Source organism: Macaca thibetana, chromosome 9 (genome assembly GCF_024542745.1).
Source record: "Macaca thibetana thibetana isolate TM-01 chromosome 9, ASM2454274v1, whole genome shotgun sequence".
In the NCBI taxonomy this organism is placed as follows: domain Eukaryota; kingdom Metazoa; phylum Chordata; class Mammalia; order Primates; family Cercopithecidae; genus Macaca; species Macaca thibetana.
This window is the reverse complement of record NC_065586.1, coordinates 52,768,196-52,912,374: the sequence shown is the minus strand read 5'-3', so window position 1 is coordinate 52,912,374 and position 144,179 is coordinate 52,768,196. Positions and strand designations below refer to the sequence as shown.

Sequence of the window (144,179 nt, the reverse complement as noted above, 5' to 3'; positions counted from 1 at the left end):
TGGATGGAACTACTGTAGCTGTTGGTGAGAGTATGGCATATTGAATCACAATATTTACACAGGATAGAGAGAACATGAATCCTTGACTAAGTTATGACCCTAAAATACAGATAATTTAAAAGACTTGGGTTTCCAAAAAGTGTTAACTGTAGGAATGCTAGGAATGAGAGATGAGAAAACTGTATGAACAACACATTATAAAAGTTCATATTTGGTGGTGTAGAAAGAGAACTGGGCTTGATATCAAACTAAGATCTGACTGTGATTCTCTCACTTCTTAGCAGGCTGACCTTGGATGAATCATCCATTGACTCTGAGCTCAGTTGAATGGTAAGATGGGAAAATTTACTATTCTATGGCATTCGTTGGTATCGGACTCAAGGGAAATAATAGGTTTGATGATGTTTTATGCATATGTAAAATTGATACACAGTAAGGTCTGTGGAATGTTCTGATGTCCGTATTACTCTTGATTCTCTTTATGCATAGTCACTCCTTATCCACCATTTTGCTTTTTGTGGTTTCAGTTACCCAAGGTCTACTGTGGTCTGAAAATATTAATTGAAAAATTCTAGAAAAAGTGATTTACAAGTTTTAAATCATATGCCATTCCAAGTAGTGTGATGAAATCTCATGCCTTTCTGTTCTGTTCCACCTGACATGTGAATCATCCCTTTGTCCAGCATATCCGTGCTGTACACATGCTACCCATCTGTTAATCACTTAGCAACCATCTGGGTTATTAGATGGGCTGTCATAGTATCACAGTGCATGTGTTTAATCCTTATTTTACTTAATGATGGCCCCCAAATGCAAGACTAGTGATGCTGGCATGCAGTTATAATTGTTCTATTTTATTATTGGTTATTATTATTAATGTCTTACTGTGCCTAATTTATAAACTAGGCTTTATCATAAGTATGCATGTATATATAAACACATAATACCGTTTATATAGGGTTTAGTATCATCCTCAGTTTCAGCATTCAGTGGGGGTCTTGGAATGTATCCCCTGTGTATAACAATATAGAAACACTCGAACTGATGGTTCTCAATCCTGACCGCTTGTCATAATTTTCTGCAGAGCTTTTTAAAAATACATATGCTTGACTCCTAATTCTTACTACAAATTCAGAAAGGGTCCTGTATTAAAAAAAAAAAACAAAACCAAAACCTCCACAGATGATTCTTATGTGTAATTCTGACAAGAATTCTAAACTTTCAAAACTGAAATGGGAAAAGGAAGTTCCTGAATAGCTGAGTGGTAGTGTTTCTGAGAGAGCAAAACTTTTACTTTGATTGTCTTTGAAACAAGTATTTTGAGCAACCCTAGATATATTTTTTCCTCAGTAACATTAAAATGTGTATTATCTTATTCTGTTTTATACTTTTATAATATTTTTTGGCTTATGTTCCTCATAAATACATTCTCATTTAAAATATTTTTATAAGTAAGTGGCAAGAATATTACAGTCTTTGGAAAGATTGATAAAAATAATCAAACAAAGGTCTTTCCAAGTTCAAATACTTGAAAGATTTTGAATAGGATTGAATGGCTGAGGGAATGAAAGTTAAACTACAACTTAAAAAAATTTGCATTTAAAAATAATTGGTATTTTCTCATGTTATAGTTAAAATTTTTTTTCAAGTATGTTATTTCATTTTATGCATGTAATAATATCCCTTCAAAACTGGAGATGATTGTTACTGTTATCATCCCTAATTTACAAATACTGAAACTAAGCCTCACAGCGTGACCACTTGAAGATCACATATCGAGTAAGTGGAGAGCTGAAATTCAAAGCCAGGGGATCTTACTTAAAATGTTACACTGTTTAAAAATCTCCCCAAACTGGGAGGCAAAGGCAACAAATGGGTCAAGTTGATCATAACCGAGTTAAAATTACAGTGAGTTTAGTGGCCATGATTAAAAATGACAGAGTAGGTACTTCCAAAGGCTTGCCTCTTCAGAAAAAACACTAAAAAATTGAGTAAAAATGGTCATAATCAACTTTGTCAGAACTCTGGGATATAGTCAGAGGTTAATAGCAAATAAGCAAACACTGAATCAAAAAAGATAACATAAATATGGCCAGAAAGCTTTGTGGTAGTTTTATCTGCTTTTACTCCTCTGCCATCCCTAGCTGAGTTGTGGTCTTAAAGACAGAAGCTGCTGTTCCCAGTGTAAAGCCTTGGTCCCTGCTTTTGGACGGAGCAGAAAAAACTTAATCTCAAATAGCTTTTTTGTCATTTTGACTGTTCGAGGACTACCTGAAGAACTGATATAAAGCATTTGCCTTCATTTTACCTAGTTTTGAACTTTTTCGGGGCAGGAAAGCACCTATACCGAGGGTATTTCTTGAAAACGTTGTAAGGCAAATGAGCAACCCAGTGCTATCTGGGGCTAAAGATTACAGTTGACACAAATAGTAGACATGCTGAAAGCCTGGGAGAAAGATTCTTTGGGAAATTATGGAAAGAATATCACCCATGTATATCAGGGGATTTTGAAAGTCATACACAAGCTTGGCATAAAACGTGTGCTCAGAAAAAAATCTGAAAAGACCCTAAGCTTTTATCTCTGGATGACCCCTAGGCTCAGCACAAACAGATAAATAAGGCTAAGGCAGAGTTCTAAATTGCCTGGCTAAGCATTAAATAAATGCCCCAACACAGAGCCCATCTCCAAAGACTGGTAAAGTTTCTTTCTCTTCTTTCCTCTCTCTCTTCTTAGTTTTTCTTTCTTTATTCCAGGTGGACACAGTAAATACCCTACCTGACCAAGCTAAAGGAACAGAGACTACACATGACAAAGAATTACACCTTACTAAAATTATTAGAAATGTCACTAAGCAAACAAATCTACCCAAAGTAAGCAGCAAAAACAAACCCTGGAGAGGGAAGAAGAATCCTATTTCTAGAGTTGCCACATTATAATATTCCAAGATGTTTGGCTTTCAACAAAAAAATAAGCATGCAAATGAAATATAGCACATGCATAGGAGAAACTACAGAAACGGTTCCTGAGGAATCACTGACATTGAATGACTTACTAGACAAAGATTTTAAGTCAACTGTTTTAAATATGCTCAAGGAGTTAAAGGAAACCAGAAGAACTATGTTTCACCAAATAAGAAATATTCACAAAGTATTATAAGTTATAGAAAGACACACAGCAAAAATTTTGAGGCTAAGAATGATAATAAAGGAAGAAAAAAAAATCCACTAGAGGATTTCAATAGCAGATGTGAGCAGGCAGAAGAAAGAATCAGCAAATTTGAAGGTAGGTTAATTAAAATTATTAAGAAAGAGTAGCAAAAAGAAAAGAGAATGAAGATGATAAACAGAGCCTAAGAGACCCTTGGGGCACCATACAACGTACTAGTATAGTAAAATGGGACTCTCAAAAGAAGAGAGAATGGGGAAATAATATTTGAAGAAATAATGACTGAAAACTTCCCAAATTTGATACAAGACACAAAACTACATATCTAAGAAAATCATTGAATTCCAAGAGGGATAAATGCAAAGAGATTCACACTGAGATATGTTATAATCAAACTGTCAAAAGTCAAAGATAAAGAAAATCTGAAAGCAACAATAAAAGTGACTATCACATACAAGGTATCCTCAATGACAGCCAATTTTTGGCAGGAACTGGAAGTCAGAAGGCAGTGGGATGACATAATAAAAGTGATGAAGGAAAAAATACTTGTTACTCGAGAATTCCATATTTAGCAATATTCTTTTTCAACAATGGAGGGAAAGTTAGGAGAGCCTCAGATAAAAGTGATGAGAGTTCATCACTAGCAAACATGCAACACATGAAATGATAGAGTCCTCCAGGCAAAAGCAAAGGCACAAGAAAGTAACTGAAATCATACGAAAAAGAAAGAACCCTGGCAAATATAGCAATATATATGTAAATACTAAGGCCAGTATTGTGAAATTTTTCGTTTGTAACTCTTTCCTTTCGTAAATGATTTAAAAGACAAATACATACAAATTGTAAATCTATGTTTATTGGAGCACAATGAATAAAGATGTCATTTGTGACAACATAAAGTGGCGGGGATAGACTGTGGAAGCAGAGATTTTGTATATTATTGAACCTAATGGAATTAAACATAGACTGTTACAAGTTTAATAGGTTAATTATAATCCCCAGGTACACTAAGAAAATAACTAGATTATTGTCTTAGCTTAGCTGCTATAACAAAATACCATAAGCTGGGTGGCCTACAAACAACAGAAATTTATTTTTCACAGTTCTGGAGGCTGGTAGTTAAAATCATGGAAATAGCATGGTCAAGTTCTTGTGAGGGCCTTCTTCTGGTAGACTGATAACTTCTTGTTGTGTTCTCACATGGCAGAAAGAGCAAGCTAACTCTCTGGCTTATTCTTATATGGGCGCTAATCACATTGTTTGGGCTTTACCCTTATCACATAATTACCTCTCAAAAGCCCTAATACTACCACATTGGGGTTAAATTTAAACATACTAATTTTGAGGAAACACGAACATTCAGCCAATAACATCTGTGAGAAACCCAGAGCCAACATCACATACTTCATGGTAGGAGACTGATGCTTTGCTCCTAAGGTCAGGAACAAGACATGGATGCCACTGTCACCACTTCTACTTAATGTTTTCCTAGAGGATCTAGCCAGGGAAATTAGGCAAGAACAAAAATAGAAGCCAGGGAAATTAGGCAAAAACAAAAATAGAAAGGGAGAAATAAAGCTCTCTCTGTTTACAGATGACAATATCTTATATATAGAAAATGCCAAAGAATCCACTAAAAATCCATTAGAATACATGAATTAAGCATGATTACAAAATTAAAAAATAGATTGTATTTCTGTACACTGGAAATCTGAAAATAAAATTAAGAAAAATATTTTGTTTACAACATTGAAAAGAATAAAATACTTTGTGATAGACTAAACAAGAAATGGAAAGATATGTACCCTAAAACCTATAAAATATTGTTGCGGGAAATTAAAGAAGACCTACATAAGTGGATAAACATTCCATGTTCATGAATCTGAAGATTTAACATTAAGATGGCAATAATTCCCAAATTGTTCCGACAGATTTTATGCAATCACTATAAGAATTCTAAATAACTTATTTGTAGACATTGACAAGCTAATTCTAAAACTTATGTGGAATTCCAAGTGACCAAGAACCTTGGGGAAAAAAAAGAACAATGTGGAGGACTCATACTTTTTTTTTTATTTCAGAAGTTACTATAAAGCAACAGTAAGCAAGATTGTATAGTGGCATTAGGATAGACGTATAGCTAAATGAAATCGAATTTAGAGTCCATACCATACATTTGTGGTCAAGGGATTTTCATCAAGGGTCCTAAGATCATTAGATGGAGAAAGAAATCTTTTCAACTAATAGTGCTGGGACAATTGGATTGTCACATGTAAAAGAACGAGGTTGTACCCTTACCTTTACCATATGCAAAAATTAACTCTACAGGGACCAGATACCTAAATGTAAGAACAAAACTATAAAATTCTTATGATAAAACATAGGGTAAATCTTCATGACCTTGAATTGGGCAAATTTAAGGGATTTGACACTAAAACATGAGCAAAAAGAGAAGTAACAAGCTAGACCTCATTGAAATTAAAAACTTTTTGCTTCAAAGGACACCGTCAAAAAAGTGAAAAGACAACAGAATGGAAATTAAATATTTGCAATCTGATAATCTATATCTGAAAAATTTAAAAAAATTTGGCAATCAGTAATAAGACAAATAAATTAAAATACAATCAAATTATTTGAATAGAAATATCTGCAAGAAAGACCACAAATGGTCAATAAGCAAAGGACACTCAACAATGTTAGTCGTCACGTAAATGCAAAGAAGACCACAATGAGGTACCATTTTACACTCCCTTTGATGGATATAAACAGAAAGATAAAAACAATTGTTGCTGAAAAGTTGAAGAAATTAGAACCTCATATACTGCGGAGTATGTACAATGGTGCAGCCACTTTGGAAAACAATCTGGCAGTTCATCAAATGATTAAAGACAGACTTTCTGTATGATCCAGAAATTCCAATCCTAGATGTGTACCCAAGAAAAGTAAAAACATGTGCACATAGAAACTTGTGTAAAATATTTATAGCAGCGTTATTCATAATTTCCAAAAAGCAGAAGGAACCCAAAATAAATGAATAAATTATTGTTTAGTCATAAAAATAGTAAAGAACTGATATGTGTTCCAACATGAATAAACCTTGAAAACTTTACTTTAAGTGAAAGAAGTCAGTCACAGAAGAGCACATATTATATGAAAGTTTAAAAAAAAAATAGTGAAACCTGTAGAGTTGGAACATAGTTGTTTAGGCTTGGGTGTGGAGCAGGGGAACACAGGATGGAAGGATGATAGCTAAAGGGCATAGAGTTTCTTGAGGTCATAAAAATGTTACAAATTTGACTCTGGTGATAATTAAACATCTGTAAAATGTATTAAAAGCCATTGAGTTGTACAGTTTAAATGGGAAAACTGTATAGGGTGTGAATTATATCTCAATAAAACTGTTAAAAAAGAAGAAATAGAAAATATAAATAGACCTATAACTGAAAATGACATTGAACCAGTAGTCAAAAATCTCATAACAAAGAAAAGTCTTGAACCAGAAGGCCTCCCTGGTGAATTCTGTGAATCATTTGAAGAAGAATTGACACAAATCTTTCTCAAATTCTTCCAAATAATAGAAAAGGAAAAATTTCCTAACTCATTCCATGAGCTCAGCATTACCCTAATGCCAAAGCCAAAGACACACAAGAAAACTATAGATTGATATCCTTTATTTTAAGAAGGATTGACACAAATCCTTCTCAAATTCTTCCAAAGAATAGAAAAGGAAAAATTTCCTAACTCATTCCATGAGCTCAGCATTACCCTAATGCCAAAGTCAAAGGCACACAAGAAAACTACAGATTGATATCCTTTACAAATGCAAATGTAAAAACCCTTAAAAATATCAGCAAACCAAATCCAACAGCATTTAAAAATGATTATACACCATGATCAAGTGGTATGCAAGAGTAGTTCAATAAAGGTCAATAAATTCCATACATTATGTCAAAATAATAATTTTAAAAATCACATGACTATTTCAATAGACGCATAAAAAGCGTCAGACAAAAATCTAACAGCCTTTTAAGATTAAAAACACTTAGCAAACTAGAAATAGAAGGGAAGTTCCTCAATCTGATAATGGACACTAAAACGAAAAGCAAACAACAACAACAACAAAAACCCCACAGTTAACATTATACTCCATGGTAAAAGGCTAAAAGCCTTCTACCAGAAATTAGAAATAAGAATGGCCACTCTTGTTCTAGTCAACATCGTTCAGAATGTTCTGTCTAGAGTAGTTAGACAAGAAAAAGAAATAAAAGGCATCTAAGTAGTAAAGGAAGAAGTAAAACTACCTTTGTTTGTTGATGACATGATCTTCTACACAGAAAATCCTAAAGAGTCCATACACAAAAACTGTCAGAGATAAAAAATGAATTCAGAAAATTTGCAGGATTAACATAGAAAAGTCAGGTATATTTTACATATTAGGAATGAATAATCGAAAATGAAATTAAGAAAACAATTTTGTTTACAATAGTGTTTATAAGAATTCAATACCTGGGAATAAGTGTATCCAGGCACATTGTTATGAGCTGAGTTGTGTCCCCACAAAATTTGTGTTAAAGCTATAATGACCAGTACCACAAAATGTGACTGTATTTGGAGATAGGGCATTTAAAGAGGCAGTAAAATTAACGTATAAGGCTCTTATAGTGTGAGACTTAATCTGACTGGTGTCTTTATAAGAAGACAAAATTTAACACACAAACACTAGGTATGTACGCTCACGAAGAAAAGACCATGTGAAGACACAGTGAGAAGTCTTCCATCTGCAAGCCAAAGGCAGAGTATCAGAATGAAACCAACCCTGCCAACACCTTCATCTTGGACTTTTAGCATCCAGAAATGTGAGAAAATAAGTTTATGTTATTTGAGACACCCAATATTTGGTATTTTGTTATGGCAATACTAGCAAAGAAATACAAGGTGAAGTCTACAAAATATTGCTGAAAGAAATTATGGAAGACCTAAGTAAATGGAAAAACTTTTGTACATGTGTTGGAAGACAATATTATTAAGATGACAGTGCTACCTAAAGTAATCTATAGATTCAGTATAATTCTTACTAAAATTTTCATGGCCATTTTTACATAAATAAAAATGCTGACTCTTAAATTAGAATTGTGAAGGCATCCAAATAGTTAAAAGAGTCTTGAAAAAGAAGAACAAAGTCAGCTGACACACCCTTCTGATTTCAAAACTTGGTACAAAACATTTGTGATTAACACAGTGTCATATTGGCGTAAAGACGGACATATAAGTAAATGGAAAAGCATTGAGACCCAGAAGTAAACTGAGGCACATCTGTGGTCAACAGGGTTTGGACAAAAGAAAAATAAAAGTCTTTTCAACAAATGGTGCTGTCACAGCATGATGTCTATAGGAAAAAAAAAATTTGGCCCCTACCTCACACTATATATCCATATTAATTGAAAATGAATCATGAGTCTTAATGTAAAAGCTAAAACTGTAAAATTTTTAAGATATTACATAGGGGCATATCTTCACTGACCTAAATTTGTCAATGAATTTTTAGGTGTGACAATAAGAGATGACATAAATAACATTAAAATTCAAAACTTTGCACATGAAGGACTGTTATTTAAAAAGTGAAAAGACTACAGAGTGGGAGAAAATATTAACAAATCATATACATGATAAGGATCTGGTACCCAGAATATGTAAAAAAACTGTTATAACGTAAAAGACAAGAAAAACAATTTAAAAATTGGTAAAAATCTTGAATAGGCATTTCTTCAAAGAAATAAAAATGGCCAAGAAGCACCTGAAAATATGTTCTATATGTTCTACATTATTACTCATTAGGGAAATGCAAATCAAACACATAATGAAATACCCCTTTATACTCACTAAGATTGCTAAAAGTAAAAGAAGAAAAATAAAAGTAAATGAGAATCTGGAGACATTTGAACCCTCATATGTACCTGATGGGAATGTAAAAGATGCAGCTGCTTTGGAAAATGGTCTGATAATGGCCACTCTGACTAGTGTGAGATGATACCTCATTGTGGTTTTTATTAGCATTTCTCTAATGATCAGTGATGTTGAGCGTTGTTTTTTTTTTTTTCATAGGATTGTTGCCCACATCTGTGTCTTCTTTTGAAAAGTGGTCTGCTCGTGTCCTTTGCCCACTTTTTACAGGGGTTTGGGTTTTTTTTGTTTTTTGTTTTTTTTTGCTTGTAAAAGTTTCTCATAGATGCTGTATATTAGACCTTTGTCAGATGCACAGTTTGCAAAATTTTTCTCCTGGAAAAAAAAGGAACACTTATACACTATTGGTGGGAGAATAGATTAGTTCAACCAGTGTGGAAGACAGGGTGGCAATTCCTCAAAGACCCTAAAACCAGAAATGCAATTTGACCCAGCAGTTCCATTACTGGGTATATACACAAAGGAATATAAATCATTCTGTTATAAAGACACGTGCATACATATGTTCATTGCAGCATTATTCATAATAGCAAAGACATGGAATCAACCTCAATGCCCATCAGTGATAGACTGGATAAAGAAAATGTGGCACATACACACCATGGAACACTATGCGACCATAAAAGAGTGATACCATGTTTTTTTGCAGGAATATGGGTGGAACTGGAGGCTATTATCCTTGGCAAACTAACACAGTAACAGAAAACCAAATATAGCATGTTCTCACTTATAAGTAAGTGGGAGCTAAACGATGAGAACGCATGGACACACAAGAGGGAAACAACACATACTGGGGCCTATCAGAGGGTGGAGGGTGGGAAAAGGAAGAAGATGAAGAAAAGTAACTAATAGGTACTAGGCTTAATACCCAGGTGACAAAATAATTGTACAACAAACGTTAATGACACAAGTTTACCTATATAACAAACCTACACATGTACCCCTGAACCGAAATGTTAAATTTGAGAAAAAAGAAAATGGTTTGATAGTTCCTCAGAAAGTTAAGCATAGAATTAGTATTTAACTCAGCAGCAATTCCACTCCTAGGCACCTCAAAGAATTAAAAATAGTTACTCAAATGCTTGTTCATGAATGTTCATAGTAGTGCTATCAACAATAGCCAAAAGGTGGAAACAGTGTTTATTATGGATGAATGGACAGGATATCAAGATTAACACTTCCTCTTTCTCCTCAGCCTACTCAACTCAAGGAAGATGAGGCTGAAGACCTTTATAATGATCCATTTACATTTAATGAATAGTAAATTTATTTTCTCTTCCTTGTGATTTTCTTAACATTTTCTTTTCTCTGGCTTTATTGTAAGAATATAGCATATAATACATATAACATACGAAATATGTGTTGGTTGTTTATGTTAATGATAAGGCTTCTAGTTAACAGGTAAGGCTTCTGATCAGCAGTAGACTATTAATAGTTAAATTTTGGGGACATAAAAAGTTGTATGTGGATTTTCAGCTGTGTGGAGGCACCCCTCACCTCCACATTGTTCAAGGGTCAGCTGTATTTAATTTCCTCAAACTGTAGTTCCTTAATATCTCTTTTATTTACAACATTTGCTCTTACTGTAATGATATGAACATGTTTTTGAATTTTCTGGAGACACTAAAAAGCTTTTGTCTTTTTGCTTTAGGTTTATTATTCTTCCCAGAAAATCTGTTTCTTAGTGGTGTTAACAAAAGACCATGAGATCTGCAGAAGAAAAAGGGAGAAGTTTATTTAAAAAAAAAACCAAAAATCTTCGAATTGGGGAGACATAATCTCTGGCATAAAAGGAAAGCATGTTTCAGAGAACTGAGAGGGGCGCTGACTAAAATAGGGAGAGTTCCTGCTCCAGGCCTTCAACTGGGTCTGTATATGTAAAGGAAGGATTTAAATGCATTCAGTCCAGATTGGTTGAGAACGTCTGAGTCCCAATTGGGTAGTTTCTAAGCCCCAAACCAGAAGTCGGTTGTCTGGCCCTTTTAGGTGGCTGGGGGAGCTTTCTGGCCACGTGTCTCAGCTCTGGTTTCAGGAACTGTCTTAGCTCAGACTGGAGCTACCTTCTCCAGGAACAAAGGGTGTGTGACTGCCCTTGTTTCATTCACCGTAGCCACTGTTTCTTACTATTTTAATTTGGATGTGTCTATCAGCTATAGAGTCTTTCCTTCCATATTCGTTTGCTTTCTCTTTTTCTTTGAAAAAGAAATGAAAGCCTTCATTTTCCTTTATCTTTTTTCTTTACTAGTTTGTTTTCTCTAATACTTCAGGTTTTCTCATTTAGCTGCTGATTTAGCTGGGTTTTTTAGTGGGAGTAGCCAGGAGGAGGCAATTTCCACAAACACCATTGTAAGGAGGGCTTTTTTCCCCAATAGTCTAGTTTCCCAGGAGCATTTTCTTTAATTTCCTAAGAAAAGAGCCTTTTTTCTTTTGATGTCATTTGTTTGGTTTGAAGCATATATGCTGTACTGCTTGTCACTGTGCTTGTAGGGGCCATGATTGAGGCGATTGGCATTATAGTTTTCAATATAGACCTTGAATTATCTCCTCTATTTACTAGCATGTATATTTGAGCTGCAACTGTCTTTTTTGGTTTCACATAAAAATGTTTTTTCATCCACTTTTTGTCTTCCAGAAAATAATCTTAACTTTCATGTGCTGATGATGCTGTCTCCTGCCCCTTTCCCTTTATTGGTCAATTCCATCATAAATTATTTGACCGTTATTTTATTGGTTCTCATACTTGGGGGTGGCAAATGTTCGTGTGCAGTCCATCAACTGATACCAGAATTCTTGTGAAATTAACAGTCTTCCTTCAGATATTTTTAAAGCTGTGTTTCTTAGGTCATGGCATAGGTTATGACTTTGATTTCTTTATTGTAAACAAACTTTTAATTAAGTCCAATGTGTTCAGCCCTCTGTATTTCCATCTTCAAAATTCTGAAATTAGACCCCTTTGGAAGCTCTTCTGAGCAGATAATAGGGGAGATGAAGGTGGAGGTGGCCTAGTGCGTTTCATAATGGCAAGTCAATATATTTAGAATAGAGCATGCAAGCCAAGAAATAGATATGCAAGCATATTATTAAGTATAATAAATTGTTGTCAGAAGAACAAAAGTGTTTGCCCTGGGGAGTAGGATTAAGCATATGGTGAATCAAGAATAAATTGCTGTTGTTTTTAAGCTCTCAGGCATTTTTTCAGTTTTTACCTATGTGCCTCTTTTGATTTTCTATTTTCAGTTTTCCTAGTGGTCGTATCCTTAATTCTAAATAATGTTCTGTAGTTCTATTTTACATTTTCTGAACGTTAGGCATTATCTACTTGCTCTCCTGACTAGAAAAGAGGAAGAGTTGCCTTATCCTGGGTTTTTTTGTCTCTCCTTTTCCCAGTTATTAAGATGCATGTCCATGCATTGATAGCCGTTGTTGTTACTGTTGTTTTGGTTGCTTTTTTCCCTCTTCCTCCTCCACTTCCACTTGTTGTTCTTCCTCAAACAGGAGGCAAAAATATGTGGAATGATCCTACGCAATGTGGTGAGTGCTCGTGTGTGTTGCCTGGACTCTCCCTTAAGGACTGAAACACACGATTTCCCCAGTTTGGGGAGTGTTGACTGCGGAATTACATCTGCATTGCTCTCTGGTCACTGCTGTTGGTCTGGGAACTGCCTTGCCCAAGGTCTACCCTGTCCCTGGGGCAGCCCACATCTAATGACTGTTCAGTGAGAAAACAAAAAAGGCTCAACTCCCTTGTCTCGATTTGAGATAACTCTGAAGAACCACCATAGCTCCAGAACTTTCTGGGGGATCAGCTAAGGGCTCTGGTGCAGCTGAACAATTCTAACTTCTCACTTTGCTTTGTCCTGCTTCCTTCTATGCTTTACTAGAGTTGATCCCAAAAGCACCCCCCGATACAATTCCCGAATGTGATCCCCATCTCAGAGCCTGTTTCCTGGAGAATTGAGCATACCATATAAGAAGTCATAAAAGTAAGTCCTGGGCCGGGCATGGTGGCTCACGCTTGTAATCCGAGCACTTTGGGAGGCCGAGGCAGGTGGATCATGAGGTGAAGAGTTCGAGACCATCCTGGGCAACATGGTGAAACCCTGTCTCTACTAAAAATACCAAAAGTTAGCCAGGTGTGGTGGTGTATGCATGTAGTCCCACCTACTTGGGAGGCTGAGACAGGAGAATCGCTTGAACCTGGGAGGTGGAGGTTGCAGTGAGCCAAGATCATGACACTGCACTCCAGCCTGGTGACAGAGCTAGACTCTATCTAAAAAAAAAAAAAAAAAAAAAAAAGCAGTGGAAGAACTAAACACACACACACAAAATAAAAGTAATTGCTTTACATTAGGGTAAAAAAGAGTTTGGGATGTTTTATACCACAAACCATTTATATCATATTTGCTTTTCACCATGTTAAAAGCAAATAAAATTCAGGACTGTTGAAGTTTAAGAAAAACTATAAACTATAAAGAAAACTAATGATTCATTATGTCAATTTTAGAACTGCATTTGTCATCCAGCTTGTATCAATTTCCATTGAAACTATACAAAAGGTCAGCCTTGGAAACCATGTCAGCAATTTTGCAGAATTTTGCAGAATCTTTTCAGCAGATATAGTAGAAATGCATACTGTATTGAGGAAAGGGGTAATGGGTCAATATTAATTTTATATGGAGGAAAATACTTATGTAACAAGTATTTCTTGAGCACTTATTGTGTGTGTGAGGGGGCAGGCAATAAGCAAATGAACCTATAATACATAACATGTCAGATGGTGATAGCTGCTGAAAGAAAGATAAAAGAGAGTCATGGAAAGAGGGGCTGTAAAGAGGAAGAAAGGTGGGTCATGGGCAGATTTTGGAGGAAATGAATTCAATGCTTTTGGCAAATGCGCTAAGGACTGTCATGCTCAGTAAAAGGGGAACTCTCAAAGCTGTCTCCTAATCAGGAGGTTACCAGTTAGGGGATGGACCGGAAGCCTGCTTTGACTAACTTCATGCTTTCATAGGAAGTTCAGAAAGCCAATAATGTGGCAAAGTAATGCAAACTCTATTTCTACTTTAGAATTCTAATAAAGAAAAGTGAACATCTAAACTGTCTTTTTTTTTTTTTTATGAGATTTGAAAATTGTGGAGAGGTTCAATCTCTGAAAGAAATTATCTTAGTCTCTGAAAGATTAATCACCTGATTTATCATCTCAGCCAATCATGAGCTCCCTTCACTGACCTCTCTAAAGATGGACAAACAGAAGGAAACAGTTATCAGAGGGAAAAAGCATTTCAATGTTTATAAAGGTTGGCTTAATTCAAGGAAGCAAAGTGAATGAGACATTTGAGGCAAATATTACAAGTGAACAAAGAAAATGGGAGCAAGTCTAATTCAAATGGGTTAAAGAGATCAAAATAAAAAGATTCCAGTGAATTAAAACTGAAATAATCGGATATACAGAAAGTTTTCCTAGAAATGAAAAACACTCATTTCCAAAAATTTGAAATAGATTAAAGGAGACAGTGAAAAGCAGACTAGATTCTGCAGAAAGGCAAATCATAAGTTGTGATGACAAAGTAAGAAATTCTCCCTGATTCAGAGGAAACGAATGAGGTGAATAAATGAGAGGAGAGGTTTAAAAAGACGTGGAGGACATGTCTGGAATTATAGAACAGGGGCGCAAAGGGAAAATGGATAATAATAAAAAGAGGCATTTGCTGAATGGTTACCATAGGCCCAGACCCTGTTCCAGTTTTTCAGCCCGTGTTTACTTACTTAATTGTCATAACAGTCTTAGAGGATAAATTGTAATATCTTCATGTTACAGTTCAGGAAAAGCAGGCATGAAGTGATTGTGGAATTTGCCCAAGGACACATAGCTCAGAAGAAAGGAGCTGGGATCTAAATCCAGGATTATAATCATGATGCTATGCTGTCTTTGAAAATTAAATGAAGTATAAAACAGAAATGACTTAGTGTTATTTTCATTATCAGATTGAAAGGACGTTGTAAGTAACTTGATTGCTTCTCACTTTTGTGTCAAAGTTTGGAAAGATTAATGTACCATGAGATTATTTAAATGTTGTGTTTATTTTCTATACTCTTATATTGGATAGTTTTTTTAAATCCACCTGGACTAAATACTAGTGCATTGTGTAAGGTAAAGGTAGAATATAATTATTTCCAAATAATTACATTATTATCCCAGGCAACTTACTGAATTTCACAAATTCTCCAATGATTTGACCTGTCATCTCTATATGCTAAAGTTGGCAAATAAACATTTCTACTTAATTCTAAGTACATTTTATAATTAAAATTTTTCTATATATTGACTTAACTGAGATTTTAAAATGTATTAATATCAGGTTTTTTATAGAGCTCCTTTTTACATATAACTATTTTCTTAGCATCTGTGGTCATACACAAATTTTTATTTGCAGTTTGCTTTGTTTATTTAGGATGGGCTTAAAGAGTTTGGCAGAAGGATTATGAGGGATCTTACCTACTTCATGAAGGTTAAACTGGGGACTGGAAGGGATTTCTTCAAACTTTTTTTTGAAACCTTGTGTGAGATCCTGCACTGGATCCTTGTGCTGGACTCACCCTCCCCCTATCAAAGCCATGTTTGTGGTCTTATATAACAGAACATCTGCAGTCGGAAGCCTGGGGCTTAGTGGGCCCATGGGGCCATCATGATTCTGGCTCGGTTGCTCTGCCTTTCTTTGGTGTAAGTATATTAACTATGGCATCCTGGCCAAGTGTGTAAGATTCCAACTTAATTGTATACAGTCAGACAGCAGAGACTGTTGAAAAAGATGACTTTCTTTTTATTTATACCACCATGGTATTCAGGATGTGCTCTCCAAGGAGAACTGGAGCTTGTAAGATGTGGATGAGTTGTGCATCAGTGGTGCTTGACAGCACAGTGCCTTGCTTAGTCTTTCTACAGCTTCACCTAACTCTCATGACTGTCAGTTATTTGCAAGTATGGAAGGGTCCCCATGAGCTGAATGCGTGTGAATATTTAATGTATGTCATGCTTCTTGAGGACAAGATCAGCCACTGTTCCTCTGCAAAATTCCTGGTCCAAGGTCCTGCGTTGAAGCTTTATGCAAGGATGTTGATGGTTTAATTGTGTATCACAAGCAAAGAAACAAAGAGTCTGAATAGATAATGGTAGTCAATTAGCAAAACAAATTATTTGAGATACATCACGTGTAGTAGAATTTTGGTCCCTGTAATCTCTGCTACTTTGGTGTTACTCCTGTGGTTATGTTATGTTAAATGGCAAACGGGAATTTGCAGATAGGTTACTAGTTTATATTTAAATAGGAAAATTATCCTGGATATTTAGATGGCCCAATGTAAACACATGAGGCCCTAAAAGCAGAGGAAGACAGAGATATATGAAGCACAAAAAAGATTTGCCACTATTGTTGGCTTGAAGATGAAGGAAATACTGTGTCCAAAAAGCAGGAGCATCAATCCTACAATTGCAAGGAACCGAATTCTGCCCATAACTAGGGAGCTTGGAAGAGGGCCCCAAGCCCCAGGTGAGAACGGCAGCCCCTTCCAATATTTCGATTTCAGCCTTGTAAGACCCTCAGAAACTGCAAGATAATAAATACGTGTTATTTAAGCTGCTAAGTTTGTGGTAATTTGTTATGGCAACAATAGATAACTAATACATGATATGAAATACCATGAAAGGAAATGCCATGTATCTCTTAAAATTGTCTTGGAAGTAATCGTGTGTTGAATTGCAAAATGAAATTCAAACTATGATGTGTAGAAAAAATGTACTTTTCTAAATTTTTATCTGTAATTTATACAATCTTCTCTCTCAAGTCCCTACCCACAGCTTAGAGGGAAGAATGGCCTGTGTTTAGTCTTGCTTTAAGCTTAGTCCAGGCTGATAATTTAAATGGTAACTTTGGGTAATATTCAGTCACTTTTTCATAAAAAATAGTCTGTCTTAATTTCTCCCGTCCTCATGCTTCCTTCTCTCAGATGGGTTATGTTTGAAATTGCATCCAGTAGGTGATTTGGGAGAACACATGGTATTGGAGGTGAACATGATCCTCTAATCTTCATGGTGACTTTTAATTTATGCTTGGTCTGCTGGTCTTCAGGACAATGTTCCTTCTACCTGGATTCTTGGCCCCACTGGCATTCAAGACAGAAAATTTTGACTAATATAAGTCATATGCCCATCCTTCTCAGCTATGTTGGGTCTCTGTTCTCTTTGGCTGACACTGCTGTGCCTACTTTGTGTCTCTCTGGCAGAAGAAGACTGACGTCTGGCTGTGTCTCTGCTGTAGTTCAGTTCAGAGGAAGTGCTTTGTGGCTGCTGCTAGAGACTCCCTTTGCTCCTTTCTTGGTGCCTTTCAACATGCTCCACAGCAGAACTCATAACATCTTTGAATCCTGTGTCTATCACATGGAAACTAGGAATGGTTCAGGAAGTCACATTTCCCCGGTCAACAGGTCATGGCCAAACCTGAGATGAAACAGGGCCATTTATCTGCTCATCTCAATGCCTTTTTTCTGTCTTTTTCTTATCCTGTTACATCTCCTCTGTCATAGCCTTCTATTACCAAGAGAAAAGCTTTATGAATGTATTGTCCCGTGTAGAAGGTCTATCTCTGCCAAACTGTGGGAGAACTCTGTAAGTATGTATCCGCAGGCACGGCTGCTGCAATTTTAAATAGAGGAGATAAAGAAATTGTGAAAATCCTATCTCAAAATGCTTGCCTCTCAAGCTGATTTTCTTGTGGCAAAATCCTAGTTTTCTTATCAGAAGCTGATTATTGCTTTGTTCTTTTCCTTTTCATTTCTTCTGAAACATGTTCAACTCCCTGCTGGAAGATGGATAAGGTAAGAGAGAGAACATATTAATAATGTTCAAAATATCAACACATTAGAATGACTTTACTGTCTTAGATCCTATCTTATTAAATAAAAGAATAAAGTTGTAAAACAGTAAAAAAAAAAAAATGTAATCATATAGAAGAAAATTGAAAACCTGAACACAAAGTTAACTTCAGTTGCACAGTAGGCGGCTTGTGGAGATTTTGGATTATTTTTTGTCTTTTTCTATTCCAATTTTTCTTCTGTGAATGTACCTTTTTTTATAATTTCAAAACAATGACTTATTTAAAAGTTAGGATACTTAATCCACATGTCTTCCTTCTTTTTTCCCCTTTTTGTTCTAATTTATTCCTCCAGTTACTTCCTCCGTCTCAGGTTCTGAAGTGCCAAAATTGGTTAATCTTTTGCTCAACTTAACATCCTCATGCAATTTGAAGTTATAATTCAACATGAATTCAGAGATTTTCAGAATAGCTCCATGACCCTCTCAGAATATTAATATTTCCAACTTTTCATGTTTTTTGAAATGCATCATTATTCTGTGATTCTGTGTGTATCTGGCTTCATATTTGTTTAATATTTTAATAGCTAAATACTTATAGCTCAGGTATATATTTTTAAAATAAGTATTTATTTCATTACTGTGATTATCCAATACTGTGTCAGGTAAGGGTACCACCAGGAGACAGAACATACTAGTTATTTGAACACAGATAATTTAACTAGACACTGTTAAGGATAACTAGAGCTGGACAGAAATTAAATCAGTGAGGATGGAGTCTATTAAAGAAAAACAAAACAAAAACTACTGCAATAGCAGAAGAGAGATTCCAGTTCTATAGAAATAGAACTGGATTCAACTCCATATATAATTAGAACAAAATGGGGATTTATAGCCAAGGAGCAAGTTGGGGGTGTGGGGAAATTGACAGCTGGAAAACTACTAAGAAGAGGAGACATCAGGTCTCGGGGGATTCTGGCTGAACTGGCCTAACAGGATTCCTGCTGAAGGCAGGGCAGGATGACCAGATATCTTAACCTTGGGGTAGTGGAGATGAAGAGTTTGATCAGATACCAAATATGAAGGGGAAACAGGAGGGTTCCCTGAGCCCCCTCACAGAATGTGCAACAGGGGTGTGGCTCATCTGTTTAGTCACCACTGCTGCTCAAACTCCTTACAGGAGTGGGAGCATGCAGACTTGCATTACAGTGAGCTCTTTCGGCATTGCCGTCCATGGGTAATTTAAGTGTTAACTAGCCCAGTGGACACTCTGCCTTTTTGCAAGGGCAGAGGGCCAGTGTGACAGCTTTCTGTATCCTGAGCTCTTGTTCAGCATCCTGGAAGAATGGGCTCACACATGGACGTGAAGGATGGTGAATGCGGGCATTTATTGGTAGGTGGAGGTGGCTCTCAGTGGGATGGAAGCAGAGCTGGACATGGATGGAGTGGGAAAATGATCTTCCTCTGGAGTTTGGCTTTCCAGTGGCTGATTCTCCGACTGTCCCTAGCCGAACTCCTCCTGATGTTCAGGCGCGCCTTCTCTCATTCTCTTCCGCACCGTTCTGACATTCATCTGCTTGTCTGCTTGTCTCCTTGTCTGTCCTGAAGCCAGGGGTCTGGGTTTTATATGGCACAGGATAGGGGGTTTGGCAGGCCAAAAGGCAAGTTTTGGGTGTGAAAACAGGAATTTAGGGCCACGGGTATCCAGGTGTGTGGGTGGGGCCTTTGCTGGGGAACCACCCTCTTCTACCCAGTATTTCCTTGTCTCCTGTCTGTATTATAGGGTTGGGAGTTCTGCTAAGCTGACCTAGCAGGATTCTTGCTAAAACTGGACTCCACAAAGAAAGTACATGAACAGGCCTTGTAGATGAGAAGGTTCAGGGGAGCTTGAGTAAAGTTTGGCTAAGAAAAGAATCTTTGTCAAGGTGTTTAGCAGGAAACTGAAATGGTAAAAAGCCAACTTTAAGATATCAGGGTAGTAGCAATTGTAGGAAACAGCTGTAATTCCCAGGGCTGGGAGAGCAAAGGAAAGAAGTCTGAATTATTAAAAGAATAACCTAAAAAAGGAGCCCTGCAAAGCTGAAACTCAGAGCCTTCACGGCTGGCCTGTCCTGGTGTCTGTAAGGTCAGGAGAGCATGAGGCTGGTTTTGTAAGTGATGAAAAGATTGCAAACTGAATAAAGCTGCTGCCACTGCTACTGACAGGATAAAAAAGAAAGGTGTGGTGTTTGGTCATTCTATTTTTTTTTTTTTTTTTTTTTTGAGGCGGAGTCTCGCTCTGTCGCCCAGGATGGAGTGCAGTGGCGCGATCTCGGCTCACTGCAAGCTCCGCCTCCCGGGTTCCCGCCATTCTCCTGCCTCAGCCTCCCGAGTAGCTGGGACTACAGGCGCCGCCACCGCGCAGGTGTTTGGTCATTCTAATGCTAGGCTGTCCAGAAACAAACAGGAGGAAGCTAATCTCCCTCTCCTCTAGCCAGCTTCCCTCTACTGTCCTCTTCTGGCAGAGCCTAACAGATACAGTTGGCAATGCAAGAATATGGTTTGCAGAGTTTCAGCTCCAGCATTACAGAGCTGAGGTAAAGTTGGCCTGGAGTCGCAACAGTTACTTTAATAACTGGCACAAATATAATACAATGAAAATATTTATGTTTAAGTAAAGAGAACTATCTTACATTTCAAATAAATGTTGTAGGATAAGAATGTTCCTCCTCTCTTTATGAATTTGTTAAATCAAGTTTAGCCTAAAGCTGCCTCCTTACATATTTTAAGTTTGGCCTGAAATATTTTCAGTTCATTACATTGTGAACTATAACAAGTGGAGGTGTAAAAAGACCATAGCCTACACTTGTGCCAATCAACAGATTTTGGCCAAGGAAATGTAGCCAACTATTTGAACTGTGTTCAAATAAGGCAAACACCAAGCTGTAACTAATCTAGTTGTTTTTGTACCTCACTTCCATTTTTTGTATGTCATTTTCTGTTTCTGTTTATAAATCTTCTTCCACTACGTGGCTGCGCTGGATTCTCAGAGCCTACTCTGGCTTAGGAGGCTGCCCGATATGCAAATCGTTCATTGCTTAATTAAACTTATCCTTTAAATTTAATTCAGCTCAAGTTTTTCATTGAATAAATGTTATAACCAGTTGCATGACAAGAACGTCAATCTTAAAGAGATCAACTGCTATTTCTAATTCTCCAAAAATGTGAGGTGCCACTATAGAACCTGTTACCAAGATTGAGGCCAAAGACTAAATCATGTTTGTGGGAGGGACATCAACAGGAGGAGGAAGAGAAGTTATGTACATTAAATATTCAGTGTCCGCAACATTTACTCTGTGACTTCTATAAGAAAGTGAATATGGAGGAATTCTAGAAATTTAAGTTATTCCCAAGCTCATATTCTGTGATGCCATGACATATTCACTCAAGTCTTTGTAAATATCATTTTTGGACTGATGTAAATGACATTAATTTGTTCTTAGTGCTAACTGTACACAGGAGTATGTCATTATGCCAATCAATTATATTCAAAACAATTCCACAAATATTTATTGAGAATTTTTCAAATTGCAAGGAATCATGACCAGCAATGATACCATATTCAAGGAGCCTAGAAACTTTAAAAGAACTTTTGACATTCTACTTTTGTAGAAGTAAAAGAAAATTTTATATGTTTATAATAAAAATAATAATTTTCAATTCTCCCTCTCTGTTCCAGAAAGAGAAGGTTAATACACTAAAGATTCTGAGTCAGTAGAGAAGGCATCACATTTAAATCTGCATAGTAAATCTTATATCTTGTTTTACACTCAGATAGGCCTTTCCCCACTCCTTTCTTTCTTTCTTTCAAACAACAGTGGATATTTGAACCTAAAGTCTAAGAAATATCTTTGAAAATCTATTGTAGTGATTTAGTAATTTTTTTCTGTGTTACCTGCCATGTATGTAGGAGGTATGCATGTTCTTAAACTTCTGTTTGATGTTCTCGTTAATTTGTCTTTTATTACAGGAAATCCCAGCTAAGAACCTATGAAGGGTGGAAGGGAAAATTATTTTTCCTTACCTACAGTTCCTTTCTCACAGAACCACAGGGAGATACTTTGAGTCCTGTGCTAAAGTATACAAGACAAATTTTGTTACTAAATAGAAGTGTTACAGAAAAGGGATCCTGATCCAGATTCCAAGAGAGGGTTCTTGGATCTTGCACAATAAAGAATTCAGGGCTAGTTTATAGAGTAAAATGAAAGCAAGTTTATTAGGAAAGTAAAGGAATAAAGAATAGCTACTCCATAGACAGCAGCCCTGAGGGCTGCTGGTTGCCCATTTTTACATTATTTCTTGATGATATGCTAAACAAGTGGTGGATTATTCATACCTCCCATTTTTAGTCCATACAGGGCAACTTCCTGAGGTTGGAATAGCATTTGTAAACTGTCATGGCGCTGGTGGGAGTGTAGCAGTGAGAATGACCAGAGGTCACTCTTGTCGCCATCTTGATTTTGATGGGTTTTGGCTGGCTTCTTTGCTGCAACTTGTTTTATCAGCAAGGTCTTTATGACCTGCAACTTATGCCAAACTCCTTCCTATTGTATCCTGTGACTTAGAATGTCTTAACTGTCTGGGAATGAAGCCCAGTAGTCTTACCAGTGGAAGGTGTCCAGGTTTTTGTCATCTTGAACAAAGAATTGGGCAAAACACACAAAGCAAGGAAGGAATAAAGGATTTATTGAAAATGATAGTACACTCTACAGTGTGGGATTGGGCCCGAGCATAGGGGCTCGAGGGCCCCATTACAGAATTTTTGGGAGTTTACCCTCTAGAGGATTCCATTGGTTACTTGGAGTACACTCTATATAAAGGGAGAGGGTGAAGTAAAGTTATAAAGTCATTTACCCCACGTAAGCCCTATGGAGAGGGTATTTCCTGTCATAGCTGAAGTGTGGATTGGCCTTATGTTCCCTGCATCCAGACCCTAGTGTCCTGCCTCAGTAGGTCTCAGCTTCATTTTACCCAGCCCCTAATTTAAGATGGAGTTGCTCTGGTTCAGACACCTCTGACAGAAGTAACAATAATGAATGAGATAACAACAAAAAATGTTTATTTTAGAATAAACAAAGATTTGTTATGGAACCACATAGCTTATTTTGCAGTGACTCCTCTGGTTACTTGCTATGGTTAAACATGAATTCCATGGCAATTGAGAAAATGCAAAATAATGAGCTCACTGGAAACTAAAATACTAACTTACTTTATAAGCTCTAGCTAAATTATCTTTCTATTTATTCCCCCCCCCAAAAAAAAATACATCCAAAGTCTTAGGACCAACTAATAAATTTGGCATTTACCTGTTAAAAGATGGTTTGATTTCCCTCATGATTTTTAAGCCTGTAAATTGAAGTAAGATAAAGCACATTAAATATCACATAGAAGTTTTAACACACAAAAAAATCTTTGCTTGAATTTGGTGTTCTTTCTTTTGTCTACAGTTCACGTTATCTAAGAAATTCTTTTCTTTGTGAGAAGTATATACATATTCTGAAGCTTATTTTAGATTTTAAGAGTTTAAACTTGTAAATGAAAAACAAAAAAAGCAAACCTAAAGAACTGCTACTCCACACCAAACCAAATAACTCTTGAAGACAACAAAAACAGCTACACGGAGCATAGCTAAACTTTTACCTTTACTACTAAATCGATGATAATGAAAGTGTTTCTTGTGAAAGCACAAAGATTAAAGTGTATAAGTTTCTCAGTGCAATTGAAACCACCTTTGCAAAAATCATATCAGTAAGAAAAATGGTTATAAAGAAGCTAACCCACCCCCCGTCTTGCCTTTCCCTTTATTTTTCCTGGGTTATCAGGCTGAGCTAACTTTGGAAGATGTTTAGGCTACAGTGTAAATGATAATAGGTCTTGCCCAAAACTCAACTGCTTTTGTAAAGCTAATGGGAGGTCAACAGGCTGGGAGGTGAAACGGAGTCTGAGTTCTGCCAAGGCGCAGACATAAATATGATTGTCAGCCATTATTCCGGAGGTTTTAAGATAGCAACTTTACCAGCTACTCCTGCAAGTAACACCACTATTGTAGATTGGCCTTGTGAGATATCTTTCCAGGTTTTTTTTTTTTTTACCATATAAACAAAAGGTATTTCCAGAAAGGGGGTAGAAAAGGCATCTCTATGATCCCCAAGAATTTACTCTCAAAAATGGGCTTAAGATAGTAAGAGATGCTGGGTATGGTGGCTCAGGCCTGTAATCCCAGCACAGGAGTTGCTCTGGTTCAAACACCTCTGACAGAAGTAACAATAATGAATGAGGAGGCTGAGGTGGGCAGATTGTCTGAGGTCAGGATTTTGAGACCAACCTGACCAACGTGGCAAAACATTGTTTCTACTAAAAATAAAAAATTAGCTGGGTGTGGTGGTGGGCACCTGTAATCCCAACTACTTGGGAGGCTGAGAGGCAGGAGAATTGCTTGAAGCTGGGAGGTGGAGGTTGCAGTGAGCCAAGATCGTGCCATTGCACTCCAGCCTGGGCGATAGAACAAGACTCTGTCTCAAAAAAAAAAAAAAAAGAAAAAAAGACAAAAAAAAGACAGCATGACAAGAGCCCTATAGGGATGGGATCTTTTCAGACAAAATTCACCCCAGACACACACAAAGATAGAAGGCCTTCTAAACCAAGATCCGTAAACAAGAATTTCATGAGTATTTCTTCCAAACTAAACTCCTGTTCTCCATCTGAGCAATCTCCCCCAAACTTCTCAATTGAGGAGAAATCTCCTGAACCAAGACTATTCTTACTATTCAGGTAGAGCCAACCGAGACCTCCAAAGAAGCTGAACCAAGACCCCTAAGGAGCTGAACCAATCAGGAGAAGGAAGGAGATGTTGGCAGCACATAGAATATCCACCAGACCAGTTTAAAAACTCTTTCTAGGAACTATTTCTCTCCTGCAATTAAATCCATGTACCATGGGTGGGCAGTGCCCCACAGGTAGAGATGGTGCCAGAGTCAGTCTCCAGTCTAGGCAGCCGCTTGGGCTAGCCTCTGGATTCTTTGCTGGTGGGGGGCTACTGAACTGCAGGCAGGGAGCCACAAGGGCAATTCTGGACAAGCCTCCAAATTTGTAACCATCTGAGAGGTTCTTTCTGCCCACTGCATAAAGACAGACCCCAGCATTGTAGTAGAGAGAGAGTTTAATAGACCTGAGGCTGGCCATACCATGGTGGTTACACATTAATTCCTTTCTCAGAGTGAATAAAGAAGATTGATAAATAACAATAGGAATAAAAACATAGGATATTACTTAGTAATTTAGCATATTTATGCAGGACAAGCTGTTTATGTAAGTATCAAACATAGTAGTGAGGATTTAGACTTTGCTATGTTAGTACTGATGTATTAAGCAAGTGATCTTTTAAAAAAGAAAATGCTATTTTAATCCTGTAACCAATTCAGAAACAGTTGTGTTGACATAACTTTAGGTTCGCATATCTTATTAAATTTTTCATTCTTTGATACTGTGAACCAAAAATAAAATTCTAACCTCCCAACTATTGGAATGGACCCCTCCTCTTGGCCAAGGACATTCCAAAGTTAACCTGAAAAACTAGTTCAGACCATAATAGGAAGGGGGAATTGGACATGCCTCAAAACCATTAACGTCAATGCAGACATTAAGACTGATAGAACAGACCCTTTAAGTCTGATAAGAAACATTTATAATCTATTCTCTCCGAAGCCTGCTACCTGGAGGCTTCATCTGCATGATAGAGCCTTGGATTCCACAAGCCCTTATTGTAACCCAGATATTTCCTTTCTATTGATTCTGAGTCTTTGGATAATATTTCAACCAATTGCCAATCAGAAAATCTTTGAATGCACCTATAAATCTTTGAATACACTTATCACCTGGAAGCCCTTGCTTCCAGTTGTCCTGTCTTTCCAAACTGAACCAATGTACAACTTACTTGTACTGATTTATGTCTTATGTCTCCCTAAAATGTCTAAAACCAAGTCTTAGCCCTACCTACCACCTTGGACACATGTTGTCAGGACCTCCAGAGGCTGTGTCACAGTCATGTCCTTAACCCTGGCAAAATAAGCTTTTAAATTAACTGATTCTTGTCTCAGATATCTTTTGATTTTTCAATACTCATTTCTACCATCTAATAAAAATGATAACAATAAGTAGCATCCATTGAGGGTCTTATTAAGAACGAGATCCTGTTCTAACTCATTGTACCTATTATCTAATTTAATTTCCATATCAGTTCTCATTAGTTTATTTAATAAATGTTTATAGAATGTCTACAATATGGCTTACGCTTTGCCAGGTCCTGGTGAACCACTGTTGAGTAAAAAAAGGAAGAAAAACATAAAAACAAAAATCTAGTTCTATCTTTTACAGTGTTGCAGGACTTTTCCTTAGTTCAGCTAAAGATGGGGTCCATGTCCATCCCACGACCATGAAAATTTAGGTTCACAGATGGTTTGAAGGGTGAGTAAAGCAGGGTTTTGTTGGGTGGAAAGGAAGAAAGCGGGGAAACAGGGACTCGTGCTAGGCCAGAGTCCTTGCTACAGCACTTCCTGTCTGCAGCTTGAATTTCAGGTTCCACACAGGAAGAGGAGGGGGCAGGCTCCTCCCACTGCAAACAGCCAACATCCTGAGGCTCCACCCAAGTGTGAAGTCCAGTTGGAGTTTTTTCAGGGACCTCCCCTTCAACCTGGCTGTTTCATTCACTCCTCTAAAGAAGTACATCTAACTGCTGTTAGATTAAGAAGGATGAAGAAAGATCTTAACTGCTTTCTGTCGACAGGGGGCACTGTTTTGGGAAAAAAGCAATCAGAGATCCCTCAGAGGCCTACTTAAGAGTCCCCAGCCAAAGGGGCCATCACCCAAGGCTCTGGTTGCATTACCGTTTGGAGTTTGATGGCCTGAAGGGAAGCACAGACAAACCAGGTTATCAGAAAACGTATCAAAATGAAACAAGGGGGAGATAAGGATAGATAAAAAATTTCGAGGCGTTTTACCAGTTTACACAGGGAGAGGGAGGTCAAAAGCTTGACTCGCAAAGAAACTTTACTCTTTTGCCGGCATGTTGGCCTTCTGGGTTCCCTTCCCCTGAGTCTAATCCTAAGCCAATAAGTTTAAGATTTGGGAAACCGGCCAGGCATGGTGGCTCATGCTTGTAATTCCAGCACTTTGGGAGGCTGAGGCAGGCGGATCATGAGGTCAGGGGTTCGAGACCAGCCTGACCAACATGGTGAAACCCCATTTCTACTAAAAATACAAAAATTAGCCAGGCGTGGTGGCACGCGCCTGTAATCCCAGCTACTCAGGAGGCTGAGGCAGGAGAATCACTTGAACCTGGGAGGTGAAGGTTGCAATGAGCCAAGATCACACTGCCGCACTCCAGCCTGGGTGACACAGTGAGACTTTATCTCAAAAACAAACAAAAAAAATTGGGGGAAATTAACTCCCTCCAGTTTGGACGATGCATCTGAGGGGAGTCTCCCATAGTATGGAGACACAATTACCTACTAATGAAGAGAGAACTGAGGAGGAGAGAAGAAAATAGAAGGCATTCTTTTTCAAAGGAGTCCCAGAGTTTCATGAGGCATTCAAAAGGGGTACAGACCGAAGATGAATGGCTGCCCATCTAGAAAGATGGGAGCAGGCATCCCTGGTTCCTTTCTCTTCCTAGCAGATACCCAGAGTACGTAAGGGAGAGGGAAAGAGCATCCTCTTTCCTTCTTCCATCCTTGCATCCCTGAGTTCTGGTGACCTTGGCAGTCACTGCCATGGGTGTAAAGGTGGCTTGCACCCATGAAGCAGGGAGGGCCTAGGGAATAGGAATTATCTGCTCTTATCGATGCGTCTTTCCCCACTGCTGTCAGTAGCCTTGGAGTTCCCTAGACCTCATTTATGCCATGGATACTAACATGGCTTTATCCATGAAGCAGGAACCATGGGGTTGGCTTAATCGGCAGGAATCAGCCACACTCACCTGTGCTGTGCCTTTTAACCTGTTACCATTTGCTTCTGGATTTGTCAGATCCAGTTTTCTTTCCTAGGGCTTTGACCCAAAGCTTGGAATTGAGTCTGGGACAGAAATGTATCTCAGGGGGTTGCATTCACTTCTTATAAGCCAAATGCTAAAGTGAAACTGTAGACCTGGGTCCTCCTCCAAAAAAAGAGAGGAAAGTATGTCTTGTGACACACCCAGATGACTGGTAGCTATAGTTATGCTTGCTAGGATTTGGGTGCATGGTGTTTGGCTCTGGTTAGTTCCCTTTGTCTTACTTTCCCAAAAAGAAATCGCTGAGTTTATTTATTTATTCCTATCACCTGGCAAGGTTTGCAGGAATACTGATCCAGATTTTTACATTACCCACCCCTTTTGTTCTTTCTGAGCTGCAGCTGGAGATTTCTGGTTGGTTCACAGGAACGAGCAGGGTTAGTCTAAAATGTAGGTAAAAAGTTAAAAACTAGTGAGTTTAGAATTTAATGACAAAACATAAGTTTTGAAACATAATTTTTCTCTTTCTAGTCCTCATTTTTGTTAAAAAAAAAAAAAAAAAAAAACAAAACCAAACAAGTCTTAATAGGACCGAGTTGCTTGCAAAATATACTTTAGTCTTATACTTGGCCTGATTATTTGCATAAAGGGCAGCAAGAGTAATTATTTCTATGTAGGCCTTTTGGATTGGCTTTGATGGAAGTTTGTTCTACTAGGAATCTCAGATAAGACCTTTTAAAGCTGAGCTCAACCATGGATTTGTATCCTCAAACACCTGTGCATTGGGTGATTCTCTCCTCTTAAGGTCCCAAGATAAACTTGGAGCTCCTAGACCTGTTAGAAAGTGACATTATTTACTTATCACAGGTCAGGAACCCTGTACAGGGACTGCATAGGCAAGGGTAGGAGGCCACTTTCTCCACTGGGCTTTTATTGGCTCTGCAAGTTGGCTCTGCAAGTATGCTCTGCAAGCATACCCTTCCAGTCAAAGCCTTGGTAAAATAATCACTTTCTCCAATTGTGTTCTGTTGCAAAAGAAAAATGGATTCTTATTGCACTGATGCAAACAACCATATTGCCATAAGAATACTCTCAGATAGTTTCCAAATTCTAGAGGAACCAGGCAGAAAGAAACAAATATGCTCTAAGTAAGTTTCTTAAAATAAGTTTCTTTGACTTTGAAAAACAAAACAAGGATCAGTAATATTTCAAGCAGAAGTCAAAAAGATTTGCTTCAGTTTTCTGAGTTCAGTCCATTTAATTAACTCTTGTTTTGCTTGGTATTAATGAACATTCAGCTCTTTATGAGTCCTGTACATTTGCCTTTATTCCAATGTTATAATCTCTAAAGTTATCAGAAGCCTGTATTTGAGAGCTCCTGTTAAAAGTTCTATAGCTCATTATAAACCATCTTTGAAAAGGATTAAAACAATTATCTGTGAATATCAAAATGTCCAGGGTAGTTACAGTTAGAAACATAAAGAAATTTGGTTATCTCTGTGGTTTACAATAACTTAACAACCTTAATTATGATTGATAGCATATATGCAGACATTAGAATTTTAGAAATCCCATACAATTTTGGAAAATATATTAGCACTATTCTCCAAGATACAACCTAAAGAAGACTGAGCATCATTTTGGCAATCCCATGTACGTAAATACATCAAATAATCCTGTTTACCTCTCTTTTCTGGACATTTCAGGGCTCTTTGAAGTAAAATTTGAAAAGCCAGGTGCCAGGGAAGACAATTTTGAAACTAAAGTTTGATTTTGGGATGGCTGTTAAATATTTGAGGTTTAAAACACTTGATACCATGAAATAGAATTCCAGATTATCATAAATTTATTTTGCCAAAATGATGACTCAGACATTTTAAAGAAGCAAAACCCTTTAAAATTTTACCAAAGAGCAGATTCTTGCCTTGGGAAAAGCGTGTTATGCTTTTATTTCAATGCTCAATTTACAGAAAAACCATATAATACCCTTTTTTGGATTTGGTCAATGTGTTCACACAGAGAACCTCTTCTGCAAGATTAATTTAGACAATTCTTCCACAACTTCGTTGAACCATTAGCTTTTTCTTAACTCAAAACAATCATTTAACCCTAGGCAGAAGTTTATGTGTCCATGCTTGCTTATAACCTTTTACTAAAAAATACATTCTACTGTTCTTACACGCCTTGTATGTAAATCTATTTCAGTAGTCTCAATTACATGTTATAATGTTAACACCTAGCAGTTATTAACCTTAAGGTGAAACTTGGTAAGTAGCTTTAATTGCGTGCTAACAGCAGCCAAGTGTTGCTTTCTTTCTTAGGGGTATGGTTAGTTCCATATGTCCCCAGGCCTTAACCAGTTTTGAAACTGGCAAGTCAAATAGTTCTCAAAACCCCCAAAAGCAGTTTGTAACCTCAGAACACCTAGCAAATCTTGCATCTGACCTGCATTATCTAGCCCACCTATTTACATTTTAATGACATCTGCTTTTTATCAGTAATCTTTAAGGCTGTTTTTTCTTCTCAAAGATTAAAGTCATGTGAACTGAAAGATACCACAGCTTTTGTCTTCGCTTTAAAAAATATTAGATCCAAGCAATTGTCTTTCTTTATGTTAAATTAATTAGAGCTCTTTTTACAGACATCACACACAGTATACACACAGACAGGCAGAAGAAGACCCAGTCACTGGGTGGGGTTATTTAAGAAACAGGGCTAGAATAACATACAGATATGAAACCAGAGGGGGCTCACCCCCTAAGGCAGGATTCCCAAGCAGTTACCAGCCACGCCCTCAGGATGTAAAACAAGATGGAAGCTTGATTTCACAACCAAAACTTTGCAAAAAATATAAACAGTGATAGTTGTGGGGGCTGGCCTAGTAAAAACGTCTTTTAAAAGAAAAAAAAAAAAGTGAAGGTTAACTGCTGATGGGGTGGAGAAGAGGAAAAAAAAAAGATTTAAAAATTCCTGGGGAAGAACCTGTTATTCTTATACAACTGGTTTTTCCTGCAGGAGAAAAGCTTAATTACTGTCCCGTGGAGTAAAGCCCCTTTGAGAGGTGAAGCCAGCTGGACTTCCTGGGTGGAGTGGGAACTTGGAAAACTTTTCTGTCTTACAAGAGGATTGTAAAATGCTCCAATCAGCACTCTGTAGCTAGGATTGTAAAACGCACCAAGCAGCGCTCTGTAAAATGGAGCAAGCAGTGCTCTGTAAAATGGACCAATCAGCAGGACATGGGTGGGAACAAATAAGGGAATAAAAGCTGGCCATCCCCCCGCCAGGATCAGCAACCTGCTGGGTTCCCCTTCCACGCTGTGGAAGCTTTGTTCTTTTGCTCTTCAAAATAAATCTTGCTCCTGCTCACTCTTTGGGTCTGTGCCACCTTTAAGAGCTGTAACAATCATCACAAAGGTCTGCAGCTTAATTCTTGAAGTCAGTGAGACCACGAACCCACCAGAAGGAACAAACTTCAGACACACCACTTTCAGAGCTGTAACACTCAGCGCGGAGGTCCACAGCTTCATTCTTGAAGTCAGTGAGACCACAAACCCACTGGAAGGAACAAACTCTGGACACACCTTGGCTGGAGAAAGGGAAGGCTCCGGTGGCATGTGGCAGAACAGGCCAGCCAGCTGGCTATGTGGGACCCTTGGGCCATGAGTCCCAGCTCTGGCAATGAGGGGAGAGTGGCAGGGAGCTGCTGTTCACTGGTCCCTCCCACAAAAGGAAGGAAAAGGCCATGAAAAGGCTCAGGACCAATGGGGGTTGGTAGAATGGTTTCCCTCACCCTCAGAAGTCCAAGGATAAAGGCTGGGCGCGGTGGCTCAAGCCTGTGATCCCAGCACTTTGGGAGGCCAAGGTGGGTGGAACACGAGGTCAGGAGATCGAGACCATCCTGGCTGACACGGTGAAACCCCATCTCTGCTAAAAATACAAAAAAAAAAAAAAAAAAAGCCGGGTGTGGTAGCGGGTGCCTGTATTCCCAGCTGCTCAGGCTGAGACAGGAGAATGGCATGAACCCAAGGAACAGAGCTTGCAGTGAGCCAAGATCACACCACTGCACTCCAGTCTGGGTGACAGGGCAAGACTCCATCTCTAAAAAAAGAAAAAAAAAGAACAAGGATGGAAAGGCTTAGAAGCAGTAGTGAGAGATTTTGAGCCCCCATTTCACTCACTGCTTCTTGAGTCCCCATGTTGCCCACCAAAAATGTTGCAGGACTTTTTCTTAGTTCAGCTAAAGATGGGGCCCTTGTCCGTCCCACCGCCATGAAAATTTAGGCTTGCAGTTGATTAAAGGGTGAGTAAAGCAGGGTTTCATTGGGTGAAAAGGAAGAAAAGGGGGGAACAGTGACTCTCGCTAGGCCAGAGTCCCTGCTAGAGCACTTCCCACCCCCAGCTTGAACCTCAGCTTCCACACAGGAAGAGGATGGGCCAGACTCCTCCCCACTGCAAATGGAGAACGTCCTGAGACTCCACCTAAGTGCGCAGGACTGTTGTAGTTTTTCCAGTGGCTGTCTCAACAGGGTTTACAGCCTGGTTCTTGCCTTGTGGGGCAGACACTACCACAATCCCACATTTATAGAAGAGAAAAAAAGATACAGAAAGACAATATGCCTTGCTCCAGGTAACCCCATGGAAGGTGTTGAGGCTGAGGTACAACTCAGGGTTCTTTGTGATGCCTTCCTGTCGCTGGACTGCCTCGAAATACGTTATTCTACCTCTGAGCCCCACCCTAGCTCTACTGTTCTTCTTTCTACCACCTGCCCTAGCTTAATACTTCCTATGGTGCAGCTAAACTGCAGGGCCCTTTCTTCACCCCATCCAGCAGGAAGTAGCTAGAGCAGTTGTCGGCCAAATTCCCAACAGCAGTTGGGGTGTCCTGTTTAGAGGGGGGATTGAGAGGTGACAACGTGCTAGCAGCCCTTGCTTACTCTCAATGTCTCCTCAACCTCGTTGTCCACTCTGGCCAGGCTCCAGGAGCCCTTCAACCTGCCGCTGCACTATGAGGGCCCCTCTCTGGGGCTGGCCGAGGCTGGAGCCAGCTCCCTCTGCTCATGGGGAAGTGTAAAGAGAGAGCTGTGGGTGGGAGCTTGGCCTGCGCCTGGCGCTTGTGGGCCAGCCTGGATTTCAGGTGAGCGCTGGCTCAGCAAGCCCCACATTTGGCACAGCCGGCTGGCGCCTGCTGGGTTTGATCAGGGGACAAGCTCCCTCTGGGCTGCGGGAGTGCCCAGGCTTGGTGCCCTAAAGTCCCGTGGCGAGTGCCAGTGAAGCTGGCTGGGCTTCTGGCACTGTTGGGGACTTGGAGAACTTTTCTGTCTAGCTAAAGGATTGTAAATGCACTGATCAGCACTCTGTGTCTAGCTAAAGGTTTGTAAACACACGAATCAGCACTCTGTCAAAACGGACCAATCAGCTCTGTGTAAAATGGGCCAATCAGCTCTCTGTAAAATGGACCAATCAGCTCTCTGTAAAATGGACCAATCAGCAGGATGTGGGCGGGGCCAGATAAGGGAATAAGAGTAGGCCACCTGAACAAGGAGGGGAAACTGGCTGTGGTCCCGTTCAATGCTGTGGGAAGTTTGTTCTTTTGCCCCTGGCAATAAATCTTGCTGCTGCTAACTGTTTGGGTCTGCGCCACCTTTGAGAGCTGTAACACTCACTGTGAAGGTCTGCAGCTTCACTCCTGAAGTCAGCCAGACCAGGAGCCCACCAGAAGGAAGAAATGCCGGACATGTCCGAACATCAGCAGGAACAAACTCCGGACACACCATCTTTAAGAACGGTAACACTCATTGCGAGGGTCCGCGGCTTCATTCTTTTTTTTTTTTTTTTTTTTTTTTGAGACAGAGTCTCGCTCTGCCGCCCAGGCTGGAGTGCAGTGGCGTGATCTTGGCTCACTGCAAGCTCCGCCTCCCGGGTTCACGCCATTCTCCTGCCTCAGCCTCCCGAGTAGCTGGGACTACAGGCGCCCGCCACCTCGCCCGGCTAGTTTTTTTTTTTTGTATTTTTTTAGTAGAGACGGGGTTTCACTGTGTCAGCCAGGATGGTCTCGATCTCTTGACCTCGTGATCCGCCCGTCTCGGCCTCCCAAAGTGCTGGGATTACAGGCTTGAGCCACCGCGCCCGGCCGGCTTCATTCTTGAAGTCAGCCAGACCAAGAACCCACCAATTCCAGATACAATTGCTTAGTACTTCCTATGTTGCTGCCTTGAACCATTCTGTGCTTTTGTTTTTACTGAGTGCATATCTGTCTCCCCAGTGGATTCTGACTTCCCAAAGGCAGGTGTCATTTAAATGCATAATCTCCACCTCTATCCTTACTACCAATTTGATGCTTGTTAATACTGCCTGTTGAGGAGTAGGGTTTTACTCAGTGTGGGATATTGGAAAGAATGCCAGGTTTGAAACAGGGGTAAGGCCATAGGGTGTGATGTCACACAGGCAGGTGTTGAAGTCATGCTCTGCCCCTTCTCGTGTGTAAGACCTTAGGGAAGCTACATATACTTAATTTATTAATATTTAGGCTGATGAATGTAATGTGTAAATATGTAATAAAACTAGTTTACATTTAAAAAATTTTTTCCAACTCTGACTCATGAAACACAAAGCCTAGGCTGACTGGTGTGGACATCAGTACCCCCAGATTACCATAGGGATATGAAGTAGGGTGGTGGAGTGTAGTGGAAAGATCACTGCAGTGTGTTCCCTGGACCAGCAGCACTGGCAATATCTGGGAACTGGCAAAAATCTTTGGCCCAGCAACCAGTGATTCAATTAGCCGTCCAGGTAATTCTGATGCACTGCAAAGCTTAAAACTCACTGCTGCACTGAAAGCTTACCTCTGTGACTTTGAATCACCTGTTTCCTCCTCTCTAGGAATCAGTTTACAAACCGATAAAATGCAGGGATATAGTGTGTGGTTATTAAGGTCCTCTTACCTTTGACAGTTTATAATTCTGCTCTTAATAACTTCTGGTAAATGTATTAATAAATCTTATATGCCAGGCACTTTGTCAGCTGTATGGTGCTTAGTTATTTGAAATAATCATAGGAAATCTACAAAATATAAAACTGAAGTTTAGGCAATGTATGTAACTTGTTTAGGTGTACCAAAATAGCTTGTTATGGAGGTAGAACTAGAATCCCGAATTTTGGTTTCTAAAACTGTTTGCTAAATCACTTTGCTACACAAACCAATGAATATGCATGTCAGCATTGCTGACCCATTTTTAAAATTCAGAATTTATGGTCAGGAACAATGTATTTTTTTTCTTGGTGACTCTTTACCAAATTTCCAATAGATTGAACTAAAATTGCTAGTACAAGTTTCCAGTAAGAAATAGATGCAAACCAAAACTCAAATATCTTCGTGTTTTAGTGATTGATATGGTTGGACTTTGTGTTCTCATCCAAATCTCATCTTGAAGTATAATCCCCATAATCTCCATGTCTCAAGGGAGAGACCAAGTGGAGGGAATTGAATCATGGGGGTGTTTTCCCCCATGCTGTTCTTGTGATAATGAATGAGTTTTCATGAGATCTGATGGTTTTATAAGCATCTGGCATTCACTCTCTCTCCTGCTGTCTTGTGCACAAAGTGCCTGCCTCTGCTTTGTATTCCGCCATGATTGTCAGTTTTATGAGGCCTCCCCAGCCATGCTGAACTGTGAATCAATTAAACATCTTTTCTTTATAAATTACCCAGTCTTGGGCATTTCTTTATTGCAGTATGAGAACGGACTAATACAGTGATAAAATGCCTTTTTTTGTATAGAATTTTTCTACCCAAAATAGCATCCCCTCATATGATTTTGTGCTATGTGGAGTAATGCAAAAATTCAGATATGGCCATTTATTTTTTTATTTTAATGTATCACTTTAAAACTAAGAAGTCAATTCTAATCACGATTTTTAATACAATAAGGCAAATTTACTGGATATATTACCAGATAAATCATCTAGAGGTGTAGTTTGGAAAATGCAGTTATGATTATGACTCATGGATTCTTTCTTAAAATGAAACAAGAAGTGTTTTTCTCTCTCCATCATCTTCTAGGTAGGTTTGGCTGGAATTAGCCAGCCCTTTGACAATCCATTTTATAAATTTCATAATATTAACAACTTTGAATAAAAACCAAGGAAACTTGCATGTGATTTTTTATTTTCTCTAAGTCTTTGTTTCTTATTTGTAAAATAATAATATTTTTAAAATCCCCATTTATTTCCCAAGGGTTTAGTGAAAAACAAGTATGATAATATTGGAGATACTGTTATTTATGAGGTACCTGATCTTTTTCAATCTTTAGTACTTGATGTGTAAGGAACTTACAAAGTTGTTATAAAGAAACACATTTTACAGGCTTATACAACACAGTTTTCCAAACAAGGAGTGAATATGTATTTTATTTAAAAGGTCAGATGAAACAAATGGACTCTGTTTATATTCATCTGTATTTTCAGCTTTTGAAAATATTTTAGTTTTAGTAGAATTTTATCTGCTATGCATTTTGATTTATTTTCAAATTTCATCACTTGAAAGTTTCAGTGATTTAAAAATGTTTACGCGATGTTTACTATGCGCTAGACACTGGGCTAGATTCTGGGAACACAGTTATAAGCAAAACAAGTACAAAGAGCTTATTGTTCAGTGATTTAAGCAAATTCATATATAAGAATTCAATTATTACCAAGTGTTGTAAGTCCCGTTAAAAGTCCCACCAAGTATGGTAAGTCTCCATATGAGAACTTGTTGGATTATACTGATACATAGATGACATAACAGGATTTGGTGAGTGTTTTATTGTGGGAAGTGAGGGAGAGTGAGAAACCAAGAATCACCTGGATTCGGAGGCAAGGTAGAGACAGTAGTGTCACTCAGTGGGACAGAGATTTTGGAGAGAATATTTGCAAAGTAACGTGATGTATTCAGTATAGAACCCATTTATTTTCAGGTGTTTTTAAGACACCTGGCTGGAAGTGGCTTAGGTGGTAACTGATTTGTATGAATTGAGTTGAAGAGATAAGAGTTTTAACATGCGAATTAATATTTAGGAGTCGTCAGTATACAGATAATACCATTTCCATCTTCATAGTCCTAGCAGCTATAGAACTCTCTTCATGGAAGATACATAGTTGCAATATATGAAAACATCAACAATTTTAGTTGACATACAGGGGTTCCTGTTTAAACAGATAAGCATGCTATTCCAATCATGAAACCTGAAGAGAGTCAATCCATTATCTTTCATCATTCAGATATGGATTTATGTAAGAGCAGGGTTATGTTCTCACACAAACTGAGAATTCACTCAAAAGATGGATTGGGGTCACACACGCTAAAAGAGAAATCTTTATCTGCTTTTGTAAAATGCTTCCTCTTTATTGCAACTCAGCGATCTTAGAGAAAATAAGGCTTAACAAGCAAGTCGTTGTTCAGATGCTGAGGGAGCAAAGTTGGGTCGATATTTTAATTTGAGTCTTACAATTATGGATGCAGATAACATTTCTTGACACTGTGCTGATTCTTAATAGAATGCTGAACACACATTTCATTTTAGATCAGTTCTTGATGATCCATATAATATATAAAACCAAAATTGCTCTTCTTAAAAATCTGAATTTTCATGTTAGAGGCTCTGATCTCTAGCATTTCTCTCATCTTTCACCTCTGCCTTGTTCAAACATGCTCCATCTATTTATTCCCTATTTATCCCTTAAGACTTGCTTAATAGCATTAAGATAGTTTTAAATTTATTATGTCTTAAGAAGTAAACATTCTTTTCCATGATTATCTTTTTTCAATCTTTACTCATAATTAAAATAACAAAAATAGTAACATAAAATTAAAATTAAAAATAAAATGACAAATTCCATGTTTGGGCTTTACTTGGGTGCATGTAGTTTTAACTAGTATCGAATTAACCTTCTTTTTAAATATAACTTTCTTCCCTCCAGATAGACATGACTGCAGTGAATATCTTTGGGTAAAGCCAGTTTTCGTCTTTGGAATTGTTTCAGGTAGTAAATTAGGAATCAATTGCTGGATCAAAGAAACCATCACTTGAATTTTTATAATTCTTTCCAAATGTTTGAACCGTTTTACTGTGCCACTTATTGATTTTAGGAGCAATTATTTTGTAGCTTTCGTATCCATTTCCTCACAAATTCCATCTCTCTGCCTTGCTGATTTTCAAATTTATAGGCAGAGATACAAATGATTAAGATAATTTTGTGACATTACTATTAAAATGTTTTTATGGGAGATAGAAGGAAGGTGTGAGAAGATTTTGTTTAATTTTAGGGGCTAGAAAGAAGGATAATATTAAAAATAACAGCTCATTTGATATAGATATCACATAATTAAAAGTAGTATCTGATCAATCAGAGTGAACAGCAAGGTGAAAAACCCATACAGCTAGATTAGTGCATCTGAATGAATATCAGCCCTAGCTAGGAAGACAGACAATGAGCTGCTAATTTAAATATAGTTGAGACACCATAACTTGGATTCAGAAGCTTACCCTGAGATATTTAACTTGAGTTGCTAGTCACTTCATCATCAACTGCCAACTACTACAACTATTAAGAGTTTGAAAAGATGAACAGTTAACATCTTTTCAACTGTTCAACTTGAACAGTTAACAAAAATTGAGAAGATTCTCAGTCTTAGTTATAAGCAGATAAATGTAATTCAAAAGAAATAGATGTAATTTTATACCCAATATTGGCAAAGATTGCAATGTTGAATAATTCCTGGTGTTGACCAAGATATATAGAAAAAAATATGTTACAGCTATTGAAAGTGTAAATTGATACTGTCCTTTGAGAGAGCAATCTGGCAGCACTTAGAGAAATGAAGAATGGGTATTCTGTATGAGCCAGGCTCCCACTCACTCAGGTCATAGGCAGACAAGAGTGAGAATGCTTACCATGACACCGTTTGAGATGAGCAGCAGAGGTGCCCACATTCATTACAATGAATAATAAAAATGGGATGCATGGATATAAAGCCATATGGACAGATTTTAAAATACAATGTTGTGTGAAGCTATTAATAAACAGAAAAAGGCCAGTAGCATAATGTCATTTATGTAGATTAAAATGTTTTATTTAAAATAACAGAAGGTGAATTATAAAATGTTAAGTAATCAATACACTGTATTTTTATTTTGCAATCAAGTATAAATTACTATTCTCATACTTTAAATATTTTTATCTATCCCTAATGTGAAAAGTAATTTTTAATTTTAAAATTTCATTCTGTTTTCTATGAAATATGTAGAAGTTTATTTGATAGTAGAAATGGTTTAAATGAGAAAAAAAGATAAAATGACAAAATGCATGATATTTGTATGTATGTATATATAAAGGGAGATTACAATTAGATTGATAAACAGAAGTCATCAAATTTACCTCTAAATAAGGCTTTACCAAAGTCATGCTTTACCAGCATCTTCTTTTTGTGGGATCCTACAGGGTAGGAAAGGTAGTGGGGACTGGGTTGGAGGGGTACAATAAAATGCAACAATTGGGGCACATAACATGCGAATGTGATTATAGTATTCTTTAAGCAGTATAAATAACTCAGCTATTTCTACTGAGATCAAACTAGAAAGAAAGAAAACAAAGGAAGGAGTCAGGGAGGGGCAGAGAACAAGACACACACAGAGAGAAAGTTTGGTAGGCATAAAGACAGACGCAAGGGAATAAATAAAAGTGAAGCAGTGTTTTCTTTTTTGTAGGCAGTAGACTGTACATAAAAATTAAATTTAGTACCTCAAAAGGGTAGTTGCAAAAATTTTGTAACGGAAGTAAAAAGCAAAGCTGGGAAAACATATTTGCAAAATATATAATAGTCAAAGAGTTATTTTCTTTGGCATATTAGGCAATCCTGGAAGTTCACAACTCAATAGCAAACAACATTTTTAGTACAGACAGTTCACAGAAAAAGGACTACAAATAGCTAAAAATTATATTAAAAATTGCTAGAATTATTCATAATGAAAGTACTGTAAACAAAACAATAATTTGATTTGTTCACTTATTAAACTCTCACATATTACCAATTTTTATAACGCCCAATGCTGATGAATGGAAGAATTCTAGAGATTTCATGTTCTGTTGAAAAGAGTATATAATTAATACGGCCTCATTTAAAGGACAATTTGACCATATCATTCAACATTTAAGATGTGTTTCTATTTGACTCACATGTCTTAGAAATTATCCTATGTATTTATTAACATGTGGAAATACATATGTATTTATCTGTGTAATTTAGGTAATTTATTTAACTTCTATGTGCCTCATTTTCCTCATTTGGGTAAAACTGAGATAATAATAGTGACTACTTCATAAAGTTGATGTGAGGATTAAATTATTGACATGTGGCTGGGTGTGGTGGCTCATGCTTGTAATCCCAGAACTTTGGGAAGCTGAGGTGGGAGGATCACATGAGGCCAGGAGTTTGAGACCAGCTTGACCAACATGACAAAACCCTGTCTTTACTAAAAATACCAAAATTAGCCAGGTGTGGTGGTGCCTGCCTGTAATCCCAGCTACTTGGGAGGCTAAGGCGGGAGAATTGTTTGAACCTGGGAGGCAGAGGTTGCAGTGAGCTGAGATCGTGCCACTGCACTCCAGCCTGGGAGACAGAGCCAGACTCCATCTCAAAAAAATAAAAAAAAAAAGTATCGACAGGTAAATCACTTAAAACAGTACCCAGAACATAGAAATAATAACATCAACAATAATATTGTGATGATTACTACTGCTCCTAGTAGTTATATTTATTGTAAGAATATTTTTATATTTATAATACTGAAAAGGTAGTAAAATTAATTTTTATCAGTAGAATTCTAGTAAAGTAATTATATTCATCCAATGGCATACTCTGTGTGGGTAGTGAAATGAAAATTTTCAATAACACGTTGTTAAGTGAACAAAGGAAAATGCAGAACAGTGCCTATTGTATGCTTGCATTGGTATGGAAAAGAAATGTATATATTTCTGTATATGAGAATATATAATTGTTGATGAGCGTTGATTCTTTAAACTGCTTGACTTTTTTGATATTTATTTATTTATTGTTATTTAAAAAGGAAAGTATTTTTCATAGAGACAAAGTTTTGTCATGATGCCCAGGCTGGTCTCAAAGTCCTGGGCTCAAGTGATCCATCTGCCTTGGCCTCCCAAAGTGCTGGAATTACAGGTGTGAACCATGGCACCTGACTCAAACTGCTAGAATTCTTAAGTTCTTTGTTATTTTTATAATGATGAAAAAACTGTCATAGTAATTATAAGCAGGAAATATTTATTGATATATACCTAAATAAAAATATTAAGCTACAACAGTAAACATTTAGTCGCCCTGTGTCTTAGTCCTTTCTGTACTACTATAACAGAAGAGCAAGGACTGAGTAATTTATAAAAAAGAAAATGAGTTTCTCACTGTTCTGGAGGCTGGAAAGTTCAATATCAAGTTGTAGCATCTGGTGAGCCTTTTTGCTGCATCATTCCACAGCAGAAGGCAGAGGACGAGAAAGAGAGGCAGTGAGAGAAAGAGAGAGCAAGCAAGAGGGACCAAACTTGCTTTTATCAAGAACCCACTCCCATGATAACTGACTCCACCAATTGTGGCATTATTCATTCATAAGGGCAGAGCCCTCATGACTTAATCACTTCTTAAAGGTTCCCCTCTCAACATTATTGCACTGAGAATTAAGTTTCTAACATATAAACTTTGGGGACCCATTTAAACCATAGCACCCTGAAATTCATGTATACCTATCATAGAGGAGAAAAGGATTCATTTCTTTTAAGACTGAAAGACCTATGATAAAAAACAGATAACAAGCAAAAAGGAAACAAATTTATTTTAATGAAGACCCAGAGTGGCTCATGCCTGTAATCACAGAACTTTGGGAAGCTGAGGCAGGAAGATTGCTTGAGCCCAGGAGTTTGAGATCAGCCTGGGCAACTTGGTGAAATCTAATCTCTACAAAAAATACAAAAAATTAGCTGGGCATGGTGGTGTGTACCTGTCCTCCCAGCTACCTGGGAGGCTGAAGTGGGAGGATTCCTTGAGCATGGGAGGTTGAAGCTGCTATGAACCGTGATTGCACCACTGCATTCTAGCCTAGGTGACAGAGTGAGACCCTGTCTCAAAAAAAAAAGAAAAAAGGAAAAGAGAAACAAAGACCCCCCAAAAGAGGAAAACCTGTATTCTTGTGAACAGTTGCACAGAAGTATAATTGGAGGACAAAAGAGTATGATGTAAATGGTAATAAACTGGGGCGGGGGGACTTAGCAAGGTCTGTTTGTTGAGATTCTTTCCTGTGTGCCTGTGCTACATTCCTTTCCTCTGGGTATAGGCAGGATCTCTCTGGAATGAGGGTCTTACGAACTATTTTAGAGGAAGGCCAGTGAATTATTTTATGGCCTGCTTCAGGGGAGAAGCGGGGGAGAAGGTCAGAGAGACCTTCCTGCTTCTGCTATTTTCTCAAATGTCAAGGTGCTATCCTTTGGGGTAGTGTGTGAACCCCATCAATATACATAATTCTGGAAAGCTATTTGACAATATGTGAACACTGATTATTTCTGGGTAGTGGCATACTTGGAAGTTGTATTTTTCTGGTCTACTTTATTTCTACACGTTAAAAAAAAATGAATGTTATTTTGACATAAAACAAACAATTATAGATATTTAGATATATGTGTATACAAAAATATTAATATTTACTATCTTTAAAAAATAAATCTATTAGGTCTGTGATTTCTTGTATCATCTATTACCAACTTTCATTAATATTTAGATTAGATAATATTTAAATTTAAATGGCATATTTTGGGTTTAATTTTAGCTTTAAAAATTCCTAGCTATTTTTAAATTAGTCTTTTTAAATATGTTTTTTTCTGAGCCTTTGTTTGCTTATCTGCGTAACCCGAGGATTAAATTGAAAACAAACATGCAAACCCTCTGGCAATTTTATAAATTCTTTACAAATGATAGTTGCTAATGTTATAAAGTTGTATAAGAGCATCATGTTCAATGATGGTTGAAAACATTGCATAAAATTGAAAAACAATACTAAGATCCTGCTGAAATTAATTATTCATCACACAACTAGTCATATTCAGAAAGCATGCCTGCTCCACTGATTCCCTCTGTCAGCCTTCTGGCAACAGTTAAATGGCTTTAACTACCTCATGGAAAGGTTGTTTCACTTCAGTTTTCATGCTCAGCAGTGTTTAAAACAGTTTGTTTAACATAACAGAGGATCAATTAATTCTATCTGAATTAAGCTTTATTAATCATTGTTTTCATCTAAAATAAATATTTTCAAGGTTATCATAATTTTTTCTTGTCTTTGTGAAATGAAACATTTAATTTGGTTCTCTATGAGAGGGAAATGTAAAGAGGATTAAAACAGCACTGGAATGAGCTCCTTAAAAAACTCACTAAACAAATTTGGTTGGCTCTCTGTTCTCTTTCCTTTTGTTTCCCTTTTGATAATGCTTCTGTGAAACTGAAATCGCTTTCATCTAGGAACAGTTTCCTGGGTCTTTTTATGATCTGGGTATAGTTAGACAATCAGAGTTGAAATTTTAGAATTCATGTCTTCTTGGTGTTTGCCTTCTTTTAGAGGACACTTAAAGTTTTGAAAATTATTCCTGGATTTAAGAAGCCCTGAGTGCCTTTGATAGAGATGGTGACTTTCAAGTGCTAATTGACACACTTAGTATATCACAGGATGCCAAGATCACCAGATGAGACACCCGAAGAGAAACATCAAAAGCTCTCCCCTTCAAAGGAGCTCCCAAACACTGTTTGTTGGGAGTGCACATTGGTGCAACTTATCTGGAGAACAATTTGCCAGTTATTTATCAAAATTGTAAATGCATCTACACTTTAAACCAGCAACCTCCCTACTTAGAATATATACTGTGGATATACAAGCATAAATTATCCAGAATATAAGTACATGGATATTCTTTAAAGCATTTTTTTTGTAATCACCAAAACACTAGACAGAACTGTCCAACATATTGTGATAATGAAAGAAAAATATCCTTATTCTTAGGAGCTGCATGCTGAAGAATTTAGGGAGAAGAGAAATATGACAAAAATGCTAACCTTGTTGAATCTAGATGATGAATGCATGAGTGTTTATTGTACTATATCTGTTTTTCTCCATGTTGAACATTTTCATAAAATGTTTAAAAAATAGTTCATTGATAAGATATTGGGCAAATTATGATCTGTCTATAAAATGGTAAATTTGTGGTTGTCAAATATGTAATAAAATAATATTTTTCAGTGAAAATGGTAAATGGCAGAAAAGTAATCATCCCATGTAAAGTATCTGAAGAATTACTTTAGAATAAGGCTCTGGAGCTATGATGGAATAGCTTGCAGAAGGCAGATACTCCTACTGAGAACAATTAAAAAGCTGGATAGGATACAAAAAAATGTGCTTGAAGGCATCAGAAAATTACTGAAGCAACTAGGATTTGAGGGTACAAGAGCTCAGAGAGAAGAAAACCTTTGAGAAGATAACATCTGTAACTGCTTTTTTTCTCAGGGCGTTTGACTATTCTTGGTATTGAGCAAATAGTTAAGTAGCCTGATGTAGAGCCAGGAAGATATTTGCAGCTAAGAGAGAGAGAAGCGAGCAGAGTCTTTGGCAATTTCATGGAACAGGAGGGACAAAAATTAAAGTTTGGGGATATGAATATCAGAGGTGTTTGAGGTATTTGAACCAGAGCACTCCATCTTGACTAGGGGCTGGGTGAAACAAGACTGAGAACTACTGAGCTGCAGTCCCAGGAGGTTAGGTGTTCTTAGCCACAGGATGAGATAGGAGGTCGGCACGACACAGGTCACAAAGACCTTGCTGATAAAACAGGATGTGGTAAAGAAGCTGGCCAAAACACACCAAAATCAAGATGGCAATGAAAGTGATTTCTGGTGTCCTCGCTGCTCATTATATGCTAATTATAATGCATTAGCATGCGAAAAGACACCCCCATCAGTGCCATGGCAGTTTACAAATGCCATGGCAATGTCGGAAAGTTACCCTATATAGTCTAAAAAGGGGAGGAATCCTCAGTTCTTGAAATTGCCCACCCCTTTCCCAGAAAACTCATGAATAATCCACCACTTGTTTAGCATATAATCAATAAATAGCTATAAGTAGACTCAGTTCAGCAGCCCATGCCGCTGCTCTGCCTATGGGGTAGTCACTTTTTGTGTCTTAACTTTCTGAATAAACTCGCTTTCATTTTGTTACAGGAAAGGGGCGCCAATCCAGACCCCAAGAGAGGGCTCTTGAATCACACTCAACAAAGAACCTAGGGTGAGTCTGTAAAGTGAAAGCAAGTTTATTAAGAAAGTAAAGAAATAAAAGAATGGCTACTCCATGGACAGAGCAGCCCTTGATTGCCCATTTTTATGGTTATTTCTTGATGATATGCTAAACAAGGGGTGGATTATTTATGCATTCCCATTTTAGACCATATAGGGTAACTTCTTGATGTTGCCATGGCATCTGTAAACTGTCATGGCACTGGTGGGAGTGTGGCAGTGAGGGCAACCAGAGGTCACTCTCGTGGCCATCTTGGTTTTTTGGATTTGGGCTGGCTTCTTTACTGCAGCCTATTTTATTAACAAGGTCTTTATGATCTTTATCTTGTGCTGACCTCCTATCTTATCCTGTGACTTAGAATGCCTTAACTGCCTGGGAATGCAGCCCAGTAGGTTTGAGCCTCATTTTACCCAGCTCCTATTTAAGATGGAGTTGCTCTAGTTCAAATGCCTCTGAGAACTTTACTGTATGGACTTACCCCAAATTCTTTCTTGCGAGGTCCAAGAACCCTCTCTTGGGGTCTGGATTGGGACCCCTTTCTGGTAACATGTATACAGCCAGAATATGGGGTGAAGGCAAGATCCTGGTGAAAAGAGAGGCATAGAAAGTTAAGACCAGTGGCCAGTTTTGTCCTTCAGGCATTTGCGAAATTCTTAAATGCAAAGTTTAAAAGTAGGCAGAATGCTCATGGAAGTCGGAGTGGCGTCTTTTGCCAGTGAAAGACTTTTACCATTTCATAGTGCCAAGAAGACAAAAATTATACTTCAGAATCCACTAAAAGAAGAGCCTTTGTAAAACCACTCAGAGAGCTACAGGCTAGGGGTAGAAGTGAACCAGAGAAAATAAAACTTTATAAAAACTGTAACTCAAATTAAGTCAGCTCAGTTCCTGATTGGATGCAGATGACATGCCCACGCTTTGTGTACCAGAAGTAGAGGGAAGCTCATTTAGGGGAATGTAGTACCTCTGGGTACTCTATAGTTTGTCATATAAAATGTCCAACGATCCATCAAAAATTAATAGGTATTCCAATAATTAGTTCTAAGAGGCGGGGAAGATAATAGGGAAAAACCATGGATGATCTAGATTTTGGAGTTATAAAACATAGACTTAAAGTAGCTGCAATCAATAGTTTCAAGAAAATAAAATGAAGAAGTTCATTAAAGAAGTGAAAATTTAATTATTGAAAAATGAAATAAGATTTAAAATTCAGTAGATGAGTTTAATTAGAATGCACATAGCAGAAAAGAAGATAAATATACTGGTCAGTGGAAATGTTCTGGCTGAAGCACAGAAAGATAAAAATATAGAAAATATACAAAAAAGGGTAAGAGACATATAAGATATGGGGAGAAAGTCTAATGTGAATTGAAGTTCTAAGGGTGAAGGAAAGTGATGCCAGGGCCAAAGCAATATTTAGGAAACAATGGCTAAGTCTTTCCTAGAAATGTAAAAGGAAAGAAATCTTGCTACAGATTCAAGAATCTTTATAACTCCAAGCATGAAAAGTATTAATACTAAGAAAAAAATACTTCAGCACATTATAATAAAATTGTTTAAAACCATGGACAAAGGGAAATTCTGAAAACCTTCTAGAGAAAAAGAACACATTACCTGAAAAAGAATATCCACAAGACAGAGCTATTTTCTCAAAAGACATGGATGAAATTAAAACTCAATGGAAATACACCTTTAAAATAAACAGCACAAACACACACACACACACAACAAAAAAACCAGTCACTGACCTAGAATTCTGAATGTACTAAGGATATCCTTCCAAAGTTAAGACACATTAAAGAATTTCTATGCAAACAAAAGTTAGCTAAATTAAAATTGCCAACATTTATCCACTAAAAGAAATACTAACATAGAAAGTAAATAATCTCAGAAATAAAATAAACATGAAAATGAAGGAAGAGCAATGGAGTTAATCACTGAATAAATATAAATAAACTGATGATTTTATTATAATGTATCATAAGATTTAAAATATAGAAAGAATTAAAATTCATAAAAACAAAAACACAAAGTGGAAGAAGGACTGAGACTCAAGTGTTTGAGGATCTGGGAATTGGTAAGCGTGAGTACTAGTTTTATATTAAGTTGTAGTAAGAGAAAAATGCCCAATATAATCTGTACAGAGCCTCTGAAAGAACAACAACAACAAGAAAATCGTTTAAAATCTACATACAGGGGAAAATAAAAATAATTGTTTAACCAAAAAGGGGCAAGAAATGAGGAAAAAAGAAATATAAAAGCTAAGGAAAACGGTACTAAAAAGAAATAGAATGATGACAAATATATCAACAATTATGATAAATTCATCAATTAATAGACTAAGCTTGACAGACTAAATAAAAGGCAAAATCTACAATCTGCTGCTTACAGGGAACATACCTTTTGTATAAAAATACAGAAGGATTACAAGTAAAAGAGTGGAAAAATATATACCATGTAAATGCTAACCAAAAGGAAAAGTGATATAGATAATAGATAATAATAAACAAATTAGAGTTTAAGACAAAATGTAATCTTAGAAATAAAGATGAATATTTTACAATGATAAAAGTGTAGTCCCATTAGGAAGATAAAACAATTCTAAACAGTTACACATATCATAGCATATTTCAAATTCTATAAGGCAAATGTTGGAATGGAGAGCTGGACAAATCTATAACTATAATACAAATAAAATATTACAGAATATTTGAAAAAATGACTAAGAAATTTAAAGTCATAAACATGTAGACACTTGCATCCACCAATAGAATAATTCCTATGTGTTTCTAGTGGTAGAATAATGCCTATGTGTTTCTAGTGGTCATGAAACATTTAGCTAATTTGACTCTATGTTGTGTCATGTAGCAAGACACTATTTTGTCATATAAAAAGACAGTAAACAATATTACCTCATTAGGGGTAATACTGAGTGGAGCCACTTCCATTTCTGCCTCTTGATTCTTGGCTATGAGAGAAACATCACCACTTACTGGATGCTGATTTAGGGCATGGACAGCCTCATGGAGGATATTGCTTTAGCCCTGAAAGGTGTAGCTGAGCCTTTGAAAGGCCATTCCACTGTTGTACCAAACCAAATGCTTCAGGATGAAGGGAAACATAGTAAGGCCAGTGAATTATATGAGCATGGGCCCATTGTCACAAGTTATTTGCTGTGAATGAGTTGTTTGATCAGAAGTAATGTGTACAGAATCACTGCAACAGTGGATAAGGCATTCTGCAGTATGACAGGTTTGGCAGAAACATTGCATGCAGGTAGGCAAATCCATAGCTAAGTGTTTTACAGTAAGAACAAAGTTACACTCTTCCATGTTGAAAGTAGTCCGTTGTAATCATGCTGCCACTAAGTAGCTGGCTGATCACCCCAGGAAATGGTGTCATATTGGGTGCTTAGTGTTGTTTTTTGCTGCTGGCAGATTGGACAGTTGACATGACTGTAGCCAGGGTGTTCTTGGTGAGTGGGAGTCCACATTCCTCAGCTCATATATATCATCTCCTTCCCTGACACCATGGCCACTTTGTTCATGAACCCATTGGGTAATGAAAGGCATGGCTGGGCAAAGAAGCTGATTGGTATCCATAAAAATGAATCATCTTATCCACTTGATTATCAAAATCCTCCTCTGCTAAGGTCATCCTTTGAGGAGCATTTAGATGAAACCAAATATCTTACTATTCTTTACCCATTCTGACGTATCTATCCTTGTAACTCTTCCTCAGACATTCTTGTCACCAATTTTCCACTCATGTTTCTTCCAGGTGCCCGAATGTCCAGATAAATCACTGGTCACAGCTTGTGAATTTGTCTAGATTCATATTTCTGGCCATTTTTCCTTTCAAGAAAAATGAACGTTGGTACATAACTCAAATTAAAAAAAAAAAAAAAAAAAAGCACATTGCTCAGCGTTCTGCCTACTGGGAGGATTTCCCTTCACCACTGTGTCTCAGGGATGTCCCAGAAAGGGGTGTAGTGCTGCAGCTGTTCACTTTTGGGTATGCTTGCATATCATGCAGCGTCTGTTACGCAGGCCTAGCTTTCTCTTCCTCAGCCAACTGGTCAAAAAACAAAACAAAATAAAAACAACGATAACAAAACCTCCACATGAAGTCATAGTTGTAGGCTGGGAAAGAAAAGATAATATTGTAGGACTCAGGAAGATTTGGGTCACTTCTTGCAATTTACTTGTACTTCTAGGGCCTGCTTGATCCCAGTACCACCTATCTTTCTTCCATTTGATAATGGAGTGCTGCTGTGCATGTCCAGCTTTATGGCGTGGTGGTTTGGACAACGCTGTGTTTATGATGGGTAGTTAAGGTCACGTGGCATCTTGATGGCCTTTGGTTAAGTGTTTATTCTCTCCTGAGGCACAGTAGCAAGCCAAAAGCTGTTTCTCAGATAGAAAGTATTTATCCACAGAGAATAGCAGGGCAGAATTGCTCTCCTTCTGGATGCTTGAAGGGAGAATCCATTTTCTTACCTTAGCTTCTAGATACCACCTGCATTTCTTGGCTAGTGGCCCTTTCTTCCATTTTCAAAGCTAGCAAAATTGTCACAACTCTTTCTCTGAGCACAGCCAGGAAATGTTCCTTGTTTTCAGGGACACATTTGATTAGATTGGGCCTACGAGGATAATTCAGGATAATCTCCACATCTCAAGGTCTGTACCCGTAATCACATCTACAAATCTCTTTTGTCACAGAAGGTAACATAATCATAAATTATGGGAAAAAGAGCATGGGTGTCTCTGGGGGCCATTATTCTGTCTGCCACAGATGCCTACTATCATTGTGCATTTAGCATTGTACTGGAGGTCCTAGTCAGTGAAATAAGGCTAAATAAATAAATAAAAGCAGAATAACTCAAAAGAAAAACAGAAAAAAAACCTTATTATTTGCATATGACACAATTATGTACCAAAAAATCCCCCAAATAAGCATTAGAAATAATAGATATCCTATTAGTGAATTTAACAAAGTCACTTGATGCAAAATAAGTATTTAAAAATCAATTCTACATTTATATAACAACAACAAACAAGATAAAATAAAAATTTAAAAATTTCATTTACAGTGGTATCAAAAATATTAAAACTAAGACTAAATCTAATAAAAGATATGAGAATGTTTTCAATAAAAACTGTAAAACATTATTGAGTGATATCAAAGATGTAAATACATGGAAGGGTATATAATATATTTGGGATGGAATCAATGTGGCAAAGACATTAATTTTCCGAAATTGTAGATTCAATATAATACAACTTAAAATACGATTAATTTTTTTCAGAAATTAACAGGTGATTCAAAAATTCATATGGTAATACAAAGGGCCCTAAGTAAAACAATTTTGAACAACAAATCTTGAGGTCTTAAACTGTGAGATATCTACACACATTACTGTAAAACTATAGAAACTGAGATAGTGTGGTATTGACATAAGGTTAGACAAACTGACCATAGAAAAGAATGAAGAATCTAGATAGGGCAGGTAGGGTGATAGTTTTTCGATAAATATTGCTGAGTTAATTGACTATCCCAATGGGAAAAAATGTATTTGAATCCATACCTCATATACAGAAAAATCAATTCCAGATAGTTTTCACAACTAAATGTGAAGAGTAAGACAATAAAACTTTTAGAGATAAATGCAAGAGAATCTTATGATTACCACAGGGTTTTCAAAGAATCCTTTAAAAAGACACAAAAGCATGAGCCATAAAAATAAATGGGCAGGGCACGGTGGCTCACTCCTGTAATCCCAGGACTTTGGGAGGCCGACGTGGGCAGTTCACCTGAGGTCAGGAGTTCGAGACCAGCCTGGCCAACGTGGTAGAACCCCCGTCTCTACTAAAAATACAAAAATTAGCCAAGCGTGGTGGCACACAATTGTAATCCCAGCTGCTCAGGAGGCTGAGGCAGGAGAATTGCTTGAACCCAGGAGGTGGAGGTTGCAGTGAGCTGAGATTGCCCTATTGCACTCCAGCCTAGGTGACAGAGTGAGTCTCTGTCTCAAAACAAAACAAAACAAGATTACAGTTGACCTAGAACAATGTAAAGATTAGGACCACTGACTCCCCACACAGTCAAAAATCCATATGTAGCTTTTGACTTCACAAAAGCTTAATTAGTAATAGCTTACTGTTGACAAGAAGCCTTACCAATAACACATAGCCAATTAATACATATGTTGTATATTATATGTATTACATGCTGTAGTCCTAAAATAAATCTAGAGAGAAGAAAATGTTAGTAAGAAAATTTTTATCTGAAGGGAAAGAAAAGAAAAAAAGAAGAAAACCAAAAACCAAAAACCCCCCAAAATTATAAGGAAGAGAAAATATATTTACTCTTTATGAAGTAGAAGTAGATCATCATAAAGATCTTTCTTTATCTTCATGATCTTTGCATTGAGTAGGCTGAGGAGGAGAAGGAAGAGGAGGGTCTTGCTATTTCCAGTGTGGCAGAGAGAGAAGAGGTGAAAGAGGTGGAAGAGAAGGCAGTATAGTGAGGCACACTTGGTGTAACTTTATAGAAACGTATCATAATTTCTGTCTGGCTTTCTTGCTGTTTCATTTCTCTAAAAATGTGTCTATATGGTATCAAGTCTTCTTCCACCTTTTGCTTTAATTTCCATGCCTGTATCAAAGAAGGGTCTATGTCATAAAAGAAGTCAAAAGCAGTCCTCAATAATGAGAACACTTCCGCCAGACTGTCTAATGTAAATGTGTTTTCTGGCACTGCCTCTTCTACGTCTTCTTACTCAATGTCTGGCAGTGGTTCAGATGTACTCATTTTCATCAAGTTGACTTCTGCTAATTCCTTTGGTGTGGTATATATGAGCTCTTGAATTTCTTTAAGATCCTTTACCACCGCCCCCCCCCACATACTGTTTTTCTTAAACCACATCCATGATCTCTTTCATAATTTCGTTGATTGGTTCTAATTTACATCTGAATTACATTTTTTAAATTGGCATGGTTTATATCATATGAAGTCACACACATCTGGACAGTTTTCTCCAGGATGAATATATGGTTTGTGCTTGGCGGATTTCATGGTTTTTTCTATGACAACGATGGTATCTTCAATGGTATAATTCTTCCAGACTTTCATAATGTTCTCTCTGTTGGGATTCTCTTCCCTGACAATCCTTTCAATAGAGTATAGTGTGTAATGAGCCTTAAAGGTCTTTGTAACTCCCTGATCTGGAGGCTGAATTAGAGATGCTGTGTTTCAGGCTAAGTGCATCTCTTTGAACTCATGGGGCTCTGGTGGCCAGAGGCATTGTCTAATATCAAAAGAACTTTAAAAGGCATTCCCCTCTTGGCAAGGTACTTTCTGGCTTCAGGGACAAAGCATCAATGGAATCAATCCATGAAAAGTGTTCTTGTCCAGACCTTCTTGCGCAACCAAAAGACTGGCAGCTGGTGTTTCACCTTTTCTCTTCTAGGCTTGGGGGTTAGCAGCCTTGTAGTAAAGACAGTCCTGGTCACAAGCTCAACTGCATTTGCACAAAAAAGGAGAGTTAGCCTATCTTTTCTGTCTTAAATCCTGGTGCTCCCTTCTCTTCCTTAGTAATAACTGTTCTTTGTCGCATTTTGTCCCAGAACAGGGCACTTTTGTCTGCATTAAAAACCTGTTTAGGCAGATATCCTTTCTCCTTAATGATTTTCTTAATGATGTCTTGGAACTTGTCTGCTGTCTCCTGGTTGGGAGAAATTGCTTCTTTTGTTATCTTGACATTTTAAAAGCCAAATCTTTTTCTAAAATAATTTAACCATCCTTTAATGACATTAACTTCTCCAGTTTTTGGTCCTTCACATTCATTTTGATTTGTCATATAATGCCTTCACTTTTCCTGGAATTATATTGATGTCTACAGGTATGCCTTTCTTAGAGCAATCCGCACCCACATACAAGCTGCATTTTTTTTTTTTTTTTTTTTTGAGACAGAGTCTCACTCTATCGCCCAGGCTGGAGTGCAGTGGTACAGTGGTGTGATCTCTGCTCGGTGATCTCGGTTCACTGCGAGCTCCGCCTCCTGGGTTCACACCATTCTCCTGCCTCAGCCTCCCAAGTAGCTGAGACTACAGGCACCTGCCATCGCACCCGGCTAAGTTTTTGTATTTTTAGTAGAGACAGGGTTTCACCGTGTTAGCCAGGATGGTCTCGATCTCCTGACCTCGTGATCTGCCCACCTTGGCCTCCCAAAGTGCTGGGATTACAAGCGTGAGCCACAGCGCCCGGCCACAAGCTGCATTTTTAAATATCAGATAAAAATTTATTTCAGGTTGGGTGCAGTGGCTCATGCCTGTAATCCCAGCCCTTTGGGATGCTGAGGTGGGTGGATCACCTGAGGTCAGGAGTTCAAGACCAGCCTGGCCAACGTTGAAACCCCATCTCTACTAAAAATACAATAATTAGACAGGCTTGGTGGTGCACGCTGGTAATCCCAGTTACTTGGGAGGCTGAGTCAGAGGAATCACTTGAATCTGGGAGGCGGAGGTGAGCTGAGATCATGCTACTGCACTCCAGCCTGGGTAACAGCGAGACTTCTGTCTTAAAAAAAAAAAAAAAAAAAAATTATAAAAAGCTCAAGATTTTTGCTCCTGGTCATTTAGCTGCAATGAGGCTTCACACATTTCCTTTTCTGTCCTTTTTTTTTTTTTTTTTACAATGATCCTTACACTGGACTTATCTTGAAATGGCAGGTGACCACAGCCTCATACCTCAACCTAGGCTAATATTAAGAAATTCACCTTTTTCTTATAGTGTCATACCTTTTTCTGCTTCTTGGGAACACTTTCAGCATCACTAGTGGCACTTCATCTGGATCTCACCATGTTTTTCAAGGTTCACGGTATTTTACCAAACACAGGGAAAAATACAAGGAACTGTGAGAGATCACTTTTTACTGCAATCTGAAATTCGCTGGAGAGGTGAACTGTTCACACAGGGATGATTAGTGTTACATGGCATTTTAAGGGGATACTTGCTCACTATAATAGTTACAGGACGTTGCTACAACATTATTACAGTAGTAGTATGTGCTATAGTTAATTTTATGCAGTTATGATTTAATATTGCATCTTTACATTTGTTTACATTTCTTTTGAATGTGAATGGCACCATGTATCCTCTGTAAGTTTTTGTGTGCGTAAGTTTTGATAAATGTTAACTTCTTATAATAGATATGTGTATATTTTATGGTGGTACATGATAAAAAACACTAGTAGCTACATATATTTTATACATTCATAACATACCTAACTTGTCCTTATTTTTTTGACATTTCTAGGCTATGTGGTTTGTCTGAGAGTTTTTTCAAATGTCATCATAATCTCCAAAAGATTTTCCAGTATATTTATTGAAAAAATCTACAGGTAAGTGAACCCAGGCAGTTATAACTCGTGTTTGTTGTTCAAGGGTCAATTTTATATCAAAATGAAGGAATTCTGTTCATAAGAACACATAATTAAACAAGCGAAGAGGCAAAAGAGTGGGAGAATATATTCATGAATATATAAAGAAATCCTAGACATCAAAAAGAAACTAACAGATAATGTACTTAAAAAATGAACAAAAAGTTTCACCAAATACTTCACTAAGAGAATACTCAAATGGCTAATTATTAACAGATGAAAAAATACTCAACTTCATTAATCACAGGGGAATGTAAATTAAAATCATATCATCATTCTACAGCATACTCATCTTAATGTCTAAAATGGAAAGCATGAAAAATGCTAACTGTTAGCCATGATATGGAAAATCTAGAACTCTCATCACTACTAGTGGCAGTATACTTATTTTGAAAAATTGGCAGCATCAATAAAAGCTGATCATATGCATGCTGGTGATCTAGCAATTCCATGACTGAATATATACCCAAGACAAATATGTAATATAGTTATCCAAAACATGTGCAGTCAGCTGTGTTATAGTGTAACATACATGTCCATAAAAACCACATTATGCAAAAGCACACAATAATAATCACAGGGATTGTGGAAAAAAATACATTTATAAACAAAACACTCAAAAGTGTAATTGGTGACCCATGAAGAAGATGAAACCTATTGAAAATGGTAGTGCAATTTTATATATGTTAAATGGCTTAGCAAATACATAAATACTATAATAAATATGATACTTTAACTTAAAAAAGACCAGAAGCTTGTGACTTATTATGAAAAGGTGGAAGGGGGTGTATTACTTTCCTATGGCTACTGGGACAAATTATCACAAACTTGGTGGCTTAAAACAACAGAAGTTTATTCTCTCATGGTATGGGTGCTGGACACCAGAAGTCTAGAAGCTAGGAGTTTGCAGGCTGCACTCTCTCTGAAGGCTGTAGGGGAGAAACACTTCTTGTCTCTCCCAGCTCTAGTGGTTCCAGACATCCTTTGGTTTATGGTTGCTTCCTTCCAATCTCTGCCTCCATCTTCATATGACCATCCCTTCTCCCTGTCTTCTTTTCTTATAAGGCTGGATCGTTGGATTTGGGGCCCACTTGAATAATCCTGAATGATTTCATCTTGAGATCTTTCGTTTAGTTACATCTGCAAACACTCTGTCTAAATAAGGTCACAGTCACGAGTTCTGTGGTTTAGGACATGAATATATTTCTTTTGGGGCCACCATTCAATCTGTTATAGGAGAGTTATCAAAATTTGCAATATTTTGCAGCGTTAAATCTGGGGTTGTGTTTTTCTGTTTTTGAAATAAAAGTCCTCTGAGGCACGAGTTTATAATAGATGCCTATTTTATCAAAATGAACAAACCGGTTCCAATGCATAACCACCTTTTTCAGTTAAAACTTTAATTTTTCTATCACTGTTGGAGATTATTTTGTGACTTTCTGGTTTGCACTCTTGGCTTTGTCTGAGAGTTGAAGGCTCCGGAAATTGCTGCATCCTTGAAACCATCAAAACAGTGACTACTAGCACTAAAAGAAACCACTTTAGCAGGATTTGGCAATTTCTGTTTAAGGTCTTTGCATATAGGTGGTGTATTCTCTTTGATTATGAGAAAGGTTGTTCCTGATATTTTTCACTGGTCTTGAGTCCACATGCTCAAAAATCTATTTCTTTTATTTCTTTAGGCCTTGTTCTTACTGACTTTATAGTATTTGTAGCATTTAAATTGTTTCAGCCTTTCTGGAGATTAAAAAAAAAAAACATTTCTTTCATTTTTATAGCACTGTGTCTTATGGTCTACATGTAGATTCCTTTATGACTATTGCTTGTGAGATATGATATGCCCTCTATTTCTTCTAAAATGACACATAATTTCTAGCTTCTATTTAATACTTAAAACTTTTATTTTGTATGTTCTTCCTAGCATTCTTGAACCAGGATGCTTAGAGATGTTTGCGATGTTGAATGTCCATTTTAAAAAAATATAGAAAAGTTCACAAATGAAAAAAGAATAGCAAAATACAACCTTGTAGAATAACACATGTAGTGAACCGAGGTAGCTGATAGATGTTTGAGGTGTATGTGTGTGTGTGTTTTGCCTGTTCCTACATGGATTGATTCAGCTGGTTGGAATTTTAAGTGTGCATCTAGTGTTTCTCATAAACAAAGTTGCACATAAGCAAACACAAAACTTGCAGTAAGAATAAGTGTTCTCTAATATACCAGTTGTGTTAAAACAAATTTGTGTTTCTAAGCCAGCAGAACTGACTATACTAGAATGTTCACAGCAACACTGTTTATACGAGCCTGAAACTGGAAACTACTCAAGAACCTATCAACAGGAAAATGGGTAAGTACATTCTGGTAGACACACAATGCAATACTATATAGTGATGTGAACGGTTGGTGTGTATTGCACATAAAAATACAGATGCATCTTGCAAATATAGAATTTAGCAAAATAAACATAAAAAACGTATATACTGCATGATTTCACTTACAATGAATACAAAAATAAACAAAACTAATATATGCTATTAGAAGTCAGGATAGTGCCTACCCTAGGATATTCTTGTTGTCTTAAAAGTAACTCAAATGTAGCAACAAAATATAGTTAAGTATTGAATTCTTGGGTCATAGATTTTTTCCTCAAACCTCTATAAATCTTTTGTTCCATTTTCTTCTGATTTTTCGTTGTCTTCTTCTGTGGACTAGGAAGCCCCTATCAATTTATCACTGAATGGGTGGGAGATGTATCTTTGGATACATGTTTGCTGCAGCCTCTCAGAAGGGCCCATCCCACTTACCATTGCTGAGACAGCAAACTCAACCTGTGCAATGTTCAGAATCTGTAATAATGCTGCGTTTTCTGCATCATACAATAACCCATGCATCTCCTCCATCCATCTTCCTGTGACCTTTTGCTTTCTTGTCTCTAGTTCCGCCTTGAAATCATGCATGGCCTATCTCTAATCTCCATCCTCTCCCTGCTCTCACCATTACGTCCTCTTGAGCAATGGAACAGAAATCCTTATTTCCTCACACATACTCTTCTGAAATAATAAACACCTCATTTTTTCATAATAAAGGACATGTTTAAATAAAAGGAAAGCCCACCATCTGGCATTGAATGTTGCAATCACTCCATTTGCCATATGGGAAAGGGAGGCTGCAGAGAAAAATTTCCTGCCCCAGGATAGAGAGAGTGTGGCAGAACCAGTTACACCGGTAGGAGCAGAGAGCTTCTTTAGGAAAGGGAGTGCAGGAGGCCAGGCAGGAGCCAGCAGAGGACTTGATGGATGCAGAGGCCAGTGAGGAGATGACTGGATCCAACCATTCAGGGCCAGGCCTGGGGAGGCTCAGACCTCAGCCTGGGCACACAGACAAATTAAGTTTGAAACAAAGACGGAGGCACCCTGCCTGAGGGAGACTGTGAGAAGTGGGTAGCCAGGCAGAGTGTGCTATGGGGCTGGGGTCTGCACCTGTTGAGGCCACCGTCCACCTTGACAGTGATGACACTGAGAAATGTCACTGCAGGGCTGAAGCTCCTCTGGACAAGGAGCTGCAGGTCCCTTTGGAGAATCTCAGGCAACACATTGGGCTTCTAAGATGACAGGAGAAGGCTTCTGGGTCCAAGGGCAACAGTTGCCCTTAGCATTACTTGACCACCTTCAACTAGGCCCCAGGGAGTCACTGCAGCCAGGAGGAGGGTGGGAAGCACTCATAGGAGGGGACTGGAAATGAAGGAGGGTGATCACCACTCTATTGAAAAGTGACATGTATTTCTATAGAGAAGCAAAGCAGAATGTAAAGAAGTCACGAGAATACTGTACCAGGTAACAAAGTTGTGCTCCTGAGCCCAGCATATTTCCCCTCATCAAGCTATCACCATAGCCCTAAGACAGAGGAGGAATCAGGGAGTCAAGGAAGGCAAGAGGCTCTGAGTGTTCCCGGCCTGACTGTAGGCTGCCCCTGGGCGTCCATGTCCAGATCAGTCTCAGTTGTAATTTGTTTCCACAAGTGTTCTCAGGCCCACCTCTGCCCACCCCAGAGGCACTGGGAAAGTTGCCTGGGGACTCCGGTGGCCCAGGAGGCAGCACCTAAAATGAGAGACAGCAGTAAACTCACACAAAGTCCTAGACTCACACAGACACATGAAGACAGACTCAGATACCAGCAAATGCATGTTCTCACATGTGGCAATGAGGGAAATCAGATCTTTGAAAGCAATGGGCAGTTGGTCGTTTTGCAGGCCCATTGTAGAGAATCATGTGCCAGTGAGGGGCCACCTTGGCTACCCCATGAACTGCAGGAAAACACAGCAGTCTGGAGCTTCGAGAAAAGTTACAACACTATGCCTGCCTGGGATTCCAGACCCAGGGCGATGGACCCTGGCTGTGCTCAGGCCCTGAGCTCTCCCCCTGGTGACTGATCCTGGGCTCAGGGTTGAGAGTGCAGAACTACAGGCCACAGACTTTGAGGCTTGCGCCTTCTGTCTCTGGGCCCAGGTGTAGTTCATACCTACTACCTTCCATAATTTCTCTTACTAACATCTTTCGTTACTGTAACATGCTTGTTACAATTAACCAATAATTATACATTATTATTAATGATAGTCCATGGTTTACATAAGGGTACACTTTTTGTGCTTTACAGTTCTATGGGTTCTGACAATTGTGCCCCCCACACTACTCCAACCACCACCGGTCAGGAGGAAGATGGTAGACATCATGATCAGGAGGCCTGGTGATGAGGGCAGAGCCCTGAGGGGAGCGGTGGGGATAGAGAATGAGGGGACTGCTACTCTTCCCAGAAGGGGAACTCTAAGTAGTCTGGGGAAGGGCTGGGAGCCCAGGGCTTCCCATCCTACATGCTGCCCTTCCTGCACAGTTTGGAACTAAGTGAGAAGCTGGACTCTGGGATTCTGACAACCCTGAAACAGTCACTCCAGAGCAAGAAGGGACAAGGTCCAGTGTTGGCTGGGGCAACATCCAGCCATTGTTCCTCAAAGGCAGTGTCTTCCACACTATTACTTTTTTGTTTGTAGCAGCTTTATAAAAACACATATTATACAATTCACCCATTTAAAATATGAAATATATATATATGTATGTATATATTGCTATATCCACAGTTGTGCAACCATTTCTATGGTCAATTTTAGAACATTTTTATGTCACCAAAGTGACTCCATTTTGGATGGTACTCTGCCATGTTGACTTCTGATTAGCCCCAGTCCCGTGAATGCCTCCTGATTCCTACTTTATCTACCATCCTTGCTGTAAGAGCACATTGACCTTGTCGTTACCACACAAATGATAGGCTGTGACACATATCACATCCTTGCTTGTTCCGGATGGTTGCCTTTAATTGTCTTGCATGGAGCACACGTATCCTTTCCCTGTGGCATATAAGCCTTCTGCCTGGGGATTAACAGTGCGTAGATCTCCCTGTCCTGCAGCTACCCAAGACCATGCTTCTGTCTATGAGGCTTCTCGATAAATCATCTGATATGGACAAACTGGATTTGTCTGCCTCCTTCTTTGGTTTCCTGGCTCCTTTGACATTTGGGAATTGCTTTGCATATACAGCCCTTTCATGGAACAATCCCCAAAGAAACCCTGTGCCATTTAACCATTATCTCTGTCCCCCAGCCCCAGAGAACTGCTGGTCTAGTTTCTATTTCTATCAATTTGCCTATTCTGGACATCTCCTGTAAATGGAATTGTACAATATGTGGTCCTTTTGATTGACTTCTTTAACTTAGCGTAAGATTTTCATGGTTCATCTATGTTGTATCATGTATCAGTACTTCAGCTTTTTTTTCCTTGAGCCATATTCTATTATATGAATATACCATACTTTGTATCTGTTCATCAGCTGAAGTGAATTCAGGTTGTTTGAATTTTTTGGCTATTATAAATAGTGCTTCTGTGAATATTTGTGTACAAGTTTCCATGTGGACGTATGTTTTCATTTCTCTTGGATATATATCTAGGAGTGGAATTGGTGGACCATATGGAAAATTTATGTTTAAGTTTTGATGAATTTCAAGACTGTTTTCCAAAGTGACTGCACTATTTACATTTCCTCTAACAATGTATGAGAATTCTAGTTTCTCTTTTCATAACAACTCTTGGTACTCTCCAACTTTTAAATCCTAGCCATCATAGTGTGTGCGAAGTGGTGTTTCATTGTGGTTTGAATTGGCACATCTCTGATGAGTAATGATGTTAAGTATTTTTAATGTATTTATTGGACATTTGTATATCTTATTTGGAGAAATGTCTATTCAGATTCTTAAAATTGGGTTGTCTTTTTACTATCAAGTTGTAAGCATCCTCTAAATACATATTCTAAATACGAGTCCGTTATCAGATATGTTATTTGAAAACCTTTTTTTTTTTCCATTTTGTATTTTTATCTTTCTTGATGGGGCAAAAATGTTTTTAATTTTGATGAAGTTCAATTTGTCAATTTTTTTCTTTGGTTGCTTGTCACATCTAAGAAACCGTTATCAAGTCCCAGTTCATTAAGATTTAAACCTATTTTCTTCTAAGGGTTTCGTAGTTTTAGCCTTTATATTTTGGTCTGATATCCATTTTGAGTTAGTTTGGTGTATTGTATGAGGTAGGGGCTCAAACTTCATTCTTTAACATATGGACATCCACCCATCCCAGCACCTTTTATTATACAAATTATTGCTTCCCCATGAAGTGTTTTGACCCCTTGTTGAAAATGAAGTGAGCATAAATGTGATTGTTTATTTCTGCTTTCTCAATTCTGTTCCATTGATCTATATATCCTTATGTCGTGATTACTGTAGCTTTGTAGTACGTTTTGATATCAGGATGTGTGAATATTCCAATATAGTTCTTTTTCAAGATTGTTGTGGTTTATTCTGGTTATCTTGAATTTCCATATGAATTTTATGGAAGAGAGTTTTCTGTCTTGTCAGCTTATGCATAGAAGCCAGCTGAGATTTTGATAACAATTGTGTTAAATCTGTAGATTAATTTAAGCAATATTGCCATCTTAACAATTTTCAATACTTGAAATTGAGAAGTTGCTCCATTTTTAGAGATCTTTAAAGATTTCTTCAGAGTGTGAGTTTTGCACCATTTTCATTAATTTATTCCTAAGTGTTTTGTTTGTGATGCCATTGTAAATGCAGTTCTTTCCTTAATCTCATCTCTAGATTATTTATTGCTGTTTGTATACAACTGGTTTTAGCATATTATTCTTGTATCTTGCAACCTTGCTAAACCCATTTTATAGTTTGAATAGTCTTTTAGTGGATTCCTTAAGAATTTCTATATCCAAGATTATATCATCTTCAAACAGGGGTAATTTTACTTTATTTACCACTTTCCATGCCTTTTAGTTCACTTACCTAATTTCTCAGGTTAGAATCTCCAGTACAATGTTTAGTAAAAGAAGTGAGAGAGTACATCGTGGTATTTTTCTGATCTTAGGGGGAAAACATTCAGTTTTTTATGGTCAGGTATGATGGTAACTATGGATTTTTTATAGATGCCCTTTATCAGGATGAGAAAATGCCATTCCATTTTTATTTTTCTGAGTATTTTTATCATGAAAATAGGTTGAAATTTGTCAAATACTTTCTTTTTGTATTATGAGATGATTATGTGGGTTTCATCCTAAACTTTATTGATACCATATATTACATTAACTTATCTTTGGATGTTGCATTCCTGGGATAAATTCACATTTTATCATGGTGTTTTTAAAAAATATGTCTAAATTTGGTTTATTAGTATCTTATTGAGAATTTTTGTCTATACTCCTAATAGTCATTGATCTATAGATTTCTTTTCTTGGGATGTATCTGTCTTGTTTTGTAATACTGGCCTCCTGAAACTCTCCTCTTTGGAAGAGTTTAGGAAGAATTGGTATTAATTCTTTTTTATATGACTGGCAAAGTTCACCAGTGAAGTCATCTGGGCTTGAATTTTTCTTTGAGTGTTTTGCTTTGATTACTAATTCAATCTCTGAGACTTGTTATAGGTCTATCTAGATTCTCTATTTTTTCTTGAGTCAGTTACTGTAGCTTGTATGTTTCCAGGAATCTGTACATTTTATCTAAATTATTTAATGCATTGGCACACAACTATTCATAGTATTTCCTTATAATCCTCTTTATTTCTGTAAGTTTGGTAGTAATATCCCCTGTTTTATCTCTAAATTTAATAATTTGAGTCATCTTTCTCTCTTTTCATTGTCAGTCTAGCTAAGAGTTTGTCATTTAAAAACATATTTTCAAAGAACCAACTTTAAAAAAATTCCTTGTTTCTCTATGCTCTATTTTCCTAAGTTCTATTCCAATGTTATAATTTCTTTCCTTTTGCTTGCTTTACATTTAGTTTGCTCCCCTCTCTCCAGTGTCTTAGATTGAGAGGTTAGGTTATTGATTTGAGCTCTTCTTTTTCAACAAAGGAATTTCTGGTTATAAATTTACCTCTAGTTCTGCTTTAGTTGCATCCAGTAAGTTTTGGTTTTGATATGTTGTGTCTTCTTCTTAATTCAGCTGCAAGTAATTTCTTTTATTTTTTTCTTTTTAAAAAGTGTTTAACATTTCATAGAGATGAGCTCTCACTATGTTGCCCAGGCTGGTTTTGAATTTCTGGCCTCAAGTGATTCTCTCTCCCTGGCCTCCCAAGGTGCTAGGATTACAGGCATGAGCCACTGCACCTGGCTCAAAGGAATTTCTAATTTCTAATTTTGCTTGTGAATTCTTCCTTGACCTATTATTGGCTGTTTGATACTGTGTTTTCTAATGTGTAGATATATACCTGAAATTCTCAATTTTCTTTCTGTTACTGTTTTCTAATTTCATGCCATTGTTAATGAATAAGACATGTTGTCTGTTTTCAGTCTTTTCAGATTTACTGAGGCTTGTTTTATGGTCCAGCATGTGAACTATCCTGGAGAACGTTCCATCTGTACTTGAGAAGAATACATATACTGCTGTTATTGAGTGTTCTGTAGGAAAGTATTAGGTATAGTTAGTTTATAGCATCACTCAGGTTCGATTTCCTTGTTGATCTTTGATCTACATGTTCTGTCAATTATTCAAAGTGTAATATTGAATTCTCCAACTGTTATTGTTAGATTGTCTATTTCTCCTTTCAGTTCCATGAGTTTTGCTCTCTATATTTTGGTGCTCTGTTGTTAGGTATGTACACATTTCCTATCCAGCTGTAGCACAGGCCCTGTGTGTGTGTGTGTGTGTGTGTGTGTGTGTGTGTGTTTGATGGGGTCTTTCTCTGTCACCCAGGCTGGAGTGCAGGGTACAATCATAGCTCACTACAGTCTTGAGTTCCTGGGCTCAAGCAATCCTTCTGCCTTAGCCTCCTGAGTGCTGGGGGTACAGGCTCATATGCCACTCCTGGCTTCTTTTCTTTTCTTTTCTTTTTTTAAAAGAAGGAGGTCCCTCTATGTTGTCCAGGCTGATCTAGAACTCTGGACTCTCCCACACTGGCATTGCAGGCAGGAACCCAGCCAGTCTCTGCTCTTTGCTGAAAAGTATCCACCTCAGTCTCTTGCCTCAGTCTCAGTTTCCTCACCTGTAACATAGGAATCTTAATAGAAATTCCCAAAGAAGGGGAATTTTTGATTTAGGCTGAGCTGGCTGGATCAACAGTTGAAATTCTGGCTCTGTAAGAGGAAGGTCTTCTAGGACCCCTCAAAGTCAATTTGTGTATATTTCTGAAAATATCATAGATGCAGTTGCCCCAACACTGGGCAAATGAGGCAAGCCAGCTTTCTGATTAGGGCCACCAGATTTAGTAAATAAAAATGTAATTTTTATTTCCAGTTCAATGTGAATAATTTCTAATAGCATATATATGTATACATTGAGAAAAAAGAAAAATATTACATGGACATTTAAAAATTATCCATTATTCATGTCAAATACATTATAAGTGCTTAAATTATATAACACTTTGTTTAATTTTGTGGCCTTAAGTTTTTGGGTCTCTTTGTTACTTTTTTTATAAAATTCACTTACAAAATTCTTTGCCATTACAATCTATGTTCCATTTACATTGTAATATATCATCTATATATTGTCACATAAAATTAATGCTATTCTTTTCTTACTCAACATTGATTAATGAGAAAAAATAACCTAGCACACTGGACATCTATTACCATAAAATCTACCACTCTGAGAAAGCTCTTCGAGTTAGGTATGTTAAAATATGTAATGCCATCTTCAAAGACATGAGTTGTTTTTCCATTCTTCAGGATTGTAACTCTTGATCAATGACTTTCAAAAATGTTTTTCACTGACAAAAAGAAAATTATTGTCAATTTTTTTCCCTTTCTTCAACAATAAACATCATGAATTCATTTGTCCCCATGTTTACTAACATACATGTTAGTAAAATGTATTTACTAACATTTATTTAAATAGTTGAATTGTTCAAGAGATGAAATTTGTTTCAAAACAGTCACACTAAATGCTGTAATAATTATCCTCTTCAAGTCAAAATTTCTTTTTCTAGTCATAAGCAATGCTGTGCCTAGTAAGAACAATCTTGACACTTAAAGAATGAATTTTTGTGTTTTTTTTTTTTTTTTTTTACCCATTCAACAAGTTTCTGTAAGCAATGGAGTACTTCAATAATACTGTTTACCCTTCTTTGATTTGCATAATCCTTTTGCTTGAGAGAAAGTGAAAACAATGAACAAGAAATAAGTAGGCTTCACTCAATGAATTATTTAAAAAGTCAACAAGAACTTTTTGGGCTACCAGAATTAAACTATGATTTCCATGTTTCAAAATGAACTGAAGATTCTCTCAACTGCTTTTGTTGAAGAAAACCAACAGATTTTTGAATTCTAGAGAATTAAAGAATACAGAATGATGACAAAATTACAAAAATCCCTCAATTGTTCACTTTGAACAGTAGTAAAGGGAACAATTTCCTGACAACTACTACAATGTCAGTAGAAAGGATACAGATGTGGTCTGAGCAACATTAAACAGAATACGGACAAAATAGCTAACACCTTTCACAGAATTGTGTATGCTTTGCTTTAACTTTGAATAAACATGGTTTGAATGTTTATACCAACATTTGTATCTCTATTATCTCCACCAAAAGCAGTATGGTTTTTTGTCTTCACTCTTAACTCAGTAAGAGAGTTTTCCATAAAAATTTGCTTTTGTTTCTGAAATCTTATTTGGAAGAAATTTTACTTGCTATAGCTTTATAAACCAGCCGTTTTCATGAGAAAAATATTGTACAAGCAATGAAAAAATTTTTTTTCCTGCATTGTGATTACTTGCAGTCATGCTATGTCATAAAAAAAGGTGAGGTTTAGATTTTTGATAATCTCTGTTAATAGTAAATGGAGCCATTTCTTTTTTTAATTATTGCAGTAGGCTTCATCCTGGCACTTGAAAATTTGCTTGCAATATTGGAATCTGAAAATATTTATGGTAGCAGTATGTTCAAACAGTCATTTGAGCTGAAAGGCTGATGATGATATGCAACGAGAGGAGCCATTTTAACTTCTGCTGTGATTAATTTATCTTCTTCATTTAAATTTATCTTAATAAAAAATTTGTTATTTTATCACTTCCTTTGGAAGTAGTTGAGGAAATCATAAATCTCTTAAGTGTAGCTGTCAGTATATCTTGGCTTGCACTGAATTTCAATGTATGATACTGAATAACAATTGCATGCTGTTCAAAGAGCTATAGAAGGATTTTTTCCTCATTTCATAAATGTCCATTGTTGAAAAAATTCACCACAGAAGTTATACCTGTGTTTTGGCATTTGAATGGATAACAACCACTTCTCAATGATTGAAAAGATTGCTGTTACCTCTTCTTCAGTATGTCTGTTACTCTCAAGTTCAAATTTATATTTATTAGTAAACATTGTGGAAAGGGTTGAGAACTTGCAAACAAACAATAAATTAGATATCAAATGCAAGATAAAATAAACTTCCTGATTTTTTGCAAGGGAGATCTGTACTTGTTAGGCATAATCTTCCTGAACAAAACCAGAGTTGACCTTGTACAAGTTTTGGGAAGCATGGTGTTTGGGAATTGGTAGATTTTCAGAAGTGGGAGCGTTTAGGTATTGATGGATTTTCACCTATGTTAGTGTGGTCACTGAATTAAAACTGCTGTTGACAGGTTTTCAGGAGCATCATCCCTGGAGTGAGACACGTGATGATTGGTTATTGTCTGGTAGTATGGACCTGTCTCTGACAGGCTAACTTCCAGAAACAAATTACTGGGGACAAGTTGTCACTGACTGGCTGACTTTGGGGCATGTGTACCGATCCAAAGTTGTCTCTAACAGTAGTTAGAGATACTTGGCACTTTGGCTACAGAACAGTTTTTCCCTTTCTAGAATAGAAAAAATCAGCATTTTGAATTCTCAGCCTTCCTCCTCATCCCATTCCCACCAATCCCATTTTTGGTCTTCCCTTAGCCAAACCTGCGGGAGAGACATGAAGCGGGATTGCCCAGATATCTATTTGTGGAGATATCATTTTCAGCTAGTGTTGCTATATATAGGGCCAAATTCTGTGGCAGAAAAATATCTTCAAGTGCTGAATTCTTATAATTAATTGAAAAATAAATTTCTGGTTACAGGATACTTAGAGTGTCCTGACAAAGTCCACACAAATTGCAAGACAAAATCATCTATAGTATATGTTCTGAATACACAGAATGCTTGTCAACTGTCAGTGTTATTACTGATGGTGGAGAGCAGAAAGGGGCTTTCTGAGAGCTCTTCCACCCCCACATTGATCTCCAAGGCAAGCACACACTTGGCTTCCTGCTCTCCTCTAGCCCCAGGTTGGGCTGACCTGACTCACAGGCCTGGGAGCCAAGTGTTTTCTCTGTGACTCAAGGGCTTCCACCAGGCAAGCATGACATTTAAATTTCCACCCTAATTACAGACTATGTCCTCTAATATGTTCTCTAGACCTGTGAACTGATATAGTCTGCTGTGCCAACTACCTTTTTTCTTTTCTCAGTTAAGGTTTTAATCCTGTTATTTCATTTTAAATTCTTCATATTCTTCCTTTATTACATTCAGTTTCCTTCCTTTAGCTTGCCTCTCTCAGTTCCTTTTTTTTGGAATCTGCTGATTTGCTGATTTATCAGTTAATCTTCATTTATTTTGTTGAGTCCATTTTTGCTGTTTTTTTTTTTTAACTTCAAACACAAAATAGATACAAACTAGAACATATTTCTAGTTTAAATCTGTCTAGAAATCACTTTCTTTCATGCTATATTTTTCTCCTTTGGTGATTATTCCTATTTTAAATAATCTTGCCATAAACTTTTGTTGAAAGTTTTCTTTTGCATTAAACAAAGTAAGGTTTTTTGTTTTTGTTTTTGTTTTTGAGACAGAGTCTTGCTCTGTTGCCAGGCTAGAGTGCCGTGGCGCGATCTCGGCTCACTCCAAGCTGACTCCCTGGTTTAAGCGATTCTCCTGCCTCAGCCTCCCTAGCAGCTGGGATTATAGGCGCCCGCCACCATGCGCAGATAATTTTTGTATTTTTAGTAGAGAGGGGGTTTCAACATGTTGACCAGGATGGTCTCCATCCCTTGACATTGTGATCCGCTCACCTTGGTGTCCCAAAGTGCTGGGATTACAGGCATGAACCACTGCTCCCGGCCAAGGTTTATTTTTCAATATATGTATTTTTTTCGTTCTTCTTTCCTTCCTCCATTATCAACTAGATATGTTCTAATTTCCTTTTTTTGTGCCTCTGAGTCAGTATTCTCAGTGGAGGGAAAAATAAGTTGGGGCTAAACGCAGGTCCCGTCTGGAATCCTTATTCTGGCACAGTTTTCCCTCTGTGTTTGTTGAAGTGGCTGCTAAAGGTGCAGCTCTCTATGTCCAGGCTTTATTGTGTCCTGCCTCCATTTTAGAGATACTGTATGTCTCTGGCACCAGTCCTCTTTCTAATCATACAGAACCACTTCTCTCCTCTCTTCTTCATAGCAAGGAACTCACGCTAAACCACACTCAGCATCTTAAGTGCAGGTACCAGACTCATTTTGGGGGATGCCCACGGCCACCAACTCTATTTTTCAGGGCTCTTGATTTTTGGCAATAGAAGGGTATGCCAGGGGAGTGAGCCTTGTTTTCTGTGGCCTCCCACATCATGCATATAATTCTCTCCAGTTGGATGGTAACTGCTAATTCTCTATAACACAGTTTCACATTGTTCTCCAAAGCACAGTTTCACGTTGTTCTCCAATAAGAAAGTTGTTTAGTTTTTGCTGTAGTTATGGCTCTACTTGTCTTTTACCTAGGAAAATTATCTCTTCAAATTTCTCATATGTGAGTGGGATCCTTTCAGTTTAGGGGTTTTGACAATTTATCTCATATTTTTTTTCCTATTCATCCAAATATGTTAGAGATCAGAGCTAGTTCAGCTTCTGTGTTCACAGAGTTACCCAATCTAGAAGGCTCTGTTTGGTTTTCCATATTTCTACAAACTTAAGTATATGTTTTCTGAGGAATATATAAGATGTCTTAAAGTTTGGAACTTTCTTTTTTCTTTCTTTTGCCATTTCTTGTGTATATTCTCTCAGTATTTAGCTTGAAATTTTTAAAAGGAAAGGCCTCATGTCCCAGAAATGGGTGTAATTATGTCCCACTCTGTTGTCAGGCTTAGCAGAGACAATATCCCCTACCTCCTGCCCAAGGGCGAGAGTAGGAGGTAAGGTAGTCTACAGCAGGACATGAAGCTGGAAGCTATCTAGGAGGTGAAGGAAGAGAGGCTATCATAAGTATGAAAGGTGTCATCAGACTTAATTGTATTAATAAATGTATCTGTTTAGCTTCTTTTTTTTTTTTTTTTTTTTTTTTTTTGAGACAGAGTCTCGCCCTGTCGCCCAGGCTGCAGTGCAATGGCCGGATCTCAGCTCACTGCAAGCTCCGCCTCCCGGGTTCACGCCATTCTCCTGCCTCAGCCTCCCGAGTAGCTGGGACCACAGGCGCCCGCCACCACGCCCGGCTAATTTTTTGTATTTTTTTAGTAGAGACGGGGTTTCACCGTGTTAGCCAGGATGGTCTCGATCCCCTGACCTCGTGATCTGCTCGTCTCGGCCTCCCAAAGTGCTGGGATTACAGGCTTGAGCCACAGCGCCCGGCCAAGCTTCTTGATAGAGATTTAGACAAGGGATAGACAAACATTTTCTGTAAAGGGTCAGATAGTAAATTTGTTAGACTCTACCGATCACATGGTCTCTTTCATAACTATTTGACGGGGTTGTTGTTTCCTGAGGGTGGAAGACAGCCATAGGCAGGAAGTAAACAATGGGGCTTGGTCATGTTCCAGTGAATCTTTAATTACAAATATATGTAGTGAGCCAGAATGGACCCATGGTCCACAGGTTGCTGACTCTTGATTTTAATAGAAATATTTGAATTATAACTATTTACTATTAAAAAACAAATAATATTTGAATATTAACAGGCCTTAGAAAGCAAATATTGAATTTATTACTTAGTTACTTTTGGATAAATTAGTACAATGAAAGCATGGATTATATATACATGTGATATACTATATGTGGTATGGTTGATATATGTGTGTGTGCGTGTTTGTGTATATATGCATTTAAATATATACCACAAGTACTGTGCCTGATATATACTAGGAACTCAATTAGTACTGGTTTTACAAATGTAAGTAAATGACACTAACAATCCATTCTGTTGCTCACATTACTTGGAATTATTATTGACATGTCTTTCTTGAGTCCCTTTGACACTCAAAATCCTTTATTCTAAGATACATATATTCATAGTGAACTTTAGTTCTACCCCACCCAGAACATTTTCTATCACTGGAGCTTACCATCCTCCAGTCTCTTTCAGCCTTTCTCTTGAATCCCACTACCTGGTCCTCAGTCTCTTCACTGTCACTGCACCCCTAAACCTCACTGTATATTTGGCTGCAGACATTTCCTTAAACTGTTGCCATAACATGAAGTACATATTTTGAACTTCTAAACTTCTTGGACTCCTTGGTAAGTCCTTACACCCTTTAACATGTCTACTTACTGTGCATTGTCTCCTCCACATGAAATGTCATTCTTTCTACTCCCATGCATAAAATGCTGATATTGTGTTTTTGAGGCCCAGAAAATGTCTTTACAGATAAATCATGGAACCCTCAGATATTTGTCACTTTTGCTATCTATTCTTCCCCACTTTATGATGTTCAGAACTCTCTCCATGGGCCATTTGAGTCCAGGGACATTATTTAATCATATAGGCTTCCTTTCAGTCTTCATTGACAGGGGAGTAAGCTCCACATGGCTCCTTTCTGATTTGCTCAGCCCTCTGGGGAAGGGTATTTAATGTCTTTACTATCTAATTCCCTTCATGACAACAATTCGTACTGTTTGGTTTCTCTCACCAGTAGGGAAGACTCCTTAGCTCCAGGCTTTCAGGTGGTACCCTGGCAAGGTCATTCACTCCACAAAGCAAACATTTTATTTGCATAGAGCCACTTGAAGTACCATGAGATCTGGTCTCTGCAGGATAGACTCCAATGTTCCCAGTTGAGCCTGGGATCTTCACAACTATGACCAAGTCTGAAGAACATCTGCAGACTCGCTTCTACTTAGTGTGTGCATTAGAGACACAATCCGTTGGCTCAGATGCATAAATTTATTACAGGAGCCATCATTCTTCTTCCAGAAAATTTAAGAGGTCTCTGATTCTTAAAGACATGTTGAATTTCTTTTGTTATTATTTCAATAGGTTTTTGGGGAACAGGTGGTGTTTGGTTACATGAATAAGTTTTAAGTGGTCATTTCTTAGATTTTGGTGCACCCATTACCTGAGCAGTGTACACTGTACCCAATGTGTAGTCTTTTATCCCTCACCTCCTCCCATCCTTTTCCTCAAGTCTCCAAAGTCCATTATATTATTCTTAGGCCTTTGCCTAAGCTTACCTTCCACTTATGAATGAGAATATACAATGTTTGATTTTCCATTCCTGAGTTGCCGCACTTAGAATAATGGTCTCTGATTCCATCTAGGTTGCTGCAAATGCCCTTATTTCATTCCTTTTTATGGCTGAGTAGTATTTGTACACACACACACACACACACACACACACCATGCTTTCTTTATCCACTTATTGATTGATGGGCATTTGGGCTGGTTCCATATTTTTCCAACTGTGAATTGTGCACACACATAAACGTGTGTGCAAGTATCTTTTTCAGTATAATGACTTCTTTTCCTCTGGGTAGATACTTAGGAGTAGGATTGCTGGATCAAATGGTAGATCTACTTTTAGTTCTTCAAGGAATCTCCACAGTTTTCCATAGTGGTTGTACTAGTTTACATTTCCCACTAATAGTGTAAAAGTGTTCCTTTTTCACCACATTCATGCCAACATCTATTATTTTTTGATTTTTTGATTATGGCTATTCTTGTAGGAGTAAGGTGGTGTTGCATCGTGGTTTTGATTTACATTTCCCTGATTATTAGTGATGTTAAGCATTGTTTTCATGTTTCTTGGCCATTTGTATACTTTCTTTTGAGACTTGTCCATTCATGTCCTTAGCCCACTTTTTGATGAAAATTGTTTTTTTTTTTTTTTTTTTTGGTGATTTGTTTGAGTTCTTTGTAAATTCTAGATATTAGTCATTTGTCAAATGTATAAATTGAGAAGATTTTCTCCCACACTATGGGTTGTCTGTTTACTCTGCTGATTTCTTTTGTTGTACAGAAGCTTCATAGTTTAATTAAGTCTTATCTATTTATCTTTTTTTTGTCATGTTTGCTTTTGGATTCTTGATCATGAAGTCTTTGCCTAAGCCAATGTTTAGAAGGGTTTTTTCAATGTTATCTTCTCAAATTTTAATGTCTTCAGATCTTCGGTTTAAGTCTTTGATCCATCTTGAGCTGACTTTTGTATAAATTGACAGATGAGGATTCAGTTTCATTCTTCAACATGTGGCTTGCCAATTATCCCAGCACCATTTGTTGAACAGGGTATCTTTCCCCACTTTATGCTTTTGTTTGCTTTGTTGAAGATCAGTTGTCTGTAAGAATTTGTTTTTATTTCTGAGTTCTCTGTTCTGTTCCATTGGTCTATATGCCTGTTTTTATATCAGTATCATGCTCTTTTGTATAGCATTATAGTATAGTTTGAAGTTGGGTAATGTAATGCCCCCAGATTTGTCCTTTTTGCTTAGTCTTGCTTTGGCTGTGCAGGCTCTTTTTTGGTTCCATATGAATTTTAGGATTTATTTTTCTAATTCTGTGAAGAATGATGGTGGTATTTTGATGGCAATTGCATTGAATTTGTAGATTGCTTTTGGCAGTATGGTTGTTTTCATAATGTTGAGTCTACACATCCATGAGCATGAGATGTGTTTCCATTAGTTTGTTTCATCTCTGATTTCATCCAGCAGTGTTTTGTAGTATTCCTTGTAGAGGTCTTTCACGTTTTTGGTTAAGTATATTCCAAAGTATTTTTTTTTTTTTTTTTTTGCAGCTATTGTAAAAGGGGTTGAGTTCTTGATTTGATTCTCAACTTGGTCACTGTTGGTGTATAGCAGAGATAGTAATTTGTGTACATTAATTTTGTATCCTGAAACTGCTGAATTCACTTACCAGTTCTAGGAGCTTTTTGGATGAGTTTTTAGGGTTTTCTAGGTATACGATCATATAATCAGCCAACAGCGACAGTTTGACTTCCTCTCTACTGATTCAGATGCCCTTTATTTATTTCTCTTTTCTGTTTCCTCTGGATAGGACTTCCAGTACTATGTTGAATAGAAGTAGTGAAAGTGGACATCCTTGTCTTGTTCTAGTTCTCTGGGAAAATGCTTTCAACTTTTCCTCATTCAGTATAATGTTGGCTGTGGGTTTGTCATAGATGGCTTTTATTACCTTAAGGTATGTCCCTTCTATGCCGATTTTGCTGAAGGTTTTAATCATGAAGTGATGCTGGATTTTGTCAAATTCTTTTTCTGCATCTATTGAAATGATCATGTGATTTTTTGTTTTTAATTTTGTTTATGTAGCATGTCACATTTATTGACTTGCATATATTAAACCATTCCTGTATCCCTGGTATGAAACCCATTAATCATGGAGAGTTATCTTTTTGATGTGCTGTTGGATATGGTTAGCTAGTATTTTGTTGAAAATTTTTCCATCTATGTTCATCAGGGATATTGGCCTGTAGTTTTCTTTTTTTTGTTATGTCCTTTCCTGTTCCTGGTTTTGGTATTGGGGTTACACTGGCTTCAATAAAATGATTTGGGAAGGGTTCCTTTTTTTCTCTTTTAGAATAGTGTCAATAGGATTGGCACCTATTCTTCTTATTCTTCTTTGAATGTCTGGTAGAACTCAGCTGTGAATCCGTCTGGTCCTGGACTTTTTTTTTTGTTGTTGGTGATTTTTTAATTGCCATTTCAGTCTTTCTGCTTGTTATTAGTCTATTCGGAGTTCTATTTCTTCTTTGTTTAATCTAGGAGAGTTGTATATTTCCAGGATTTATTCATCTCCTCTAGGTTTTCTAGTTTCTGCATGTAAAGGTGTTCATAGTAGCTTTGAATGACCTTTTGTAATTCTGTGGTATCAGTTGTAGTATCTCCCGTTTTATTTCTAATAGTGCTTATTTGGATCTTCTCTCTTCTTTTCTTGGTTAGTCTCGCTAATGGCCTATCAATTTTATTTATCTTTTCAAAGAACCAGCTTTTTGTTTCATTTATCTTTTGTATTTTTGTTGTTGTTATTTGTTTTAATTTCATTTAGTTCTGCTCTGAGTTTGGTTATTTCTTTTCTTCTGCTGGGTTTGAGTTTGGTTTGTTCTTATTCCTCTAGTTCTTTTAGTTGTGACCTTACGTTGTCTCTTTCTGTTCTTTCAGACTTTTTGATATAGGCATTTAATGCTATGAACTTTGCTTTTAGCACCACCTTTGCTGTATCACAGAGGTTTTGGTAGATTTTGTCACTATTATCATTCAGTTCAGTTCAAATAATTTTTAAATTTTCATCTTGATTTCATTTTTGACTCAGTGATCATTCAGGAGGAGGTTAATTTCCATGTATTTGCGTGATTTCGAAGGTTCTTTTTGGAGCTGATTTCCAGTTTCATTCCACTGTGGTCTGAGAGAGTACTTGATATAATTTTGATTTTCTTAAACTTTTTGAGACTTGTATTGTGGCCTGTCATATGGTTTATTTTGGAGAGCATTCCATGTGCTGATGAATAGAATGTATATTCTGCAGTTGTTGGGTAGAATGTTCTGTAAATATCTGTTAAGTCCATTTGTTATAGGATATAGTTTAAGTCCATTTTTTCTTTGTTGACTTTCTGTTTTGATGACCTATTTAGTGCTGTCAGTAGAGTATTGAAGTCTACAACTTTTACTGTGTTATTACTGTGTTGCTGTCTATCTTTCTTTTTTTAAATTTCTTTCTTGTTTTTTTTTAATTTTTTAAATTTTTTTTACTTTTTCTTTTTTTTCTTTTGAGGGAGTCTCACTCTGTCACCCAAGCTGGAGTGCAGTGGCATGATCTCAGCTCACTGCAACCTCTGCCTTTCAGGTTCAAACAATTCTCCTCCTTCAGCCTCCCAAGTGGGTGGGATTACAGGTGTGTGCTACCACACCCAGCTAATTTTTGTATTTTTACTAGAGGCGGGGTTTCACCATGTTGGCCAGGCAGGTCTTGAACTCCTGACATCAGGAGATCTGCCCACCTTGGCCTCCTACAGTTCTGGGATTACAGGTATGAGCCACCATGCCTGGACTATCTCATTTCTAAGGTATAGTAGTAATTGTTTTATAAATTTGGGAGTTCCCATGTTAGGTGCCTATAGATTTAGGATTGTGATATTTTCCTGTTGGACTAGACCTTTTATCATTATATAAAGTCCCTCTTTGTCTTTTAAAACTGCTCTTGCTTTAAAGTTTGTTTTGTCTGATATAAAAATAGCTATTCCTGCTTACTTTTGGTGTTCATTTGCATGGAATATCTTTTTCCACCCCTTTACCTTAAGTTTATGTGAGTCTTTATGTGTTAGGTGAGTCTCTTGAAGGCAGCAGGTACTTGGTTGGTGAATTCTTATTCATTCTTCCATTCTGTATCTTTTAAGTGGAGCATTAAGGCCATTTACATTCAGTGTTAGTATTGAGATGTGATGCACTTGCCAATTCTTCATGCTATTTGTTGCCTGAATACCTTGGTGTTTTTCATTGTTTTGTTGTTTTATAGGTCCTGTGAGATTTTTGCTTTAAGGAGATTCTATTTTGGTGTATTTCAAGGATTTATTTCAAGATTTAGCATCCATTTTAGCAGTTCTTGTAGTGCTGGCTTGGTAGTGGCAAATTTGTTTAGCATTTGTTTTTCTGGAAAAGACTATCTTTTCTTCATTTGTAAAGTTTAGTTTTGCTGGATACAAAATTCTTGACTGATAATTCTTGTTTAAAGAGGCTAAAGATAGGATTCCTATCCCTTCTAGCTTATAGGGTTTCTGCTGAGAAATCTGCTGTTACTCGATTTTCCTTTATAGGTTACCTGATGCTTTTGCCGCACAGCTTTTAAGATTTCTTTTCTGGACCGGGTGCGGTGGCTCAAGCCTGTAATCCCAGCACTTTGGGAGGCCGAGACGGGCGGATCACGAGGTCAGAAGATCGAGACCATCCTGGTTAACACGGTGAAACCTCGTCTCTACTAAAAAAAATACAAAAAACTAGCCGGGCGAGGTGGCGGGCGCCTGTAGTCCCAGCTACTCGGGAGGCTGAGGCAGGAGAATGGCGTAAACCCGGGAGGCGGAGCTTGCAGTGAGCTGAGATCCGGCCACTGCACTCCAGCCTGGGCGACAGAGCGAGATTCCGTCTCAAAAAAAAAAAAAAAAGATTTCTTTTCTGCATCTTGACTCATGACTATGTGATGTAAGTAAGCAGGAATAGCTATTTTTATATCAGATGAAACAAACTTTAAAGCAAGAACAGTTTTAAAAGAGAAAGAGGGATATTATATATGAATTAATTTTGTGATTAATTTCCCAGGTGTTCTTTGAACTTCTTGTATTTGGATGTTTAGATCTCTAGCAAGGCCAGGGAGGTTTCCCTCGATTGTTCCCTCAAATATATGTTTCAAACTTTTAGATTTATCTTCTTCCTTGGATGAAGATATTATTCTTAAGTTTGGTAGTTTAACATAATCCCTAACTTCTTGGAGGTTTTGTTCCCATACTTCTTGGAGGCTCTGAAATTCTTTCTTCTACTATTTTGATTCTACTGCTGAGAACTTCCAGTGCATTTTACAATTCTCTAAGTGAGTCCTTCATTTCCAGAAGTTGTAATTGTTTTTTATTTATGCTATTTCACTGAGATTTTTCCATGCATATTCTATATCATTTTTTTGATTTATTTAAGTTGGACTTCTCTGGTGGACACCTTTCTCTGGTGTCTCCTTGATTGGCTTAACAGTTGACTTTCTGACTTCTTTTTCTGGCAATTCAGAGATGTTGTCTTGGTTTGGATCCATTGCTGGTTAACTAGTATGATCTTTTGGGGTTGTTAAAGAGTCTTGTTTCGTCATATTACCAGAATTGTTTTTTTGGTTCCTTCTCATTTGGGTAGACTATGTCAGAGGGAAGATTTGGGGCTCAAGGCTTCTGTTCAGATTCTTTTGTCCCACAGGGTGCTTTCTTGATGTGGTGTGCTCCCCTTTCCCCTAGGGATGGGACTTCCTCAGAGTAGAACTGCAGTGACTGTTATTTCTCTTCTGAATCTAGCCACCCAATGGAGCTACTGGGCTCTGGAATAGTATTAGGCAGTGTTTGCAAAGAGCCCGGTGATGTGATCCATCTTCAGGTCTCTCAGCTGTGGATAGCAGCACCTGCTCTGGAGAAGGTAGCAGGGGAGTGTAGTAGACTCTGTGAGGGTCCTTGGTTGTATTTTGGTTAAGTGCACTGGTTTTGTATTGGTTGGCCTTCACCCAGGAGGTGGCACTTTCAAGATTGCATCAGCTGTGGTAGTATAGGGAGGTGCAAGTTGTGGGTGGGGCCATAGAGCTCCCAAGAGATTATGTCCTTTGTCTTCAGCTACCAGGGTGGGTAGAGAAAGACCATTAGATGGGGGCAGGGTTAGGCATGTCTGAACTCCGACTCTTCTTGGGTGGGGCTTGCTGCAGCTGTTGTGTGAGATGGTGGTGTGGTTCCCAGTCCAATGGAGTTTTGTTCCCTGGAGGATTATGCCTCTCCTCTGTCACACAGGTCACCAGGGAAGTGGGGGGAAAGTTGGCAGCCACAGGTCTTGCCTGGCTCCCATGCAACCCACAGCCCGGAAGGCTGGTCTCACTCCCACGGTGCCTCCCAACAGCACTGAGTTTTTTTCCAGGCAGCCAGTGAGTAGGGCTGAGAACTTGCCCCAGGTTACAAGTCTCCCAGCTGAGAAAGCAAGCCGACTCACAGTTCCTAAGCTGTGCCGTGGAGCCTGCAGCGGCAATCCACCTCCTTCAAAGGGTCTGTGGATTCTCTCAGCTTTCTTGGTATGTTCCTATGATAGCTCTTGGAGCAAAAGTTTACGATGTGGGTCTCCACATGCTGCTCTGTCTGTCCGAGTGGGAGCTAGCTACAAGTTATTCCTGCCTCATATCCGCCATTTTCTCCCTTATCCCTTTGAGTTTCTGAATCAGAACATGGATCGAGCTTTAGGGAAGACACTTTACACTCAGCGCAGTTTATTTGCCTGGCTGGACATGTCAGGCGGTATGCATTTGGAAGTCAAGGCTGGTCCTTTGAAGGGATGAACATGGCCCTCCAAAGCCACAGGGTGACTCCATAAAGACAGCATCTTGTTCTCTCAGGGGAGCACTGACTGCCTGTGAGTCCCTGCTCAGGCTCTTCCTTCTCTACATAGACATCCGTGGTAAGGTCTGGATCTGTCTGGGCACTCTAGCACATGTTCCCATTGCAGTCCAGACAGGCCCCCAATGTTATATTTTAGGGTGTTTCTCAAGCCTCCTTGGAAGACACACTGTTTTCTGCTAGGCTCTTAGAGGTCTAAAGCATGAATGATTGTTCCCCAGCCTTCTGACTGGTAGTACCACTCAGTGTCAGACCTCTGCTGCACAGTACTTGGCTGTGGTTCCTCCTGATGGGTCTGGGAAGTGGCTCCAAACAGAGTGTGCTAGAATTCCTTGAAGATTCTTTTAACAATGCAGATCTGTGAAGTCCAGCTCCAGAGTGTCTGAATCAGTCTGTGGGGGTAGAATCTGGGAATCTGCAATCTAGCAATTTGTCAGCTGATTCTGAATGAGATGGTACAGAGATCATATATTTAGAAATGCTGAACAGTGGAATAGACTGAGATTCAGAGGCCCAAAGGAGTAGAAGACTGTGTCTCTGGTGATGGAGAGGCAGGCACAGGTAGAGGTGTTTCTAGATCATTACTGACTGGGTAAATCCCATCTGACACCCTTCTGGAATCTTTTAAAACAAGCAATATTAAGACAAGATCTGAACAGTTTATTTCCTCCCCATTCCAGGTCTGAAAGAATAGCTGCACTCAGCCCCAGTAGGTCAGGGTGACTAGCTCTGGGAGCATCGGCTCTGCACAAAGAAGAGGTTCAGGGAACTAGGAATGAGTTATTTGTTCCTGTTTCAGGGTATGGTTCTTGGAGGTAGTTGGGACTTCAGAGGGTAGATGTGAGTACTTTAAAACTCAGAAGAGAAGGAGCACAGGGCTAGGCTGGGCTTCATGTGAACTTAGAGAGCTTGTCTTGGAATGCTGTAAGGATGATTTCCTTTGGTTTGGAAATGTAGAATATTTGTTCTCACTAACAATCACCCAGCTTACTTGGCTTGACTGCTCCATTGATTGGCAAGTCTTTCTGTATATGGATTATAGATTTAGTTGCCTGAATAAAATACAGAAAGCCATGGTCTAATACAAGCAGGATATCTGAAGATTATTTTTATACTTGCAGTGGTGGGTAAACAGGTAATTTGATTCAAGGCCTTGGCCAGACATAGCATGCTGCTACATATCCAGATTGCTCAGTAAACTGCAATGGGATGAAGGAGACGGGGAAGAGCTAAAATGTAAAGCTTGAGCCCCTTCATGTGAGTTGGATGAGAAATAGGGGACCAGACCCAGTGGAAGTGCTTGGAGGATGCCTTCTTGGCAAGTGAAGCCGACCATCTGAAAACAGTTCATGTTGAGTATTAGGAAGTCTTATTTCAGGAGAATGGAGTGTGCTGGGAAAGAGACCAAACACAGAGAGATGGCTTGAATAACAGCCAGGGAATTGGCATCCAGGAAGTTGCTAATGCTTATATGTGATGCATACTGCTGGGATTCAGTGGGGGATGACAGGGTTCATCTGTGCAAGGCAAGGCACTATGTAGGCACGGCTCAGGTAAGGTGTGGGGAGTGATGTGGAAGAGCAGGAGGTTGAGTCCTGCTCTTGAGTTAGGCTTCATTCTCTAGCCTGAGCAGAAAGATGAAATGATATGAGCACAATCTTGGGAATCAGACAAAGAACTTGCTCAAGTCATGGCCATCGGTTTATAATTGAATCAATTTGTGTAATACACATTGCCACTTAACTTCCTGTACCCCCACCCCCTCCAGTTTTAACTGTTCCACCTTCTGCTTGTTCATAACTCTGTCTTCCCTAGAGTATTCAAAAGATCCCCTAGAATCTACACTTTGTGTCTTGTTAATCATCTTAAAGTTCATAGCTGCTGAAAACAAAATCTTCCTTGATGTACAGCCTTACTTAATTTCACTTTCAGCCTCTGTCATGTTGTAGTTCAGTAGCTTACTATAAATCTCGTGCAAATTGCTTGTCATCTTTTACCAGCTACTGCTCTCCATTCATTCGATGCTGACTTGTGGGAGTTTACCTCTTCTCTAACAGTTTTTAGATGACAGCACATTAAACAGAGTCAATTTAGAGTTCACCTTTTCCCTCCTTTGCTTCCCTAATGAATAGAAAAGTCATATTTATATGTCTAGAGAGATAACCTGGGATTTGGAATTCTGATATCCAGAGCTGAGAGCGAAAGCATTAACAAACCCATGTGTAAATTCTCAGCTCTATTGCAGAACTTTTAGGACAGTTCCTTTCCTAAGAGAATTGAAGGTTATCTTTTGAGAAGCCAACTGAGGGAAATTATGTTTGGATGATGGCAAACCTTGTTATTTCTCCCACTGGAGTTCAGTAGCCCATAATTGCAATCTTTCATTGAGAAGTTCAACCTGTGGTTTGACGTGGACTGGTTCATAATCTGTGTAGGTTAGAAGAGAAATAGGGTGTAAGATGAAATGTTTGTAGCTATATGATTCATGATTTTATTCAGTTCAGTAGTCTTACTAAATATCTGCTTTATGCAATAATTTAAGTAAAATGAATTCAAATACTAGTAAAAGAAAATGTGCTTTGGGTGTGGAATGTTTATTGTGGGCCTCTAACCACCAGGACTATGCTATATGCCAGTTACAAATATGCCATCTTTTTATGATGAACTTTAAAGATACTGTTTTTCTGAAAGAAATTTTTTCGCTAAAGTTAAAAAATTGATACAAGTCAATATGGACATCTTAGTGGCAGATAATCTATGACTCAGGATTTTCATAACATAGAAAAATATTGCACGTCTGCTCCAGGCTATATCTGTATATCTATATCTATATTTGTATCCACCTGTCTGTCCACACATATCTGTATCAACATTCTTGGTAATAATAAAAGCAAAGTACAACACGAATGAGGTCATCAGCAGTAAAAATGTATATATATGCATATAAAAGTTATGTTCTGCTTATTCAATTATATTTTTTTACAACAGTGAAAATGAATGAACCACAGTAACATGAACCAATATGGATGGATGAATCTCAAAACATCATATAAAGTGAAAAAAATACTCTCAATTAGATGAGATGCATAGAGTGGTTTTATTTATGAGAAGATTTAAATAAGGAAAAATAAACAATGTAATATTCAGGATACTTTCACATATGATAAAACTATATAAATACAGAACTGATTAGTTAGCAGAAATTTGGGAAGTATCTACCTTGGTGGAAGATGGTAGAGGATGCAGCTGGGGAGAGATAGATATTGAGTTTCAAAGATATTGACATGTTCTAGTAAGTTCAGCTAAGGGCAAATAAAATATTTTGTTATTATGATTAAAGAATATACCTTTTTTGTAGGATGGTATTTTTACAACTGAAAACATTTAAAAGCAGGTAGAACTGTGATGTTTGCTCATCTGACTCAAAACTGGCCTGCTATAACAAGCTGATAGTTGTGAAGGTAAGGGTGGGGGTGGGGAGAAAGCCAGCGCTATCATGGAAACTTAGAGGGAGGAGGTGATATTTTTCCGCTTTCAGCCTTTGCTATCTGAATGACCTTTTCCAGGTCTCTTAATCTTTGGGCCTCCGTGCCTTTACTATAAATTGATTCTCATTTTCTCCTCTTCTCAGAGAACCTGAGTCCTGGCAATAAGTTTTAGTACCCTGCAATGAGATGATAGTATATTATAACCTCTAAAGTCTAGTTTTTAAAAATGTGTACAGTTTTCTAGAAGTATATCCACTAATCTGCTGGTTTTTAAAAGCTCCATTCTAATTGGGTCCATCAACATTTTCTGAAACAATTTAGGGTCTCTGGTGACAATTGCATCTAGATTGAAGCATATACATCTGTTTACATAACTCTCTTTCTTCTCTATTTGATGACAAACATTCTTATCGACCTTCTTCATTAACTGAAAACTTTAATGTTTTGCTTACAACATTTCTCTCTATCCCAACTGGTGCCTTGATTGTCAGTGGCTACATGGTCTGAAAGATGAAATACCTAAAAATTTAGATTAAGTCTCTTTGAACCCTGGCTTCCTCAACCCCATCAAATTTTCTCATTGCATTTCAGTTTTTTTTTTTTAATAGGCTCATCCTGGGGTTTGCATTTCTATTTTTTAATCTAATTTGCTACTCTTCACTTTAGCCTGATGGAAACCTGCAAGCAATGACCGCACGACTTTCTCACAACTTGTTAAAATCCTCTGGCTTTATTTTGCTGCCGCTTGTTCACCTGGATTCTATGGCCTATTATTACAATACACCCTGGGAAATACCTTACATGCCCTTGCCTCCTTCCACCACTTCATATGTCTGGAAAAACCTACAGTATTCATTTTCATATGGGGAAATATTCCAGGCAGAGATAACACTATATACAATGTCTTTGAGTGGAAGTTTCAAACCAGGCAAGCCCCTGATTACACATGGAACCCTCAGCCTGGCCCATACCCTAACCACCATAAAACCCCACTAGTTTTCTTTGTTTGTTCCCTCAAGCCATTTTTGGATCAGATTGGTAGACCTGTCCTGCTCTCACCAGAGACCTTCATTGTGTAAGTAACAAATCTTCTCATACCTTCTTGCTCTGTGTGTGGTGCCATCAGTCTCAACATCCAAACCAAATTTTGAATGGCCTCCATCTGTGGTCACAGAGTGGACACAGGAAACAGGCTCAGATGGACCTCTGAGGCAAGAGCTACAGGATTTGGTATCTTGTGGGCAATAAAGAGGGTATTAGATTTTTTTTTTTTTTTTTTGACCATGGCAGAATTGTAAAATGCTTGCTTTGTTTGTTTAAGGAAAGTTGCCTGCAGAGATGTAAACATGAGCGCAGCAGTGCAGTTATGAAGCAACTGGCAGTAGTTCAGTTGATGGATGGGAGTGGCTTGGCTTAAAATGGGGGCCGTATAGGGCATCCTATACGTTGAAAGTTTGAGCCAAGAAGATTAGCTGAACACTGCTACGGCAGGGGACACTGAAAGGAACAAATTTCAGGTTAGGGTGAGGATATTCAAGAGTTTTTATTTGGCAAAATTAATTTGAGATGCCCACTAGACATCCAGATAAAGATGCAGAGTACGCAGTAGGATACAAAAGTCTAGAGCTCAGGATTGGTGGAAACTTAGATCATGGGTTAAAACTGACAGAAAATTACTTATAAAGGCCATAACATCTATTTAAAGGCAATTTACACATGAAATTAAGGCCTAATATATGTTAATAACATGAATTAAATTATTTTTTTCTTCTAGCTTTATTGAAGTATAATTGATAAACATTTGTATAATTTTAAGGGGTAAAAATGTAATGTTTTGATATATATATATATAGTAAAATAATTACTACAATCAAGCTAAGTAACATATTCATTACTTTACCTAGTTACTATTTTGTCTTTGTGGTGAGAACAGTTAAGATCTACTGTCTTAGTAAATTTTAAGTATGCAATAGATAATTTTAATTATAGTCACCATGCTCTTCATTAAATTTCCAGAACTTATTCATCCTGTATAATTGAAACTTTGTGCCCTTTATGCAACAATTACATTTTTTTGTGAGTTAATTCTCTGAAACCATGACATTATTGTAAAAGTATGTACTTGCAAAATTTGAGGTTAAGTTAAAAAGTCTTGGAGACTTTCCTTGATACTAATTATGGCTAGCTTTATTGACATTCTCGGTTATCTTTTATAAGTTTGGCTTTTATATAAATATCTATATTTAAAGGTCTTAAAATTCATCTCAATGCTAATCCACCTATATTAAAAGACAAACAGTTGTTCTAGAGCCCATGGAACTAAAGAATTATATAAGAGTTATTTGGAAAAGAAAAACTCAAAACTTCTACTTGTTACTGTTTTGCCTTTCATTGCTATTGTCAGTTACTTGTATAAAATTCTGTCTAAATTATTATGTGTTCTATGTTTTATGGTCCCTAATATGTCTGCCATTGGAAAGATTAAAGTGTTTTCTTCTGTTTTACAGATTATTAATGCTGCATTCCTTTATTAATAGGAAGTATCATCTGTTCCTATATAATAACAACATAACTAAAAGGAATTTGGGCCAAAAGTAAAAAGAAATTAATACTAGCTTCTCTGAAGTGGATACATTGGCTGATTCTGTAGCTCAAGCAGTGGTCTTTTGCTTTTTGTTTTCTTATTTGAAACATAGTTTGTTTTTTAATTTAAAAAAGTGTGTGTGTGTGTGTGTGCATGCGCACGCGCGCGTATGTGCTGTACCTGTCTATGCTTTGCTTTCCTGACAGGAAAGATAAGAGATCAATATCAAATATGAGAACAAACATTGTGGAAATTTTTCATATGCAAGTACTTTGATGAGCACTAGTTAGAAGAGTGGTAGCTCTTCTTCCTGTTTTTATTCACAAGTTCTCCATCTTGGGTGAATGAAAGAAGGATGATCCTTCAAAATGGAATACATCGGTTTGCCTCAAATTTTATATAAATTTATTAGGACTATCCACGAATATGCCTTGTGCCTTATTTGTCAGATTCACAACATAGTGAAACCTGTTCAGACAGCTATGGGAGTGTGATCAATCTCTTGGGTACTCTTCCAAACTAACCAAAAGATTTCATTAATATTCCAAGCTATAGGGAGATGAATGTAGAGAGACTGTAGGCCTCTTTTCTGGATTTCTGGAAGTGTTGGTTATATTGTACAGATAAGGAAAATGTTAAATGTTTTAACTCTTTATTGGAAATGCTTGTATCATTACAATCAAAGAAAAAATTGTCTCACAGATCAGACAGTAAAGAAAACTCAGGCATTTTAATGTAAATTAATTATGGCATTGTCCTCATTACCCTCAAAAGTGCAAGCAATTGAAAAAAGAAATAGAACTTTAAGGAAAGAAGCAAATATCTATGACTAACAGAATAAAATTGTTCAGAAGTCTTATCTTTTGCCATAAAAGAAAACCCCCTTTCTAACTACAGTTGACCCTAAAGCAACATTTTTGTTTGTTTGTTTGGCAAGGGTATGGACTGCATTTATTAATCTCTGCATCTCCACGTTTGATACAGTTCCTGGCATACATTAGGTGCTCAGTAAATGTTTACAGAAGCACTGCAAGATGCACACACTTTAGAGTTGGGCTTGGTATTTCTCTCTTTTTTGATATTTATCTTTTATCTCTAGATGGGTTTTTATTGTTTTTATTTTTTTTTACTTTTAGGTTCAGGTTTGTTATATAGGTCAGCTTGTGTCACAATGGTTTGGTGTACAGATTATTTCGCCACCCAGGTACTAAGCATAGTACACCATAGGTATTTTTTTCTGATCTTCTCCCCCCGCCCACCCTCCACCCTCAATTAGGCCTAGTGTCTGTTGATCCCCTCTTTGTGTTCATGTGTTTTTGTTATTTAGCTCCTACTTATAAGGGAGAACATGTGGTATTTGGTTTTCTGTTCCTGCATTAGTTTGTTAAAGATAACGGTCTCCAGTTCCATCTATATTGCTGCAAAGGATATAATCTCATTCTTTTATAGCTGCATAGTATTCTATGGTGTAGATGTACCACATTTTCTTTATTCAGACAACTGTTAATGGGCATTTAAGTTGTCTTTGCTATGAACAACATGGGTTTGAACCATGGGTCTTCTTCTAGGTGGATTTTCTCTAGCCTCTGTCATTCCTGAGACAGCAAGGTCAACTCTTCCTCATTTTCCCTCTCCTCAGCCTACTCAAAGTGAATATGATGAGGCTGAAGACCTTTATAATGATTCACTTCTCCATAATGAATAATACATGCATTTTCTCTTATGACTTTCTTGATAATATTTTCTTTTTTCTAGCTTACTTTATTGTAAGTATACAGTATACAATACATATAACATACAAAATATCTGTAAACTGACAGTTTATATTATTGGTAAGGCTTTGGTCAACAGTAGGCTATTAGTAGTTACGATTTTGGGTAGTCAAAAGTTATATATGGATTTTTGGTTGTGCAGTGGGGGTTCACACTCTTCACCCCTGCATTGTTCAAAAGTCAATTGTAATTGGATGTAGCCCACAATTGTAATTATGTTTGATCAAAATCCTGAGCATGAAATTGCCAAACAAATAATGAAACTAAATTATAAATGTCATGAAATCATAACCTTGTGTAGGTTTGGGGACTCAAATTTTGCATTAGTAGAAAACAATAGTTTTTGATAGAACAGAATTAACGACTCTTTGACAACATTATCTCTCAAACTTCAGCTGATTTCTGGTCTATTTATTTACAGTCAGTTGCACATATAAATAATCAGAGTTAAAGATCTCTCATCTGGACATAATTCTTAGGTCTAAAGACTCATTTAAAATAAAATTATTGGCTTCCATGAATTGCCTATTCTTTTCTAAATTTCATGATGAAGATATATGAACTAGGCTGAGTCAGAAGGCTGTCTTCTTTTTTTTGTTTTCTTTTTTGAGATGGAGTCTTGCTTTGTCACCCAGGCTAAAATGCAGTGGTGTGATTTTGTCTCCCTGAAACCTCCACCTCCTGGGTTCAGGCAATTTTCATACCTCAGCCTCCCAAGTAGCTGGAATTACAGGCATGCACCACCACACCTGGCTAACTTTTGTAATTTTAGTAGACATGGAATTTCACCATGTTGCCCAGGCTGGTCTTGAACTCCTGGCCTGAAGTGAATAGCCTGCCTCAGCCTCCCAATGTGCTGGGATTACAGGCATGAGGCACCATGACCGCCCAGAAGTCTGTCTTCTTAATCTGATATTTATCACTGGATTGTCTCTCATTTCTGACAGAAGAATATCATGAGAAATGTTACGAAAGAGATTGGTGCTACAATTTTATCTCCTTCTAAGTTTCTCTCTTCAAAGTTAGTAAACATACACACCAGCATGTACTAGATATTGCCTGCTTATGCCTGTTGTCCTGAATAATTATTGGTAGTATTTCCTTTCACTCACAAATATAAACTGGGTTGGATGATAAATTATATGATCACTCCATTTCTAAATTGCGTTTTATCGCTGATTCAGTTTGGGACAGACTTTGCCTAAGTTTATCTCTTTCTTCCAAGAGATTTCCTAAAGCGTACAGGAACCTTGATGTACTGACATTGTTACTTTTACCAACTGCTTCCTCTGGAGTTTAGATAAACAGGCTTGGCACTTGAGCTGCTTATCTTTCTCTTTATGCAATAGTATACCAAGGGTTACTGGATTTTCACCTTGCATTATGTGCACAACCACTAAGCCAATGCTAAACAATTTATATATTACTTGGGAAACCCCCAACTCTGGTCTAAATTCCTGTATTTTTAAGGACAGACTTGTCTAACAAATAGATGTAAAAAGATAATCTATTGAAGCTCCTCTCCTGACATAGCTGTGTAAGCTCCTAAAGACCAACTCTCTTATTATCTGGACAAAATACAAAAACATAAAGGAATAATGTTAAATAACCAACAACTCCCTGAAGGCACTTGAAAGTGCATAAAAACAGTAAGGTTCTGGAGGGGAGTCAACACTTCAGAGACCGCTACATGATGATTTCCCCATTTTTACAGCTTTTAACCTGAAGGCTGTCCACAGTTGTTACATCATGGGGTAGCTAAAACTTCAACAGTCTTTCCAGAGGGCAGAAGTGAGAGAAATGCAGCAGCTGAAAAGTGAAGAAAAGGGAAAGGTAGAGATGGAAATGGAGATAGAGATACACATGCACACACACACACACACACACAGGCACACATGTATACAGAGAGAGAGAGAGAGAGAGAGCGCCACACTCCACATTTACTCTGGTGAAACCTCTGGCTGACTCTTGAACCATGGTTGCTAGGCCAGATTGCAAGAAGCTCAATTAAGGATAAAAGAACTGAAATGAGATTTGATCTGCTGTTACGGAGATATTTGCAGTTTGGGTCTATACAAATTAATTGCCTGCTAAAATGAACAAACAAAAAAAAAAACATCATTTTTTGAGTAATTTACCAGAATCCAGAGTCTCTACAACATAAAATTCTCAGTGTCTAAGATATGACCCATAATAGCAAAGAAGCAGTAAAATGTAAAACATTTTTGAGACAGAAAAAAAAAAAATGCAACAGGTTCCAGCTGTGAGATGACCCAGATGGAGTCAGCAGAAAGGGATTTTAAGCTATGCTCAGTGATGTAAAACATACACTGAGTCAAAGAAAATACAAACTATGTGAACAGAACAAGACGTGATTTCTAAAACTGAGAAATGTAATGCCTGAATTAAACAGTTCATTGAGGGGGGGCTTAGCAGTAGAATGGAGGTGACAGAAGAATGAGTCTGTAAATATAAAGATGGATTATTTAAAATGATCTACTCTGAAGAACAGAGAACCAAAATGACCAAACAAACGTGACAAAGACATGGGGACTTCGGGGCCAGTATCAACAGTTCTAACATACAGGTATGTTTGGTTCAGGAAGGAAAGAAGAGGATAGAGAATGGGGCAGGAGAAATTTGAAGAAATAACAGCCAGCTAAAAGCAGAAAGTGATTCTCCTTACTCATGGGAACTTTAAAGCACATATTGCCCACTTCCCAGAACTGGGCAGTAGAGAGGCTCATGGTACAGTGTGTGTGGGCATGAGATACCCATATAGCTGAACCGTCTCGCAGAACTCCTTTTGGCCAGTTTATCAGAACACACCATGAGGAAGGAAAGCCTTCCATGAGAATCAATTCAGAATGGTCTAGTATTCAAAGAACTTTATGAAAATGCATAAGCAAAGCCTTAGCAAATCCACCCAAACAGAAATTTGACACAATCTATAAAGAGGTGCAAAGGGAACTTCAGAAAGAATTACTTAGCCTACCATTCAGAGGAGCGAAGAAGCCCTGGATTCCCAAAGAGCTTGTAAATCCATGTGTTAGAGGGAAAAGAGAGTTCCAAGGACTTTTCTTCCTAATGAAGTGCTACCTGCCTGCCTTCCTGCCTTAGTAACACCATCACCATCACACCCATTATAAAATATTATCAACAACATGGGAAGTCATCATGTGCTAAAGATAAGTGACCCTAAATTTATGCAAGTCATTATTACTAATTAAGATATGTGGATGTAATTTATTTTCTGTTTACTCTGCTGTCCCTTTTTCTTTTTATGTATGTAATAAAATTAAAAAGATAAATATTTTCATGTATTGAATTTTAATCTTTGTCTCTGTACCCTATGTTAATTTAGGTCCTTACGCTCTCCTATCATTTATGAAGACTTGAAATTTTGGGAACTCACACTAGGGTTTGGGGAGTGATTGCAACATTCTTGTATCTCATTTGGAAGTATAATGACTCTTTACAATAAAATCATGGAGAATAGAGGAATAAGTAGACTTTAATATGTTGATTTGTTTGACCAAGCCACGAAAGCTTCTAGTACCTTGCTGCTCCAAATATGTTTAGCACAACCTCAGCATCACCTGTGAGCTTGCTAAAGCTGCAAAATCTCAGGACCTGCTCTGTACCTATTGAATCAGAATATGGATTTTAACAAGGTCTTTGGGCGATTCTTATGAACATTAAACTTTTAAAACCACTGGCCTAATTCAGCTTACCTTTCCCCTTTCAAAAAAGTATATACTTTAGACTAATTTAATTTCTACATTTTTATCTTTCACATGTTAATTAATTCTCTTTTGTATGTGGCATTTTATTATGTGGTCCTTAGCAAGCGGATGGCCAAGAAGATGGAGAGAATCAACACACACATAGCATAAGCAATAAAAGTTAAGAAATTTGCAGGACATGGGGAATGTACTCTAATGTTTTGAATGAGTTGCTATCGAAAAGGGTAGAACTCCCCTTAATATCTGATAGGTGTTTGAAGTATTGGCTAGGCTTGCTCTATGAATTGATGCAGAAAATATCAGGGTAGAAATGAGGTAGGTGGTGATTATGTAGAGAAGATGACAGGAAAAACCCTTGTCAAGCATTTTTACTCCAAGAAAGACTTGTAAGTGAAAGAGTCTTCAGCGTTTTTTAAAAAGTGGGTAACTTAGATGAAATGAAAGGGTCTGGTAGCCAGCAATCTGATGTTCCCTTGATCTTCGTCTGGTTGGTTCTTTCCACTAATGAAGTCTTCTCGTGTTCACTTACATAAAATTCTTCTGAAAGGGGAACTCAAATTTGAACACACACACACATATGCATGCACACACATACACACCCCCAACATGATTAAAATGGATGCAGTCACTGATTTCGGATGTAAAAGTACTATTAATGCATAACCAGGTCAATAATCATAACCTAGACTTCCCAAATGTGAGGCTGAACTTGTATTTCAGAGCTGCAGACAATCAATGCCCTGTCTTGATTCTTGCACTCTCTTTCGTTGATTCTGTGCAAACACATGGCCCTTTCTAATTAGTCTGTTTTTAATGGAGGCAGTAACTGAATGTCAGCACCAGGGTAGGTCACTAAATGCCATTTCTGTTGTTAAAAACCAAGGAAACAGACACCAAAAGCACCAAGAAATATGGGAACAATAAGAACATGGGTGAAGAGAGAGGTGCTGCTAATGAATGATAATGAAATGAGAGGCCAAAGTCTATCATAAACTCTGAAGTTAATAATAATCTTATTTTCCATTTAATGGCTTAGGAGTAGTCCTCAGAGGAAAGGTAAGACTGTGATGTTTTAAGCAAAATGATACAGGCTAAAGGGAGGCTAAGTGAGGGGTTTTCTTGTAATAGTATAAATTAAGAGTGAACCCAGCAGAAGACAAAAATTATCCTCAAGGTTTTTTGGCCTGATACTTTCGTCTTTTCAAGCCATAGACAAAAGTATTTCAATTCTGACTGAGTGATTGTTTGCTGCATGCTCTTTGAGTACTTTGAGTTGGATTTGGGGGATGCAATTTGTTTTCATGTATTTGATTAATTTTGTATCTCACAATATCCTTTTCTAGGCCTGTGGCCATATTTACATTCTAAATATAAAAAAGCCCGGATACAAATATTAGGGAAGAAATGTCTGCAAAGTGAATTATTTCTTACAGAAATTTCCTTGTGTCTATGTGGTGGTTCCTGATTTACTTACGTTTTATAGTTGTGTATCTCCTATTACTCCCAATAGATTAAAAAGTCTTTTAATAGGGAAAACATTCCCAGCATTTCTTACAGAATATTTCTAACAGCGTCCTGTACATAGTAGGTTCTCAATTGTATGAGAAAAACCAACTGTTTTCTTCTATGCACACTCTTAACAAGATGTGTGGGATTTTTTCCACATCTATCAATTCAATTCTTCAATACCAGCTGGATGTCCTAAATTCAGATCCATTCTGACACTAACTGGACTTAGTGCAGACCCCACAGGTTAAAGGCTCAGTGCCACAAGACTGTTCCCAACTTCAGACACCAATCATAAGTCCCCAGGTTACCCACAACTCTGTCCAACTTGTCCACACACTGGAGGACCCCACAACCTCCTCCTCAGGTTTGGTGCTTTGCTCACAGAACTTGGAGAAACACTTGCTTATGTTAACTGGTTTATTATAAAGGATATTACAGAGAATATAGGTGAACTGCCAGATGAAGAGTTATACAGGGAGAAGTCTGGAAGGGTCCCAAGTTTAGGAGCTTCTGTGATGCACCACCGTCCTGGTACGTGGATGTGCTCACCGACACAGAAGCTCTCTGAACTCCATCTTCTAGGGATTTTTATGGAGGCTTCATCAAACAGGCATGACTGATTATTAACTCAATCTGCAGTTTCTCTCCTCTCCCCAAAGGATGAGGATATTGGATAAAAGGTCCAAGCTTCTAATTATGGCTTGGTCTTTCTGGCCACTGGCACCTATCCTGAAGCTATCCAGGAGCCCACCAAGAGTCAAGTCATTAGAACAAAAGAGATTCCTATCACCCAGGAAGTTACAAGGGATTTAGGGGCCCTGTGTCAGGAACTGGGAAGGAAGACCAGATGTGTGCTCCTTATTGTATCACAATATAACATCAGTAAGTGCGTTTGAAATTTATATACTTTTCAATATTCTTTTTAATTATGAAAGATTATTTTAGTGTCTGCCACAACAATAATTCTCTAATGGAGGACTAAATCTTTGAATTTTAACATTAGCTCTGGAGATTATAAGTGATTTCTTATAAAGTACATTTATGGACTGATATTATATTATGCAAATTTGGAGTTTTTCAATATAGATTAATTGATTTGGGATAGGAGATGGCAACAAAATATCATAAATAGTAAATCTTTTCACTAATATTTTCTTATAGATGCTCATGATTGATGCCTAATGTAGTGAAACAAAGCTTTCCCGAATGTCTTAGAATTTAAATAGCTGTGCTGTGAGGATTTTAACAATACCCAAGGTTATTTTCCTTTAAACAGATATACAAACTCTAAGCTCAGAGATGTGCCTTTAAGCAGATGTACAAACTCTTAGCTTAGAAATATGTTTTTGAGTCTTTTAATAAATGCCATTATAATTCTGCATATATTTAGAGGAGTCATCTTTAAAAAGATTTGCCTAGCACATACTAGCTCAGTAAAAGTCAAATGAGTGGATCTATAAGTGTCTCCTTCAATTAGCCTTGTAAATTAGATAAACTGTTGTAGTCTTTCTGTTGCACACAAAAAGTTAAAGCATTAAATAAATGCCCAAGAAAGGAGTTAAGTGCTAGGAACCTATTACTTGGTCTGTGCTACTAAAGTGATTTCAATCGAATAGGCACGTAAAACAGGATTGTAAGGGATTAGGGGAACAATGTGATGTAGGCTGTGGTTGATGAATTGCACTGATGGTCATAATTAATGTTGTCTCTGTGTCCACACTTTTTTTCTTATAACTGTCAAATCTTTTTCCATTCTGACTCGGGGCTGGTCTTGTGACTTTTCTTCAGCTCACAGAACGTGATGGAAATAACAGGGTGTTGGTTCTAAGTCTACGTCTCAGGAATCTTGCCACTTTTGCTTGGATTCTTGTTTTCTTGCTCATTCCAGTCCTCTGTCCACATCTTGTGAACATGTCTGGACACCTGGAGGATGAGACACGTGGAGAAAACCCAGTGTGGCTCAGTGACAGCCCGTCAACTTCCAAAAGCAGATGTAGTCCCACCGAGACAAGCTGCAGTTTACCATAGATTTATGCAACCATCTAAAACCACAAGAGCCTTCTAGCTAAGTCTAGTCAAAATTTTCAACCAACATGATTATAAGCTAAGAGACTGGCTGCTGTTTAAGCCACTAAATGCAGTGGATTGTTATATAGCAGTAGTTAACTGTTACATGAGGTTAAGAGCTGCGGACCCTGATTTTTCTAAAACTTATTTTCTTATATAGAAACATACTATCCTTATCAAATGTTTGTGAGGCTTAAATATGTACATGACAAATTACCTTAGATGGACTTAATAAACAGCAACCACTGCCACTACCAGTATTGCTACATTTGTGTTAATACTATTAAAATGAACCAAGAATTACATTATTTTATATGCTATGGAAACATGAAGGAGGTGGCAACTTAACTGTCCCTTTAAGTGTCAGGGAATGCTAAACAGAGGTGGTCATATAGAAGCTGAATCTTAAAGGTTCTTTCAGGTGCGAAGAGCTGTTAAAAAATCCTAGCAAAAGGATGGCCTGTCGTGATATTGGTGACAGAAATAATTGGATTAGTACAACATTTCAATTGAGAAAGCATTTTGAGAAATATAGTTTATTTGATATTCACAGCATCATTTCACAGCAGAAAATGTCTTTATTTTATTATTTAAAAATGGGTATTCTCACTTTCCATGCGTTACTTTGGGTCATTCAGTTTGAAAATCATGGAGCTCCCTTTGAATCCAGGCCTTTTTTACCACAACAAAAGGTGATGTTTTATATATCACAATGGCTACTTTTATTTTATATAGTTTCCCTAAATCAATTGGAAGTATTGAAAGTTTATATTTATGTAAGACTGACAGCATGCTTATGAAAATAGATCCTTTAATTTAGGATCTTCTAAGTCCTTCTTTAGATTTTTCCAACAGATAGTTAAGCAGGGAAGATGTCACTATATTTAGGATAATATTGGGAATTTATGTATCTCACATTCATTTTGTATAGTTTGTGTGTGCGTGGGTGAGTGTGTGTGTGATGTGTGTAAGGGGGGCAGAGAGGGGAGGGAGAAAAGAAGTGAGAGAGGAGGGGGAGAGAGAGACAGAAACTACTTCCCCTAGTAACAGCGGTCTTTTGTTCCATTGTATTAAAAAATTCCGATTCTAAAAAATAAATTGCTTAAACTAATGTGAGTTTAGAATGATTGCGTTTTTAAATTTTCTTTAATTGGAAATATGGAGAAATTTGAATCACTTTTTAACACCCAGGAAAAGCCTTAATTTTATTTTTTGACATCATGCAAAACCTTTCTAATACATGGTAAAAACCTGTTAATGATCTGGGATGCATCCTGTGACTGAAAGCTAAATAAAAGGGTATATTTGCAGCCCATTAACATCTTTTTTAAGGTTTAAGCTACATGGAAGCACAAAGTTCAGCTTCTGATGTCAGCAATTTCATTGTAAATCACATTTAATGTGGTTTTCTAGTTTAAAAATGCCATTTTACAAGCTCTTACTTGGTTGTCCGCCTTCAGGACAGGGGTGGCCCTGATGGAGTAATAAATTTTGATGGAACATTGGCTTATTAAAAGCCTTCAAATTATGCTGATAATTGTCTGGAGTTTATAGAGATTACTGTGTCATTATGTTTAAATGAGTCTCCAGCATAACCCACTGCAAGCTGGGCCAGAAAGCTGTGGCGGATACTGACACATAATGTGTAGCTGGATTAAGGAAGATACCATGTTCTCCTGGGTTTCTAAAAAGCTACCAATTACTGTAGCCTGAATTATGTATGCCTGTTGTCCTTTCAGACCAGATTTTGTTTTTGAGTTCCAGCTCCCTGTATCCAATGGTCTACCACTCGAAAGGCCCATATTCACCACCATTTTAGCTGGAGCTAACCGATCCCCCTCCCTGTGATACCAGAAAGACAGGCCACACTGAAAAATAAGTGAAGGATTTAATTAGCCATTCATAAAACAGGGCAATCAAAGGTCATTAATCATACAAAAAGGTGTTCATCCTCACTAGTTAATCAGGGAAATAGAAATGAAAACCATAACAGTATACTATCACAAAAATGTCAATCTGACTAAAAAGAATGACACTACCAATTGTTGGTAAGGATATGGAGCTATGTGAACTCTCATACACTTCTGGTAGGAATGTAAATTTTCGCAACCAAAACACTTTGGAAAAGTGTTTACTGTTTACTGCCTTAGTTTAAGATATACATAATTTACAGTTCAATAATCCCATTTCCAATAGAAGTGCATATATATGTGCAACAGGATACATACATAAGAATGTTCACAGCAGTGTTAGTTTAATACAGTTGATCTTTGAACAACATAGGAATTCAGGGCACTGAACCCCCCAACACAGCTGAAAATTCACGTATAAGTTTTGACTCCCTCAAAACTTAACTATTAATAGCCTACTGTTGATTAAAAGCCTTACCAATAACAAAAGAGTTGATTAATGCCTATTTGTATGTTACATGTATTATACAGTAGTTTCAAACTAGAGATTACTCAAGTATCCATCAGTGGTGTAGACTGTGTTATATTCATACACTGGAATCTCATGCAGTGATATAAATGAACAGTCTTGCTACACACAACAGGGCGTATGAATCTTGCATACACAGTACTGCATGAAATAAGCCAGACATAAAACATTTACTAAACTTTTTCATTAATATCAGCTCCAAAATGAGAAAGAGATGAACTGTTAGAATAGAAATAAAGACATTTGTTACATTTAGGAAGGGGAGAGAGGTAGTAGAGTGGAGGGGGCACCAGGAAGACACCCAAGGAACTATCAATATTCTATTTTTTGAACCTTGGTGGCAGTTACATAGGTGTTTGCTTTGTAATATCTCATTGAACGGTTGCATACCTAGCATATTTGACCACCAGAACAGATAATCTGGCTACAAGAATAGATAATAGAGGATTTCCCCAATCTTCCTTCCAGGTGGTGAAATTATTTTTATTAATAATCACAATAATCAATGAATAATCCATATTTTGGGGATTCATCTTTAGTTTTAAGACAACTAAAACAGAAAAACAAAATTCAATTAATATTATACTTTGCAGTTGGCTCCTTGTTTCACTGTTTTACATTTTAACATACATAAAATCTCCAAGTAGTCATATTTAATAATTCAATTAAATAGAATTCTATTTCTTCATTTTTACCAACATGGTGTGATTATTGCTGATTTCTAATATCATATCATGTGTTGGAGACTCACTGTTTCCAAAGCATGCAATTGGAAACCATTTTTGTATTTGTTTGCTAAGGCTACCATAGCAAAGTACCACAGAGTGGGTAGTTTATACAATAAAATTTAATTTCTTAGAGTTTCAAGGGCTGAAAGTCCAGGATCAAGGTGTCAGCAGGGCTGGGTTCTCCTGAGGCCCCTCTCGTCCTGCGGATGGCTGCCTTCTGGCCAAGTTCTCACATAGTCTTTCCTCTGTGTGTGCACATCTCTGATGTCTCCCGGTGTGTCCTGATCTCGTATCAAGACACCAGTCAGATTGGATTAAGGGCATCTTAGCGACCTTGTTTTCAATTACTTTCCTTTTTAAAAGCTTTGTCTTCAAATACAGTCTCATTCTGAGGTGCTGGGGGTTAGGGCTTCAACATGAATTTGGGTGGGAGTGGTATAGAATTCAACCCATAACAATTATAAATTTAACTCTTGAGAGAATGTTTGTAGCTTGTACCCTTGTGTTGGGACCTAACCATGTAAATGGAAGTTCTCTGGATTAGCATCCATGTTGAACTCAGAGTTTATTAAAGAACACATAATAATAGTGCTAATTTTACATACACACACACACATATACTTAAGACCCAGTAGTAAGCACACTATTGTTTAGAATTTAAATCAACACAGGATATTTTATTCAGTGAAGAATATTCTGTTATTGACATTGCTCAGAAATTCTGACCCAGAGTGATGATTAAAAGCAGATGAATTTTAGTTTTTAAGTTTTCTACAGAGAACATGCCCCCTTGTTGCCTGAAGTCAGTGCAGACTGCTCCAACTGGAGTGTTCTTGGTCCACCTCTGTCCATGGAATTTTATATTTATGCTTTATGTACTTTTCTGCATTTGTGCTATATTTCAATATTTTTAAAAAGTGTTGACTTGGAAGCTGGATAGATCAAGGTTCAAATCCTCCATACCTACAAATGGTGCTGTCTTTTGCAAGCTGCCAATCTTCTCCATGCTTTGGCTTCTCACTCAGAAAATAAGTATTACACCGTACCTCCCAGGAGCATTACAAAGATTTAAATAAAATCAGATACTACATATAAATACTTAGTCAAGTTCCAGGCACAGAATAAAATGCCCACTGATAAGAGTTTGAATGTATGTCCCTGCCAAATCTTGTGTTGAATTGGAATCCCCAGTGCTGGAGGTGGGGTCTGGTGGAAGGTGCTTGCGTCATGGGGGCGGGTCCTTTACGGCTTGGTGCTGTGTTCATGATAATGAGTTCTCGTGAGGTCTGGTCATTTCAAAAGTGTGTGGCACCTCTCCTCCCACTCTCTCTCGCTTGCTCCTGCTTTCAACATGTGACGTGCCTGTTCCCCCTTTGCCTTTTGCTATGATTGAAACCTTCCTGAGCCTTCACCAGAAGCTGAGTAGATGCCAACACTATGCTTCCTATAAAGCCTGCAGAACCATGAGCCAATTAAGACTCTTTTCTTTATAAATTACCCAGTCTCAGGTATTTCTTCATAGCAACACAAGAATGGACGAATATACTCACTATTGTGTGAATCACATCAGGAATTCTAGTTATTGTCATTGCACTTGTTTGTCTCATTTACTCAATCTCAAGCTTCCTGGGAGGAGATACAATCTTAGGTGAATGAATGAATTTGCTAGCTCTTATGTGGCAAGCACTGTTAGTGAGAAGATGACCTCTGTTTATAGACTTGTGGGGTAGGCAATCAAGTAGGAAAAACACAGCAATATTTTTTATTGTGTTAGTGGAGAAATGTGTAGGAAGCTGTGGGAGAACCAATAAGGGAGCAAATGAGTTGCTGTAGTGATCAGGAAAAGACTTGCTAGAGGAAATGAATTTGAGCTTGATTTTGAAACCTGTGTACAGACAATGAAAAGGCGTGACCTGCACAAAGGTTACTAGAGATTGCTGCCTATAGGGCAGTGGTTCTCTTGAGGACAAGATTTCCCCACAGAGGATATTCGGCAACCTCTGGAGATCCTTTTGTTTGTCACCTTGGAGGTGCTACTGACATCTAGTGGGCAGAGACAAAGGATGCTGCTAAATATCCTGCAAAGCACAGGGCAGCCTCCAGGCGGGAGAATTACCCTGCCCAAAGTGTCAATAGAGCTGAAGTTGAGAAAGCCTGCTGTAAGGTTTCCTTTCAGGAAACATAAAAAAAGAAAACATAAAATATACTTGGGTACAAGTTTCTCTTTTATTATTATATTTTAAAATTGATATTTGGCTGGGATGGCAGATGGCTTGCTTTTCAAAGTATACCCCAAAGTTGTAAGAATAGCAACCCCAGTCAGTCCCCAAGGAAGAGCTGGCATGGGGGACCCTCTCCCCACACATCCGGGCATCACAGTGCAGTTTCCAGAAACAGCAGTGGGTGGCAGAAGATGCTACTGCAGTGAGGTAGAGCTGCCCATCACAAACAAGGAACACATTGGGCCTCTAGTATCTTCAGGTGAACTCAGGAAAAAATGGACTTTGATAAGCAGAAGAAGAAAAAAAAATTCCTTAAATGAGAAAAAAAAAAAGCATCAGAAAACATGGAAGAGTAAAAAAGAAAAGATATAAGAAGGTTATAAGGAAATTTAAACCACAAAATCAATGCTACTATTTTCCGTGCTCTAATTAAATGATTTCAATTTATATTTTATTTGACTATCTTTCTGCATTTCCTTAGGATTAATTTTATTAGTTTCTTGCTAAAAACAATTAGTTCACATCTTTGGTGTCCTTTTATGCTCAATAATAAAAGCAGATTGAGTTACGGATTTTCCTCTGTGTACAGTTTTCTCAAAATTATATTTTGTAGCTTGATTTACATTTTGAACGAGTGATTTTGAAGAACATTTTAACATTTCTATGCAGTTTTCTTTACATGAGAGGTGGTTTGTTTTAAATTTCTAGTTTAATTGCAAATAAATGATTAATGAATGGAATATATTGAGGTTTTTCTTGCAGCACAGTTGATTACACAGTATCTTAGGGACCTGCCAAAAGAAAATGCCCTATAGGTTTACAGAGCAAAAAGGGACCATCCATTTCCCCCACTACAAGGACACCAATTTAAAAACGATCTTCACAGTAAAAACACCTTCATAAGAACTAGAAATCAGGTGAACCCTCATAGTACCTGGTTTTAACTCCATATTACTGAAAGAGGCACTAAAGAGAGAAAAGACAGTCTTGAATTGCCAACACCACCCCTCTTACACCCCTTCAGCAGTGTGGAGAGAACATCTCGGCACTGGGGGCGGGAGAACACAGAAATTGTAAGGTATTGAACTCAGTGCTGTCCTGTTAGAGCAGAAAGAAAAACCAGACCCAACTCAGATGATGCTGTCCCACAGAGGCAATCTTAAACCAGCCCTAGCCAGAGGGGAATCACCAATCCCAGAGGACAGAACTTGAGTTCTGCAAATCTCACCACTGAGGGCTAAAGTTCTCTGTGGTCTAAATAAACTTAAAAGGCAGTCTAGGCCATAAGGACTGCAAATCATAGGTGAGTCCTAATGCTCAACTGGGCCCAGAGACAGTAGACTGGGAGGGCACGTGACATATTGAGACACCAGTTGGGGCAGCTCAGGCATCATCCCTCCTCTAAGCCCAGGTTGCATGGCCCCTGGCTCCAAAAGAAACCCATTCCTTCTGCTAGAGGAGAAGGAAGAGTAGAGAGGACTTTGTCTTGCATCTTGGATACCAGCTCAGCCACAGCAGGAAAGTGCACCAGTCAGTGTTTTGAGGTCCCTTTCCAGGCCCTAGCTCCAAGATGACATTTCTAGATACACCCTGGGCCAGAAGGGAACCCGCTGCCTTGAAGTGAAGGACCCAGCCCTGGAAACATTCATCACCTGCTGACTGAAGAGCCCTTGGTTCCTCAATAACCAGCAGCAATACCCAGGTGCTACATCTAGGGCCTTGCTCAAGCCTTGAACTGGCTGGCTTCAGGTGAGACTCAGCATATTACCAGCTTTGGTGGCTATGGGGCAAAACTCCTTCTGCTTGAGAAAAGCAGAGGGAAAAATAAAGGGGACTTTGTCTTGCACCTTAGGTACCAGCATGGCCACAGGGGAGTACAGTACCAAAAATAACAGAATATTTCCCAAACCTAGGGAAAGATATCAATGTACAAGCACAAGAAGATTATAGAACACCAAGCATATTTAACTCAAAAAGACTATTTCAAGACATGTAAAAATCAAACTCTCAAAGATCAATAAAAACAAAAGGATCCTAAAAGTAGCAAGAGAAAAGAAACAAATATACAATGGAGCTCCAATACATCTGGCAGCAGACTTTTCAGTGGAAACCTTACAGGCCAAAAGAGAGTGGCATGACGTATTTAAAGTGCTGAAGGAAAAGATTTTTTAATCCTGGAACAGTATATCTGGTAAAAATATTCTTCAAACATGAAGGAAAAATAAAAACTTTCCCAGACACACAAAGGCTGAAGAATTTTTAACAAAACCAGACCTGTCCTACAAGAAATGCTAAAGGAAGTACTTCAATCAGAAAGAAAAGGCCATCAATGAGCAATAAGTAATTACCTGAAGGTAGAAAAAACTACAGAATAGTAAGCACATGGAATATTATAATATGCCAACTGTGTTGTGTAAATTACTTTTATCCTAAGCATAAAGACTAAACAATGAACCAATAAAAAATTACAACAGTTTTTCAAGACATAGACAATACAGTGAGATATAAATAGAAACAACAAAAAGTTACTAAGCAGTAGGAACACAGTTAAGGCATAGAGTTTTGAATATTTTTCCTTTTGCTTATTTGTGTGTTTATGCAAACAATGTTAAATAGTTATCAGGTTAAAATAGTGGGTTACGAGATAGTATTTGTAAACTTCATGGTGACCTGAAACCAAAAACATACAAAGGATACACACACACACAAAAGCAAGAAACTAAATCACATCACCAGAAAAAAAAAAAAAAAAAAAAAAAAAGACCTTCACTAAAGGAAAACAGAAGGGAAGGAAAGAAAAAAAGAGAAGACCACAAAATAACCAGTAAACAAATAACAAAATGGCAGGGGTAAGTCCTTACTTATCAATAATAACATTGAATGTAAATGCACTGAACTCTCCAATCAAAAGACATAGAGTGGCTGAATGGATGAAAAAACAAGACCCATTGATCTGTTGCCTATGAGAAACACACAAAGAAGGTCACCATATAATGATATAAAGCAAATATTGTTAGAGCTAAAGAGAGAGAGAAGCCCCAATATAATAATAGCTTGAGACTTCAACACTCCACTTTTAGCATTGGACAGACCTTCCAGACAGAAAACTAACAAAGGAACACTAGACTTAGTCTAAGTATAGACCAAATGGATCTAACAGATATTTATAGAATATTTCATTTAACCAGTGAAGAATTCACATTATTATCCTCAGCTCATGAATCATTCTCAAGGATAGACCATACATTAATTTACAAAACAAGTCTAAATATATTTAAAAAACTTTATAATATTAATCATCTTCTCTTACCACAATAGGATAAAACTGGAAATTAATAACAAGAAGTGTTTGGAAACTATACAAATACTTCAAAATTAAACAATATGCTCTTGAATGACTAGTGGGTCAATGAAGAAATTAAGAAGGAAATAGAAAAATTTTTGATAACAAATGATAATGGAAATACAACATACAATGACCTATGGGTACAGAAAAAGCAGTACTAACAGAGAAGTTTATAGCAATAAGTGCCTACATCAAAAAAGAGGAAAAACTTTAAATAAACAATCTAATGCTGCATCTTAAAAAACTAGAAAAGCAAACCAAACCCAAAATTAGAAGAAAACAGATAATAAAGATCAGAGCAGAAATTGAAATGAAGAAAACCATACAAAAGATCAATAAAACACATTCGGTTTTTAAAAAGTTAAAATTGACAATCTTTTAGCCAGACTAAGGGAAAAAAAGAGAAGATTCATATAAACAGAAACAGAAAAATAAAAAGGAGACATTACAGCTAATACTGCAGGAATTTAAAGGATCATTAGAGGCTACTATGAGCAACTATGTGTCAATAAATTGGAAAACCTAGAAGAAATGTACAAATTTTTAGACACAGACAATTACCAAGATTGAACCAGGAAGAAGCCCAAAACTTGAAGAGACCAAGAACAAGTACTGATATTTAAGCTCTAATAAAAAGTGTCCCGAGAAAAAAAACCTGGGATCTAATGTCTTCATTGTTAAATTCTATTATATACCAAAATTTAAAGAGGAACTAATACTGATCCTACTCAAACAATTCCAAAAATTAGAGGAGGACAAAATACTTTCAAACTCTTTCTATGAGGCCAGTCTGATACCAAAACCAGATAAAGATACAAAAAACAAAAAACAAAACCTATAGGCCAGTATCTCTGATAAATATTGATGTAAAAATTCTCAACAAAATACTAGCAAACTGAATTCAATAATACGTTAGAAAGATCATTCATCATGACCAAGTGGGATTTATCCCTGGTATGCAAGGATGGTTCAACATACACAAGTCAATCAATGTGACACATTATCTCACAGAATGAAGGACAAAAGCCATATGATTATTTCAACTGATATCGAAATGGCATTTGATAAAATTCAACCTTGCTTCAAGAAAAAAACGCTAAAAAACCTGGGTATAGGAGGAACATATCTCAACATAATAAAAGCCATATATGAAGGTTCATAGTATCATACTGAATGGGGAAAAACTGAAAGCCTTTCCTTTAAGATCTTGAACATGACAAGGATGTCCACTATCACTACTGTTATTTGGCACAGTACTGGAAGTCCTAGTTAGAACAATGAGTCAAGAAAAAGAAATAAAGGGCATCCAAATTGGAATGGAAGAAGTAAAATTATTCTTGTTTGCAGATGGTATTATATAGGAAAATTCTAAAGACTCCACCAACTATTAGAACTAATAAATTCAGCATAGTTACAGGATACAAAATCAACATACAAACATTAGTAGCACTTGTCCATGCCAACAATGAGCAATCTGAAAAAGAAATAAAAAAGGTAATTCCATCTGCAGTAACCACAAATAAAATTAAACATCTTGGAATTAACTTAACCAAAGACGTGAAAGATCTCTATAATGAAAGCTATAAAGCACTGACAAAGGAAAGTGCAGAGAAAACCAAAAAATGGAAAAATATTTTATGCTCATGGATTGGAAGATCAATAATGTTAAAATGTTCATATTACCCAAAGCCATCTACAGATTCAATACAATTCCTATCAAAATGCCAATGATATCTTCATAGAAATAGAAAAAACAATTCTAAAATTTATATAAACCACAAAAGACCCAGAAGAGCCAAAGCTATCCAAAGCAAAAAACATAAAACTGGAGGAATCACATTACCTAACTTCAAATTACACCACAGAGATGTAGTAACCAAAACAGCATGGCGCTGTCATAAAAACAGAAACATAGACCAATGAAACAGAATAGAGAACCTAGAACTAAACCCACACACCTACAGTGAACTCATTTTTGACAACAGTGCAAGAACATACATTGGAGTGAGGACAGTCTCCTCAAGAAAAAGCGCTGGGAAAATTGCATATTCATATGTAGAAGAATGAAATTAGACCCCTATCTGTCACTGTATACAAAAATCACATCAAACTGAATTAAAGATGAGATCTTAAACTGTGAAACTACTACAAGAAAACCTTGGGGAAGATCTCCAGGACATTGATATGGGCAAAAATTTATTGAGCAATACCCCACAAGCACAGGCAACCAAAGCAAAAATAGACAAATGGGATCACATCAAGCTGGAAAAACTTCTGCACAACAAAGGAAACAATGAACAAAATGAAGAGACAATCCACAGAATGAGAGAAAATACTTGCAAACTATCCATCTAACAAGAGATAAATAAATCTACAGGAAAAAATCTGATCAGTCAAAAATGAGCAAAATGTTTAAACAGATATTTCTCAAAAGAAAAAACAAATGGCAAACAGGCATATTAAAAGGTGCTCAACAGCATTATCAGAGAAATGCAAATCAAAACTACAATGGGATGCCATCTCACCTCAGTTAAAATGGTTTATGTTCAAAAGACAGGCCATAAAAATGCTGGAGAGCATGTGGAGAAAAGGAACCTCCTGCACACTGTTGGTGGGAATGTAAAGTAGTACAGCCATCATAGAGAACAGTTTGGAGGTTCCTCAAAAAGCTAAAAATAGAACTACTGTATGATCCAGGAATCCAACTGCTGGCTATTTACCCTAAAGAAAGGAAATCAGTATATTGAAGAGATGCTTGCACTCCCATATTTGTTGTAGCATTGTTCATAATAGCCAAGATTTGGAAGCAATCTGAAGTGTCCATCAACAGATACAGGGATAAAGAAAATGTGGTACATACAAAATAGATATATAGAACAGAACAGAGGCCTCAGAAATAACACCACACATCTACAACCATCTGATCTTTGACAAATCTGACAAAAACAAGAAATGGGGAAAGGATTCCCTATATAATAAATGGTGATGGGAAAACTGGCTAACCATATGTAGAAAGTTGAAACTGGATCCCTTCCTTACACCTTATACAAAAATAATTCAAGATGGATTAAAGACTTAAATGTTAGACCTAAAACCATAAAAACCCTCAAAGAAAACTTAGGCAATACCATTCAGGACATAGGCATGGGCAGACAAGGGCTTCATGACTAAAACACCAAAAGCAATGACAACAAAAGCCAAAATAGACAAATGGAATCTAATTAAACTAAAGAGCTTCTGCACAGCAAAAGAAACTACCACCAGAGTGAACAGGCAACCTACAGAATGGGAGAAAATTTTTGCAATCTACCTATCTGACAAAGGGCTAATAGCCAGAATCTACAAATAACTCAAACAAATTTACAAGAAAAAAAAATCCCATCAAAAAGTGGGCAAAGGATATGAACAGACACTTCTCAAAAAAAGACATCTATGCAGCCAACAGACACATGAAAAAATGCTCATCATCACTGGTCATCAGAGAAATGCAAATCAAAACCACAATGAGATACCATCTCACACCAGTTAGAATGGCAATCATTAAAAAGTCAGGAAACAACAGGTGCTGGAGAGGATGTGGAGAAATAGGAACATTTTTACACTGTTGGTGGGACTGTAAACTAGTTCAACCATTGTGGAAAATGATGTGGCGATTCCTAAAGGGTCTAGAACTAGAAATACCGTTTGACCCGGCCATCCCATTACTGGGTATATACCCAAAGGATTATAAATCATGCTGCTATAAAGACACATGCACACGTATGTTTATTGCAGCACTATTCACAATAGGAAAGACTTGGAACCAACCCAAATGTCCATCAATGATAGACTGGATTAAGAAAATGTGGCACATATACACAATGGAATAGTATGCAGCCATAAAAAAGGATGACTTCATGTCCCTTGCAGAGACATGGATGAAGCTGGAAACCATCATTTGCAGCAAACTATCATGAGGACAGAAAACCAAACACTGCATGTTCTCACTTATAGGTGGGAATTGAACAATGAGATCACTTGGACACAGGGCAGGGAACATCACACACCAGGGCCTGTCAGGGGTTGGGGGGCTGGGTGAGGGATAGCACTAGGAGAAATATCTAATATGAATGACGAGTTGATGGGTGCAGCAAACCCACATGGCACATGTATACATGTATTTCTGTGTATCAAATCTGTACGTTGTGTATGTGTACCCTAGAACTTAAAAAGAAAAAGAAAATGTCATACATATACACAGTGCAGTACTACTCAGCCATAGGAATGAGATTCTGTTACTTGCAACAACATGTATAGAGCTGGAGATGGTTATGTTAAGTGAAATAAGTCAGGCACAGAAAGACAAATATTGCATGTTCTTGCTTACTTGTGGGATAGAAAAATCAAAGCAATTGAACTCATGAACATGGTAAAAGCATGGTTACCACAGTCTGGGAAGGGTAATGGGAGGCTGGGCCAGGGCAGAGGTGGGGACGGTCAATGGGTACAAAAAAATAGAAAGAATGAATACAACCTATTAGATCCCTTTGGTCTATAGTGCAGATTAAGTGAGTGACTATAGTCAATAATAACGTACTTGTACATTTAAAAATAACTAAAAGAGTGTAATTGAATTGTTTGTAATAAAAGGATAAATGCCTGAGGGAATGGATACCCCATTCTTTATGATGTAATTATTTCACATTGCATGCCTGTGTCAAAATGTCTCATGTACTCTATAAATATATACACTTACTTGGCACCCATAAAAATTAGCAATAAAAATATTTAAGAAAAGAAATGCTCTGTAGTCATGTACTGCATAAGAACATGTTGATCAATGGATTGCATATGTTGCAGAAGCCCCATAAAAGCATAATACTGAATTTTTGTTGTGTCTTTTCCATATTTAGATGTATAAATACTTACCATTGTGTTACAATTGCCTACAGTATTCAGTACAGTAACATACTATCTAGGTTTGTAGCCTAAGAGCAACATGCTATCCCATATATCCTAGGTGTGTAGTAGGCTAGGTTTAAGTACACTTTATGATGTTTGTGCATATAATTGCCTAAAGACGCATTTCTCAGAATGTTTCCCTATCATTAGCTGACAACATGACTGTGTGTGTATATATATGTATACACAATATACAGATGCAACATATATGTATGCAGTGGTCCCTCCTTATCTGTGAAGGATCTGTTCTAAGACTCCTAGTGGATGCCTGAAACTTTAGGTGGTACTGAATCCTACATACACTTTTTAAATCTATAGCATACCTACCTATAATAAAGTTAAATTTTTAAATTAGACACAGTAAGAAATTAACAACAATTAAAAATGAAAAGTAATAATTATACAATATAAAGTAATAAAATTACATGAATGTGGTCTCTCTCACACACACACAAAAGATCCAATTGTACTATGCCTTTCCCTTCTTCCCATGATGTGAGAAATTATACTGCCTACATGATGAGGTTCAGTGAGGTGAATGACATCAACATTATGTGGGAACATTTGGTTACTATTGAACTTGAACACAAGTGTTTCAATACCACAACAGTCAATCTGATGGCTGAGAGGGTTAAGTAACTAACGGACAGGAGACATCTACAGCATGGATAGGCTGAGTAAAAGGGATAACTCATATCTCAGGCAGGACAGAATTTTTTCATTTAATATTTTTATACCATGGTTGACCACAGGTATCTAAAACCATGAAAAACAAAACTGTAGATAAGGGGGGGACTACTGTATAAGATATATATCTGTATATATAATTTTATTTGAATTTTTAGTTATTTAATGAAATCCATATTATTTATTTTTTTCTCTCTTCTCTCAAAAGCTGAGGGAATATATAATGTTTCCTACAATGATGGTAATTTTGCCAATTTCTGTTTCTATTTCTTACAAAGATTGTTTTATCTATTTAAAATATAGCAATATTTTTTTTCCAAAATGGCAAATTAGAGGCTTTTTGGTGCCTCAGCCATTTGGAAATAACGATATAATGTATAAAGGTCAACTCTGTGAGCTTTAATGCAAGAAGGAAAATGGAAATCCACTGGAATTGTGAAGGACGCACGAGGTCCTGGGGAGGAGAACATGGGCAAAAAGTCCCTGTGACGGCATCCAGTTGATAAAAGTGAGTGAAGCTCCAGCGTGTAAAAGAGGCAGATGAGCCTCCCTCTGTGACTCACCTTTCCTCTGGGGATCCAAGCAATCCAGGCTAAGGGAGAGCACTTTGTTTCTCCCAAGCCATGGAGCTAACTCGGGGAGAGCCATAGAAATGCTGTGAAAGAGAAACAGTGGGAAAAGCTGCAGGCATTTCCCCAGACCTGGGATGCTGAGCAGGGTGCCATTTTTAACCCAGGAGCATACAAAGTTAGTCATTCTTTGGTGACCTGGCAGCATGGCTGTGTAGTCATTTTAGTTTGCGGCCAGAGATTGGAGCACTTGCTCTAGTGTGGGGCAGATCTCGTGAGACCCATTCACTATCACAAGAACAGCATAGGAAAGCCCCTTCCCCATGATTCAGCCAGAACTGTGGAAAATGCCTTAGTAGTAGGCACTGGAATTGTGTTATTCCCTGTTGTAGGCCTGGGGCAGAAGAAAAGTTACTACAGCAGCAGTTGCTCCTGGATGACAGGACTGGGAGCCAGGACCAGCTTAGTGACTTGGAATAGATCTGCATTAGTCATTCTGGGTGCCCCAGCCTGCTTCCCTGAGATTGTGGTGCAGCAGGTTCCTCTCTGCTCCACCTCCAGGCGGAATTTGAGGCATTCAGAGCATTCGATTTTCTAGACCAGCATCCTGGGCATTCCCACTCTTCATGGACATAGATAATGGTGCAGTGGGGCCCTTTCCTCTCTACCCACAGGCAGAAATCCAGACATTTGGAACACCCAATCGTCTGGACCAGCAGCCTGACCCTCTCCACTCTTCCTCTGCATAGAGTGTGGTACAGCATGGCACTGTCTACTGATTGTAGGTCAGATTTCATAGCCCAATATAAAACCTGCCAACAAACATGTATAGGGGTATAGAAACAAACCCAGAAGACCCTACTCAGCATTCACTATATTTACACTACATAGGGAGAAAGAGAAATGGAAAGAAGAAAACAATACTATAGGGAAAGAGAGAAAAGAAAAAAATTCCTACCTGCATGAAAATAATTACAAAAATTGAAAATGCTAACATCTCCCGATGAGATAGAACCAGAGTAAGAATTCTGGCAACATGAAAAATCTAAATGTAGTACCACCACGAAAGGATAACACTAACTCTCCAGCAGTGGTCCCTCACGAAAATGGAAACTCAGAAATGAAAGATGAAGAATTCAAAACATGAACTGTGTATTAGTCCATTTTCATGCTGCTGATAAAGACATATCCCAGATTGGGCAATTTACAAAAGAAAGAAGTTTAATGAACTTACAGTTCCACATGGCTGAGGAGGCCTCACAATCATGGTGGAAGGCAAGGAGAAGTAAGTCACATCTTACATGGATGATGGTGAAGAAGAGAGAGAGCTTGGCAAAGAGAGAGCTTGTGCAGAGAACCTCCCATTTGTAAAACCATCAGATCTTGTGAGATCCACTCACTATCACAAGAATAGCACAAGAAAGACTCATTCCCAGATTCAGTCATCTCCCACTGGGTCCCTCCCATAACACGTGGGAATTATGAGAGCTAAAGGTGAGATTTGGGTGGGGACACAGAGCTAAGCCATATCATCGGCCCCTGGCCCATCCAAATCTCATATCTTCACATTTTAAAACCAATCATGCCTTCCCAACAGTCCCCCAAAGTCTCAGCTAATTTAAGCATTAACTGAAAAGTCCACAGTGCAAAGTCTCATTTGAGACAAGGCAAGACCCTTCCACCTACGAGCCTGTAAAATCAAAAGTGAGTTAATTACTTTCTAGATACAATGTGGGTACACGCATTGGGTAAATACACCCATTCCAAATGGGAGAACTTGGCCAAAACAAAGGGGTTACAGGCCCCATGCAAGTCCAAAATCCAGTGGGGGTGTCAAATTTTAAAGCCCCTAAATGATGTTCTGTGACTCCATGTCTAACATTCAGCTCATGCTGATGCAAGAGATAGGTTCCTATAGTCTTAGGCAGCTCCACCCCTGTGGCTTTGCAGGGTACAGCCTCTCTTCCAGCTGCTTTCAGGGGCTGGTGTTGGCTTTTCCAGGCACATGGTGCAAGCAGTCAGTAGATCTACCATTCTGGGGTCTGGAGGACAGTGGCCCTCTTCTTACAACTCCACTAGGCAGTGCCCCAGTAGGGACTCTGTGTGGGGACTCCCACCCCTCATTTCCCTTCTGCACTGCCCTAACAGAGGTTCTCCATGACAACCCTGCCCCTATAGCAAACTTCTGCCTGGCATCCAGGCATTTCCATACATCTTCTGAAATCTAGGTGGAGGTTCCCAAACCTCAATTCTTGACTTCTATACACTCACAGGCTCAACACCACATGGAAGATGGCAAGGCTTGAGGGTTGCACCTTCTGAAGCCATGGTTTGAGCTCTACAATGGCTCCTTTCAGTCACAGCTGGAGCAGCTGGGACACAGGGCACCAAGTCCCTAGGCTGCACACAACATGGGGACCCTGAGTCTGGCCCACAAAACCACTTGTTTCTCCTAGGCCTCTGGGCCTGTGATGGGAGGGGCTTATGCAAAGGTCTCTGACATGCCCTGGAGACATTTTCCCCATTGTCTTGGTGATTAACATTGGACTTCTCTTTAGTTTCTGCAGCTGGCTTGAATATTTCCTAAAAAATGGGATTTTCTTTTCTGTTGCATTCTCAGGCTGTGAATTTTCCAAATGTTAATGCATCTCTCAATTTTTTTTTTACACTGTTTCCCTTTTGAAACTGAATGCCTTTAACAGCACTGAAGTCACCTCTTGAATGCTTTGCTGCTTAGAAATTTCTTCCACCAGATACCCTAAATCCTATCTCTCAAGTTCAAAGTTCCACAAATCTCTAGAGCAGAGGCCAAATGCCACCAATGCTTTGCTAAAACATAACAAGAGTCACCTTTGCTCCAGTTCCCAAAAAGTTCCTCATCTCCACTTGAGACCACATCAGCCTGGACTTTATTGTCCATATTGCCATCAGCATTTTTGTGAAAGCCATTCAACATGTCTCTGGGAAGTTCCAAACTTTCCCACATTTTCCTGTCTTTTTCCAAGCCCTCCAAACTGTTCCAACCTCTGCCTGTTAGCCAGCTCCAAAGTCACTTCCTCATTTTCGGTTATCTTTTCAGCAACACCCCACTTCTGGTACCAATATACTCTAGTAGTCCTTTTTTATGCTGCTGATAAAGACATACCTGAGACTTGGCAATTTACAAAAGAAAGGTGTTTAATGGACTTACAGTTCTACATGGTTGGGGAGGCCTCACAATCATGGCAGAAGGCAAGTAGAAGCAAGTCACATCTTATGTGGATGGGAGCAGGCAAAGAGAGCTTGTGCAGAGAAACTACTGTTTTTAAAACCATCAGATTTTGTGAGATCCATTCATGGGAAAGACCCACCCTCGTGATTCAATCATCTCTTACCAGGCCCCTCCCAAAACGTGGGAATTATGGGATGAGATTTGGGTGGGGCTACAGATGAGATTTGGGTGGGGACACAGTGCCCAACCATGTCAGACTGCAAGTAGGTTTGATGAGATCTAAGACAAGATTGGGAATCAGCACAAAGAAATTTCTAAAGCAATCCAGGAAATGAGGGAAGACATAAACAGAAACCTCACAAAAAAAATATTAACCTTTACTGTAAATGGTCTACATGTCCCCACTTAATAGTCACTGAATGGCAAGTTAGATAGAAAAACAAGACCCATCCATCTACTGTCTTCAAGAGACTCACCTCACATATAACAACACCTATAGGTTCAAAGTAAAGGGTTAGAGCAAGGCCTGTCATGCAAATGGAACACATAAAAATGCAGGGTTTGCTATTCTTGTGTCACGTAAAACAGTCTTTAAGCCAACAACAGTGAAAAAGGACAAAGGAGGGCATTCCATAATAATAAAGGGTTCAGTTAAACAAAAAGGCTTTACTATTCTAAATATATATGCACCCAACAATGAAGCACCCAGATTCATAAAACAATTACTACTAGACCTATGAAAAGACTTAGACCACCAGACAATAATAGTCAGGGACTTCAACACCCCACTGACAGCATTAGACGGATCATAGGGGGAGAAAACTAACAGAGAAATTCTGCATTTAAATGTGACACTTGATCAATTGGACCTAATAGACATTTACCGAAGACTCCACCCATCAAACACAGAATATATATTCTTCTCATCTGTACATGGAACAAATTCCAAAATGTTCGGCCATAAAGGAAGTCAAAGTCCCAATAAATTTTAAAAAATTGAAATCATACCAACCATACTCTCAGATCACGAAAATCTAGAGGAAATGGATAAATTACTGGAAATAATCTCTCAAGATTGAAGCAGGAAGAAATGGAAACCCTGAACAGCCCAACACTGAGTCCCAAAATTAAATCAGTAATAAAATACCTGGTCAGGCACAGTGGCTCATGCCTGTTACTCCAGCACTTTGGGAGGCCGAGGCAGGTAGATAACTTGAGCTCAGAAGTTTGAGACCAGCCAGGGTCACATGGCAAAACCCTGTCTATGCAAAAAACACAAAAGTTAGCCAGCCCTGGTGGCATGGATCAGTAGTCCCAGCTACTTGGGACGCTGAGTTGGGAGGACTGCTTGAGCCTGGGAGGTTGAGGCTGCAATGAGCCATGTTTGTGCCCCCGCATTCCAACCTGGGCAACAAAGTAAGTCCCTGTCTCAAAACAAAAACGAAAACAAGCCTACCAACCCCCAAAAGCCCCAGACCAGATGGATTAAAAGCCAAATTCTAACAGACAAAGAAGAGCTGGTACCAATCCTACTGAAACTATTCCAAAAAATCAAGGAGAAGGTATACTTCCTTAACTAATTCCATGAAGCCACCCATTCTGTGATCCCTGATACCCAAATCTGGCAAAGACACAAGCCAATATCTCTGATGAACATAGAAACACCAAAGTCCTCAGCAAAGTACTAGCAAACTGAATCCAGCAGCACATCAAAAAGTTAATGAACCATGATCAAGCCATCTTCATTCCTGGGATGCAAGATTGGTTCAACATATGCAAATTAATTAATGGGATTCACCTCATAAACAGAATTAGAAACAAAAACTATATCATCATTTCAATAGACACAGAAAAAGTTTTCAGTAAAATCCAACATCTCTTCATGCTAAAAACCCTTAAAAAACTAGGCCTCCAAGGAACTAACCTCAAAATAATAAGAGCTATCTGTGACAAACACACAACTAACATCATATTGAATGAGCAAAAACTGGAAGCATTCTCTTTGAGAACTGGAACAAGAACAGAATGCCCGCTCTCACCACTCCTACTCAACATAGTACTGGAAGTCCTTACCAGAGCAATTAGGCAAGAGAAAGAAATAAAAGGCATCCAAATAGGAAAAGAAGCATTTAAACTATCTCTGCTGATGATATGATTTTATACCTAGAAAACCCTAATGGTTCTACCAAAAGGTTTTTGGAAGTGATAAATGACTTCTGTAAAGTTTCAGGATACAAAATCAATGTACAGAAGTTAGTACCATTTCTATACACCAATAACATTCAAGCTGAGAGCCAAATTAAGAATGCAATCCTGTTTATAATAGCCACAAAAAAAATGCCTAGGAATACATCCAACCAAGGAGGTGAAGGATCTCTACAAAAATGACTATAGAACACTGCTGAAAGAAATCACAGATGACACAAACAAATGGGAAAACATTCCATGCTCATGGATTGGAAGAATCAATATTGTTAAAATGGCCATCTTCCCTAAGCAATCTACAGATTCAATGCTATTCCTATTAAACTACCAAGGTCATTTTTCACAGAAGTAGAAAAAAAACTATTTTAAAATTCATATAGAACCAAAAAAGAGCCCAAGTAGCCACAGTAATCCTAAGCAGAACACAAAACAAAACAACCAACCAAACAAACAAACAAAAAACAATAAGAAAAAAAACAAAGCCAGAGACATCATACCACCCAACTTCAAACTATACTATAAGGCTACCGTAACCAAAAAAGCATAGTACTGGCAGAAAAACAGACACATTAACCAATGGAATGGAATAGAAAACCCAGAAATAACACTGAACACCTACAGCCATCTGATCTTCAAGAAAAGTTGACAAAAATAAGCAATGGGGGCAAGGACTCTGTATTCAATAAATAGTGCTCAGATAGCTGGTTAGCCATAGGCAGAAGAATGAAACTAGACCCCTACCATTTACCATATATAGAAATTAACTCAAGATGGATTAAAGATTTAAATGTAATACCTCAAACTACAGGAATTCTATAAGAAAATCTAGCAAACACCATTTTGGACATCAGCCTTGGGAAAGAATTCATGATTAAGTCTTCAAAAACAATTGCAACAAAACCAAAAATTGACAAGTAGACCTAATTAAACCAAAGAACTTCTGCACAGCAAAAGAAACTATCAAAAGAGTAAACAGACAATCTACAGAATGGGAGAAGTATTCTCAAAGTACGCATCTGACAAGGTCTAATATCCAGAATCAATAAGAAACTTAAACAATTGAACCAGCAAAATCCAAATAGTCCCATTAATAATGGGTGAAAGAAATAGACACTTCTTAAAAGAAAATGTACACATAGGCAGCAAGCCTATGAAAAAATGCTCATCATCACTAAGCATCAGAGAAATGCAAATCAAAACCACAGTGAAATACCATCTCACATCAGTCAGAGTGGCTAGTATTAAAATGTGAAGAAACAGCAGATGCTGGCAAGGCTGTGGATAAAAGGGAACACTTACGTACTGTTGGTAGGAATGTAAATTAGTTCAGCAACTGTGGAAAGCATTCTGGAGATTTCTCAAAGAACTTAGAACTATCATCAGTCCTATTACTGGGTATATACTCAAAGAAAAATAAATTGTTCTACCAAAAAGACACATGAGCTCATATGTTTATTGTAGCACTATTCACAGTAACAAAGATACGAAATCAACCTAGGTGCCCTTCAGCAGTGGATTAGATAAGGAAAATATGGTACATATCTACCACAGAACACTATGCAGTCATAAAAAAGAAGTAACTGTGTCCTTTGCAACAACATGGGTGCAGCTGGAGGCCATTATCCTAAGTGAATTAATATGGAAACAGAAAACAAAATAAGCATGTTCTCATTTATAAGTGGGAGATAAACAGTGGGTATTCATGGACATTAAGATGGCAACAATAGACACTAGAGACTCCAGAAGAAAGGAAGGAGGGAGAGGAGAAAGGATTGAAAACCTAACTATTGGGTACTATGCCCAGTACTTGAGTGATGGAATCAATTGAAGCCCAATTTCAGCATCATGTTTTAAGGAGGTTCTTGTAGACATAGGGTCTATACTAGTTTCTCATGAGAAGAATATGTGGGTAATTCAGAGAAGGTGAGTAGGTGAATGTGATGTTCGAACTACAGATTGAGGGAGGTTTATATTTTTCCAGGTTGTCCAGCAGGAGGGAAAAATATTTTAAAGAGCAACTGACTCCCCGTGTCAAGGCCTTTTGGGGAATGGTATGTTGTTTGGGGTGGCTTATTGAAGAGTAGAGGTACAGAAAGAGTTGGAACAGGTGAGAGGTGGGTTTGCTGTTCACAGGGCAGAGAGAGAAGAGTGAATAGTCAGTGGCTATTCAATATGTGGAACAAGCTGTCATGCTGAGCTGTGTATCATGATGTTTCAGAGCAGAATAGAAGAGAGATTTACCATCACGGCAGAAGCAGAGGTACTTCGTTTTGAAGATGAGAAAACTCAAGTTCTGAAGGAAATGGAACCTGGCTAAGGTCACACAACTGTGAAGTTTTGAGCTGAGATTTCAACCCAGGTCAGTCTCACTGGAATGGAGCCTCATCAAGGCAATGCCCTGTGGTGGTAGAAGGTACATGGCCAAGCTGCAGGAAAGGGACACAAAGGAGAGAAATTCTTGTGTTGGATAGAGAAATGGCCATCTGTGCAGCCATTTTTGGGGGGATGGATGTCTGATGCAGGTGCTAGGGTGGAGGCACTGCCGGCTGGGCCAAGTTCCTAGAACAAGTGTACTCACAGTCATACCTTTGGGGTATAGGTGCCAGAAAAACATAACCATTCAACAGAGTAGTTAGAGTGTTTTTAGCTGCTTGTTAAGAGCTTACTACTGTGATTATGAGGATTTATACAACCATCATTCAGCATTTTAATTTAAACCCTGGAATGTACATGAGATGACAAGCCCCCTTTCCTATGAATGCTCTAGAGGAAGGTGACATCAGATGGGAGGAAGACAGCACACAGGAGGTGTGAACTAAGAGTGGAGATGGGAAACTTGGTCTGAAAGATCTAACGTTTTGGGAGTGGGTAGCAGATGGAGTTGTAGGGAAATGTGAGTAGACTCTGGGAACCTTAGCATCTGGTGAGGTTGGGAGGTTGGGGCAAGATCTTTATAAGAGATTTCCACCTTGAAAAATTCCCCATAGTAGGTGCGACCTGAGAACAGCGTGGGAAGCAGTGTGACAGACACTGGGCTGTGAAGTCTCCATCCTTGTTTCCATGGCATCTGCAGAAATGTTGTACTATCTACAATAGCCTCCTGAGAGGTTCAGGGGAAATAAGAAAAATGTGGTTATGCTCTGACTTTGGTTTGTATCATCCTCAGATGCAGAAAAGTGTGGATGGATGAATAATTCAGGCAGAGCCAAAAATCAACTAGAGTAAACAACAACAACAATGAACTCACAATGATGAGTATGCCAAAAGAACACAAGAACCAATTGAAAATGTTTCCAGCGCCCAAAGTTAAAGTAATCTGAGTAAATACATAAATAAAGCAATGTTGAATTATAAACCAAAGTATAAAATAAATATTCATGAATTCATACTGATGTAAATAATGATTAAATAAATGAGTGGAGAAGAGACAAATGTCTCATATGGAAGAGTTTAAAAAATTTATATAGATATTTCACCCTCAAGGAAGTGGAGCATATTCCTCACTACTTCAGTATGAGGGACACACATGACCTTCCAAAGAGTAGTAGATGCAAGGCAGGGAGAACAAGTTTACACTTGAGAAGCATGCAAAACACTGTCTCACTAGGTGAGCAAGGTTAACATTAAAAGTGACAAATTATGTTGATAGTACCACTTATATGATGTCATAAGAATAGTGCTTACTTCTGTGGTCTTCCTTCCCCAAACTCTTAACTCCACCAGTCTAATCTTGAGAGAAATGTTAGACAAAGCCAAATTAAGGAACATTTTACAAAATACCTGACTAGTACTCCTTAAACTGTCAAAGACACCAAAAACAATGAAAGTCTGAGAAACTGACACAGTCAAGAGGAGCCTAGGGAGACATAACAACTAAGTGTAGTGTGGTTCCTGGATGGCATCCTAAAACAGAAGAATAACATTAAAACTAAGGAAATCTGAATAAAGAGAAAGGACTTTACTTAACATTCACCAATGTAATTATATATCAACATTTATCCACAAATTATAACTAACATATCATACTAATGTAAGATGTTAATAATAGGGGGAAACAGGTGTGGAGTATATATAATATCTTTACTTTTTTGGCAAATAGAAAACTGTTCTAACATGAAAGGTTTATTAAAAACTAAAATGACAGCTTTTGCCATAACATATGAATAATTACACTAAGTATAAATGGTCTAAGTCTACCAATTATAAGACAAAGATTAATAGGATGCAAACAAAAAAAAAATGACCCAACTGCATGTTGTTTAAAGAAATTTATTTCAAATATCACAATATAAGTAAGTGAAAGCAATATAGTAAGCAAACATTAATTGAAAGCAGGAGTAACAATATTAATATTAGATAAAGTAGACTTCAGAGCAAAGAAAATTGTCTGAGATAGAAAGGGATATTATTTAATGATAAAAGGGTCAATCTTTTGAGAAGACATAGCAATCCTTAATGTTTATTCACCTAATATCAAGGCTACAAACTATATGAAGCAAAAAGTGATATAACTTAAAGGAGAAATAGGCAAATTTACAATTATAGTTGGAGTCTTTAAAATCTCTTCTCAATAACTGATTAAACAACTAGACACAAATTCAGCAAAGATATATAGAACAATTCAATGCTGCCAACAACCAACAGGTTCTAATTACATTTATAGAACACTCTACCCAACCACAGAAGAATACACAGCTTTTTCAAATTACCACAGAGCATATTACCAAGATAGAACATATCCTTGTCCATAAAACAAACATCGACACATTTAAAGGAATTAAAACCATAGAGACTGCTTTCTTTTATCACAATGGAATCAAATTAGAAATCAGTTACAGGAAGACAGTGAGAAAATATCCAAGCACTTGGAAACTAAACAACATACTACACAATAATCCATGAGTCAAGGAAGAAGTCTTAAAGGAAAATTTTAAAAATACATTGGACTGAATAGAAGTGAAAATGCAACATCTAATGTGGTATTAAGCTAAAACAATGCTGAGAGAGAAATTCATAGGACTAAATGCTTATATTAGAAAAGGATAAAGTTCCAAAATCAATAATCTAAGTCCCCCAAGAAACTTAAAAAAAAACAATCAAAGTAGACCTAAAGCAAGTAGAAGGAAGAAAATAATACAGATAAAATTATAAATTAACAAAATTGAAAACAAATTTTTTTTTAAATCAATGAAACAAAAAGCTACTTCTTTGAAAATATCAGTAAAATGTGCAAACTTCTAGCATGACTAAAAAAAGATGACATAAAATGCTAATATTAAGAATGAAATAGCAAATATTACCGCAGATTTCTGAAGGAATGGAAAGAATAGTAAGGAAATACTGTAAAGATTTTTATACCCATCAATTTAGCAACTTTGAAAAAATGGACCAATCCTTAAAAACGCAAACAACCACAATGCATTCATTATGAAATGGATAATTTAAATAGATTTAAATAGCCATGTAATTATTATGGAAATTAAATTCATAAGTAGATACCCCTCAAAAAGAAATCTCCAGGTTTAGATGATTTTACTAGAGTATTTTACCAGATGTTTAAAATAGAATTAACATCAATTCTACAGAGTCTCTGCCAGAAAGAGAATAATCTTTTATGAAACCAGGAGAACATGATACCAAACCAAATAAGACAAAGAAAACGACAGTCAATATCCCTTTCAAAAATAATGCAGAAATCCTTACTAAGACATTAGTGAATATAATTTAGCAATATATAAAAAGAATTATACACTATGACCAAGTATGCTTTATTACAGGGGTCAAGGTTGTTTTAATATTGTAAAATTAATAATAAAATCATATTAACAGGCCAAGAAACAATAACATGATTTTATCAACAGATTCAGAAAGAGCATTTGACAAAATCCAACACCCGTTCATGACAAAAACTCTCAGAAATCTGGAAATAGTGGTCAATTTTCTGATCTTGATAACAAATATTTACAAGAAAACTGATGGCTAACATTATAGTTAATTACTAAGACTAAATGTTTTTCCCCTAAGAACAGAAAAAGAAAAAAGCTAAGAATATCTGCTCTCCAAACTATCACAAGGACAGAAAACCAAACACCGCATGTTCTTACTCATAGGTGGGAATTGAACAATGAGAACACTTGGACACAGGTTGGGGAGTATCACACACCAGGACCTGTTATGGGGTGGGGGGAGTGGGAAGGGATAGCATTAGGAGATACACCTAATGTAAATGATAAGTTAATGGGTGCAGGACACCAACACGACACATGTATACATATGTAACAAACCTGCACGTTGTGCACATGTACCCTAGAACTTAAAAAAAAAAAAAAAAAAGAATGTCTGCTCTCACCACTGCTATTTAGCATTCATGCTGGAATTTCTGGCCGGCACAATAAAGCAAGAAAAAAAAAAAGCATACAGATTAGGAAAAAAAAAAAGAAACTGCCCCCATTTGCAGATGGCATGAATGTGGAAAATTCAATTAACCAAACTCCCTTAGAATTAATTAGATAAGTTCAGCAGTCTCAGGATACAAGATCAACATGCAAAAATCAACTCTATTTCTATATTCTAGCAATGAACCTGTTGAAACTGAAATTAGAATACCATTTAATCATTAACCAACCAACCAAACAAAACAAACAGAACTTAGTTGAAAACCTAAAAAAAATGTCCAGGACCTTTATGCTCTAAACAACAAAATGCTGATACTAGAAACAAACTAACAAAAAATCTAAATAAGACATACTGTGTTTATGGATTGAAAGAGTCCGTAAAATAGAGATGTCAATTATCTGCAAATTGATATTGAGGTTTACTAGAGTATTCTCTTCTTCCTGTGTTAACTTCATTTCAAAGGGGCTAAAGACCCAGACAGCAACTTCCTGCCTTAACTTCCACAATCCTAAATTTTTAGCATATTTTTATAGAAATGATTATGAAGAAGAGGACAAAGAAATTACTCTGTATCTCAACCTGTAATTTTTCTTAAAGCAGAAGAGTTGGAAGGCAAAGTTTCCCTCTCAATAAAGTTATTTAAGATCAAGTCGGAAACCCCTTGGTGGTAGTGGAGTGGAGGAAGTTATGACTGTTCTTTGACTATCCTTCCCATGTTTATCTGATCCCTGAAAGGTAATGATAATCTGAAACATCATCATCATCACCATTATGATAGCCGCTTTTGCTATGGGCCCACAACCTGTGCTAACTACTAACCCCATAAGGCCAAGAGAACTTACAAAAATTGCTCAGATTCATACGGATTGTTAATAGCATCAGGAAAACTCAAACTTGGGTTTCCATGACTACGAAGCCAGTGACCAACACCAGTGGAAATCGTTAGAAATATAATTGTATTTACTTTTATCTTACCTATTTCTTCTGTCGATTTCTATTGTTTGCTATAAAATTACATAACATTAACATGATTGTGTATTAAATTAAATAATTAATGGAAAGTGAGATTAATTAATTTAAAGCTAGATTTTAAAAGGTTTCCTTTGTACAAAATTATATAAAATCTGGAAAGCCACTCTAAACTGCACTCTCTTGCCCTCTTTATGCTGGTTTCTGTCCTTATATAACTCACCTGTATGTGTCATCCATCTACACCCCAGTGATGCGTAATAATTCTAATATGCAAGGTCTGTAAGTGAGAAAGCTGAACATTATGATTAAATGGCTCTACATCTCCATTTTTCAAAATGTGTTTGTTAACATGAAGCAGAACAATTTTCTGCACCCACCTTAGAGGCCCTACTGTATAGTGCTCTCCTATCTGAGTTGTTTTCTTCAATATTTGGTGTGATTAACAGTGGGGGTAGGGCTCACACTCAAAACAACATACTGCTTTGGCATCTATCCTATGAATTCCTGAAGCAATGAAAGTCAGAAAAACATTGTCAGGATAGGGTCATAATAAAAGGCCCTATTGAATGCTGTTCTCCTGAGCCTGTAAATTCAGCGAAGTTTATTGTTCTGATCTTGAGTCCACAGATTATGCTGTTTGATTTAAGGCACTAAAGAAGCAGTCAGTTTGAGCAGCAGTAAAATTTCTGCAGAATAAACAAACTCATAAACTGGCATTCTACAGCTTCCTTCTACTGCACTATTTCGCCATGGTTGTTTCACTTCAGGATTACGGCGGTGAAATGATGCAAAGTACAGATTGACTTCTAGGATTTAAAAAGACAAGATTAGCATTTCGACAATACCTAACAAAATATCTCCTAACTTAAAAATTTTCAGAATATTTGAATGATTTATCACTTTTTATGGTAATAAACACAATGGTCCAGTGGTATTTTTAGTGACTTGGGCAGCTTTGTGGTCTGTGAGCAAGTACATTTCAAGCGATTACTGCAAAAGGACTGTGCTGTTCTTGGCTACTGTTGTGATTAATTGATATTAGCCAGGAAATGCTCAGCGGAAGGTAAGAGATTCTGGCATAAATGTGGCACCATAATTTGTAATTGGTGTGTGTCTTCCCTATATCTCCTTAGCATTCTTTTCCTTTTAAGCAGCTACAGGGCCCTTTTATAATTCAGCATCTGTGTAAATCTGAGATTCTCTAGTCTTTGGTAAAAGCCCAAACCTTCTGAAGAGAGACTATAGGTGTCCCAGAAGGGTTGGAGTAAAAGAGAATGACTGAGAAAAATGAGAAAGAGAGTCAAGTTTTCTTCCCCAGCCTGAGAAGGATATGAGCAGCCGAGAACAGTGCTCAGCATTTTGGCTGTGCACCAGGAAGGTGGGAAATGGTTAGTTGGCTATGGTAAATATTAAGTTTACTAGGCTCAGAGCCCAAGTGTTCACAGCCCAGCCCAAGAATCTATGTCCCAAATGTGTCAAAGGAGCACCAGAGCCACTGAAGGAACCTTATGTGTGCAAAGCCAATAAATATGTTGGTGGTTTCCAGTGTGGACAGATGGCTGGTGACTGGAATGGTATTCTCAGTGCCTTTAAAATGTGCCTTGAGGACAAGCCCAGCACATTTAGCTTGGGAACTGGAAAATGATTGGAAATGATTTCCTCAAATCATGATGAAAGCTTGCATGCCAGAATTTGCAGGTTGTTGTTCACATCAGCTATAAGATACTCAATTCTTATGCCCTTAAGATCTGCAACAATCACTATCTTCCTACAGACATTCACTTCTATGATAATAATTTCCAAATCTCTTGTAAAATACATATTTTCTGTTGTATCTTAGATTCCACTTATGAAACTTGGTTTATGCTCCATTTCAAAATACTTTGTGGTATTCTTTTTGATATTGCTTGCATTATGTAAGTATGTATATTGCCTGCTTTTAGCATTATTTATCTCTGCCTTTTACTGGAGAGTCTGATAGCTTATTCTGTTTATTTTATTTCCCAGTACTTGAAAAAGAGCCATAAGAAGCAGCATGAGGGGCTTATATTAACATACACATACTGACACTGAAAAGAGCAGAAGAAAAGCAAAAGATGAAGACCAAGGTTGTTTTTCTCTTATAACCTAGAGCATATGTGTTATAGTGGGTGTATCACATTTCATTGAATCTATCTAAGGTATTGTTGACTGTACAGTCATTATTTTAGGTACTAATAAGAAAGAAAATATGCTGCCAATAAAACTGATACAATGCTTTCTTATCACTTAAAAATTTTATTTTATACTTATTGGAGGAAATCTTATAGCTACTTAACTATAGCCTTTTATTGTATGTCACTCTTGTACACGCATAAAAAGAAAGTAAAAGTGAGATAAACAAGTTAACCTATTCTGAAGCTTCTTCACCTCCAGCATCTAACTTTCCTGAATTACCTTCTAACTCAGGGTCATCAAATTCATGGGCAGCATTTTTCTAGCGAACGCCCCGTTATTATCTTTGGAGTTCTCTCCCAGTAGGCTGATGTTGCCACTTTTCATGTTTGCTCATGCCAAAGAAATGGCAACTGCAACAATCTTAAGATGCCATATTGTAATGAGCACTTCAGTTTTAATTATATTACATATTTTAAAAGAATGCGTGCCTTAGAACTAAGGAAACATGGAATTAACAGTCTCTGTAATTTGTTATAAAATAGATTCATGACATAGGAAAATTATTCTGCAGGATTAAAAAAAAGACCTTTTATTTTGCTTTCTTCTTACATTTTTACTTTCAAGGCAAAATACAAAGTCTTTTCTTTAAACCTTTCAGAAAGGTAATAGCCCAGGAATGTGATGAACTGATTTGCCTCTGCAATGGTTTAATCATCAAGATTCCCATTTACATTAGGAGATAAATATTTAAAATTCTCCCATTGTTGTTCCGTAGATTCAAGGGATGTGATGAGAAGTAAATGAAACAAAGGTTATAATATGTTCTTCCTGGACCCCCAGAAGGTAATCTTTCACACTGATTTTGAGGAATATCATCCTAAATGTAAAGATGGTGCTCAATCAGACGAGAATCCTTGTTTCTTTCAGAGAAAGTACAGTTCATCTTTTTTTCAGTTTTTACTGGCATCTTAATGCTAGATGGTTGTTTCTGCAAGTGAGCCTTTGATTACCAGTGTGTAACTTCCTCATGTGGCAATAGTTAGTCTTAGGAAAAGTTCCCTGTGAAGTTAATTTTTATAAATTGAGTCTGGCTCCCCGCTGACTTCATAAAATGGAAAATTTGTTTCTCTTGGGGCAGAGGAGAAACATCATCCTTAGATGTAATAAAATCGCACTAAAGTATAGAGAAAATCTTTGAAAAGCCTACGTTTAAAAGAAAATCATTACTTTTATGCTCAAATAATGTTACTCAAAATGAGATCAAGTCTTGATTGCTAAACAGTATAGCTAAACAGTATAGCTCCCTCATAGCTGTTTATATTCCTAGTACAATACTAAAAGATCCAAAAGAGAAAAGAGAAATAATAAAGATATCACCTTCATTAACTAAATGAAAATCTTCTCTATTTGCTTTTTTGCCACTTTTCTTTCAAGGCCCAGTCTAAACCCCAGCTACTTAGTATGCTCATATTAAGATTACACAAAAAGAATCAATATTGCATACAATATAATCAGCCTATGTGTATAATGTTGAATATATTTTACCGAATTAACTGTTAGATAGGTAAAACTCTTTCTCTTGTTTATGTAGTTAGGGTCTTTGAAATGAGGATAGAAAGTATCCCTCAGGATCCCTCATTGAAAGGGCAAAGAAGTGAGAAGAGTGTGGTTCCTATTTTTTAAATATTCATTTTGTTTCAAAGTGTTGGCTAGATAGTGGCTATATAATGAATTTGAGTGTATCAGTAGCTGGTTAAATCTTTAGGGAACAGTTTTTTAAATTAAATTATTAGCTCAACGTGATTTTTTTTTAACTTTTAAGTTCAGGAATACACATGCACGTTGATTATATAGGTAAACTTGTGTCATGGGGATTTGTTGTACAGATTGTTTATCACCCAGATATTAAGCCTAGTACCCCTTAGTTATTTTTCCTGATCTTCTTCCTCCTTCCACCCTCCACCTTCTGGTAGGCCCTAGGGTCTGTTGTTCTCCTCTATGTATGTTTGTATGTGTTCTCATCATTTAGCTGCCACTTATAGGTAAGAACATGTGGTATTTGGTTTTTTGTTCCTGCATTAGTTTGCTAAAGGATAATAGTCTCCAACTTCATCCATGTTCCTGCAAAGGATATGATCTTGTTCTTTTTTATGGCCACATAGTATTCCATAGTACATATGTGCCACATTTTCTTTATTCAGTCTACCATTGGTGGGCATTTAGGTTGACTCCATGTCTTTGCTATTATGAATAGTGCTGCAATGAACATATGCATGCATGTATCTTTATAATAGAATGATTTATATTCCTTTGGGTATATATCCAGTAATGGGATTGCTGGGTCGAATGGTATGACCCATGTGACTTGTGTGAGATGGTATCTCATTGTGATTTTGGTTCATATTTCTCTAATGATTAGTGATGTTGAGCTTTTTTTCATATGCTTGTTGGCCACATGTATGTTTTGTTTTGAAAGGTGTCTGTTCATATCCTTTGCTTACTTTTTAATGGTGTTTTTTTGGTGTAAATTTGTTTAAGTTATTCACAGATGTTGAATATTAGACCTTTGTCAGATGCATAGTTTGCAAAAATTTTCTCCCCTTTTATAGGCTGCTACTCTCTTGATAGTTTCTTTAGCTGTGCAGAAGCTCTTAAGCTTAATTAGCTCCCACTTGTCAATTTTTGCTTTTGGTGTCTTCTTTATCATGAAATCTTTGTTTATTCCTAGGTCCAGTATAGTATTGCCTAGGTTGTCTTCCAGGGTTCTTATAGTTTTGGGTTTTACATTTAAGTCTTTAATCCATTTTGAGTTGATTTTTGTATATGGCATAAAGAAGGAGTCCAGTTTCAATCTTCTCCATATGGTTGGCCAGTTATCCCAGCACCATTTATTAGATAGGGAGTCTTTCCCCTACTGCTTGTTTTTGTTAGATTTGTCAAAGATCAGATGATTGTAAGTGGCCTTATTTTATTGGGCCTTATTTCATCAGATGGCCTTATTTCTGGGCTTTCTATTATGTTCCATTTTTGTGTAGTGTCTGTATTTTGTATCAGGACTGTGCTGTTTTAGTTACTGTAGCCCTGTGGTATAGTAAGTCAGGTAGCATGATGCTTCCAGTTTTGTTCTTTTTGCTTAGGATTGCCTCAGCTATTTGGGTTATATTTTGATTCCATATGAATTTAAAAATAGGTTTTTTTTTTCTAGTTCTGTGAAGAATGTCCTTGGCAGTTTGATAGAAATAGCATTGAATCTATAAATTGCTTTGGGCAGTATGGTCATTTTAGCAATATTGATTCTTCCTATCCATGAGCATGGAATATTTTTCCATTTGTTTGTGTCATCTATGATTTCTATGAGCAGCAGTTTGTAGTTCTCCTTGTAGAGATCTTTCACCTCCTTGTTTTGCTGTATTGCTAGGTATTTTATTCTTGTTGTGGTGATTGTGAATGGAATTGCATTCCTGATTTGCCTCTCAACTTGACTATTGTTGAAGGATAGGAATGCTAGTGATTTTTGCACATTGATTTAGTATCCTGAGACTTCGTTGAAGTTGTTGATCAGCTTAAGGAGCTTTTGGGCTGAGACCATGGGGCTTTCCAGATGTTGAATCATGTCATCTGCCAACAGGAATAGTTTGATTTCTGTTCTTCCTATTTGGATGCTCGTTATTTCTTTCTCTTTCCTGATTACTCTGGCCAGGACCTCCAATACTATGTTGTATAGAAATTGTGAGAGACGGCATTCTTCCTTAACTTGTGCCGGTTTCCACGGGGAATGCTTCCAGCTTTTGTCCATTCAGTATGATGTTGGTTGTGGGTTTGTTATAGATGGCTCTTATTATTTTGAGGCGTGTCCTTTCAACACCTAGTGTGTTGAGAGTCTTTAAAATGAAGAGGTGTTAAATTTTATTGAAAGCTTTTTCTGCATCTACTGAGATAATCATGTGGATTTTGTCTTTAGTTCTGTTTATGTGATGAATCATATTTATTTATTAGAGTATGTTGAACCAACCTTGCATCCCAGGGTTAAAGCCTACTTGATCATTATGGGTAAGCTTTTTGTTGTGCTGCTGGATTCGGTTTGCCAATATGTTGTTGAGGATTTTTGCATTTATCTTCATCAAAAATATTGACCTAAAGTGTCCTTTTTTGTTGTGTCTCTGCCAGGTTTTGGTATCAGGATGATGCTTGTTTCATAGAATGAGTTAGGGAGGAATCCCTCCTCCTCATTGTTCTGGGTACCTTCACTAGGAATGTTACCAGCTCTTCTTTGTATTTCTGGTAGAACTTGGCTATGAATCCGTCTTGTCCTGAGCTTTTTTGGTTGGTAAGCTATTAATCATTGATTCAATTTCAGAGCTCATTACTGGTCTGTTTAGGGATTCAATTCATTCCTAGTTCAGTGTTGGGAGCTGTATGTGTCCAGGAATCTATCCACATCTCCTATTAATAGATTTTCTAGTTTGTGTGCATAGTGTTGTTTGTAATATTTTCTGATGGTTATTTGTATTTCTGTGGGCTCTGTGGTAATATACACTCAAAGTGATATATTGTTAAAGCTCTCGAAACATTCTAGCAGTGTATGAGTGCCCATCTCAGAAAGTATCCACCAATATTGATAATTATCAAGTGTATTAACTTTCATCAACATAAGTGGAAAAACAAAGTCTGTTTTAATTTGTATTTTGGAATTTTACTTAACTATATATTTCAAATTTTTTCTTAGCCATAGTTAACATTTGTGCATATGTTCTTTTATATGTTGGGCATTTTTTTTCTTGTGGAAGCATTCATATATTTTCTACTTGATTTAAAGTATCTTTGTGATATTATTGTTGTTAGCATTTTATATAAATTTTATAAATACTGAGGTATCCTTAGATAGAAAGTTTTTAATTTTCATACAGTGGTTTTCTTGTTCTGGCAACATGCTGGGAAAGCAAACCTGGAACAATTTCAATTACAAACTGAAGAAATGGCAGATTTAAATTTAATGTATAGCTAATCTCATAAAATGAAGTTCCATTTTCTAGAAACAAAGAAGGTACTGAAAATCAGAGCACCAAACCAGTTAAGTGAGGCTGTGTTGGCCTTGTGGATGATTGTCAAACCCCACGTTAGATCCAGGAGAATCAGGCTTTCCTTTACCTATAGGAACAGAGCATCCTTTGATTGATGGAGATTTGGGACTAAGATCCCTGCACAAAGACAGAACATCATCTGGAGGATGAATTTTCAGGGAAAGGAGAAAAAGAAAACTTCTGTAAAATAGCCCCTTGAGAGACAAGGAAGTTCTTTCTCTACTGGAAAGATAAAAAAATTTCCATGAATAAACAAAACCCTGAGTCTGTGCTTAATTTATGCTGCCTTACCTAGGCTATAGGAATTCTCCAACTGGGAACTTAAATTGGACTCAGGCTAATTACCCTAAAGCTTCAGAGAAGCTAATGTTCTGGAAGACAGAGCCACAGGCAAGGAAAGTTGACCTATCCAGTGGAAGTCAGGAGAGAAAAAATAAAAAAAAAGAAGCAACAAAGAAAATACATGGTAAATAGAATGTACAAAATAAGATAGTAGAAATAAATGCTATGTGTAAGTAACTGACACAAACACCAACACATCACAGTAGTAAAAAGACAGAGATCCTCAGATTAGAATAAAATAAAAGAATGTAGCGTTAGGCTACTTCAGAACTAAATCACAGTGACAGAAATTTCAGGGAAAAAATTGAAAGCAAGCTGTGAGTCTGGATTCAGCATTATGGTAAAATAATGTAACTTGAAAATCCTTTCACTCTACACAACTTAGCTCCTAGGTAAAGTTATTATTTGATATCCTTTAAAGAAAAGAGAAGAATAGGTTGGTGCAAAAATAATTGCAGTTTTTGCCTTTATCTTTAATGAAAGAAAAACACAATTACTTTTGCACCAACTAGTACGACAATGCCAGGATCTAAGAAGAAACTGAAAACCACAGAAGGAAAAACAAATGCTCAAAATTTAGCTGTTTTTGTGGTGGTTTAGGGGCACTTAATGGTGTGGTCATGGTCATGTAAGGGATCCAGGGGCAATGCCCAGTAGGATAAGATGCTCAGAACCCTGAGACTGTGCTGAATTTATGCTACCTTACCTAGGCTACAGGAATTCTTACACTGGGAACTTAAATTGGACTCAGGCTACGTGTTGGTAGGTTTTCATAATAAAATGTTTAAGAAGTAAAAGAAGCCAGATATTTAAGTTATCAAACTACTAATAAAAATTAACTTCCAACTTAGAATTATTTCCCTAAAACTTTTATCAAATGATCATTCAAGTTTGAGGGCGAAATGAAGAAATTTTCAAGCAAAGGCTGATTGTATCACAAACAGAAGTTTGCTGAATGGATGCCTGAGGATATACTTCAGGGAGAATGAATGAAACAAAGAAAAACATAAAATGTAAGAAGTAATGATAAGCAAAAGAATATTTTAAACACATGCATTTCTATCCTACCTGAAACTCATAAGTAGTTTCTAAGAGTGCCTGTTTCTCCATACATTTTCCAGTATTCAATCTTGTCAAATTTGAGGTTTGAGTTCTTAACTTTTATTTGTATACTTTAACAATAAAAGAGGTTGGGTATTTAAAGCTTCTGATTTCAGGTAATTTTTAAATTTTCTTTTCTGTAAACTGTAAGGCCTTAACCCAGATATTTTTTCTGCTAATTTATTAGGGCTTAAGTTTGTAATTGTTTTATGAGCTATTTAGTAACTTACTTAGCTCATTAATCTTTATGTATATTGTAGATATATTTTCCTGGTTTGTCATTTACTTTTTTATTCTATCTATGGTATTTTGTCAGTTTGTACTTTCATATATTTAAATTACTCAAAACATCTCAAAATTTTCCATTATTGTTTTAATATGATACTTAGAAATCTCTGTCTTCCCCAAGAATATAAGTAAATTCAATTATATTTAATTCTAACCTTTTTCTATTTCATCTTTTAGGTCTGAAATGTTGATTAATTGGAAATTATTTTGTTGTACAAAGTGTAGTAGGGGTCCAAGTTAATTCTTTTCTTCATTGTGATTGCACTTATTCAAATTGCATAACAGAAATCCATCAGTGAATTAGAATTCAGTTTACAAAATTTTCTCTGGTGCCAAAATGTCTATAAAGGATGGGACTTCTGTAATGTATGCCAGAACTTCTATTTTCATGCTCCCCAAATTAAAATACAAATCTTTTTAAGTAAATTCAGGACATTAAATATTAAGGATTACAGATACAGTTGGAGGACTAATGAGTTAATACCTGAAAACACTTTTGACATACTGATAATGACAATGTATCTTTATAAGGTACTGTGAGGACAAAATTTAATGTTCTGAAATTGGATTTGCATTGCTCCAGTTTTATTTTCAAATATGCGTAAATGTATTACTTTTACAGAAGCCAAAAATGGGAAGAGTAAACACAGACTATTGAAATCACTTTGCAGTTAGTTATTAAATATATCACTGACTGTTAATTTCACTGCATGAGTTATGTATTCACAAAAATTCCTTGGAGAGCTGGATTCACCAAAGGTTAATGAGTAGTAAATTTTCATGGTGGGAAGTGTGACAGGTGTTTCTATCATCACTCCTTATTTGTATTTCCAGTTGTCTAGATAAGTTGGGGAATATTTTCCAAATTAATATAACTTTCCCTTTTCATTCCATCTTTTCAATCTCATAAAATCATACAAGTAAAGTTATACTTTTATGCTTACACATATTTTTGGATTCTTAATATTTTCATTGTCACTTTGGTACTTCAATATAAGTAACAAATGGGGCTTATGAATTTAGATATCAATCTGAGATATGTTTAAGTTCCTCATTTTTGAAAGCTGGTCATTAGTATTTACCAAATACTAAAGAAGGATCTTCTACAATTCTCTGGAGTTTTCTCTCTGTGAATCTCTTCTTCTCTAGTACTTCATCTTGGCTTCCTCAGACTCCCAAGTCTATTTCCTTATAGAGAATACACTGGGATCTTACTGGGTATCCCCATCCATGCTGTGACTTGGAAGCTTTTTCCAGGCAGTAATTTAAGGGAATCAAAAGACTCATTTTCCCCCCATACCTGAGGGATTACTGTCCTTCATTGCCTGATGTCTAACACATTACCTTTCATTGTTATATGTATTCATTTTGACAATTTAGAGGAGAGGGTAAATCACATCTTAGGTTAACTGGAAGTGGAAGCTTGTCTAATGGTTAAAATACCAGGAAGCTTTTAAAATAGCCTTTAACAAGCTAATAATACAATTTATTTGGAAAGTCAAAATACCTAAAATAACCAAAACCGATTTTGAAAGAGAACAAAAACGGACAGTATCTGATCTGAAAACATTCTAAAGCCAAGGTAATCAAAATAGTGTGGTATTCACCAAAGGATGGACAAAGAAACCAATGAAACAGATTTAATTAATTAATTAACTTATTTATTTATTTTTGAGACAGAATTGCGCTCTTGTTGCCCAGGCTGGAGTGCAATGGTGCAATCTCGGCTCGCTGCAACCTCTGCCTCCCAGGCTCAAGTGATTCTCTTGCCTCAGCCTCCCTAATAGCTGGGATTACAGGCGCCCACCACCACCTCTGGCTAATTTTTTGTATTTTTAGTAGAGAAGGGGTTTCGCCATGTTGACCAGGTTGGTCTCCAACTCCTGACTTCAGGTGATCCACCCACCTTGGCCTCCCAAAGTGCTGGGATTACAGACATGAGCCATCACTCCCAGCTGACACAGATTGATTTATAAGATTGGTTTCTGGAAATGAGATTCTGGAAATAAATCCTTATATTTATGGTCTTTTGATTTTTTGACTTTTAATAATAGTGCCAAGGCAGTTTAGTAGGGAGAGGATATTATTTTAACAAATAATGCTGGACAAGTGGATATTTACATGCCAAAGAAATGTGTTTAGACCCTTACCACATACCATACACACAATTAACTACAAAGTAATTATACTAAAATATAAGAGATAAACACTAAAACTTAGAGAAAAAAATAGAAGAAACTCTTAATGATCTTTGGATGGGTAAAGAGCACTTAATGTGACACAAAATAACAACCTGGTAAATTAAAGTTTATACAAATTTTAAAAGTTTGTGCCTTAAAAGACACCTTTACCAAAAAGGTAAGCACCAAAAGGTCTTGTGTTTTCTACCGAAAAGAAAAGACAAGCACATACTTGAAGAAAATATCTGCAAATCATATATCTGGTGAATGTATTCAGAATATATAAAAGTTCTCACAAAGTAAAATTAAGACAATTCTATTTAATGTTTTACTGAAGAAGGTATGCAAATGGATAATAAGCATATGAAAAGATGCTCACCATCATTAGTCATTAAGAAAATGCAAATTAAAATCACAATGAGATACTACTACACCCCTTCTAAAAAGGCTGTAATAAAAAAATTCAACACCAAGTGTTGGTGAGGATATGGAAATCTGAACTCTTACATGTTGTTGGTGTGAATGTAAAATGTTTTAGCCACTTAGGAAAACAACCTTGCAGTTCATCAAAAGTTAAACACAAAATTTCCATATGGCCCAGCAATTCTACTCCTAGGTATATCTCTAAGAGAAATAAAAATGTTTGTCCACATAAACACTTGCACACAGATCGTGATAGCCATATTGTTAATAATAGCCCCAAAGTAGACACAATCGTAATGTACCACAACTGATTTATCGATAAATACATGTGGTACATCCATACAGTGACATATTATTCAGCAATAAAAAAGGAACAAACTACTGATACATGTGATAAACAATGCACTTCAAAAACATTTTGCTGGGGAAAGGACACCCTTTTCAACAAATGGTGCTGGGATAATTGGCTAGCCACATAGGGGAATGAAACTGGATCCTCATCTCTTACCTTATACAAAAATCAACTCAAGATGGTTTAAGGACTTAAATCTAAGACTTGGAACTACAAAAATTCTAGAAGATAACATTGGAAAAACCCTTGTAGACCTTGGCTGAGGCAAGGATTTCATGACCAAGGACCCAAAAGCAAATGAAATAACAACAGATAAGCAGCTGGGACTTAATTAAACTAAAGAGCTTTTGCACGGCAAAAGGAACAGTCAGCAGAGTAAACAGACAACCCACAGAGTGGGAGAAAATCTTCACAATCTATACATCTAACCAAGAACTATATCCATAATCTACAACGAACTCAAATCAGCAAGAAAAAACAAACAATCCCATCAAAAAGTGGGCTAAGGACATGAATAGACAATTCTGAAAAGAAGATATACAAATGGCCAACAAACATATGAAAAAATGCTCATCACTAATGATCGGGGAAAGGCAAATCAAAATCACAATGCAATACCACCTTACTCCTGCAAGAATGGCCATAATCAAAAAATCAAAAACCAGTAGATGTTGGTATGGATGCGGCGATCAGGGAACACTTCTACACTGCTGGTGGGAATGTAAACTAGTACAGCCACTAGGGAAAACAGTGTGGAAATTCCTTAAAGAGCTAAAAGTAGAACTACCATTTGATCCAGCAATCCCACTACTGGCTATCTACAAAAAAGATACTTGCACATGCATGTTTATATCTGCAAAATTCGCAATTGCAAAATTGTGGAACCAACCCAAATGCCCATCAATCAATGAGTGGATAAAGAAACTGTGAGATACAGATATATATATATGAGAGAGATATATATGTGTGTGTGTGTGTGCGTGTGTGTGCATATGATGTAATACTACTCAGCCATAAAAAGGAATGGGTTAATGGCATTCGCAGTGACCTGGATGAGGTTGGAGACTATTATTCTAAGTGAAGTAACTCAGGAATGGAAGAGCAAACATTGTATGTTCTCACTGATATGTAGGAGCTAAGCTATGAGGACGCAAAGATGTAAGAATGATACAATGGACTTTGGGGGCTTGGGTGGAAGGGTGGGAGGGTGCGAAGGATACAAGACTGCAAATAGGGTGCAGTGTATTACTTGGGTGATGGGTGCACCAAAATCTCACAAATCACCACTAAAAAACTTACTCATGTAACCAAACACCATCTGTGCCCCAATAACCTATGGAAAAATAAAAAATTAAAAAATAAAAAGATAAAAGAAAAAAAGAGTTAAAGTTTTACATAATTTCATCATTGTAAAAAAAAAAAAAACATTTTGCTAAGTGCAGAAAAGCCTGATACAAAGAATGCTTATAGCATGACTCCACTTATACAAAAATCTCCAGAAAATGCAAAGTGGTAGTGGCCTGGGGCTGTGGTGGGATGGCAGGGAAAGAAGGTCTTAACTGCAGACAGGCACAAGAGAACTTAATAGGTGTGGTGGATGTTCTAAAACTGTATTATGATTATGGCTGCATCATTTTATAAATTTACTAAATGTCATTGAATTGTACACTTATAATGGGGAAATTTTATGGTATGTAAATGAAACCTCAGCCAAACTATGTTTTTGAAAAGAGAATTAAAAGCTGGAAAATGTGACCCAGCAAAACACCCAGAACATTTCCTAAGAATATCTTTGTCTTGCTGCAAGATTTGTTTAACCAAGTGGGAGTCTACCATTTGTGTTATTGTTTCTAGTGTAGAAAAGCAGAAAGGTTGAATCTCTATGAAAGATGTGTTATCATAGGATATGGTGGTAATGTTGGGAAGGTGTGGGGAAAGGTGGGAAAATGGGATGGAAAGATAGGAACCTCATCAGGAGGAGCTGAATTTCCATAAGAGAGGTGAATATATGGTCCAAATTCTTGGGATGTTGCAAAGGTATCAAAGGCAAATTGGTAAAGTATTGAATTATTAGAGGATGAAGAAAGCAGGAAACTTGTAACGTGTTTAACAAAGATTTCTATTTAAAGAAATTATAGAGCAATTTATTTGGTAACTGAAATGGGTAAAATGAAATGGAAACTAAGGCCTTCATATAAGTACTTTACTGGCTATGGTTAGACAAAACTTTGATCAGCATTTACTGTTGAATAGAAAAATTTCAAGAAATGCTTCTGTGCAATTAAAAAATATAATATCAATCACACAAATGTGCCTCAATAGAATTTGAAATCAGACTCTCACTGTTAGATGAAGTTACGAATTTTCTGTCTCATCCTTTTCCTTGTTACAACTTTTGTTAAAGGGGTAAATATGTGATTGCATTTAAATACCACTGTTTTTAAGGAAGGACACTATGAGTGAGTTATAACTAAATTGGAAAAGGGATTATCTTCCTCATACCATTTAATTGTATTTTAATAGTTTTCAATTGAATAATTAAAATAGGATTTAATTACTAAAATTGATATTTTGTTATCAGGCCTGTTTATTATCTGATTAATTCTATAAAGAGTTTGACAGATCAAATTATAACAGAAATGACACCATAAATAAATAAATCACTTAAATATCTTGTTCTAATATTTCATTTAACATTTAAAGCACATTAAAACAAGAGATTGAATCACTGGAAATTCAATATATCTTTAATCTAATAAAAGCATACATCAAAAACCCTCTTCCTTTTTTGAAAATTGCTTCATTTTAAGAAGGGCAGAAGATACTAATCTGACAATCATCTATGAATAGTGATACCACAATTGTCATCAGTACAAGTGATTTTGTATTTTACTATTCATTATGTGACTTTCTTGCAGACTACTACTATTTAATTAAACATATGATTTGCTCTGGATAATTAGCAAATAGACTTTCTCTGGATGTTTTAGATATTTTAAAACCATGCATATTTAACAAGTTACAATAATTTTATTTGCAGAAGGATAACAGAAAGAAATCTTCCTATATGCAGGTAATGTTGAGTTACTGTGGTTAATGGTATTTTAAACTGGCATTAGTAAACTACAAGAACATCTTGTGAGACTGTAAAAGAAATGAGAAAGATCTGTTTCAAGTTTGGAAAACATGCAGTAATATAATAATGTGTAACATAAACAGAATGTTAGACAACAATAGAAGATTATAAAAAGCAAACAAATGTGATGAATAAGTATAAACTCATTTCATACAACTGGCCTATCCTTACCTTTTAATAACAGTCTCTTTCTTTATAGCACCTCCAAAGTTTTAGGTAAGTTGTGGGAATACCAACTTCAAAATAGGTACATCATTTCACTAATTAAACATTTAGAGTTAAAGTAAAAATAACCAGACATGGTCTTACTAGAGGATGGCATAAAAAGGGATATAGAATAGTGAAGAAAAATTCGTAGTAATAAAACATGGAAAAAATTCTAAAACATAGTGCGTCATACAACTGTATATTTATGAATTACAAATTTCCTATCAGCATCTATATATGAAGATCAATTATTTGAACATAAAAGAACATAAAATAAAAATAGAAAGGAATAATAATTCAAGTAGTAAGTAAACTGGGTGGTAAGAAAATGACTATAATTGATTTTTTTTGGGGAAATGTCAAATTATTCATCTGAATTGAGTCCATGATATATAGCAGTCTGTGTTCTGACTTCTGGTTATAGGATCTTTAGTTAAGAAAGTCCTAATATCTGGTTAAAAATAAGCACCAGAAATAGCAGTGAACAGAGTTATTCAGAAAATAATAACTACAGACGACCAAAATTCACAATAAAAGTATGTAGATGAAAGTGTAATCTGGGGACCGTCTAGCTGGTAGCTGACAAGCTGTGTTTCAAGGTATTATCCTCAAAAACAAATGGTAGCTAACAGAGAGTGTTTCTGTAAAAGAGAAATGGTATTCAACATTTGGAAGTAAAAAAGCAGCAATGTGGCCAGATGCTGTGGCTCAGGCCTGTAATCTTAGCACTCTGGAAGGCGGAGTCCGGTGAATCACTTGTGGTCAGGAGTTTGAGACCAGTCTGGCCAACATGCAGAAACTCCATCTCTTAAAAAAAAAAAAAAAAAAAAAAAAAAAAAAAATTGATAATGTAATCCACAATTCCACCATTATAAATAAGGTTAATTTTAAACAATAAAATATTACTAAGAAACTGTGGTGAAATCATAAAAAGTGCATTCCAAAAGGAAGTTTTTGCCTATACTTGAGCTTTTTTATTTATTGTAATTTTTTAAAAAATCAAGAATATAAGCTATTTACCAAATGCTTCCCAACATGTATTAATATAACTCTATTTATCTTCTTTAATGGATTGTTTTAAGAAATAATATTAATAGATATTCTAATATTGGACCATCCTTGCATGAGGTTCTTGCAATTGGACCTCTGAGCTAATCCTACTTGTTCATAATGTATTTCATAATTTTCTTCAGGATATCTTTGCTAGTGTTTATTGAGACATTTTAGGTCTGTAATAATTCATTTCATCAATGTTTTATTTTTACTTTACAAGGTGTGTTACACACATGTTTATTATTATTATTTTTGCCTATTTAACGTGAAAATAGCTAAGGGAAGTTTATTATGCCTCTCACATCTAATGTGTTTCTGTCCATTTGTTTCGTATATTTAAAAAAATCTATTTTGATATAATAGTATTCAGTTCATAAAGATTCATGACAGTTCTATCTTCATTGTGGAGCTTCACTGCATCTAGAATGCTGCTATTTCTTATCAAAATTAAAATTTCATAAAGCCCTTAAACCTTTTCTCTCACACGCTACAATATAAGCACGAGCACATCCTTCTTAATTTATTCCTGCACATTTTGTGGAACCAAATGTAAGATGTCACATGCTTCCTGTTACATTCTTTTTGTACTGGACCCTTCAGGGTAAGCAGAGACTTTTTATTCCTCTCATCAGTTATTTGTATTCTCTTCTTTCTCCTCTGCCTAGGATGAAGAGATAAGGACTTCTTAACATGAAGTATGAAAAAACGTGTTACGTAAATAAAATAATTAATTGTGAATATTCACAAAGGATGTGGCAAGTTGTATAGACCATCACCAGAGCATTTTTAGAGATGAAAGTATAAGTATGAACAACTTCAACTTCAATCTGGAAATTCTTCCTTGGAAAGATATTGTTGCCGTGAGGTACATTTATGCATTTAAGGCTGTAAAAAGCACTTCAGTGTATGTTAAAAATACAGCTTTATTTTATGCTGCAGTATTGGATTCTGTATTTCTGAGCTGGGCTAGCCAAGCGTGGACTTTGTTTACCATGGATTTGAAAGCACTCTTTACATAAGCACATGCAACATGTCTAGATTGTAGATCGTGAGTGGGTTGCCCTAGTTTATAGAGATCTCATTTATCTGTTTACGATTTTTGATTAAAACTTATGAGTTGCCCAGTCAACTTCCTTAATAGCCAAATGAGGAAGGAGTCCAAGTCATTTAAGACAGAATAGCACTAGGGGGAGCAGACATAGATGTAACCTCTCTATGCTTTCTAACTAAACAAGATACGGGTATTTAAGGAAGTTAACGCCACCCAACTTGGTAGAAGATTATGTTTGTCATAGGAGATTGAAAGAACACAATATGCATATTTTGGCACATTTCTAAATCCAACTTACACGTAAAATTCTGTATACATTTAGATTCCAACTTTGTTTATGGTTAGAATATAAGAATTATGAAATTTAAAAATAAGATTTTAAAACTCAGGAAACTGCTACACTATTGACCACAATGCTTTCCTTTATCAGATTCTGACCAAGAGTTAACCTCCGATTTTGGCTTATATCAGAGCTGTAAATCCTTATATTTCCTCCTGCCTACAACAGACATGCTGGGTAATTTGTTATCCTTTCATAAATTTTATCTTTTTTCTTCATCTTGGTGATGCAAGTTGCATGTCTATTTAGCATAATAAGCATATTCTGTGAAAGAATGAAAACAATAATGCATTATTTTTCATCACTGCAAACTTTATGCATTTCTTAAAGAAAGAAAGGCAGAAAAATCCAGACTGTAATATGCACAGGGTTTATTATTATTTTGTCTAACAATTTTCTATGAACGTTTTCAAATAGAAAAGTTGAAAGACTTTTACTGCAAATGCCCAGACATTTACCACTTAGATCCTACAAATTAATATTCTACTATATTTGCCTTATTATGTATCTGTTTATCTATCCATTCTTCTAATCACCCATCAGTCTCTCTTATTTTTAAAATGCATTTCAAAGAAAGCTGCAGGTATTAATATAGCTCAATCCTAAAACCTTCAACAAACTTATAATTCATTCAATTTTGATATTTGTTCATCGTATTATTTTTGGAAAGATAAAATTTATATAGAAAGAATTTGAAATATCTTAAGTGTATATTCTGAGTCTTGGCAAATTTGTACTCCTGTGAAACCCAAAATTCTATCCAGATATAAGACGTTACCTTTGTATTGTATCCTCGGGCTGCCTTTTTACTACAGCCTGGGTGACTTACAACAGAAATGTATTATCTCACAGTTCTGGAGGCTACAAGTCTGAAATCACGGTGTGGGTGGGGCCACGCTTCCGCTGAAGACTCCAGGGAGGAATCCTTCCTTATCTCTTCCTAGCTTCTGTTTCCCTGGTTTGCAGCTGCATCACTCCATCTCTGCCTCTGTCTTTCCGTGGCCTTCTTCTCTGTGTGTCTCTTTTCTTGTAAAGGACACAAGTTAGTGGATCTAGTATCCACCCAAATCCAGTATGACCTCATCTTAACTTGATTACATCTGCAAAGATTCTATTTCCAGATAAGGTCACACTTATAGGTACCAGGGTTTAGACTTCAACATGTCTTTTTGAGCAACATAATTCAACCTACAGCAACTGTCACAGCCCAGAAAATTCCCTCCTGCCCATTTCCAGTCACTCACTGCCCCCTTTCACTCTGAGGCAACCACTGTTTTGACTTTTTTCCCTTCTTATCATAGATAAATTTATCCTGGCCTAGAACATTAGTTAAATCAAATCAAATAGAGTGCACACTTTTGTTTTTATAGCAAAGGCTTGAAAGTACATTCATTTTTTTTCATTTTTCAGTTGGGATTCTTTTTTTTTTTAAATTTATTTATTATTATTATACTTTAAGTTGTAGGGTACATGTGCATAACGTGCAGGTTTGTTACATATGTATACTTGTGCCATGTTGGTGTGCTGCACCCATCAACTCGTCATTTACATCAGGTATAACTCCCAATGCAATCCCTCCCCCCTCCCCCCTCCCCATGATAGGCCCCGGTGTGTGATGTTCCACTTCCTGAGTCCAAGTGATCTCATTGTTCAGTTCCCACCTATGAGTGAGAACATGCGGTGTTTGGTTTTCTGTTCTTGTGATAGTTTGCTAAGAATGATGGTTTCCAGCTGCATCCATGTCCCTACAAAGGACACAAACTCATCCTTTTTTATGGCTGCATAGTATTCCATGGTGTATATGTGCCACATTTTCTTAATCCAATCTGTCACTGATGGACATTTGGGTTGATTATAACACAACAAACTCTGGCTAAGTTAACTACAAAAGGAATTTATTCAAAGAAAATCAGTTATCTCACAGAATAGATGGATTGGAGCAGCAGAGTTAGGAAATGGATAGGGACCAGGGCAGTTCTGGAATTTAAGTAGTAGAAAATATTCAATCAGATGATAAGGATACAGCCATAAGGAAAAATAGGCTTTCCTTTTTTTTTCTTTTTTCACTCTTTCTTTCTTCACGTTCTTTCTTTTTTTCACTCTTGATTCCATATGAAGCTTAAGATTTAAGTTCCCAGAAATTAAAGAGTCTGATTGGCATGGCTTGAATTACATGACTCTCCCTTGACTACAAGGGAGTGTATAAATCAGTATTCTTGGTTACAAAACAAAACTCCTCTAGGTAGTTCAAGCAGAAAAGAAATTTAATAGAGGAAGTTAATATCTTACAGAATCTCTAGAATGGCCAGAGCCTCAGGTTTGAAGGCTTAAGAGCCAGGAGCTCTGAGCAAACTACACCAGCACTGTTCTAAGGAAGATGCCAACGCTGCTGAGACTTGGAGAAATCATGGAACCACTTATACCAGATGCTGGGTGTCAGACAACTAGCACTTGCTGTCTCTAAAAGCCAGGAACCCCTGCTTCCCCTCCAAAAAAGGATTCTATGTGCCACTTCCTTATCACATTGTTCTCAATCAAATCAAACTCTCATGAAGGTCAATCAAATGATGATGCATAAATAGGAAGTTTATGCTTCAGCGCAAGGAGGCCTGAGACAATGAGTTCTGGCGGCTCTCCCGAGGAGACTGCTCTAGCCCAGGAATTATCACCAAGATTAAAGTTATTCAAAAGATGCTAGATGACCGCTAGACACCTCTCTCTGCATCACATAAGGGTATGGGACCTTGTCAAATCACCAAAGACACAATGATGGGAAATTCATAATTATCAAAAGGAATCTAGGGCTCTGTTACAAAAAGGAGAACAAGTGCTCAGTTGGCCAAAAAATAACAAATATGGACTGTATAGGATATTACCATTTGATATAATGTCAGAGTTTTTCTAGTCCAACTTCATTCCATATGAATGGATGTTTGTCTAATTGTTAATTTTCTGATGCTCAAGGAATCCTTGGGAATAATGCAATTTATGGATCCCCTCTTAAGAAAAGTACACATACCCTAACAGGTGTTTTTGTTTATTTTGAAAAAATGAAAATGCCTGTTTATTGGTGAATCCAAAGACCTGATATTCTCACATTCTCTGAATTTAAAGGCCAAGCAATTTGAACATCTGGTACTTTCCTACTGGTTTTCTGACATTCTTAAACTCTATATAGGTTAATGCTATTGTCTTTAATACACACTTTGGCATAGTTTACCTAATTTTTTTTAGGCATTTAAAAATATTAAATTAAATAAATAAATAAAGAATTAAATAATAAATACAAATTAAATATATGGCTTGAGCCCATGTTTCCTTTATTTTGACCCATTTTTTCTTTAAAGTTCAGTGTGAGATTTTTAATAAAATCCTACGAAGCTGGTTCCTTCTATGTGTTAAGAATGATAGTTAACCTTTATTGAGAGCACTGTTCCAAACAGGAGAAGGGTAGCCAGGCCATCCCTTAAATGAGTAATTCCTATATAGCCTCACTGCTGGAGAAATCACAAAAGAATGAAAGTTACTATTTTTCCCTTCCTTTTTTCACTCGACTTGGGTATAGGAGAGAGGGGGGAGTGTGGTAGAGGGGTTTTAACATCCTTCCTGTTTGAGGGATGAAGAAGCAGAAATTGGCCAAGTACCCAAAATTTGAGTTCCCCCAGGTTTTCATTTGCAAGAGTAGTGTAAGAGGAGAGGTTTCTCCAGTGATTCTGCTGGTCCTTCTCGGGGAGGGAAGGAAGGTCCAGATAGGGGAAAATAGAGATGATCGAGAAAGGTGGTTTTCATAAAGGGCCAGGTCCTGTGCACAATTCTAACGAAGCTGGATACATATCCTAGAGAGAGGGGACACTGAGAACTGATGTCTGAGAGGTTGGGGCAAGGTGTCTACTCCTCTTGTCATAAGGAGAACAGAAGCACCAGTTTTGGCCAGGACATCTCATTGGTGTTGTTGAGTGGACGACCTAAAAGTTTCTTCTATTTTTTGACACCTTTTATGTTTAGAACTTTCACATGTCCTGTGATGGGGAAAGAAACAGTGCTATCTTGGAGCCAGCCAGCCATACTGGCTCAGGAGAACCCACATTAAATTTTCAGGAATTTTGTGAGCCAGTTGTTATACACAGCCATTATTAAAAATTATATAAATTTACAATGAAATAGGTTATATTAACTACAAAATCAATAGATACATAAAACTCATCACTTCCTAAGTACTATACTACATTTTACTGCTACCTGTGTTCTTGGTGTGATTTACTATATCTGAATGGTGGTAACACTATAATGGGGTGCTACTGAACATGTTTTGGCAACTCCATGTGCAGTGAGGTCACTTTGGTGGCTTGATATCAGCTTCAGTGGGAGTATTTAGACCAAAATATTGACAAATCGTATATATCAGGATTTGATTTATTGTTCTAGATAAGGAGTCAGCAAACTATGGAACACAGGCCAGATGCAGCCCACTACCAGTTCTTCTTTCCCTCTAATTTTCTTTCTTGTGGAAAAATGCACATAACATAAAATTGACTATCTTAACCATTATTAAATGTATAGTTCAGTGGTCTTAAGTACACTCATATTGTAGTGTAATCATCACCATTCCTCATCTCTAGAACTTCTTTCATCTTGCAAAACTGAAAGTCTACACTCATTAAATAGTAAGTCCCACTTCCCTTACTCCATCCCCTCCAAAACATCATTCTACTTTCTGTCTCTATGATTTTGACCACTTTAAGTGCCTCATGTAAGTAGAATTATACAATATTTGTCTTTTTGTGACTGGATTATTTCACTTAGCGTAATATCCTCAAGTTTCCTCTATGTTGCAGCATATGTCAGAATTTCTGTCCTTTTTAAGGCTGAATAGTATTCGATTGCATGCC

General features: G+C 37.2%; 1 long non-coding RNA gene across 2 annotated transcripts; it reads left to right on the top strand.

Annotated features, from left to right (window-relative positions):
- The first annotated feature begins 33,568 nt into the window (after positions 1 to 33,568).
- On the top strand, positions 33,569 to 116,618 carry LOC126962334 (uncharacterized). 2 transcript variants are annotated; one of them, XR_007728654.1, is made up of 5 exons: positions 33,569 to 33,802; positions 45,314 to 45,377; positions 54,706 to 54,790; positions 57,082 to 57,176; positions 116,430 to 116,618. It is a non-coding gene; the product is annotated as an uncharacterized LOC126962334 (long non-coding RNA). The 2 variants fall into 2 exon arrangements; XR_007728653.1 differs by lacking the exon at positions 116,430 to 116,618 and having other exon boundaries at positions 57,082 to 57,888.
- Positions 116,619 to 144,179: the final 27,561 nt, after the last annotated feature.